Below are 144,179 nucleotides of genomic sequence, written 5' to 3'. Positions count from 1 at the left end.
AGCTGAATGTAATGCTAGCAAACTTCCAGCACACTGTACACGCTGGAGGGGTGGGGTCCATCCTTTACCGCTAAATGCGTCGCCGTTCACCGTAACATTTTCCATTTTAAAACCGGAAAGGTAGGTTGGCGTTTCCTGTAGTCGGAAGCTGTGTGGGGCCCACAGAGATGCCAATGACAAATCCACTCCGTCCAGTTTTTCAAGACGACAATAGAATAAGTATATAAAGATCAAGCAGATCCGAAACTCATGTGGACTACACCACGTGAAAAAGTAGGGATTGAAGGCCACTATTGGAAACTTTGTGGGGGCCACAGGGGTTTTGCATCAGGATGATATTTGTGACAACAGTTATCTGACTAATAATAAACCTATTAACGGTTTGGATAACATATAAACACCACAGTGGGCTCCAGGAACGTTTCAATGGTGGACGTTTCCGTTCCTACTTTTTCGTTTTGCTGTGGCCCACATGAGTTTTGTATCTGGCTGATTTTTAGAATCTAGGCTATTGCTTTCTACAAAACTGATGGAGGGAGTGGATTTGTGACAGGAATTTCTGCGGACCCACACAACTTCAGACTACAGGAACAGGCACAGGCAATCCGCGTCCGGTAACCCCGACCCGTGTGAAAATGGGAATGCACCATAGAGAAATTTGAAGGGATGGAGGAGTATATTTTTCAGGTACTCGTCGTTCACGTATACCAAAGTGGCCCACATGTTATAGATCCAAGACGTTGATCAGGAATAACCCGCATTTTTTATTAATTATAATGACAATTTCGCCGATCCCTTCATCGGCCGCATAAGCATGCCCACGTAGATCATGTATAAGTTTCTTCAAATGTTCGGTCTTGTACATGAATGGATCACTGTTGCCCATTTCAGCCTCATTTTGGGATAATATGGGTATTGTGTTTTTTAGATAAAAATAAATTTTAAAAATAATAGTTATTTTTAGAAAGTAAATGAATATATTAATTATTTAAACTTTTCATAAATAGTGTGTATAGCCAGTTAGTAAGAAAATGGGTTTTTGTTTATGCAGCTAAGGTGCACGTGCGCGCATGGCGTGGGCTGTAGAGCTACTTGGGCACTTTTTGGCGCTTTATTAGACGCACTTAGCACTTCAATCTTTTTAGCACATAGTTCAAACTTTTTTGGCCATGGTACAATTGGAATTGAACGAGGGTTTATCCTGATGATTTTATGACCTTTATTGATTAAGAGTAATTGTGACATGATTGTACATGTGGCATCTATGTCATGTGTCGCTTATGTGGATTCAGTTTTTCCTATTGGATAACTGCTTCTGTCTGAATGAGTATAGAAATAACTGCCATATGACATAGAGTCATGTCCTTTTTATGTGAATGGGTATGAATTTCTTGAAGAGGATATTTAACACCTCTTCAGGAAGAAATCCATAACCTTTCAGTTGATATAAATCCTGGATACTATAATTCAGAAGAATAGAGTCTTAATTCTTAACATTATATCATCTTTTATGTAATTACTCTCGATCTAACCTCTTACTGAGTTTTTTCTGAATGTCTTAAGGCATATCGGTGTCAAAATTAGAGATCTGTTCAACACTTAAATATATAAATTTTTGTGTTGAAAATTGGATTGAGAGTTCATTGTATCCTGAAGACAATTTGCAGATTTTCTTTATTTGCACTTGCTGAAATTTTCAGAAAAAGGACAACAAATCTATCTTGAGAAATCAACTATTCAAGTCGAGCCTTGAACTCGATAGATTTGATCGTTTTCTTCTATCTTCCATTGTGTATTGAATTTCTAACAATGGGCCCCACATGATGGACGGATTGGATCTCAAGCGTCCGTGCCAAGATGGATGGTAGGAGCATCAACTAGATGAAATGTGCAGGTGCATTAGCATACTTGACACTACTAGTGCCCTAAGTTGCAGTGCGCACCTTTACTACATGAGACGCGGATTGCCTTTGACAGCGGGCACAGAGGTATACCTGTGCGCGGGGCTGTGTGGAGGCTAATGCACACAGCCCATCTGTTTTGAAAGACATAAACGGGACAGGTAGGGAAAAATCAGATAAATACAAAGCTCAGGTGGTCCACACCAAACGAAACAGTGGAAACAGAAATGCACACCGTTGAAACCTTCCTGGAGCTGAACATTATGTTTATATGCCATCCAAACCGTTCATAGGGTTATTACCACTCAGATAAACTGTAGGCACAAATATCATCAAAATACAAAACTTCTGTCACCCCCAGACGTTCAATCCCTGCTGTTTCGAGTGGTATGGCACATATGATTTCAATCAACCTGATTTTTAGCTTCATATCCTATTGTGGTCTTGAAAAACAGATGGACGGACTAGATTTGTCACGGACGTCTCTATGGACCCCACACAGCCCCAGGCACAGGAATATCTCTGTGCCCGGGAGCACCTGCAATCCGCTTCCTAATAAATGGAAAAGTAATGTCGTGGGCCCCACTTCGTCTTGACCGTGAAGAGATTCCACTGATCCGAGATCGCCACACCGTGGCGTTGAAGTGGACTGCCAAAATAATAAGAAAAATTAGGGTTCAAGAGCATCGAACCAAATTATATTAATTGAACGGTTGGGATCGAACTTGTAATCTGGAGGGCACGGATTTCAATATTAGATGGTCCAGCAGATTACTAAACAAATCCAAATTTTGGAGCCTGCTTCTGTGCGTGCACCCTTTCCCTACTTCTGTGCATGTGAGACTGATGCCAACCTGCCACGGATACAGGACATCCAAGCCGTCCATCAGGTGGGACATGCCATATGGATGATCTAGTTAAAAGTCAGGGTGTTCAACTATCAGGTGGGCCACGTATGAGGAACGGTGACTGCCTACTCAGCAAGTTTTTTTGAACGTTCCATTGCTTCCCATACATGTGTTGTCTGCCCGATAGTCCTGAGGTTTTGGCGACATGATCTGAACGGTGTATCCTACCTGATCAAGCTCGGATGTCCTAAAATGGGACGGCATGAATGTGATCTAGTCGAAATCAAGCCCGTTAGACGATCTTAACTGCTGGATTCTTAGATAAAAATGAACAGTTGAAAACAGATGACCAACAGTGCATTTTGAATGTGCTCATGCAGCAGCGAGGGTAGTCCTACGGGCCCCACGCCACACCCGTTGTGAGGGACTTCTGATGAGCGGCTTGGATCGCGTACAAGGTGCAGGGCTCAGCAACGAATTGACTGACTACCTGTTCTGCATAAGTAATGTCAAATCTAGTTGTCTTTAGATAAATAAGCCTTTTAACAAGATGATAGAATTGAGTGGGTTATTCTAAGATATCATATCACTGTTACAATGTATTACGCTCCAATCGATATAAATATTACTATTGGCCTCGAAGTTTTCAATTGTGGGCATCTTTATTCTATATATCATTTCTACATATTCATTTCAGGTAAAATAGGTTGGGTCCAAAGAACGCGGATGTTATACGCGCGTACTAGATCTTAATATCATTTCTACATATTCATTTGATCTTTGCTGAGTTCCCAATAAACCACCCAGTCACGAGATCCAAGCTATCCATCAGGTGGGTCCCACTGGTCGGTGCCCTACCCCAATCTGACTATAATCTTGGCTAGATGTTATGAAGAAACTAATGAATGGCTGAAATAAGTTTGGCCAGGTTCTTATAAGCTGTCCGATCGTTTCTAATATTTTGGCTCACCTGACGAGTATACCACTTTTCCTCTGGGAATGACTCTACCAATTTGATTTCAGGACAGATTCTTTACATGGTCGGACACAACTGATGGCTAGATTGGACATTGCACCCATGATGTGTTCGTCACATCCAATCCGTCCATCATGTGCGAGCCTCGCAGGTTCTCTTTGAACCAAAAAAAAAAAACTCAGGTGGACAGAAACATGTAAATTCATGCCTGAACCTCTAAAATCACGCTGTTTGGACCACCTGGGCGTTTTCAAATGGCCTGATTTTTTGTCCTAGTTGGCACATCCTCCTGATAGACACGCAATATGAAAGATTTCAATCTTGGGTGTCCCCGTCGAAACTCTTCCATATGGTGTGACCCATCTGTTTATTAGATCTGCCTGATTTTTTTAATAATGGAAGAACGTGAATGGGCCCACCTTATGGACGGATTGGATGTGTGCCGTACGTCACGTTATGCTCATCACAGAAGGTTCTGCTACAAAGGTTGTAGATGAACCGGACGGTTTCGATCGTAGTTGCATCGAAATTTCATTAAACGTAACTACATCGAATCGAAAGAATCTCCACCAACCCATAACTTTGTTGGTGATGGTTGAAAGAAAAAAGCAGTGGTCCCAGATTGGAGTGTCAGGTCTCAGGTCTCAAATCAAGGACCGCGAATTTATAAATGCCTACGTGGTTGGCACGTGCGAAGAGATGGCTTAGCGGCCAACGCGCCAATACCGCACATGTGTGCAATATCAACTCCATTCACCAGGTGGGGCCACCATCTCATATGGACCACACGTGTCATGACACGTCATCTTTTTCCATGACCATTCTTCTCGTGTGCTTACAGCCCACTTGATGGGTCGAATGGCCTTGTCTTCAGGACGGTCTGCTGATGGTGGCCCCAACCTAATGAATGTCCTGGATACGGCACACGCTGGCCACGTTCCATGTGCTGTGGATAGTGTCTTGAATCTTTGACTTTGATGCGCGATATGATTCCAATTCGTCTTTAGGCTTAAAGAGTCAAAGATATCATTAACGGAGCTGACTATGGTTGCGTCGGTCACCATTGTAAACGTCGGCGACTCATCCACTTATGCACGCTGTATATGTCAATCCAGACCGTCCAAAGCACGAGCACCATTGTAGACGGAAAATCCTAAAATGGAGGCCATTAGATGGGCAGATGATATGTGGTCCGAATTCGGAGTGAAATCAGATGGTTGAGATCATCTGACCATCATGATTAGCGGGCGATGCGATGCTCCATCATGATAAGGTGCAAGATTTGGACGGCTGGATTGACACACGTGTAACTCGTTTACAATGGATGAGTTACCACTATTTAATGACCTCCTCGATCCACGTTTCGATAACTCGCGGAGGGCTTCCAGTGAGGCATGCAACGTAGGAGAGAGTACTAGAATCTGGACTCGCCAACGAGACTCGCCTTGGACGTGTCTAAAGAAATGCACGTGGGAAAAGTACCTGTCGTTCATCAGGCAGGAGCCACTACGTAACGCCCTTGCAAAAGTCATGCAGGTCCATGCATTAGGTGGACCACGCATTTATGTGAATCTTGACTTACTGGCCCTTTTTTTAGACACGTGTGACGCGTCACGCATTTTGTAATGACTCGTGCTCGTAAAAGATGGGGCCCGTCCGACAAACAGCCCAGATCTCAACCGCAGTTGCCACTTTGGCAGCTGTGGGCGAGTCCCTCGTACGTGTGCAACTGCGAGTCCTTTTAGCAGAGCCATGAGAAGATCCATCAGTGGTGACACGTGGCATGTCCGTACTAATATTCTAGAAATGTCTTTCTCCCCACCTAGGTGGATAGTAGGAGCTGCTAATATCTCAGATGAACCGATAAGTAACATAAGTTATAGAATTTCCGTTTTCCCGCCAACATCTCATCGTGTGTAGAAAATCCAATCGGTGCAAAATGTGACCCGGACCATATTTGTCATCTTAAACGAAAATCAGATTGATTTATTAATTGGGTGGGCCACATCAGCACACTGAGACCTGTCATTGGATATCCATTGATTTTGATGTTATGTATGAGTTGATCCTCCAGATTTTCATATCAGATGATCACCATGGTGTGGCCCACATTTTCACGGATTGGATATTCTACATGTTGTTGGAGAAAAAAAAATGGCTGCATCATCTGCTTAAGATACAGCAGTTGTATCTCTCATCATTTCTCTTTCAGAAAGTTTAAGGGCCTGTTTGGAACATCCACCAAATGAGGGGCCTGACCTGACCGTGTGGGCCCGACCTGACCGTGTGGGCCCGCTTTTGAATGAGAATGTGATGATAGCGAGTCCCACCCATTATCTTATGAGAAAAACTTGGATACTCTGACAGAGTGTGATGGATGATACGCACTTAGTAATTGTACGGGTGAGGTGTAAGTAGTCAAAGTAAACCATTCAAATTATGTTACAGTGTAGATGTATCATAAACCAAAGTTAAGCTTATTTGATTATCTCACTATTGGCTTGTTGAACACTTATTGGACCGTTAAAAATTAAAAATATCCAATGATCCAATTTCCACAAATAAGTGTCCACGAATTAAAGGCTGGGATTGGTGAACTAATTTGATATTGGAATTGTGACATGGCGATAGTGGACTGCACAAGTGTTCCACGTCTGCAATTTCTAGGTGCCTGTGTATCAAGTGTCGTACCCAGCCTGAGTATATCATATAATTCCTCTCATCTCATAATTCAATCTGGGGTATATCCAAACGGGCCCTTAAAAGTACGGCATTTGCCGAGGAGTTTATGCCCTGACCACACAATCCATGGCCTTTCTTTCAGTATGCACATGTGGTGTCTCCAGCATCAATTTTTCAGGTGGGCCACACCATAGAGTGTCCATTGAAGTGGACACGTGTTCGAAACCTATGGACGGTGATTAAACACATCCCACAAGTTACACCAGCAAAACAATTCTAACCGCTTATAATGCTTTTCCCTTGAATTTCGAACATTCATCATTTCTCTAACCACCTGCTTGTAGCCTTAAAAGGTCCTTGATCAGATGGTTATGATCGTTTGATTGATCTAAATTTTAGGCTATGGCCCATCCACGGTGCATCGTGCTGGATGAACGGTCCAGATATCAAATTGGAACAATATCCCTGATTTATTAAGACAAAATACAGGAAAAACTGTTTGTCATTGGATCCTTGCCGTTGATCATTCCTGCAACAGGGACTAGATTCCTGTGTTAGTTTAGCACCATTTTGAAAATGGTGGTGGAGGACTCATCTTCCTCCCACATCGCATTGATGTACAGCTGTCCAGAGTATCTAAATTGTCACTCGAACTGTGAATGGATCATAACTCTAAACTTGCAGTGACCAAGCAATCTAACCATCCAATTAATGGCTATAAAGTGGACGGTTAAAACTAAAAGATTGACGTGGAAGGAAATTTTCAGATGGTCAATGTAAATTTTCGGCTATGCTCCATCCATATTTGGGTCAGAAATTTGCACGGTTGGATTTCCTAACAGCTATGGCATGTGTGCGATTGAGATCAACACCATTATTAAAATAGTGGTGAACTAACACATCAGTCTATCCCTACCGGAATCATATGTACTGAGGAGGCCGGTTCCTCGACAACTTTTTTTGAACGAAGTTATTCTACAATGCTGGCTGTGGGGCCCACCATGATGTTCTCTCCAGATCCAATCCGTTCATAAGGTGCGCCCCTTTAATTTCGCAAAGTAGCCCAAAAGTCAGATTGATCCAACCAAAGAAACATGTAGGTCAGACCATAGGGAAAAGTTGGGTGGGGAAGCTCACCATTAAAAACCAAATTGTGTGTGGGTCCAACTTGTTTTTTTTCTAATTTCATCCACTCCGTTCAAATGATGTCTCTCACCAGGATGAATGAACGCTCCAAAAATCAGGCCATTAAAGATCTCAGGTCAACTAACCACAAGGTTTTAGTTATGATTTTAAATTGTGTGGGCCACATGAGTTGTGATTAGACTGATTTATGGATCCATGGAGAATATAAAAAGGCACAGATTTTGGACGGATCAGATGTCTTGAAAACATAACCATGGGTCTCACTCAAGCGCTGAAGATGAACCGCCTCATGGTATACCAGCACAGCCAAGTTTGAGGCCGGTTCCTCCACAGGACAACAAGTCCTCGTAAAATAAGATTATTCTACAGCGGTTGCACGTGGGGCCACCATGATGCGTGTATGGAAATCAACCTCTCCAGTAAGGTTGCCCCACCATAAAAGTTGACGCACCATAAATAGCGATCCAACCAGCATGTGGACCATCTGAATTAGATTGTGCACGGTTTTTTATGGTGTCACTCCACCAACAATTGTATATGCCTTATTTTTTAGACTACCCCATTGTTTTAGTGGGGCTCACTTAATAAACGGGTTGGATGGTATATACATGAACATCATGGCTCCATGTGAGCAATACTGTAAAAGCATTTAGGGGGCGTTTGTATGGTAAGTTACTTAAGATGAGCTTTTTATGCATCAAGTAGCCTTATAGGCCCCACCTCAAATAGATAAGCTTGATGAAGATTGCACAGAAACTCTAATCTATACTTTTAACCCTGATCCTAACCTTAATTTATACCCTTAACCTTAATCTAAGTCATAATTTAAATCTTAAATATTGATTGGAATCCTAATCCAAATCCGAGAATCTTGTAAAGTGGGTCTAAAACTAGTTTCAAATCCAAATTTTAGGAAAAACCTAACTTATAGAGTTAAGCCTTCTAAGTCAACTCACCCAGTCATTCTACATAGCCTACCCAATCAACTTACCTTGTCAAATTAAGTCATAAACTCATTGTCATCCAAGCCCATTGCAAAACCTAATTCAAAGAAAATGGAAGACAGCATGACAACTTCGAAGGACCAAACATGTCTATGTGTGTATAAGGGGAGCCTCCCTCAGAAGCTGAAGCAAAAAATGAATGGCGAGCAGAGCACAAGGTGTCGCTCGTCATGTGGCACTGGTCTTTCTTTGGCCAGCTATTCACTCCTGTGTTGTTGTCTTCCTTGTCTATTTCATGCATGCGCAAATTTTGAAAATTGCTTCAGTACCCCTTTCTTGAGCCAAAACTACACCATATGTCATCTAAACCAACACATGAAACTTTGGCATATGGTAATCTCAAATCTCAGCCATTCAAACCCTTCTTAACCCCAAGTTTTACAGGAATTATCAAAAAATTAGGCTGATGGCAATCTCAAATCTCAAAGTCCAGCGAGCTCAACGGATGGCCACAAGTACATATATAAATATATATATATATATATGAATCATATCAAAAGATCAACCGATCCTCACTTCAAATATGCATCATGGTGGGTCCCATAGATGGACGGCAAGGGTGAAACAGGTGGGGCCCACATAACTTAGTGACGTCACATACACCAACTACATAGCTGGTGTGTGGCACGCCAGCCAATCTGCTTAATAAGGTGGGTCCACACGTGTGGCCCACCATAACATTTATTTTCCATCCAACATTGATAAGGTCACACAAACCTGAGGAAAAAAAACAAATTACATAATGATCCAAACTTCAGTGAAGATCGCAAATGGGTTTCAATGGCTGACGTTCAATCCACAATGCCTTTGTGGGGTGGCCCAACTGACTGACGGCTAGATGGCAAGGATAGAACACGTACATCACAGTGGGTCCCACCGTCCAGTGCTGTGGATGGTGTGGACACGGCACATGCACCAAGGTGGTTTCCACCGTCCATAGCCATGGACAGTGTGAATAGAACACATACATCAATGGTGGGTTCCACGTGGCCCCACCATAACGTTTATTTGTCATCCCAACTGTTGATGAGGTCACACGACCTGGATGAAAAGGAAAAAACAAATTTCATATTAATCCAAAACTGCTGTGACACCCAAAAGGGTTTCGATGGCAGATGTCCAACCACAGTCTCCTACCTGTGGGCCACCTGAGTCCCAAATTAGACTGATTTTTGGAGGGACCACAGCCCTAAGGAGCCCCATCAAAATGCACGGCGTTGATTTATGGTACACATCACGGTGGGGCCCACGGCTGGGACCCAACCGTCCCTGCCTCACTCGCCCACGGCGCAGCAGCGTCCTGCGCTGCTGATGCTACAACAGTAGGCGCTACTGCCTATTGTATTTTTTTTTTTGAAAACTCGTTTCTCTGAGGTTTTCCACATGTGAGGCCCACATCAGGAGAATCCACCCCGCCCAATGGCTCCTATGGCTCAAGACAAGCCAGACAAGCCAAACAAGCCCAATATCCGATATATTTTGGTGTATAAAAACGACAGAGGATATTTCAATGATAAACACGCTGCTTGTTATGCTATGGCCCACCCGAAAGTCGGATTGGTCCCATTTTTTGGCTCAACGCCTAAAATGGTCTGGGAAAAGGGATGGACTGTGTGGATTGAATTCATATATCAAAGTGAGGCCTACATGAGCAACCCACCCCAAATGGCCTTGAACCAAGGCTAATATTTTTGGTTTTCCATCAACATCCAGTGTCCCTGGACGCTGGACAGTTTGGACATAATACATACATTTGAGGTGGACCCCACTTATGGATGTGGGCTACCAAAAGAGAGGGTTGGATGGCATGGGTAATACATGCATCAAAGTGGGGTCCATCCAAGTGGGCCATATAACTACATCATCACAAAAAAAGGAAGAGAGAGAGAGAGAGAGAGAGATGGGACACGTGTGATGGAGGACCCGCCACTATAAGTCTTCCCTTGCATTTAATCATACATCAAGTGGGTCTCATTACACATGGGCCCATTAAATCAAAATTCAACGGTGGAGATTCCTTCTCCACTAAAATGGACAGTGTAGATGACCTCTATCCATGCAAAGAAAGTAAACATCATGATGGGGTTCATGGAGAATGGCCCCATCATGGAATAACCATGAGAATCAAGGTGGGCCATCGGCCACACCTAGGGTCCAAAGTGAAATCCATACCATTAATCGGTAGGCGTCACTTGGCCCTTCATCAAAACATGAAAATCTAGCCTATAATAGCACCCACCGTTCGATCTTCTTGGTCCGTTGGAAAGCCGATCTCCTTGTGCTTCTCTTTAATGGAGGGTGATGAGGTTTGAATGGATAGGATGAAGGATTTGGGTTGGGAAAGTGAGCCACACAAAAATCACTTTTCTCTCTTTAGAAATGTTAGACGTCCACACTCCTTTCTCTCTTTGGTGTTACTTAGAAAGTGTGGAGAGAAAGAGAGAAAGAGAGAGAGAGAGAGAGAGAGAGAGAGAGAGAGGGTTGTAAGGAGAGGTGATGTGTGATGGAGTGATGGAGTGATGGGAAGTGAGTGATGGGATGATGGGCATGTACTTGACATGTATGGGTGTGTAAGAGAGAGAGAGAGGGAGAGAGAGTTGACTTTGGGGTTGCTTTTGGGGATGGAACTGTACTTGACATGTGAGGTGATTGATTGGATTGATTTGACATGTTGTAGAGATTCTCTTGGGATTGCAAATGCCTGGCGTTTCCTTGAACTGAACGCGGGTCCACATCTCCCTGCCAGGGTATCGGATCGGTATGCAAGACGCAGCGTTGAAACCGCAGCGACGGTGCGGTCGCAATGGTATAAGTCTCGAATTAAGCCGACTCAAATCTACTGGATTCAACTTATGGTCGCATGCAAATGTCGATTATACGTCGCAGGTTCCCGGAATTCGACGGGAATGATCGCGGGAGTCGACGGAACAGTACAGACTAAGATACGGGTCTTACAATTAGGCAGTGTGTGTTCTTGGGGTACGGTAATGAAAAGTTCAGTTACAGATTGTAAGATCCGACCGAGAAGAAACTTGTCAGGAGCAGAGATGTGGTTTTCTTTGAAGATCAATGTATAGAAGACATTGGAAGCCAGAAAAGAACCGGCCTAGTTCAGGTGAGCTAGAGGACATGGATCCAATTATTCCTCATGTGGTGCCTGATAACGGGGGAGCACAGTAAGATGCAGAGGATGAGGGAGTTTCTTCAGAAGATGGACCAGGGGAGCAGCCCCCACTTGATCCACCTGTTGAGCCACAGGTGAGGAGGTCATCTAGGGAACAGACAGCTGTCCAAGAGGTACTCACCACATGAGTACATTATGTTGACTGATGGGGGAAAGGTAGAAGATTATTCTAAGGCCCTAGCCGACGAGCATAAAAGAGAGTGGTTGAGAGCTATGCGAGAGGAGATGAGATCCTTGCATAAGAACCACACCTATGATATAGTGAACTGGATACTGTGGTATCTAGGAGGCTCATCCAGGTTGAGCCTATGCTATGGTGACGAAAAACCTGTGTTAGAGGGCTACACAGATGCAGATATGGCAGGGGACATAGACTCTAGGAAGTCTACATCGGGGTTTATGTTCACGTTTGCTGGAGGAGAGGTTTCTTGGCAGAGCAAGCTACAGAAGGTCATAGCATTGTCGACAATAGAAGCCGAGTACATTGCAGTCACAGAGGCATGTAAAGAGACGCTTTGGATGAAGAGGTTCGTACAAGAACTTAGCCTGAAGCAGGAGCAGCATGTGGTCTATTGCGATAGTCAAAGTGCTATATACTTGAGCAAGAATCCAAGTCAGTCGAAGCACATAGAGATTCAGTATCACTGGATCAAGGATACTTTGGAACAAAAGGTGTTACAGCTTGAGATGGTCCACACGGACGATAATGGGTCAAGCATGATGAGCAAGGCTTTGCTTAAAAGCAAGTTTGAGATTTGTGGAAACCTAGCTGGCTTGAAGAATGTGAATTCCTCCTAAATCGTAAAGGGAGAGATTTGATGGAGTTTTCCTCCTAAAGTCAGAGGAGATGAGATGCGGTTCGGATGCCACAAACAGTGGAATCCCTGCGCTACTCGACCAGTCCTGCAGCCTACTCGACCTGTCGAGTGAATAGTGCTCGACCAGTCCTGGGTCACTCGACTCAAAGTCCAGCGAACTCTAGGAACAGTGCTCGACCAGTCGAGTAAACAGTGCTCGACCAGTCCTGCAACCTGCACGATCAGTCCTGATTACGCAGATTTGAGTCCGATTTTGTGCGGGATTTGAAATTTTGAGGCGACTTTCGCAAGGGTGCGAAAGAGAGTTTCCTAAACTATAAATCGGAGGTCCTTAGGGTTTTCTAAGGCATTCAAGAAGTAAGGCAATAAGATTTCTTGAAGCTTTGCTAGGGTTTGCTAAAGGGTTTAGGGCTACCAAAGATATGAGAGAGAGAGAGAGGAAGCTTGTGGAAGGGAAGCTATGCTCGTAGAGGTAATCTAATATATCTCAGCGCTTCCACGTCCTCGTAATCGGTGAGATCTCTCCCTTTTCTTTGTTTCTCTTATTGTTTATCCACTCCTGCGTGAGTGAAGAAGGTTGTAACGTTCTGCTTCATAGTGGATTGTTGATCTGGATGAGGTCTCGTGGTTTTTACCTCTTTGAGGATTTTCCACGTAAAAATCTCTTATGTGGTATGGTTTATGCTTTGATTTATTTCATTGCTTTATTATTTCATAATTCTGGTTTGTTCCGGGAGACTAGATCCTAAGGTTTTGTGCAAGGCCCCCAACACTTCTTAGTTATTACTTCTAATCATATTAGTAATCATCCAGCATGATTAAATTAAAACTTTCTATTTTTAGTAAAATTTATTATTTCAGGTCAATTCTAATTTAGTCAAATTAAGACTCTTCATTGGGGTTTGTTTTTCATAATGTAATCAAGAGTTCTACACATTATTAATTAATAATTTTTTATTATTTTTCTATATTTTCTTATAAATTAAGAATAATTTTGTAGATTTAAAATTTCACACACTTAAAGCAAACAATGATCCCTTGCCACACCCTTCCTGCTTCAAAACCTTAACCTAAAGTGGGTCACAAACATAAAGATCCCAAACAATACAACTCAACTAACTTTAATTTCAACCATCTATTAGATGGTCAACTTTTGAATTATTTAGATCATATTTTATTAATGTAATTTTACTGATGTGGCCAATAATTAAATTGTTTCGAAATATCATCAATGTACCATGTGTACATTAAATTAGTAGCCTAACAACACATTTATCACTCGTCCAAGTCTCTTCACCTTAAAAAACGTGCCAACTAAAGTTGTTCACATCAAATCGTGATTCAAAGCAAAATAAAGAAATTTCAAAACACACTAAATTCTAATTTTTCATTATTTAACTGGTAACTATATTTGGAGCTAAAAAATACAATTATCATGAATTATCATCTGATACCACCAACTATACTGAGACAAACGACATATCATCATTTCTTGATCTACACCTGTTACTTGTGGGGCCCATGGACCATAAAAATTGGCCCGTGGTCCACCAACTTAGCAAGTGGTTGCCTCCACGTGGCAGCCATCTGATTGAGTGTTTGACTCTCTTTTTTTAAGTAATTGATGATGGTGAAAATAGGGTGCAAGTGATTCCACTGATGATTATCCCTTCTCTTTTTTATTAAAATACAAAAAGGAGCATCTTATTCAATATTTAGACAATAAAAGCTAAAATCACTTCGATGGACACGCTCCATCCAATCAAGGTTTTACACGTGGCGATTATTCATGTGGTGGATTCTGTAGTTAGCACGTGCGGCGTCAAAACCGGGAGCAGTTGGGATCTGGTGCGACAACACTCATGCCACAGGTGGGTGGGAGTGGGTATGGCTTTGGTCCCTTTTCCATGCCTACCCTTTATATTTCTTTAAATTCCTTGCATGCCCTTTTTCTTTTCTTTTCTTTTTTCCCTTTTTCTGTTTTTTCTGTGGAGAAAATACTTCAATACTCTGGCGGAGTGTGATGGATGTTAGGCAGGCAGTTAGAAACTTTTGAGATATTGCATACGTGGCATATAATTAAATCAAAATAAACTGTTCAAATTATGGGTACCAATATGGATGTATAATGAACAAAATATTAATATCGTATAGTTATCTAACTATTAGATTTCTAGACACCTTGTGGACGGTTTAAAATAAAACCAATGATATCAATTCAAAAAATAAGTGTCCACAAATCTGAGATTGCGATTTTTCTATCAATCTAACTTTGAGATTGCAACTTAAGGACAGTGAGGCAACAATTTAGTCATTTTAATTTGACTCCATACATGCCACATGTACCATTTGTACGTGCCTGCATATCAAGCGTCCTTCACAGCCAGAGTATCAAATAGCTCCCATTTTTTGTGTTGTTTCTTTGTAGACTGTAGTAGATAGAAGTTCGTTCACTAATTGGGTGTGAGACCCACTTTAGTATGTATGCACGTCATCCAAACCGTCAAAGTCGCTCCACATGAAAATGAGACCCCAAAAAATCATGAAGATCCTACCAACAGGGGAAAAAAATATGAACCACGCCACAGCGTCTTTATTCAATTGAAATCCACAGGACAGTTGGATCGCTATGAATTTTGGGCCATCCCATTTTCATGGTGAAGGAAAAGTGATGTATGGATTGGATTTACTATAAAGAACATAATGGACCCTACGCGAAATTTGTTGCACGAACTTCATATCTACAACCAGTTACATTCTTCTTTTATTTTTCTTTTTTTCTTTTTTTCTTTTTCTCTTTATTTCAGTTGAAACTTCTCTTTCACATACAACAAACCGAATCATTTCCCCTACTTATTTCATCTGATTACTATTTACGATGAGATACCAATATGCGTTTGCCATAAAGTACTAAACTGTAGCTACTCATCGATGATACACGTGGCATACACTCTAGGGATCCAGACCGTTGAAATCTATGGACCCTTTTTGTTTGTAGCATGACCTGAGAATGTGAAAAGAATGATAGTACCATCTAATCGGTGGATATCAATAGACATTTAAGTATAGGAATCAACGTTCATCGTTGATTAAGAACTTAAGATCGTCCGAGCAGTGTGATTTTCAAAGGTACTGTCCATCAACAATGTAGCCATGATTTCAATGGTCTGGATTGGCCCGCACGTGCCCCACATGTACAATGTATGAGTTGCCAGAATTTAGTACATTTGTGTCCAAACGCACATTGAAACCTATCCCTAAGCTATTATTACTTTAATTAACCAGGGTTGTTAGGTAGTATACACCTTAAGAAGAAAACCATCGATTTGCTTTGGACAGTACTCCGGTGTTAGTTCACCACCATTTCCGAAACGGGGTTGGCTCATCATCCTTACATGCAAGTACTCAGACCATCTAACTGGTAGGACACGTGGACGAAGCATGAGCCATCCATTAATCCACGGACTAGATTGAGTGGCAATATCTGATGGTTACTATCATCTGCTCAACCCAACTTGGGGTTATGTTCAATCTACAACTGAGTCAGCAATTTCGACGGTCCCGATTGCCATACGACTGCCCCATGTGTGACGCCACAATTTAACAAATGTAGGCCACGATCGTAGCAGTCCATCCCTCTTATCATTACACAATGTACGGCTCTTTTGAATTGAATCGATGGCTCTACGAACAACGATATCTAACCAGCCAGACATCATTTTTTTTCTTGATGTGGTGTGCGTCTGTCACATTGAATTTTTATATTTGTTTTAGGAAGACAAACGAGGCCAGCTTTGTTAGTGTTGTGAGGATTAAACACTGATTAAAGAGATGTGATTGCTGACTTTCTTCCCATATTTGGAGTCATCAATCATGCTAACAAACGAGATTACTGTATCGGTGAAATATATATTTATTTATTTATTTATTTATTTGAGGGGAAATGATTTTTTCCAAAGTCATTTAGAATCTCGATTTTCATTTAAAATGATTGTTTTTGGCTCCTTTTACTGTGGTCCACAAAATTAGATTATTTTGTAATTAAGGAAAATATTATTGTGGTGAACTCCGCCAAGAAAACAAGCATCAATACGTGTAGTATGGTGTCCACATGCCACTTGTCGCATCAAGATGGCATCCACATGGTGCCAAAGCAGCACATGGGACCCGATTTTTGTGATTTGGTAATCTGGGACCGTACGTTGTATGGACATTTCTGGTGTCTTTCCCAGATTTTAAACTGGTTGAACCAGGACTGTTTGGCTTATATTTTGTTTTTGTGTTGTTTCGTGGGACTAATATTCAACGGTAGGGATTTTCAATTTTAGCTTCTATCGGTCTTTTCTTTTTTTTTCGAGCTAAAACAAAAACATAACACAAGGAAAAAGGAGAGAAGTAAGAAGGACAATTTGGCGTAAAAAAATAATAGAATAAAAAACCTTTGGAAGCTCTATTTTAAAAATGGTGGTGACTCATCCTCCTCTCATGTGGATCTCATGTACGGATATCTAGACCGTCCAAATTGCAGGGCACATTGTCACCCCAATCAAGAAACTCTGACCTTCCAATTCAAGGTTAATAAGTGGAAGATTAGTGAGTAAAATAGCGAGTGTTCCAAATTCCAAAGGATAGATCAAACCATTACTATTTTATCATCAAAAGTTTAGTTCCAGACAAACTATTCAGGTCCTAGATCAAGCTATCCACCTTGATAGGCCTAGCTTTACATGAGAGATAACAAGGTTCTTTTTAGCATCCGAACAAGCTATTTCAGGTCATAGGTCAAGCTATCCAGCTTAACCAGGTTATCCAAGGTAGGTCTCAGATTAAATATTCTGATGATGTTTGTTAAACACGTAGATAAGGATGGTTTCCTTGACACATGTGGTGCATATGCACATTCATGTGGCACTGGAAAACATACAGTGGCACGTGTAAGTGCTTGAAAATGAAAATGTATGGCGGTACTTGTGACACATGGATTACATTTTTAACTTGGAAACATGCTGCACAAGAAGGACATTAGTAAGGTCGAATGCTGAGCATCTGCCACACTTCAAAATGGATGCTGAGGCACATTGGTACATGTGGTATTAACTCCACAACAAGAACAGCCCCAGTGATACAAGAGACCTAACCTAAGTAATCTTAGGTCTTTAAATTTTTATGCAAAGAATACTAGACAAACAATCGAATACGTTAGTCCCCGAACTAAGTAATTGAAGACTGATGTTTTGGTGCTACCAAACAGGACTTTGGCACTGACCTTTTGTGGCATCCAAATACCACAAAAGAGCCTTCAGTGCGCAAGCTGGAATTCGAGACAAAAAGTGCTAGGCAGGGCCCCTTTAGCAGCTGCCCAGCCTGCCAACACCACGACAAGGTGCAGATAGCGGCAGGCAGACTGCCAACACCACTACAGGGTGCAGATAAGGGCAGGCAGTCCCATGGACCTGGCCAGCTGTTGAGCCACTCTTCAGCTAGCAGGCAGGGTGGGTTAACCGGGCCCAAAGTGTCTGCTAGCGAATTGGGCCGGAGAGGCCCAGCTTGTTAACCAGCGGAGCACACCAAGCCAGGCTTGGTCCAGGCTCTTAACAAGCAGCACCAAACGAACGGCAGTTTGCAACTTTTATGTGCAACCAAAGGGGCAAGATTATTTAAGCTGGTACTTCATATTATCAGAAGATTCTTAATAGCGTCCGTTATATTCCTCATTCCTCACCGACATTTCACAGACCATTCATTCCCATTACTCCATCCATGCAAGTATATTAAGCTGAAGCCCTTGAACCACAAAAGACCACCCATATTCAATTCCAGACCCTGATCACCACTAATCACTGGTTGTTTAGGATATTATCCTTTGCTTGATGCCTCAAACAAACCCAGTTTTCAGTTTGTATGAGTGGGAGAGCCTGTAGTTGAGCAATCTCAACCACTGATGTGATGCAGACCACGGCTGTGGACGATATTTGCATCATGTACCAAAACCATCCTGGATGAGAAAACCTTAAGACTTCAACAGGTGGCCAGCAAATATATGGCAACAGGGTCTATATACAATCAGGTCTCGGTGCATGGCTCAGTGGTAGACATTTTGCATTTCAACACTGACGTCAGGTGCATGTGTTAAAAAAAAAGGTCCATATTCAGTCAGAAACTAGACGAAGTTTCAAACTGTATTAACAAAATAAAAATAAAAATAATCAGGAACTGAATAAAGCTGCCATCTATCTTTCAATAAAAGCCACAGACCTTTCTACCATACAAGCATGGTCATATTACTTTTGGCTGGGAAAAATACCTATTTAGAATTATCAAATCTCAGGAACCCAGATAAAATTCCATGAAGCATCTAAATCTGTTTTTTTTTTTTTTTTTTTCATTATTTTCTACAAAACTGGTATGCGTTGCTTTGCTTTGCCTTGCCATTAGATCCTTCCCTCATGATTGATGTAAATCTGGAGCCACCCAAAGCTTTACCTTCTTGTCAGCACCAGCCGTGGCTAAAACCGTGGCAAGGCTACCCCCTGTAAGAAGAGAGATGGGTGTGAGGCAGTTTTCTAATGGTACCAAAGAGGAAAGATGATATTTGTATTTTGATGAATGTGCACAGTGGTTACCATTGGACCAGTTATCTCTAGTAACAGAGATAACAAATGTGGTAGACTTTATGGTACTTGGATTCTCACATGTCCATCTTAAATGGACAATCACGCATTCAATCTTGAGGTCTCACACACCTCTTGGTATGATACACACCTCTTTTCTAATCTACCAGTCTATATCCACTGATCGTTGCAAGTGAAAAATGGTTGAAGAGTTTCTCTTTGTTTGTTATTTACCTAAAAACAGCCCTTAACCGACTAATGAGAGAGGACTCACTTGTTGATATAAAGTCTTACTATGACATATGAGGCCATCTTGGCCAATACAGCAATCACAACACCTGGCTAACACAGAGAAGAACGGATCAAGTTTTTGATGTGATCTGACTCGAATCAGATCCAGGCCACTGTGGAGTCCATAAGCAAGAGGACCATCTGACCATTTTTTTTAAAGCTCAGCAGCTCGGACACTTGTGGGTAGTCCTAACTGACTCATAGCAGTATAACCTGAGTAGCCAGCCCAAAGTAGAAGCCATGGGAAAAAGGCATGCACATAGCAGCTAACTTGGAAAGCCCCTAAGTTGATTCACGAGTCACTGAGTCAGGCCAGCTCAAGTTCCCAGCAAACAATGTCAATAGTCTGAGTTTTTGAACCATGGTCTCTAACTGGGCTCATTTGTATGCATTGAAAGAAGAGGCATAGACATAGAGAGATGAATATTGAAATTTCTAAGTTGCGCATTGATTCTGAAAGATCTATGATTTGTCCATCGAACTGTCTGATGGTTGCAAGTATTCTAGGGATGAAGATAGAAATTGGTAGAGAGAGAGAGAGAGAGAGAGAGGTACTTACCCATTGGAATGGTCCGGGGTGCCCAAGCAATGCCTGTGATATCACCTGCATGATGAATAGAGTTACACTGGTTACATGAAGAGATTTTGTAAGGTAATTTAAATGGAAATGTTTAGCGTGTAGAATATCAGCAACCATGCACCATCTCGAGCAAACCAACATAAGAGTCATGCACCACTTCGATCATATGTAACTGATTCACAGTAAGTTTGCTCTACATGGCTCATAACTAATTGTACACATGGAAACACTAACAATAAAAGAGGCTTAGCTAAATAGAAAATTACAAGACTGCCACTATCGAATGTGGTAGGTCATTGACTTATATTGGGGAATCAATACCACTTGACTAATCAGGTCTATCTTGCTGTAAGAGACTGACAAGTAAGAATGTCACATCTAGTTTGTAATAAGCTTGCAATTATGAAACCCAAAGTAGCTTATGCACTAGGAACTCTTCTCAATATTAGCTTTACTCAACAGTTCAAACTAATGTTACTGTTCAAAAAAAGTACAGAATATGTTCAGAAAGTCAGATTCAACTATGGAATGTGCCACTGGATACTGAATTCCAATCGGTTGGTTTTATGAAAACCTGACCAATTTTATAAAGGAAAAGAAACAGCTGAATTGACACCAATTGCATAAAGGAAAAGAAACAGCTGAATTGACCAAACGCACTACTTCCTGACAAAAATGTAGTTCAGACAGAGTCCTAGTAGCCTAGCCAAACTAGCCGACTGAGCCAAGTTCGATATCTACCAAAAAGTTTTGCAAAATCAATTCTAACCACAGATACAATAATCAGTGAATCAGATTGGAAAAGAGCAAGGACAGAATGGCAAACGCTTATACCTTCATGTGATTTTTCAGCTGTATCCAAAACCTTTCCAGTTTCAGCACATAACCATTGCAATGTGGAACCATGGGTTGCTGCCAATATCTTTCCATCAGGTGAAATGCTAAGCCGGTCATAATGCAGAGTTGAGCCACTGGCATCATGAAGTGGAATTGGAAACACCTTCAAAGTCTTTGGGTCCTCATCAAGATGATAGCGAACTATTTAGGTAAAAGGAAGTCAGTGAACCAGTGAAAAAAAAAATTTCTGTAAAAACAAAAGAATAAAAAATAAAAATAAAAAAGATAATTAAGCTTTGGTGTTGACATTGACCTATACAGCTTATGGATGATATTAAGGCCTTTGCATTTGAAGCATGAATAGCATATGAAGTTCATGTATAAACATGTCTGACCTAGCATTAAACTTAAAGTTCAGCATTAGGAAATAATACATATTGGTATTGTGCTATGCATATTTCCTCAAGGCAAGATTTTATCTGCCAGTGCAAGAAACACACACAAAAGAGCAATCCATATGCATGTGACGCACTGTCATGTGTGATGCAAGATCATTTATATACTCCAACCAGGGATTACCAGGAGTCAACCAATCTACGAAGAGCAGATCATCCTGAAACAGTCACTCCCAAAGAAACCATGGATAAGCTCGTAAGGCTTTAATGCAAACAACCAAGGCATTTGAATATGAGAATCTGCTGTCTACTTTGTGTTATTAGCTTTTGAAAGCAAGTCCTTTGAATTCTGAGAGATGCCAAGAAGGAAGATCTCCAGTCAGGGAGGATGAACGTGCTTCTCACCCCTCTAGATTTTCACCAAGAGTCATCAAGGAGTACGAGTACGAAGTACGAAGAAAGGAGCACCCTCACCAAAAGAATTGGCATGATCACAAACAGGTGCAAGAGGGAGACCAGGAAGATATCTATGGGGGTTCCTCTTCCTACTATTGAATAAATCATGATCGGAGTGATTATAGCAAACAACCCTCTTCTCGCCATTCCAAAGAGTGGTCTACGGTTAAAGCTAAGAAGAAGAATTACCAGCAGTGGAAGAATCCAGTTTCCATAAACCCTCTGAGGGTGCTCCCAACCTTATACATAGCAAATTTTCCAGAAGAGTCGATGCATACCAACTTTCAGAGGGTTTTTAACAAATTCAGTGTGGTTAGGTAGGTGGTCATTCCTGAGGAGAAGGGTTCTGCAGTCATGAGGGGTTTCACTCTTGTGTGATTCAATTCCAATGAGGAAGTGCAGAAGGCAGTGGAAGAGATGATTGGAAAAAAAGGAGAAAAAAAAAAATCTATGGTAAAGTCATTAGGGTGAGTGTTGCCCATTTTGGTCCAAATAAGGCCAACCTCAAGATGGCCAGTGAGGTGGCCCGGCACAACCCTAATCGCCCTAAAGTTTGTGCCTTCCCTGTCAGGGATGGAGAAAGGGGTGTCCGCACCCTTAGTGCAGTCGAGGAGATCTTTCAAGGAAGCCTTGATTGATGGTAGGAGATCCACAACGGTTTCCGCCCCCCACACCCCCCCCAGCTGCTGCGCCTGAACCATACTCGCCTTTCTTCCGTGATCCAAGTCTCCTGGGAGAGTCTCCTACCATCAGAGTTTTGGAGGATGTTTTCCCTAGAGCAGCCGAATACTTCCAATGGTCGGTTGTGGTTACCCTTAATCGAGATTCCTCTATTTAAGACCTTTATTGGTGGTTTCAAGTCTTTCTGTCTTTCGGCCAGTATAATCTGGTCATCAGGCTCCTACTTTTAACCAGCGTTCAAATTATCTCCGATATTATCTTTATCTCCAGCTCAGCGATACCGATAACACTGGTAGCCATACCGATAACGCTGGTAGTATAAACAAAAAAATCCAGGTATTAGCAATGTATCCCCAAGTATCGCCAACGTATCAATATCACTAATGTAATCGCCAATATTTTCAACTATGTAAATTCTAGGTGTCGCTTGTATTACCAATGCATCAATATCACCAATGTATCACCAATATTTTCGACTATTTAAATTCTAGGTAATTCTTGTATCATAAGTGTATCGACGATATTTCAATAATATCGCCAACGAATTGATATCATTAAAATTTTGTTTACTAGGAAAAAATTTATTTGAATTTTTTTTCATGGGCACATGGTTGTATGTGGTATTCAATTTGTCATTGATAATATTGATAATATCTCGATATTATCGATATCGTAACATGCGCGATATTGAGACCACAATCTTCTGTTTCCTTTTCAATTGTTGATGATTTCTTGGAGAAATATCATGTGTTATTGATATTTTGCAATATCGATGGATGTTTGGATGGAAGGTTGGATGGTTTAATAGGCCGAATGGGAGGGTTAGATTGATTTCTTACAACAACACATGCTTTTAAGGCCCCATTAAATGGAAACTTGTTATGTATGCATTCTTTTTACAATTTTTTCTCTAAATATGTATATTTTAACATCTCCTCAAGTTTCGCTAAAAATTCTACCATTTTTCCCATGTTTCCCCGCATTTCCGATTATCAGCGATATTATCGGCAATATCGATATTGTTTCCATATCCCTGGCCAGCGAAACTTGTAGCGATACCGATACTTCGAACATTGTTTCTAACGTAGTGTGGGTTTCTCTCTTTCCAAGTGCGGACGTTAAGGACATCATCTCCGCCAGAAACCACCACATCTTTGGCCTAGTGAAGATCTGTAAATGGTCTAATTGGTCATCTTTTGGTACTGAGACGGCTTGATTCATCTTCCCTAATGTCCAAGAGGAGCTTTGGTGTCTCGATTTCTTTGTCCTCCTCGGATCTTGTGTGGGGAAAGTTCTTCAGATTGATCGTGCAACCGAAACGTGGGAGGATCTTCGATCTGTCTGGCTACTCATCAGGTTTAAAATGGTGGAGATTCCTTCCTCTATCAAGATTATTGTGGGTACGCAACAGATTGAGGTTGAGATCCTCTGTGACAACCCCCAGAGACCAGCAGAGGGAGAGGTCCCCGATGATCTTCCGATGATCTTCCTCCACTGTAGTAGAATTCCTTTGATTCTGCCATGCCTGCAGGTCCTTCGATGTCGGAACCCTATGGAACACCGATCCGGACTCTCCACGCATTCGAAGAAGCTAACCACGTGTGTCTTACCACTGCCCGGCTACACATTGCCCCATTCCAGCAACGCGTTATGTGCCTTCTGCCACGTGTGCATGATGGTCAAGAGGTGTTTCAGAAAGCTTTTTGCAATTCTCCCAAGATCTCGACGATTTTATCGTCTGATCATCTCCTCTCTGTCGATATCTCGGGCGTGCCATTTCCTCCTACGCTAGGCTTAATGTAGTCACAGATCGAGAATACTTCGAATTCTTCAAGGTCCGTGTTGGTAACGTGTTAGCCAATGATGCATTCTTCGGCAGTGAAACAATTAATGAAGCCGATCGCATGTGAAGAAAGGCCCACCTCGGTAGCAAAGTCGTCGTCGTGGCAAGCTAATAATAGAGACGACTTTAATGCGCATCCCACTCCTTCAAGTCTCTTTGAAGACACAGGCCTCAAGGTGAGGCGACTGCCAGGTTCTTCGATTGTGGAGACAATTGATATGTCCTTGGATGCGATGAACCCAACTAACGGTTGTATCTCTCAGATAGACAAAAGTACCCATGGAATTTCTCACAGGGGTGTCGAGATTCCTACAGAAGATAGTTTGGAAGATGATAGTCCTCCACATATCTAAAGATGTTTGCTCGGAATGCAGCGTCGAGCCAAACCAAGAGCTTTATGTTCTTTCCCTACAGCACTTCTCTGAGCCTACTCCCTTTGAGAAAGTTGGTTTGATAAAAGTCTCCCTGTCTAACTTACCTACTTACCTACTCTCATTGTTTCAATGCCCAAAGTTGATAATTCAAAAAGTTGACAAATTTTGGAGACAATTCATGTGGAATTCGAGCGAGGTTGGTGGTCAGTTTCCCCTTCTTAAATGGAGGTTTGTAATCTGTATTCTGAAGGGGGGGCGAACATCCGAAACATTGAGACAATGAATATTGCTCTCCTTGGGAAATGGGTTTGGAGGTTTAATGCTGAGAAGGGTGGTCTTTGGAGACAGATTGTTGCTGCCAAATATGGTATTTCTCATCTAGGTTGGTGGGTGAAGTAGTCCTCAATGTGTTGTGCTTCCTTTCTTTGAAAAGGAATAGCTAGGGTGGCCCCCCCTGATGTTTGATAGATGTCAGTTTTCTCTGGGTAATGGTATGACTATTAGGTTCTGGTTGGATTGTTGGGACGGGAATTCCATGTTAGCCGAATCTTTTCCTGTGCTCTTTGCAACGACCAATAGCCCGAATATCTTGGTCAAGGAATGCTTTGTCGAACACGAGGGAGTTGGAACGTGGATTCCCCCTACCAGAAGAACTCTATCTAAAGTTCAACTGCAGGATTTGACCTTGTTTATTTCTCGGTTACAGCTTATTGCTCCCTCTCCAAATTCTGAAGATGGATTAAGATGGACTCTCGCTAGATCAGGGCGTTTCTCAGTGAAGACGTTCTATACCTCCCTTTCTTCATAGAAAGTTTCAGCTTCTTCTCACACGGGCCCAATATGGTCTTATGGTGTGCCCCCCAAGGTCGCGGCTTTCAGGCGGCTGGCTAGTAGGAATTGCATTCTAACGATCAATAACCTTAGGAAGAGAGGACTTGTTATCCCGAACATTTGTCTCCTCTATTTATGTGCAAAAGAAACAGTTGACCATTTGTTCATTCATCATTACCCGTTTCCGCTGACATTTAGTGGCGCATCCTCCGCTATGTTGGCATTTCGTGGTCAATGCCATGGTCGGTAGAAGCTCTCTTCTTCAATTGGCATGGAGAACCTGGAGGAGTGCTTGGGAAACGGAAATGGCGGATCATCCTTCTCGCGGCTTTTTGGGCAATTTGGGCTGAAAGAAACAATCGTTACTTTAGAAATATTAGTCTTCGGCCGGGGTTTTCTCAAGGGTCCTAGTCTTGTTCCGAGATTGGGCTCCGTAGTTTTGCCGTTAGTCTTTTGGGGTTTTCTTGCCGGGAATGGGTCTGGTTGTTTGTGTTTGGTTCTGTTTTGTTTAGTCTGTCTTCTTTAGGTTTCTTCTTTTCTTTTTGTTTGTTTTCTGTTTGGGTCTGTTTTGTTTCCCTTCCCTTTAATAAATTCTCATCTTTCAAAAAAAATCTACGTAGAAAACACACACACATAATATGTGAATGTACACACACAGAACATACAATGGCCATCAGAAGCACACATGTTCACATACGCACACAGTGATTACCAGGAGTTACCAACCAATCAAACCAAAAAAAAAAAAAAAAACGCGCACATTATATAAGGATATGTACAACATACAAAAACTATCAGGGGCACAGTAATTATCAAATTTCTTCAGCCTGAAGTATGTCGAAAAGCTTAATAAAGACTGCAGAACTGAAATTCAATGGAACAAGCCTACCATTGATATTCCATACTCTTATGGAGCCATCCTTGGAACCTGTAATAATCTGTTCTGAATTTGGCGTGAAGCACAACCATGTTACTGCACTCTGGGCATCAATTTGAAAAAAAACATTTAGAACATAACCGAAGGACATCCAAAAGACCATCAAGGTATTGTAGCAACTCATTCTAATTGACCATGCAATTAATATTCAAAGAAAATAAACAAGGTGACCATGTACGGGATCGACAAATCGACAAACCCCGGCCTTCAATCCAAAAGAAAACAAAAGCAAAGGAGAAGGGAAGTCAAGAAAAGTCAGAAAGTATTTGGATTGCAAATTACAATCCAAACACCCACCCAAATTCAAGAAGAATGGCTTTCAAGCCTCTTGCTCTAAGAAATGAAATTTCATTCAAATTCAATCAAAAGTCCTTCCAATCCTTCCAACATTGTATTTATAGAAGAACCCTAACTAACCTCTAACAAATCTTGGTGATTAGTGTGTTTCAACTAATCAAAACAAACTCTAACAATCTTATAACCTCCTAACTAAAAACTAACAAGGACAAGGAATGATCAAACTAACCCCACAAGAGCTCAAAATTACTAACAACCTTAAATCCTGCAAAAATCTAGATGACCGTGTGTGACCCTTCCTCTCGATCTTGGCACTCAAGATAAGTGGACCCAACATGGACTGCATCACAAGACAAATTCTAGCAGTCAAACAAATCCACAGCTCAAACTGCAGGGGTCCATGTAAGATAACAATGGAAAATGTTGTAAAGATCACAGCTCACTCTAACCTCTAATCTTGTTTAACCAAAGACCATCTATATCCTGTTCTCCATGGACTGTTTAGAGTAGAAAGGGCAGAAAAGAGGTGATCCAATTAACTGGTTATTTTAACTTGTATATAAGGCAGGTGGAAGCTCTCTCTGTGAACATCAAGCTCCTGCTTCCATATCCCAGTCAAAACAACCTCTTAAATGTCACCATATTAGGGATTGGATACGTGGGAAAAATTTTCGCAGGATCTTTACTAAGGGTGAGGAAATTTGTTTTGAGGTAGCTATTTGACTGGAGACATTGTATGGTGCCAAGTGTTGAGCAGTTAGAGGGCAACATGAACAGGGATTGAGTACCGTGATAATGAGTTGAGAATGGAGCTATTCAAAGCCAGTGAGAGTGGTCCCATTAAGAGATAAAATGGTGGTGAACGGATTATGATGGTTCCAACATGAGCAATGAAGACCAACGACCGAAGATGGCTCCAGTAAAGGAATGAACTTTGATTAGAGTTGAACAGCCTGAAAAGAGAACGAAAAGGCAATGAAGACTGAAGACCGAAGACCAAAGATGGCTCCAGCAAGGAAGGAACTTTGATTAGAGTTGAACAGACTGAAAAGGGAACGAAAAGGAGTTGGGTCGAGGCGATTAGAGAGACAAAGGAATTGGACTGAGGTGGTGAAGGATATGACGGCTCATTCACTTGCCGAAGATAGGGCCAAATAATTGGCGAAATAGATTCCCTAAAGCCTGTAGAGATATGTTTGCATACATGCCTGTACTGCATGTCCATTTGTTTCTATTTTGTTAGTAAACATGCAGATTCATGGTCTCCTTTTATTAATATCATTAGTGTGGTTGTCTATAAACAATGAACACAACCAGACCCAGTCTTCTCTATCTCTCCCCTCTCTCACTCTTCCTTCATTCTTCTCCCAGATCTTCCATTCCTTTTCTTTTTATCCTAGAGATTCAATTTGGTATCAGAACGTGATTGAAGTGCTAATCACAGCCTAGGATTGTGGGGCCCAGCCGCTAACGTCATCAGCCATACGGATGACATTAACACAGTATGGCCATGGGTTCCCACGAAGGAAAAAAAAAAAAAAAAAACGGCTTAATAGAGCATGATTTTAGATGTTCTATGGTGATACTTTTTTTAATGGAATTTTTTATAAGATTTGATAAGTGTTTTCTCAGATGGAAGCAATTCCCTGCTTGTGGAGTCTTTTTTTAAGGAGATTTGAGGCTTTTATTTGGTCTGTGTGATAATTTCCAATGTCTCAAAAGTAGATCCAAGGCAATCCATTGAGATTTGAGGAATCCCTGAAGATTTGTGGGATAAGTTTGCCTGCCAACCATTTCTCTGGTATTTTTGCTTGTGTTTGTACTGCATTTTACCTATTTTCTTAATACTTCTGGTCGGTCTAATTATTTAAAAATATTTTAGACCTATTTTGATATTATTCTTGGAGTTGGGATGAATGTTGGTTGAATGATGGCTATGTATGTGCAGACAGGCTGTGCTATGTGCCTAATTGTAGGGTTGTCAATGGATACCCAGACGACAACCCATTTTTTTGAGGCTAGGCCAATTCGGTGCCATATTACATATTGCTTCAGGCCGATAAGGATACAATATGGCCGTATTGGCCGATACAATACTGATAACTCATAATAGAGTTTAAACTACTCCACTCATTCCCATTTCAATCTATTTTATACATTTATTTGGTATGATTTCAAAAGGAAAACAAAGGTAGCCCTCTTCAAGCATCCAAAATATGCAAAAGAGTACCTAAAAAAAGAAAGAAAAAGTAAACCACAAATAAAAGGAAAAAGTATGAGAATCAAGCTTCAAAACTATTGTGCACACTGGCGCTTTAAGAAAGTTGCCTTTTTAAAGATAAAGAAACTCTATTAGAAGAAATGCTAAAAGGCGATAAACGGCTTACAACAACGACCCACCTAAGAAGAGGAGAAAGAAACAACAAAAACCCTTAAGGACAATGCCTAATCTAACACTTGTGACTTTGCCCTCCAAAAAACCTTCGACGTTGATCTGCACTTATCTCGAAAACACCAAATGGCTCATAACCTTGCTAGCAAAGCTGGCCTCCAGAAGATGTTGCCCTTATTCCTAAAGCCACCCCCATGCCAAGGTAAAAACATGCCGTCAATGGATCCCAGCAACACCCAATGAATGTGAAAAAGGTCAAAAATCCTCTCTCAAACCGATCTTGTGAATGGACAGTGGATAAACAAGAGGTTTACCAATTCCACATCACGCAAGCACATAGGGCATGCATTAGGGATGATGAACGACCACTTTCAAAGATTTTGAGGGTAAGGACTATGATACTTTCCACCAACCATATGAACGCAGCAACCTTTGGGGGAGCACTGTAATGCCAAACATGAGACGCAAAACTCGAGCATGCATCAGGCAATACCTGAGCAAGTAATCCACAGAAAGATTGAATGGAAAATACGCACGATTTATCTTTCCTCCAAAGCAAGGCACCCTTCCCCTTCGGCACAAGGTGAAATTCATGAAGACACTTAAGGATCCAAATGAAATCATCCAGCTCATTGTCTGTCAGGTTCCTCCTACAAGGAGGCGACCACACCATCTCCCTACCAACTACAAAGAAACAGCAAGCGACTGGAATGTTTGCCTTCAAAGCTATCCTTGCCAAACCTTAGGAATTCAGCTTAAAGCAGCTCCTCTCCTAACCACATGTTCTCCCAAAAGCGGACTCTTTCTCTGTCCCCTACAGAGAACAACACCCACTCTCCTTGAAGTTGTGGGCCATGCTTTCCACTGCCTTCTAAAGGCTAGAGGCCTTGTAAAGAGATGATTTCCTGACTCACCATACTCCCTCCTTATTTCCATATTTGCTAGCAATCACTAACCACCACATTAAGAAAGCTACCTTGGTAATCAAATAAACCAAAAGATAAGTTTTCCTCAATATTAAAAATATCGTTTTGTACCTTTTCTGGTTAGAAACATGCGGGAACAAACGCCGTTCAATTCCTTTGAGATATGAGAAAGATATCTTAAATTCTTTTCTCTAGGTTTTTGGGTATTTAATAGAGGATGTAAATAGCTTTTATAAAAAATAAAAATAAATAAAAAGGGGGGGGGAGCAAGTAAATGAACAAATCGATTTTTTTGATACATGTGGAACAGCCAAACTGCATCCCACAATATTCTTACAATTTGTATGAAACGTATGCTTCAGAATATGAATCTTACAAATCGTATAATATGGGTACGATTTTTTAGGGTTTGCAATTCTAGTGATAATTCATGGCGTGCATTGTACAATACAAAATGAATCATGCAACTTTAACAACATTGCCCATGACCATGTTGCAAAGGACTTGGAACCCATTATTGAATATTTTCTTCTCTATCTATGGCAAATATGATGGAGTGGTGAATCTACAAGTAATATATATAGTCCTTCCCCTCAATTTAAGTTCAAACCCTCGGCCCTCGCCCATGAAAAATATAAAAGAATGAAAATTTCCAATCCTTCTCTTTGTTATATCACAAGGGTGGCAGTGCCATTGATTAAGAAGAGGTTGGCTATTACGTTTACCCTCCTCTCAACATGGGCAAATGGAATGTTTTTTAATCATAATAAACAATCTCCGCAGTTGGAAAACTCCTGTGTGGATCTGAGACCAAGGTTCATTTTAGTTTTTGGTGGTATCGTTTGTGTTTTTAGCGGGTATTGTTTACATTCTTCCTCTCGTGGTTTTGGGGTCGAGCCCATCGGCTTTTGTTTGGAGCTACGGAGCCCCTCCAATGATGGGCTTTTGCGTGGTTGGTGTGTAGGAATCGGATTCTCACTATTGAAAATCTCCAAAAGAGGGAGATGGATATTCCCAATATGTGCTCCTTATGCCTTGGTAAGGCGGAATCAGTAAACCGCTTGTTTATTCAATGCCCATTCTCAAGATCCATATAGAAGCATTTTTTGGGCACTTTCAACGTGCCTTGGGTGATGCCAGGAAGTAGTGATGATCTAGGTCTAGCTTGGCATGGAGGCTGGTCTGGAAAGGAAGGCAGAAAGCTTTAAAGGCTCTCTTTTGTGGCTATTTTGTGGTCCATTTGGGGCGAAAGAAATGATCGTTGTTTTCACGACAAAAGTGGGTCGCTATCTGCTGTCATAGTGAGGGCGGCTTCTTTTGCTAAGGATTGGACTTGTAATTTGAATATCCCCACTGATTGTTTCTCTTAGTTGTTTCAGGGCTTTTTTGTTTGTTGGCACTTTTTGCACTTTTAATGAAATTATCATCTTTCAAAAAAAGGACATAGGAATGACATGAATTCATTCTGGATATAACTGCATCACTTATGGCTAACAAGACATAGTTTTGTCCCCTAAACAACGAAAAATTATTAGGAATAGTTTTTTGTAATCTTTTCAGTTATAAGTGTAATCATGTCTTTTAACGACTATGAAGTTTTGTTGAAAAGTTTGACCACTCTTAGTTTCCCCAGTATTTCCCTCAAGCTGAGATACATTATTCAATACATAGAATATTTCCCAATGTTTCCAACGATATTTCCATATCCCAAGGGTTGAATGCATGGTGCAACACTGATTCATAAATAATAATAATAATAATAATAATAAAGGCTCCAGCTTGAGAGGCAGTGTAGAGAGAGTTATTAGTCAGGCATGTATTATTTGTCTATTTGTTTCTATTATGTTTGTAGTCATATGGAGTGCCATAATGGTCTCCTTTTAGTAATATCATTAGTGCAGTTGTCTTATAGACAATACAAGCAACTTTTGGCATGGTCTTCTCTCTCTTCTTCTCTTCACCCACTCTTTTCTCATTCTTCTCTTGTAAATCCTCCATTCCTTTTTTTTTTCCTTTTATCCTGGAGATTCAACTAAGCCGAGCCTGATAGTTGGTACCAAGAGTGTGATGATGATGAGGATGATGAGGATGATGAGGATGACAATCTTTAAAAGGGGTTGACTCATTAGGCAGATTTGGACCATGCGAATCTTTATGTTGCTCCAGAAGCTAAGAGGCCCTTCCCAAATCAGATCCAAAAATGTGCATGCCAGATGCTCTCTAGTATTATCTTCTTCTGAATCAGATAAGAAAATGTGCATAGCATATGATCTCTATTAATTATCTTCATAGATAAAATTGCCAAGTATTAGATAGCTAATGTTGTGGTCCTGATAATTAACCACTTGTACTAGAATACAATGTACTCATCACCTCCCTCCCTTCCCAAGTGCTTATCTAAAAGCAACCCTGGTAATCCTAAACACCAAAAATAAGGTGGGACATAACCATTGGCAAAAAATAAACAGTGAGACCAGAACATGGCATTGTTAGCACCAAAAATATGCTTCTAAACTTAAAGAACCTCAAACAACAATATTTGATACCGCCACAGGAACATCTACACATGACGCGTGGCTGTGTGTAAAACATCCATGCATAAAGCAATCAGGGTATTCCACTCAAGTGGGCCATATCTTTACAGAAGTAATGGACCGTTGAAAAACTCATAGTCCACATTCAATATACACATGACCCGCCTTTTTTTTTGCCAGGTGCACGGTGGATCCCACCTTTCACGACTCAAATATCCCACAAATGTGACACGCCATGTGTCAATGCACATTTAGAGGTCCATGTGGCATAGACACTATTCTTAAATACATATGGTACGGGAGAAAAGGGCAACAAAAGTTGCATTTGATATACCTCAAAAGTTCAGTAGAATCTTTCATGCCATAAAAAAATAAAAACCAAAGACTGCTTCATGAATTTCATATGCAGTATGCATAGGACATCTAACTAATGGGAAAATGCATCATTACCTTGTGTCCTTTAAGTTGCATAGCTTTCAAAATTTCCTTCACTGAACCATCCTTGGAATATATGATCTCCCAAACCTACCAAGACAAATTGTAAGCAACAACAATCTCAACCATTAGTTCAGGAATTTTAACTTCCATGGTGAGCTTTAGCATTGAAGCATTGTCAAGGACATTCTAAAAGGTTTTTTTTTTTTTTTTTTTTTTTTGAGCAATAAGGACGTTCTAAAAGTTGAATCTAAAATTATAAAGCATTCAAACCAAGGAATTTTGTTTAATGGTTCAAATCAAGGAACTCTCTTGAAGGCATTCGACCAATAAATTAAAGCTGGTTAAAATGACCAAAGCCTATTCATCCCTATATGTCAGTTTCAGTGTAGTGTTTTACAGAGTTTGGGGAAATTCAAAAAGAGATTTTCTCTGGCAAGGTGCAGAAGAAAGAAATGAGTGCCACCTCACAAATTGGGGGGAGGTATGTAAGCCGCATTAGCATGGAGAGGCAGGAATAAAATCATATAAATTTTACAAATACAGCATTGTAAGAGAAATGGCTCTGGGGGTTGGGGTTGAGGACAGTAATCCATTAACAAAAAGACGTTGGATGCTAGTATGGGGATGTGCAAATTGGTGCCTTACCAAAGAAGCACCCCAATATAGGACACCAAGATCATGGAAGCCGGAGTTCGAATTGTAGTATTTTCAGAGGTGATCGTGTGTAAAATTGGCAATGGTTAGCTATGTGGTTCTAGGAGAGCGTGTAGTGCAAATAATAGATCCCTTTGTCATATCTATGCACTTTTGTGAATGTTAGTTGCAATGTGAGAGGTCATGGTCTCTCAATGCTTTAATACCATCAGAGAATAGGTGTTGTGGACACTAGCATTTCAAAGGGATCTCCTAGAAGAGGAGATCAAGGAGCTTTTAAGCCTCATGGACACCTCAACGGGTCAAAACTGATGCATAGTAATGGTATCTGGAAAAATAAGGGAATTTCCAGGTGAAATCATTTTTGTTCATAGATAACAGAGAGTGATAGTAGCATGGAGAGGGCTTCAATAGGCAAAAACAGTAAGCATCTTTGGCCACCAAGGGTAATTGCTTCATGTTGGCTTGTTGAAAAGGATAAAGTCAGAAAGTGCACACTACTGGTAATTTGACAAGGAAGGCGATAATTACAAATGTTTCATTCTTCGCCTCCGGAAAGAGAAATCAGCAGATCATTGTTTCTGCACTGTGGTTTCAGGGAGTGCGGTTTCAGGGGGCTGTTTGGGGGATATTCTTTGACCTATTTGGGATGGCCTGGGTGATGCCAGGGAAATTTGTTGGTATTCAAGAGTGGAAAGCGGGTTCGGAGGGTAAGGAAGATTACTTTGTGGCGCCTTGCACTGATAGCCAGTTTGTAGTTGATTTGGAAGGAAAGTACAATAGGACGTTTTGTAACAAGTCAGAATCATGTACTGAAACCTTCCTAAAAGCCATGGGTTGGGGGGGTTGGTTGGGAGCTTTCATTGCAGTTGTCAACCTACCTCATAGTCATGAGTTTCTCTTGTAGCATATTTTGTTTTCCAAAAAAAAAAAAGGGTAAAGGGAGGTGCTCTTGCAAAATGAGGAGAGGAACTCAAGATATATTAAGGTGTTACTAAAGCATAAATGTTACCCCTCTAGGTCACAATAATCAAGATATTAATATTTTGGGAGGAAGGTCCTTGAAGTCTTCAATAAGAATTCAAATTTGAAACACGAGCTGTAACAAGTAACCACATGTTATGGGTTTACTGAGAGATATGCATTTAAACAAATTGAGCAAAGATGCAATGTAACGCAGAATATATTCTAAGGTATAAAAATGACATTTAAATATGATGCTAAAAACCATGATTAAATAATCAACGCTCTGCAAGGTCAATGAGTCTGGACCCAGTCAAGACAAATTTCACACCTACAGCGTAATATTCAATACCAGAGAAAAACTCAATGCAGCGCTCAAAAAAGTTGTGTAGCAACCTGAATACATTTTTAGCACCCAATCGGGTGATAGGTTCTTTTGCACAAACCGGAGCCACAAATGAAGACAAGATTTCTGAATCCATGCCAAGTTTTTAAGTTTACAAGGGCCAGACTGTGTGAGACTTGAGCTAACAACAATCCATCACATCTTTCAACAACCTTCTTTCATACTGTGCAATCAATATACAGTCATGGATTGGCGTAATTAAAAAGAAAAACATTATAGAAATGACCAACCTTCACATCCGCTGTAAAAGCAGCTGCAGCCAGAAAACGACCATTTGGAGATACAGTTGCCATGTTGTTTTTGAGCTGATTTGTGTCAACATTCCCCAAGATCTTTCCACTTTTTCCATGCCAGAGTATAATATCAGTACCTGAAGATAACGGGCATTCAACAGAGTTGAACAAAACAATGTTTAATCAAAATTTTGCAGTTAAACTATCACATGCCCTCCACTGATCTTCAAAGAATAGAGGAGACTCTTCTCCAGGACCAAAAAGAGAGACAATGTGCAATTATGCAACTGTGACAAATGCTGGTAGTCTCGGACAAGTTCTTACACCGAAGCATATATCCTTGTTGTGTGTACAGTGTACGCAAAGGCAGGGTTGGTAGGTAATGTAATAGAAGGATTTATCAAGAGAAATTGTATTGTAATAGAAGTTCGCCTGTAACAGTCGTTTTATATTGGTTGATGACTTTCAACATAGAAGGTCCCCTCTAAGAGCTGTTGTACACATCATGTGGTTTGTTGGTCTCACAATGGAATTATCCAGCGTTGCAGCAACAAAGAGAGTTCCCCTGTCATTGAAATGTGCAATGTGTTGTCTACATGTTTGCAGTATTTGGAACATCAAATACGAATAAAACTAGTAAGTGTCACCAAAACAAACATTATGTTTGCTGATATGAAGATACCACTGAAGAACTAGATAATCCAAACAACTCGAAAAATAATCAAACTGAAAAGGGAACGTCCATGTACTGAACAATACCTATATTCTTACATTTACCAAGCTAATCAGTCTGCATTTATTTTTTAGCTTTGCACTAAATTGCAATTTTAGACTGTAAAATCTGCTGCAGGTCAATTCAATATTTTTGAAAGAAGGTCCTATCAACTGGATCATCAATGGTAAAATGGATGACTGGAAACTGAGAACTCCGATGATCTCAAGATATGAAGCATCACTACAAGGTCTGTCAAATTGGAAAGTAATGGCACCACTACAGCAAACAAATCTGCAGCATGTGAAGAAGCTTCAGATTTCCACATATTCAAGTGGAGGTTACTATTGTCTGACAATCAAAGATGAAGAACAAGCTTCAAATCAAGGAAAATAAAAGAATTTGCATCCAGTAGTCAATCCACACCTTCTGAACACGAACAAATAATCGTGCTCCCATCAGCACTTCCATAACTAGCAGTGGTTCCAACTAGAGTAATGATATTCCTTTTGTCATGGACTTTGTGATGCTCCCATTTGATTTCTGGTAGAGGAAGCTTGGGTTGCTGCTTAGCTTCATTGTCAGATTTAGCAGTTGCTTCTCCATACATGTATAAGGAAGACCCAGTTAGGGTTTCTGCAGCCACAACAAGAGATGATGCTCCCTCAGAAAAGACAATGGCTGTCGGGTGGCACCCAGCAGGCAAGTTAACCCTCAGAAATCTGCACAGCAGTTGCATCAAAAATAATCATGATGCAAGAAAGAATATTGACGAGTCAACTCCAAGTGCCCGAATGATATATGGAGATTGAAGTGTTAAGGCTTCTAAAAATGGCTTAATAGAAGTCTTTCGCATTCGGTCTCTCTTAATAGAATTCTTTGCCTTTCAAAAAAAAAAAAGGCTTCTAAAAATGGAAGAGAAAGGCATACTTGAAGCTTTTACTGGAAGCATCATCCAACTTAAAAACCCTGACCACTCCATCTGCACAGGCTGTGAACAGAAAGACAACAATCTATAAGAGAAGCATTTAGCGGGCATGAATTAGATCTGAGGGAAAAAAAAAAAAAAAACAGCCAATGGGAAGTAGCATCTCCCAATATGAGAGGTAAGATGAGCAACACACACAAGCAAATAAAATAGAAGGACATGTCAATTTATGAGTAAAAATCAAAGTCATTGTCATATGAAATTGCAACCATCATAAAGGAGTGAATAGTCTACGAAAAGACTTGAGATGTTCGCATATTTTGGGATGCACCAATGGCTAGGCAACTAAGATGGTGAATTGTCATTCAACAAAGAAAAGCATAACTTAATGATGCAATCGCCGCACATCCCACACATGCACACTTTACACGTGTGCACAAGAAAAGGCCCACTTTCCCTTTTTAGCCTATCTCTAATTTCATTTTCTTCCATATCTTTATATTAGGAGTTAAGTAATCTTAGATTTTTCTTATTTAAGTACTTTCTTATTTAAATGCTTTCTTATTTTAGAGATTCTTACTTTAGTGTTTTCTTATTTTACAAATCTTGAATCCCATTTTTAGATTCCATAGATTTTATTGAAGATTGAAAGCACTCATTATAAATAAGGCTTAGGCCTATGGAATTAGACAGGTGAATTATATTTTTTTCAGCAAATTCACTTGTTTCTCTATGGTAGTTGTTGAATGAGAGAGGAGGTGATCTCTAGTACAAGACTAGAGGATTGTTGAGCTTGCTCACAGTCTTGTACTCTTTTCTCTCTTATGGTTCGAACTTCAATCTGGTATGTTGAATCTCATTGCAATTCATTTCTTCCATGATCTAGTTGCATTAAATTGGTATCAGAGCAAGTTCTGCTCTTGGGATTTTCTCTTTCACTTTTCTCTTCTCTTCCCTATCTTGTTTCCACAATTTTTGTCCCTATATTCATCTCAAACCTGGCAATTCTCTAAATCAGCCTATTAATTCAGCCCTTCCATTCAACCACAAACCATATATAATCCCCATCTCACCTAAACTATCACTCTATCCCTATCCCAAATTCCACTAGTAAATAGCCCATACCCTATCATACACCCAACATTCCCAAAACCTTTTTCCATTCCCTATATCCAAAAATAATAATAATAATAACAACAACAACCTTCTTGCATACTCTGCAAAAGCATGTTGTCATATTATAACTAAAAGAGGGACGACTAACAATAGTGAGATGACCATGGAACCTCGGAATGGGACAACATCGACCATGCAAAAAGTGGTCAATTTTATCATGAAACGGTTGTATGATATGGAGACTCGTTTCAAGGTCAAAATAGATACTCTAGAAGGATGTGTTATTGTTCTTCAATAAGTAAGAAAGGGAATCCATCCAAACTGTCGAACATCTATAGATGGCCTTGAAGGAGATTTAGATTTCGGGAATGTTGTCTCAAGGCATCTAGGTTGAAATGGTGATTTCCATGAAGAAAAATATGAGCCTAGCTATGGGGGTCCAACAATATCGATATGCGCAATTGGGAGCCAGAGAAATGAACAACCTCCGACGGGACTGTCCAAATTGTCCCGAAGGAGGGAGGAATGTTTGCATCGCAAAACCCACTAAGCATATCAAGATTGAGATTCTGAATTAATATGGTAAGTTGGATCCCAAAGTGTTCAATGGCTAGCCAAAGTCAATGGAGCAATATTATCGCTGATATGAAATGGAGGAAGCTGTCTAGTTACATTTTGGTGCACTGAAACTTAAGGGCACAAGCTCACGACTAGTAGCACATGGTCGAAGAAGACTTATAACTGTGTAGCTTTCCTCCCATAAGCAATTGAGAGGAACTGAAGGTGAAATTGAAGCAAAAGTTTCTGCCGCTGGATTACAAGACGACTTCTTTCCATGAGCTCATCACACTTCAGCAAGACAATATGATCGTGGAGGAATACACATAATGTTATTATGACTTAGTTATTCGTTGCCACCTAACAGAAACTGAACAGCAACAAGTAGCGCATTATCGCAATAGACTACAGTTCGATATTCAAACAGAACTAGTGCCCGTCTAGCTCAATAGTATAGACAAAGCATATCAAATGGCCCGAAAAGTGCAGGATCAAAAGTTGGTGATAAGATATAGTAATCCTCAAGGAAGGGCCTACGCATCCACATGTCCCTCTACTGGTGGCTCCACAGTGTGTTTACAACCAGTCGCATCCCACAATAACTTTCCCCGGGATTACAAAATTAGTTAGAACTTTGCTTCCAATCCTCTTTCCCGAAGTGATGACATAAAGGGAAAATCTGTCGTGGTAACTCAAGGGAGGTCGACCAACATTTGCTTCAAATATGTAGTCGTGGACACTTGCAATCTTCAATTCTGTGAGGGACAAGAGAGCAAATGGTACAAAGAAAACTTCATTGCAAACCAAGTGGAAGATGAACATGAAAGCGGTCCAAAAGATGACGAGCACAAACCTAAGGCCTATATGGCCTTAACGAAAATAAGTTAACATTGATGGTGAAGAGAATTATGACAACATCAAAAAAGGAGGTCTGAGAGGACTAGTTGAGAGCCAATATATTCCGTACACGAGTATCGTGTGGTGGAAAGGTAATGCGGGGGCATTTTCACACCGGGCTCGAGTGGGATTGCCTGTGAAATGCAGGGGCAAACTCAGGGTAGGCGGCCTATGTGAGGCGGGTGACTCGTGTGAGCTGGTACCTATGTGATTTGAGGCCCACGAGGGGGGTTCGACCGAGGTACTAACCCGTGAGATGTGGGGCCTGGGCTATGAGATAAAATGATCGATTCGCCATGCTCTAACAATTCGAGCTTTTAGCGCAACTGGTTAATTGTCCTGCGTCAAATTGGTACCAGAGCGAGAGGTCTCATGTTCGAGACTCCTCACTGGGGGTGATTAATGTAGAGGCATTTTCACACCGGGCTCGAGTGGGTTTGCCTATGAGATGCAGGGACACACTCGGGGTGGGTGGCCCATGTGAGGCGGGCCCCACCCGTGTGAGGCGGGTGGCTCGTGTAAGGTGGTACCCATTGATTTGGGGCCCACAAGGGATGTTCATCCGAGGTCCTAACCCATGAGATGTGGGGCCTGGGCTATGAGATAAGGGGATTGATTCGTCATGCTCTAACAGTTCGAGCTTCTAGAGCAAGTGGTTAATTGTCCTACATCAAAAAGTTCCCAAAGTCATTATTGATGGAGATAGTAGTATAAACATGGCCTCGTAAAGCATGGTGAACAAGTTAAAACTAAAACCTCACAGGCATCCCAAGCCGTACAAGATTGCATGGGCAAATGACAAATTCATTCGCATGACCAAGAGGTGCTTAGTGAACTTCTCCCTTGGTCGTTACAAACAATCACTTTGGTATGACATAATTCCAATGAAGGTCACACAAATTATTAGGGCGCCGGCAATATACAACAAGGATGTAACTCATAAAGGCTGCAAGAACATGTACAGCTTTATGCACAAAAGAAAGCCCATTACTCTCCAACCCTGTGAAGGATGACAAACTCGAAGAGGCAAAGCTAGCTTCTACAATGTTGGTACAGCCTGATTTATGAACAAAAGTCGCGAACAAGGATTATGTGTTTTGGTAGGATGCAAGATTGATTCAGCTAGAGATGTTGTTGTTCAACCACCTGAAATTCAGGACATTTTGTACCAATAGTAGGATTTGGTCTCTAACAAGCTACCAAGTGAGTTTCTGCCCACACTCGACATTCAGCATGTGATTGATTTAGTACCTAGAGAGCCCTTACCAAATCTTCCAGCATACCAAATGAACCCGACAGAGCATATAGAGCTTCATCAACAGTTGGAAGAATTACTAAGGGTTTCATTCGTGATAGCCTCAACATGGGTGTCGTGTCGGCATTGTTAATGCTAAAGAAGGATGGCAGCTAACGGATGTGTTGATAGTTGTACAATGTGCATCAACAAGATAATGGTAAAGTGCAGTTTTCCCAATCCATGCCTAGATGGCATGCTGGACATGATGGAAAATGCTACGATCTTTTCGAAGATTGATTTGCGAAGCGGGTACCACCAGATAAGAATTCGTCCTAAAGATGAATGGCAACCCACTTTTAAGACGAATGATGGATTATATGAGTGGCTAATCATGCCTTCCAACTTGACAAACGCACCTAATATGTTCATGCAAGTGATGACACAAGTTTCACAGCCATTCATAGGCAAGTTAGTTGTTATGTACTTCAATAGCATCCTCTTCTATAGCCGCTGACGTGAAGATCAATTGGTCCATCTTTGTCAGATGATGAAAGTATTATGCCACGAGAAACTTTGCATCAATTTGATAAAATGTACATTCATGAGTCATGCAGATTGCGCTCACAGTCTGATATTCTAGCATGAAACCTAAACAGGCTAGGTCCAGACCTGGATTTTAATGATATTTATTCAGGCCCAACACAAGAACTAAGGACCACAGGACCGTTAATGACTTCCTTCGGCCATAACCTTCTTTTTTTTTATTTTTTCTTTTTTGGAGGGAGGGGGGTGTGGGAATTCTATTGAGACTAGATATCCAAAGGCCATGATTTTTTTTCTCGCAGCCAAGCCAAATTCAACCTAAAAATAAAAGGAACGTGTATGGTTACCCAGCCTCGATGGGCTTGAAGAGTGGTTTCAAGGTCCGTTTGGATGCAGCAGAAATCAAGGTCGTACTGGTCCAAACCATTCCTCTTTTTTTTTTTTTTCAGCAATAATAGCGAGTCCACTATCGATTTGAATGAAGCGAATCCGATCTGCCACAGAAAAGTGCAAGGGCCCAGTACATTTCTACTGAGAGCTGCAGGAGGGTTTGGGTAGGCAATCAAAATGCACAAGTTCTTGAGATCTAGTAAATCAGGTGATTTGGAACATGTAATTACAAATTGTAAAATTCAAAAGAAGAGGAAACAGAGGAAACAACAAATCACGAAAGCCAGCATTCGAAATTGTATCTACCCGTCGCCAAATTCCGACCGTCGGACGAGAAACAGACTGCGTTAACCGAATCCCCATGACCTTTCAATGTATTCGCGTCAAGGGGATGATGCCGTTTGATCTGATCCTGAAAATCAGTGCCCAGGCGAGAATGAGAAACGCGATGAGAAAAAAGAAGAGCTTAGGAATCTTATGCTCGTGAAGATATATCATACCTTGTCTGCCGTCTGCGAGTGCGAACGCGGATGCGATTTCTTCGAGGTGGATGGTGGAGGCTTCGGAGCCTTCCGATCAACGGCCGGTTCGGGTTTTGCGATCGAACGGACTTCGGTCCTTTTCCTGCGGAAGTAATCTGCGAAGATGAAGAGAACGAGCAGCCCTCCGACGAGAATTGAAAAGATGGAGAGCGGTAGAACAGGAAACCCTAGGAAAGATGGAGAAGATGGCGGGGGAAGCATTTCTCCGGCGGTTGAGAGAGAGGTTTCTCTTCTGTATTTCTAATTTCCACGCGTCTGAACTATGAAGAGGTGAAGCTTCCGGAGCTGGCGATGGAATGGGGCGGGAGGTTTGCTACAATACATCCCGATGTATTACAACAGGATAAGTCGGGACTATATCCGCTCGATCTGGATCGTATTACCTAATCCAGACCGTTGGAAAATCCTAGACTTTCAGATCAATGTCCCACAAAGCAACGGTGGAGCGGACGGAGATGGATTCGGTACTACTACCCCGCCAGTCCCAAGCTCGACACATGCAGGGGCTCTGAGGGGCCACCATGATCTATGGGTTTTATCTACACCGCCCATCCATTTTTCCATATCATTTTAGTATATGGTCCTAAAAATGAGCCATATATAAAGCTCAAATGGACCACACAGTGGGGGTTAAATTATTACTGTTGAAAATTTCCTCGGGGTAACAGAAGTTTCGCATCAAGCTGATATTTTTTTTTTTACCTTCATTCAGGTCTATGCGACCTTAAAAATAGGTTGGATTGCAAATGAACATTGCAATGGGCCCTGGGAAGGTTTCAACGGTGGCGTCAGTATCCTGCTACTTTCTGTGGCATGGTCTACTTGAGCCTTGGATATCCAAGGCTCATATCCTACAATGATATGAAAAAATGGTTGGACGGTGTGGATAAAACACATACATCACGATGTGCCCCTCAGAGCCCCTGCATGTGCCGAGCTTGGGAAGGCAGGTGTAGTACCCAATCCGCCTAAAATAACCAAACTGCTTCCGAGTTTCAATTTGGGCTTTTACTCAGTAAATACCATCATTCATGAGGCCCATCTTATGAACGGTTTGGATTACCTAACACGACACCAGGTACACAGATAGAACACCGAAGTGGCCTTTTGTAATGCATCTGGAAGTTTCCTGGCGTTGTGGGGATTGGGTTTTGCAACACAGCGTTCGGGAGTGTAGACGTTGGACATCGATCGTGTTGGGCGCGGATTGGGTACTACCTCCGCCGAGACCTAACTAGAGACGGACGGTCATGTCAGGAGCACTGTAGGGCCCACCGTGATCTTATATATTTTATTCACACCGTCCATCTATTTTTGACGGATCGCATGAGCCCATAAGGAAGGTAGGTCGAAGGCTCAAGTGTTCCACACCACATGAAGTGGTGGAGATTTTAATCCTATCATTGAAAATTTCTTAGGCCACTAAAATTTTGAATCAAGCTGATATTTATGTTTTCTCTCGGTAAAAGTCAATGTGACATTACGAACGGATTGGATAGGAAGTAAACATCAAGGTGGGCATTATATAAAACATTTAAGACTTCAAACTCCTCCCCACTGCTTCATGTGATATGGTCCACCTGAGCCTTCGATCTGCATTCTTTCTGGTTTCATGCCCTAAAATGCTCTCTAAAACTAGATAGATGGAATGGATAAAACATATATACCATGGTAGGTCCCACGGAGCCCCTGACTTGACCGTAGTCTCTGGCTAGGAACTGATGGGATAACGCCCGCTCGGCGCCCCGTCGTGTTGGAATGATTCAAGCCATTCATACCCGGACTGTCTCTGTTTATGGTTTTTGATAAGATCTTCCAATCTCGATGATTTACTGCGGAACAGAGTAGGGGACACGTTGCACGGAGGAAATGGAAAGTGCTGGGGGGCTGACTAGGGGAGATTCGCAGCACGCATGCGCCCGTGATACTTCAACGGATCTGTCCACGGGCTAGATTGGCCCTTGGTTTCGGTTCCCGATGTGACATGGTCGGGCAAAGGGCCACAGTCGGTTACACTCCCGTGCCCGCTTGGAGCCCTGACTGATGATGAGGTCCGGTTGAACCGCAACGAGTCATTTATAATATCTGGTGGGCGGAGTCGGTCATGACCACAAAGCCCCGGTTACTAATGGCGTGTTTATTTTCCTATTTACCACGTAAATGGTGGTAAATAGGTAATTATAACCTAAATTGTTTGGAAGATAGGGTAATTACGCATCTAATCACGGAATTTACTTTTTGAAAAAATATGGGTGAAAAAGAGTTAGTGAAATTTGTGGGTCACACCATATTGTATGTGATCGATCCACACTGTTTATTTATTTTATTAGATCATTTTAGGGATTGTTTCTAAAAATTAAGCATAACATAAGCTCAATGGACCACACCGCAGCAAACAAGGGAATGTTGACGTCCATCATTGAAATGTGAAGCCATCCATATGTCCCACATTGATGTGTATCTGTGATCCAACCCCTTCATATGATCACACCGACACATATGAAGGGAAAACACAAATATCAGCTTGATGCAAAACTCCTATGGCCCACAGGAAGTTTTCAATGGTGGGTGTTTAATCCCCCCATTTCTTGTGTTGTGGTCAACTTGCACTTTGGAGTTACCTCAATTTTCAATTCATTTCCTAAAATGAGCTGTTAAAATGAATGTACGGCTTGGATCATACGCATATATCATGGTGGGCCTGCAAAATTTTGAACTTTTCCTAGCTTAGTGTATTTTGTGCGGGAAATAACGATTATTTATTTACTTCTGTTTCCAGCGGTTAATAAGAAAACAAACACTCCCTAAGTCACTTCAGCCATGCTCAGTATCTAAACACGATTTTGGAAAACAATTAGGTCATTCGGGGCATACATGGTGTATATGGCCATGTCCATTCCATCAGGCCATTTAACCAGCTGATTTCAGGACATAGCACAATAAATAAAGCAAATTCAAAACTCAACACCTTATAAAATAGTGGGGATGGAAAGATGCATTTCATCTCATCGTTTTAGGCCAAGTGTTGTTGGCTTTCAGTTTGGTGCGATCACAAGTGACTTATATGGGTGTACCATTGTACGGCTTGATTTAAACCTAACAACTTGGCCCAAGCATTATGATAGACAGATGCGTCAAACATGAGTGTATAAGACCGAGGCTTAAGAAGATTGGTCGCCTATTCAACCACTCACAGTATAGTTGTAAGGTGATCACTCGATTATTTAAGGGTGGAGTTCTTCCTCTCAAGATGGGTTACATCTTGACTTTCGTACAAAATGAATTTTATAAACGAAAGAGTCAAACAAAAATAATACTCACGGTTGATCACATGGAGCAGCGATAAGACGCATTTTCTAAAAGATGAAGTGATTGTATTGATACCATAAACAGTCCCGTGCATAAGCATAGCCTTGAATTATAGCTAAAGATTATCATTATTGGATTATGACTAAGAATTACTGCTATTACTAGGATAGTAAGGATATATAATTTCATTTGTTTGTTGGATTGGTATAAGGATTTGTTTGTTGGAGTGGTACAGGACATCTCACCATATTGATTTCCTCTGTTGTTTATAAGCTTTTCTGAATGAGAAGAATCATCTAGATGATACGCTTCATATTCAGTTAGTAGCCTTTAAGTGTCTCCTTAATTTCTTGGATGCTTCTTCTTCCTTAACCATTTGCACACATCGCTCGACCACTACCCATCTTTAAATGATGTGTTCTAATCATCCAACACTAGCTGCTATTTTTAAATACACACTCCATGTATCCCAGCAGATAACATACGTGTTGTGCAATGACACGTGACTTATTATAACTAGCTTGGCCAGAATTAGGGTACCACATTACCCCCCACGTCACCCTGCCTTTGGTTGAAAACGTGAGTGACGTTGGTTCGTCGTTCGGTGCAATGAATATGACTACTCGACTGGGAAAAAATATCAAGTTCGGTCATCTTGATTTAAAAACATCAAAATTGGCCATCTTGCTTTAACTTTAGCCCTCTCGGTCAAAAAATAAAAAGACATCAAATTCGACTGTCTTAGTCGAACTCGGTTATCTCGGTTAAAAAACATTAAATTTGGTCGTCTTAGTCAAACTCGACCATCTTCATTGAAAAACATCATAGTTAGACATCCTGGTCAAACTCGGTCATCCTGATCGAGAAACATCAAATTCGCTCCTGGTAACAAAGATTGTCGGTCAATCCACTCCAGATAAGGCTTATGGTAAACGTGAGTGGTTGTTTGACCATGAACTTGGCTTGCCACCTCTTGAACCAGTTGTAAAACTTGGTCGCGGTCCAAATGGCGAGGTTTGGCCATAGGAGGTGGTTCAGGACCTATTGAATATTATTCCCTATTGTGAGAGATATTCTTAGGGAAAGGTTGCCCCTTAGGTATTCCCTGATTCATGGCCTCAATAATGAAATTCCGGATACCTTATTCAAATCGTTTGAACTCATCGGGTAGAGGAACATCCGGCACTTCATGTATTAGAGCAAGGTGTTATTCTGTTGTGAAAGAAGTATTGGTTGTGGTGGCTGTAGAAGCACCAAATTTTCGATCGAATTAGTCTCAATAGTTTGCCAATGTATTGTTTGTTGAGTTACGCCAGGTTCACTTTCAGCGAAGATGGCCATAATGTGATTTAAGCTTTCAGTCTAATTGGTCATTCACATGTTGAAGGTTTGGCTTGGATTTGTGACTGCTTGGCCTGAGCTCATGATTGCTCTATAATATATATTGAATCCCAATTTACATATTGCGTAACCCATCTACCATTATCTCAAGAAGATATGTCCGAGATGGAGATGTCATTCGAGTTTGATATGTTAGACTGTGGGTTTGGTTGTGGATTTAATGGCTCAGGCGTTGATGTGCCTACATTTCTTCCTATGAGGTAGTTCAATGTATTAGCAAAGGATGACAAATGATACATGAAAGGCCTAAATCAGAATTTAACCGTCTACTCTATGGTATGTGTTGATGCAAAAAACAGGTGTGCCCTCCTTAGATCTTTTACCTGCACAGGAAGAAGACAATGGAGACCTTGGTTAGAGCCGTGGACCCTCTGATGCCAAAGTCAGGATTAGGATCATGTTGAAGGGTTTTAGAGAGAGTTTTTGCGTACCTTTTACCCTTGGAGTTTCTTGTATTTATAGGAAGGGGAGGATCTCATTGTGTCATGATTCTTTTTCTGATATCTTGGAGATTCGACGTCAATCCAATTTAGGACTCTAGCCGATCCCGAGATCCTCGAGATCGAGGATCTTTTTACTGAATTTTCGAGAAGGTGTTTCTCTTTACACCGTTTCTTCCTTTCTCGGCAGATTTTACCGATTGGGTTAGGCCTGGCCAACTCTATTGATGAGCAAGTCTTGGCTGACTATAAAGGGTCGAGCTACTTGCCCTCTGTCAGATGAGATGAGACTGATCCATAATCAATGTGTTTTCTTGATCCGATTGCTGACTCTATAACCGACCTTATGATGGGTCGGTTTTATGGCCGGTCATGTGGCTTATGACCTTTGAGCCTTAATCGAACTTTTTGAATGTTACTGCCTCGTTTATCGAGCCATCTTTGTGCATCTCATAGATTTTGCCTTATGACTCAGGACTTTATAAGTCTCGGTCAGGATTGGTTCCTTATACTCCGAGCTAAGTTTCTCCTTTAGGTTTTTGGTATGTTCCTCGGTCGAGCTTGTTGCTTCAAGATCCCGGGCAGTGTCAGCAGAGTTAGTTCATTCCATAGCCGAGTCTTTAGACTTGTACTATTTTTCCCCAACAGTAAGCCCCCTACTCCCTACATCAACTTTGATGACATTGAGTGGAGAGTTGTTAAATCGGCTTGAGTTGGGATCGACTTTATGATGCAGCATTTATTTCTTGCAGGCGTCTTATATCGTCCAGAACATGCGCCGGTTCATTGATCGAGGCTACACGAGCGAGAAGCCAACAGGACGTCTTTTCGTCTTATGAGAGCCAAACACGTGGCGAAAAAGGCGCTCACGTCGCCCGAAGTGTGCCATGTGTCGAGCGGGGGAGTCGAAGCAAATGTCGACTCGACACCTTCTTAAATGCTCTTACCACGTGGCAAGGCTATAAAAGGGGGAGCGGGTTGCATTTCTCCCATTTTCGAGCGCACGTTTCCTCCATTTTTTCGTCATTTTCGGCCATTTTCGCCCTTCCTGTCTTCTGTTTCCACGTTCCACCTTTTTTCTCAACCACTCTTACTACCTCTGGTGAGTTCTTAACTCTCTGTCTCCCTTTTACTTTCAATTGTAGTAGCAATGCAAGGTTCCTTAAGCCCCCAGGAGAGAGCTTCCGGTGACGAAGGTAAAGTGAAACATTTTTAGGACGTTTCGGAATCACCTTCGCTACTGGCGGAGATGGCTGTATACGCCAATGTCGGTTTTCAGCACTCCGAAAGGATGGCTGGATCTTCAGCGGAGTGCCCAGTTTCGGCGGGTTCCTCTCGCGGAGGGGCGATGTTGGTGACTGCCCCTGGCAGGCCCAATCCTCTCGAGGAGGAAGCGAAGGAAGAGGGTGAGATGGTCGAAGGAATTAATGAGTCGGTCACTGCCCGAAAATCAACAAATACTGCTGAGTCAGCAGCCGAGGGAGAGGAGGCTGAGGACGAATAGAAGGGTCCTTTTCCCTCGGTTTTAACCGAGGCAGAATTGGACAAGATTAGGGCTGAGCACCATGTCCCGGACTCAGTCACTCTTCGCCTCCCTTCCCTGAATGAATTACCCGACCGCCCTCCTGCTGGGATGGTTGCGATTTTTTAAGTCGCTTTACAGTGCGGTTTGCGTCTGCCCCTTCAAGGGATAACTCGGGATTTGCTTTCCCGATTTCGAATAGTGCCTGGGCAGATAGTTCCAAACAGGTGGAGGAATTTATTCAGATGTGCAGTGTTGTGGGCTGAGACGGAGCAGCCCTCACTGACTGTCGATGAGTTTCTTTTTCTGTTCCAAGTACGGCCGAATCTGTAGCAGCCCGGCTGGTACTTTTTGTATGCTTGGCCAAATAAGGGTGGACTTTTGATAACCTACCCTCCTACTTCCAATAAGCATTAGAGAGATAGATGGTTCTGGACGTGTAGTTGCTGCGAGACTGCCGAGCCCAGGCCCATCAACTCTCGCGTTCCTCGGGTGTTCTCCCATGCAGGTGATTTGGCGTGTGCTCTTTTCTCTATCTTCTCATACTTTCAAGTTTTTTAGTCTGACCACATATGTTTCGCAGATATTCTCGAGCGAAGGCCGAGTCTCGGAGTCGGCGTTCTAGCTCGGATCAAATATCTGAAGGCGTTGAGTCTGGAGCGAAGGTCTTGGAAGAGACTTCTCCAACCGGAGTATCTTTTTTAATCGAGTTTGGACTCGGCCTTGATAGGTATTTTCTAGCCGCCCTTCTTTTTTCCCATTGACTTTTGTTTGACTCGTCTTGTGACTGATGCAGAGATGGCTGAGGCTCGACCCTTCCTCCGTCCGCCTTTCAAAATGAAGGACCCTCAAAGGTCAGAGTCTCGGCCTCTGAAGAGGCCAAAGACGGTCTCCAAGACTAAGGGGCAAGCTGCCCCGACCATCCCAACCGTGATAGTTCCTGACTCGGAGGAAGGGGTGGGAGCGGCAGACGCGGTGGCCCCCGAGTCCCAAGGGGCTGAAGAGTCAGACATGTTGTAAAGCCGGCTCAGGAGTGGAGAAGGGAGGAGCCCTCGAGAGGGGAGACGACTCAACAGGAGACGTCGATCTTCTAGCAGGCCGTTAAGGACATGCTCCCTTGGGCGATCTCCCATGGGAATGAGAAGGACTTCGCTGTCCTCTTCGAAGCTCTCCCGAGGTGGAATCTCTCTCACATGGCGAAGATGCTTCTTGAGGTAAGAATTGAACGTTGCACCTGCTTTGTCGATTTTCTTAAGCTCAGCTGATTTTTAATTTTCCTTTGCAGTTTGGCCCTTGTGCGCTCAGGGCTTGCTCGGATCTAACCAACACTCAGAGACGGGCTGGGGAGGCGAAAGCACAACTGGCTGCTACTGTGACTCGACTCAATATAATGACTGGCGACTTAGGGATTGCCAGGAATGCCGCCAAGGAAGCTAAGGGCGAAAGTGCTCGGTTGGCCTCACAATTGAAAGAAGCCCGGGAGGAGAGCCGGTAAAATCGCGAGGCTTATGTCTCCTTCGAAGAGAAGTTGGCTCGGCTCAAGACCAAGACTAAGGCTGCCCTCGCGCGTGCCAAGGTCCAGGTCATAGAGGTCTTTCTTAAATCCCATGAGTACTTGGACGAGTGGGATCGCTTGTATCAGGATGACTATGTCAAGTGCATGGACATGATGAAGTTGTCCTTCTCCGAACTTGTCTCTCGGGATTCGACGAGGGTGGCTCTGGGTCTCACGGTCCGAATGTCGAGGCAGCTGGGTCTGCTAGTGCGGCGGCGAATGATCTTGAGGTTACTTCCAAGGTTGCTCCTGAGGTGGCGCCAAAGGTTGCTCCGAGTGGCGGCAGCAGCTGAACCCGAGTTACCTCTTAAGTTAACTCCTGGTGAATCTTGAAGTTAATTTTGGATTGCAAAGCGTGTCAGGCACTTCAAGTACACCAAACTTCAAGCACTTCAAGCACACCAAGCTTCAAACTGGGCTCGAGAGCATCTGCAACCGAGAGGGGGTACATCGCCTATCTCGGCCAACTCTTTTCTGCATTGTCCTTGTCACTTTATCAATGTAATTCTAAAGTAGAAGCTAATGTGATCCAATGTAAAACTCATACTGATAAATGAATATACTTGATTTTCACATTCATTTGACTCAGTTTACATGTTTTTCATACTTTGCTCGTCTGATAATTGAGTTTAGCCAACTGCCCAACGCCCGACCTAGGGATAGTAGATTTTTAGATGCTCGGCATTCCATATATGAGGGAGTAATTGCCCAGTTAGATCTTCCAACCGATATATTTCAAGTCAGATGGTGCTCGAGACAACATAGGATCCTTCCCAATTGGGTCCTAATGTACCCACACCAACTTTCTTTGTATTCGGGAACGTTTTTCGAAGGACCATGTCCCCAGCTCGGAATCGTCTAACTTTGACTCGGGCATTGTAGAATCAAGCTACTTGTTGTTGCCCAGCTACCATCCATAGCCGAGCCTTTTTCCTTTGTTCTTCCAAGAAGTTGAGTCCGAGAGCCAACAGTTCTTCATTGTCTTGTTCGTTAAATGAACTTACTTGAGCAGAAGGTAGTCCGATCTCGACCGGAGTGATGGCTTCCGATCCATACGTAAGGGAGAAAGGAGTCTCTCCCGTGGTCGTTTGAGTGGCAGTTCGGTACGCCCACAGTATTTTAGGAAGTTCTTCGGCCCATGCTCCCTTAGCTTGGTCGAGTTTGGTTCGGAGATGCTATTTAATGATTTTGTTGATTGCATCGACCTGTCCATTCATCTAAGGACGATGGGGGGACGAGTAGACATTTCTTATTCTGAGATTGTCGCACATCTCTCGGTACTGCCTGTTGTCGAACTGCTTTATGTTGTTGGTAACAATGGTTCGAGGTATCCCTAATTGGCAGATGATATTTTTTTAGACAAAATCTGTGATCTTTTGTTCAGTTAGTCTAGCCAATGGTTCGACTTCGGCCCACTTGGTGAAATAATCCACTGTGACAACAGTAAACTTAGTCTGACCTTTTCCCAAAGGAAACGGTTCGATGATGTTCATCCCCCAATGCGCGAAGGGCCAAGGACCGCCCATGGGGGTCAGTTCCTTGGGTGGCTACCTCGGAATGACTGCGAATCGTTGGCATTTGTCGCAGCTTTGGACAAGCTTGCGGGCATCGTGCTGAATAGTCGGTTAGTATTACCCTTGCCGCAAGACCTTATTCGCGAGTGATTTCCTCTCCAGTGATTTCTGCAAATCCCTTCGTAAATCTCCCGCAGTACATGGTTAGCCTCGTCGTGTTAGGCAGCGTAACAAATGAGTGGAAAACCTTTTCTTATATAGTACACCGTTGAGTATGGTATACTGAGAGGCTCGGATTTTCAATCGTCGGGCCTCGGCACGATCTTCAGGCAACTTCCCATTGTCGAGATATTGGGCGATCAGGTTAAGCCAAGTAGGTTCCAAATCAATCGAGTATACGGTTGAGCTAGGCAGGTCGTCGATGCTCGGCTTAGCGGCGTACTTGATTGGAATGGACCTGGGTATATCGTCTTCATCGACAGAGGCAAGTTTCGCCAATAGGTCAGCTTTAATATTTTCTGTTCAGGGGATTCGAGGGACAGTACATCGTTGAAAACTGTCGATTAATTCTTTGGCTTTCTTCATGTAGGCTTTCAACTACTCTTTACGTATTTGATACACGCTAATAACCTAATTGACGACCAACTGCGAGTCACTGAATACGTTGAGATGAGTAACACCCAAACCGGCTACTAGTCAAAGGCCGAGCAATAGGGCTTCGTACTTTGCTGTATTGTTCGAGGCTTGAAATATAGGTCTTAAGGTATATTGTATGTAGGTTTGATCGGGAGTTTCTAGGACGACTCCTACCTCGCTTGCCTTAGAGTTGGATGAGCCGTCTATGTAGAGCTGCCAGTGGGGTGGGTTGGGTGATGTCTCAGGAGCTGCAGTCATCGGCTGATTGGCTGGCTCGTTTACAAGCTTGGTAGGTGGATCAGCTTGTGGGGTAACTTCAGCTATGAAGTCAGTCACAACCTGTCCTTTAATTGCTACCCTCAGCTTGTGTTGAATGTCGAATTCACTGAGCTTGGTTGCCCACTTCGTTAGGCGACTAGAAGTTTTCGATTTCTGGAGAATCTGACGCAGTGGGAGGTCAGTAACGACGATGATGGTGTGCGCTTGAAAGTATGGTCGAAATAGTCGTGAAGACACAACTAATACTAGGGCCACTTTCTCCAGCGATGGATATCGCGTTTCAGCAGGGAGCAGTGCTTTACTGACATAATACACTGGTAATTGCTTCCCTTCATGCTCACGTATCAAGGCCAAGTTTATGGCTGCGTTGGAGACCGCCAAATACAATAGTAAGGCTTCCCCAGGCTCGAGCTTTGATAGGAGAGGAGGAGATTCGAGATATGACTTCAGCTACTGGAACGCTGCTTCACACTCTTCTGTCAAATCTACCGTTTGCCGTCCCTTCAGTTGTTTGAAGAACGGAATGTATCTATCGGTAGCTCGGGAAAGGAAGCGGTTGAGTGTGGATACTCATTTAGTTAGTCTTTGTATATCTTTAATCGTTTTCGAGGATTACATGTCAAGCAACGTCTTGATTTTCTCTGGATTTGCTTCGATCCCTCGCTGACTGACTAAGAACCCGAGAAATTTACTCGAGCTTACTCCAAAGGCGCATTTGCTCGGGTTCAACTTCATCTGATGTTTGCGAAGGATAAGGAACATTTCTTCTAAGTCGGCAATGTACACTTTTATGGTTCGGCCGATTTGTCAAGTGAACATTTTGTTCACTAACCGTTTGGTAAGTTGCTCCTGCATTCTTTAGGCCAAATGACATCACACGGTAACAATAAAGACCTTTATCAATGACAAAGGTAGTCTTAGATTTATTTGATTGATGCATTACAATTTGATTGTATCCAAAACAAGCATCCATAAAACTAAGAAGTTCATATCCTGTCGTGCCGTCCACCAACTGATCGATCCTCGGAAGAGGAAAGCTGTCCATTGGGCAAGCTTTGTTTAAGTCGGTATAGTCAATACAGACTCGCTACTTCCCGTTGAATTTTTTAACGAGTACGACGTTAGCTACCCATTCCGGATAGTATATCTCCTCGATAAATTTAGCCTTAAGGAGCTTATTAACATCTTCTTTGATGATAGCGTACCTTTCAAGGCCGAGTGACCATTGCTTCTGTCGGATCGGTCGGTAAGTTGGGTCGATATTGAGGTGATGAGTCATCATCGAAGGATCGATCCCGAGCATGTCTTCATGGCTCCGTGCGAACACATCGACATATCGTCGGAGTAAGGATACCAGCTTATCTTTCAGGGGCGATTGTAGAAACGAGCCAATCCGAACTGTTTTGGACTCGTCTGTCTCGACCAAATGTATTGGAATGAGGTCTTCTACTGGTTGACCTCGCTCGTGGGTATCGACCCGATGGTCCAATAATTCGATCATGGTATCCTTGGTAGGAGCTTTTACGACCGTTGCATAGTAGCACTTTGCGTTATGTTGATCACCTTTGACAACTCCTACTCCCGACTCAGTCAGAAATTTTATGGAGAGGTGGTATGTCGACACGACAGCTTGGAGAAGACATAGAGAAGGTCGTTCGAGGATGACGTTGTAGACTGATGGTTGGTCGACTATCAGGAAGTCGACCATAACATTCGCCTGATGCGAGGCATTTTCGGCAGTGAGTGGCAGTAAGATGACTCATTCAGGAAGGATTTGTCCGCCCGAGAATCCGATCAAGGGGGTTTGAACTGGTCGTAATACCGACCGTTCGATATCCATTTTTGTCGAATGCTTGAATAAACAGTACATCCATGGACGATCATGTATCAATGGGAATACGAGGCACTTTGCGGATTCCTATTGTGAGGTTGACGACTAAGGCGTCATCATGTGGATGATGAATACCCCGAGCATCCTCATCTATAAATGATATGCAGTACTTTTCCTTTTTTCTCTCTTTCGAAGGCCTAACTAAAATTAGGATCTCGAACTCAGGCCAACTGATGCTCCTTGCATGATTTTTCTGAGCGTTGTTTAAATTGCCTCTGCCTTGGGGACCACCGACAATAGTTCAGATTTCTTTCGTGGGTTAGTTGTCACCTGAGTATTCTTCCATTGTCTCGGTCTTTTCGACATGTTCTCTGAGACGACCTTCTCGGATGAGCCTCTCAAATTCTTCTTTTCAGATGATAGCAGTCACTCGTATTGTGCCCATGATCGCGATGATAATGACAGTACTTCCTTTTATTCCATCGATTCGGATTGCTTCGAAGTCTATCTGGCCAGTTGACGAATCTTTCGCCCTTGATTTCCATCAATACATCTTTCTGTGGTTTATTGAGTGGAGTGTATGTCAAGAATTTGTGGTCAGGCCACTTACCCGACATATGTTCGTCGCGGGACCGATCATCTTTACGCTTTTTACCACTAGCCAAGTCAACTTCCTTTTTTTGCTGACTCTTTGGCCGGAGCTTTTGCGTTTTGAGCGGCCTCACGCGGAATTCGTGTTTCTTCAGCGTTCGCGTATTTATTCGACCGAATTCAGTAAGAGTAGTAGGCGGGTTTTTGTCCAAGGATGCAAGAAATGGCCTATCTCTGACGCTTTGTATGATCGAGTTAAGGGCCGTCTCGTCCGAATGTTTCCGGACTTGGAGCGACTCGAAGTTAAAACATTTGATATAATCCTTCAGTAGTTCTCCCTCTTTTTGAACTATATTGTTCAAGTGCGCAGATGGCTTCAACTTTTTCTTCCCACCAATGAAATCGGTGAGAAAAGCGTCGCTGAGCTCTGTAAACGAGCTAATGGACTTTGACTTTAACTGTTTGAACCAAAGCCGTGCTACGTCGGCTAAAGTGAGGGAGAAGGCTCAGCACATCACGACGTCTGAGGCATCGTGCAATTCCATATAAGTCCGAAAAGACTCAATATGCTTGGTTGAATCGGTTTTGCCAGTGAAGGGCGTGATCTAAGGTAGGCGGAATCGTTCCGATAGCCGAGCTTGCATAATTTCTTCTATAAACGGGGATGCCTTGCCTCGGGTCTTGTCTGACTTATATTGCGGTTTTGCCTCATGTTTGCGATCTCCTCCCGCACTTCCCTTCGAAAATCCTGAAGGTCAGCTTTCCAAGGTTCATCGCTATTAGTTGTACCCTCGCCTTTTCTGATCTATTTCGTGTCGAAGATCAGTGGCAGGCAGCGGGGCGGTCAAGGAATGAGATGGTGCAGGTTCAATTAGACCCTGGTGTTGGCTTTGTTGAGGAACAGATAATGGAACAACGAGCCAAGGGTCGGCGAATTATTGTGGGGCATTTGCCCGACCACCATCATGCTGGGGCGGAACTTGCTGGCGATTGATCTGTTCCAGCATTTGCTTCATGTAGTTCATATCGGACCTGAGTTCCTAGACCTCCTTATCTAATCGTCCGTTTCCTCAATTCCGTTGAGTGTGCCTAGTCGAAACGGAGGTTGCTAGATGGGCCGCAAAACTTGTCGATTATCAGGTCGGTTCTGGGCCCCTTGGGCTCCATTCGTACCCGGCGGGCCTTCTGTCGCCGGTGGTCCAGTGACAACGACTTCATTGGGCTCGTTTTGGACGGTTCTCCTTATTCTTATCATTGGAGATTTCGTTGAAGCTTTTTAATAGAGTTAGGAAGACGACCTTTTGTATTGTTTCCCTCAAACGGCGCCAAACTGTTGATGCAAAAAACTGGTTCGCTCTCCTTGAATCCTTTACCTGCACAGGAAGAAGACAATGGAGACCCTAGCTAGAGTCAGGACCCTTCGATGCCAAAGTCAGGACTAAGATTGTGTTGAAGGGTTTTAGAGATAGTTTTTGCGTATCTTTTACCCATGGAGTTTCCTATATTTATAGGAAGGGGAGGATCCCATCGTGCCAGGATTCTTTTCCTGATATCTTAAAGATTCAACGTCAATTCAATTTGGGACTCTAGGCAATCCCGAGATCTTCGGGATCGGGGATCTTTTTATTAGATTTTCGGGAAGGTGTTTCTCTTTACACTGTTTCTTCCTTTCTCGGCAGATTTTACCAATTGGATCAGGCCTGGCTGACTCTATTGATGAGTGAGTCTCGGCTGGCTATAAAAGGGTTGAGTTACTTGCCCTCTATCGGATGAGATGAGACTGATCCATAATCAGTGCATTTTCTTGATCCGATTGCTGACTTTATAACCGACCTTACAATGGGTCGGTTTTATGGCCGGTCGTGTGGCTTCTGAGCTTTGGGCCTTAATCGGCCTCTTTGAATGTTGCTGCCTCATTTATCGAGCCAACTTTGTATATATCATAGATTCTGCCTTATGACTCAGGACTTTATAAGTCTCGGTCAGAATTGGTTCCTTATACTCCGAGCTAAGTTTCTCCTTTAGACTTTTGGTGTGTTCCTTGGTCGGGTTTGTTGTCTCAAGATCTCGGGTGATGTAAGCAGAGTTGGTCTATTCCATAGCCGAGTTTTTAAACTTGTACTATTTTTCCCCAACAACGTGCATAGTGGCGAAGAAAAAACTACATGTGTGAGTAGTGCACATTAATACCAATATGATTTTAGTATCTTCACACGGCAACAATGTCTTTAGAAATTTAAATGCATGTGCGCAATGTGTTGTTTTGCACTGCATATCAAGCATCTTACTCTTAAACAATTTAATGCCTTGGCAAAGAATGATGAACGACACAAGAATGGGTAAAAATAAGATTTATATGGCCCAAATTATGTCTCTACTTTATGATACACACTAAAAAAAAATAAAAACACCATGCATGTGAGCCGTGGACAGAATATTAATATGATCTTAGCATTTTCACGTAATAACATTGGGTTAAAAAATTTAATAGCATGCGTGCATGTCAAGCATCATGTGCTTGCAATGGATCAAAATACTTCCCAGATCACAAGATTTTAATGATCTCATATTAATTTTATATCTGCCATATTTTTTATAGGAAAATGGGCCATTCCCATCCACGGCGTAGATTTACCGCTGATAAGATTTTTTGAGATTTTCAACCATCACCTGGCGAGTTGTTTGGATCCCACGCCTCTGGACGCCTGGGAATTAGCAGGACTGTCCACCACGATCAATAACTGTCCAACCATGAGGGGCCATCATGGAGAAGACGGTCCGGATTGGCTTGCCTTTTGCCACGTCAGGCCACCATCTTCCGCGTTGGACACAGGCACGCATGAATGCCAACGGTCACATTCCCGCGAGCACGCGCGATCTACGGCCAGGATTCATCCGATCTGTCCTCAGTTCCCTTGCTCCGCTCACACCGCCTTCATCCTTTCTCCACCTTTTTCCTCCCAAAACCCTAGCGCATCTCGTACCTTTCTTCACAGACACACACGCAGAGAGGAGAGAGAGAGAGAGAGATGCCTCCTCGAGCGAAGAAGGCGTCTGCAGCAAAAAAGCCAGGTCCGAAGACAAAGAAAGCGACGCCAAAATCCAAGAAGGGCGCCGCATCCATCTCCGTCGAAGAAAACAATCTCTCCGAACCCGAAGTTCCGTCGCCCTCCGTCGATGAGAAGAACATTTCAGAACCGGAAGATCAGCTATATACAATCTCGGAGGAGAAGACCGTTATAAAAGAGGAATCGACGGTTGTATATGAATCCGTCATCGTAGAAGAAGCGTCTTTACCGAGCGCAGCCGCAGCGTTGGAGCCGCATCCAAAAGAGGAATCTGCGGTCGTAGAAGAAACTGTTGCGGTAAAAGAAGCGGTTCTACCGAGCGCAGGCGCAGCATTGGAGGCTCATCCGAAAGAGGAGGTTCCAACAACGGTCGAGGAGTTGGAGGTTTCGGAATCGGAGGAAGCAGTCGACAACGGGAAGGATGATGATGTTTACGAAGAACCGGAAGAAATTGAAGGGGATGAGACTGAAGGCAGCACACCAATGGATACAGAAGAAGGTTTGCATCTTTGTTTTTGTATGCTGTACCATTTTCCTGTTCTTTTCCCTAACCCGTTGAATTCATTTTGGTGCTTTGGGCTAGAAAGGATCATTTTTTTAAAAAATTTGCTACCGATGCATGTTGTTGTTTCGTCCTCTCAAGATCCAAAGGATTGGAAATTCATTGGGTGGTAAAATCACATGCATGTAATGGTGCTAAATTCAGTGTTGTACAATGCACATAATCACACTATAGTCACTGAGTGGCACAATAAAATGCATGCATTGCGATATAATGTATCGGAAATCATCTTATGGGTTTGTGATGCAACCAAAATGGCCACACAAGCTGATTAATCAAGATTCGAAGAAAATGCCCACATCTCACGCAAGCACAAGAAAATGCCAACTTCCCCTTTTTTAGCTCACCACTTCCCATTTTAGGCAAATCTCTACATTAGAAAATATTCTCACTTTTATTTCTTTAAAATATTTCCTTTGATATATTTAGATTGGGCAAAAAGTAATTTTAGATTTTTCTTATTTAATTATTTTCTTATCCAAGCAATTTCTTAATTACAATGCTTTCTTATTTCGGTAGTTTCCTATTTTCTCATATATTGGCTAGCTAGGAATTTTATCTTTAGAACCCATAGCTTTTATTGCAGATTGTAAGGACTGATTATAAATAAGGCCTATGGCCTATGGAATAAGACAAGTTAGATGACGTTAACTTTTATGAAATTCTCTTATTTTCTCTACGGTAGCTGTTGAAAGGGGGAAAGTGATCTCTAGTTCAAGCATTCGTGATCTCTAACATTCTGTTAGAGGATTGTTGAGTCTTTCTTGTAATCTCTTTCTTTTCTTATTTATCTATTTTCTTCCCCTTCTGGGATTTGCATCAGTTTGTTTTGTTGATGTTTTCTAATACTAACACTTAGTATCAGAATGTATCTCGTGTGTGGGTTTTTTTTTTTTTTTTTTGTTGACATGCTCCCACCGTAGATTTGTCATATCCCTAGATAAGATTTATTAGACAATCTGGAATCTGATTAATGGACTTCCTTTTTTTTTTCTTTTTCCGGTTGAGTTTGGAGAGTATTACTACATCTTTAACGATCTGTTGGGCATCCACCAATGAGCCAGTTAGGATCATACTTGCTTTGTAACTTTTGGGTTATTACCCATCTACATTGGATCGCACTATTTGGGTGGTGTGGACTTGATGCAATATGCATGTGCAGCAAGGGAGCCTCCTTAGCACTGCAGTTGAGGTATAATACCCAACAGCCAATTATTCCTAAGAATCAGAAAACATGAGGATAGAAGCTTATCCTGTCTGATAAGTGAGAAAAGAAAGGAAAATGACTTGTTTTCCACTCACATGAGTTTGCTCTGTAAAGAAAATAGTGGACTTTTTCTCACATAAGTCCCAAGTATACTCATTAAATAGAATGTAATAGGGCATGTGACGAAGGTGGAAGAGGAGAAAGTTTAGCAACTGTGCCAACAGTGTTTGATGAAATGATAAAGAGATACATTTGATATCCACAAGGCTTTGTTTTCAAGAAAAGCAAGAAAAACATTCTTCTAATAAAACCCAAAAACCATATGCTCACTTGACCTTAATTTAATATAGGTTACCCTCTAATATTATAACTCCGATAAGAAACATTCTCATAGTTTATTTAATTTTATCTTTTTATTTATGAAGACAACCTTCCTTGGTTAAACTCAAACACATAATAGAAAAATCTTTGTACAAGAATATTATAATAGAACTAGATTGTAAAATTAGTAGTTCTCTAAATGAACTACAATTTATATATTTGCATCAAATTTGATTTTTTTGTTGAATAATTTGATTATATCATTCTCCCCCAATTGGGAACTTGTTTGCAACATGTTGAAGTTCTTATACTCTAGATTGTCCTTCCAATGAACTACACATTTTGATGTAGGATGTGATCTAACCATTTGGATGCAGGAGATTATTAACGGATTAGGGCTGGACGCCCATGATGCAATAAGCTGAAAATAACTCGTCCTAAACTATAAATAACCATAAAAAACATAAAATTAGCTAATCCTAATACTAATGATCAAAGTGATCAAGGATCACGATGATCTAACCACTCAATCAAAGGAACCACACGATCCAACGGTCCGATTGTCATGTCATCGCGATCCAACGGTCAAAACTCCTCAAATAAGTAGCCCTCATGCATTTTTCTAGTGTAGGGTCTTCGAAGATGTACAATCATGCATGTGGGGTCTTCAAGTCCTCAGTGTGGCCCACTCGGGCCCATGCACAAGTCATTGAGCCAAAGTGAAAGCTAGACCGATCTCCTCCCCTGCCTCTGGTATACTCTAAATGATCGGATGTCCTCATCACCTTTCTTATGCTTCTTTCTTTCTTTTTGTTTCTGAAAGGTGGCCACAATTTTATCTACTGCAAAAAACCTACAAAACGTTCGAGGAGCCAATAGCAAGTAAATATCTCATCACTCCATCTTTCGTGAGCCTATTGGCCATCTCGTTGGAAGATCTCTAAACAAGAGAATAGATGCATTCAGACAACACACTAATGACTCAATTTCCTTTACAACCCATAAGCCTCCAAGGGCTTGGAACATCATCCCTGATCAATTGAAACATACGACTAACATCCCATCTGTAAATAGCTTTGAAGGAGGTAAGGAAGAAAAATGAGGAGTCCTTCCTTCAATGCTAGAAAAGCTGCATCAAGCAGATCAAAATCCCCACTGGGGTTAGACAATGTGACCAACACCCTCCATCACCACCTCTTAATATCCTACCGGTCCACCCATCCTCGAACTCCTTGGAGCCCTATATGAACAACCACTAAAATTTAGTTTCAAGAATCCAGGATTTGGAGGCAACCTCTTGGCCTTCCCACTATCCGCATATGACCTCCCATTGGCCCTGCTTTCCAGATGCAAAAAAGATGTCCCTTGAAATCCCAAATCTGCCAGTATCCCATCAAACAATCATTGATGTGATCCTACGCTTAATCAAGAATTTGCTGGTGCTTGCTTATTATAGATTTTTTTTTTTTTTTTTAAATTTTTTTATTTCTTTCTTTACAAAGGTCCCACATAATAGCATCCGGACCATTATAGAATGATTCCTCGTAGTTTGAAGAGGATTGGGAGGCCAACCATCTATCAGCTACATTTTTTTAATGATTTTTCTTGTTACTTTTTTTTTTTTTTTTTGCAAGTGGTCTTTCATTGGATTCTTGGTTTCATGGCAATTTGCTTTTGGGTTCCACAACACCTGAAGCATGATCGACTTCCCTTTTACTCAATCATGACTCTGAACTCCTACCTTTGGAAGGAGAGTAGTTGTTCTTTTGGCCATCATGAGTCTCCTTTTGGTCAGATTGCATGGACTTCCCAGCGTGATGTGGCATTCATCTGCAGAGAGACAACACCATTCCAAGTTCAATGTTCATTAGTTTTACTCACTGGTGGGAATGCACTTCCAGTCAACTTTTGCCTTTGATCAATCATAATAAGCCAAATATTCATTAAAAAATAATAATTGTACCTGCCGATTCCTAATCCATGACTTTGCAGTGTAGGGTTGTGGATATTCTGACAACCAATATTCAATTTATTCAACATTTGCTTGAATATGAAATCCTCACAACTGGCATTATACATTACCATGTTAACACCTTATCATTGAGCTAAAATGACAACAAAAGATTGGTTCTCAACCAATTCTCAACTTTTGAGAAGTGAACTTTTTTGTTCTCAACCAATTCTCAACTGGCATTATCCATTTCCATGTCAACACCTTATCATCTGAGCTAAAATGACATCAAAAGATTGGTTCTCAACCGATTCTCAACTTTTGAGTAGTGAACTTTTTTTTTTTTTTTTAATGTTTTATTATTTTTTAAAACAGTTTTTGAGAAATGATCAATCCTCATCTGATCTTTAAGTTTCATCCAAGGTGTGCTGTAATGGTAACAGTGGCCGCAACAGCCACCCCCATTACCGTTACGATATGGGCTGTAACAGCTGTTACAATCTCCTAAAAAAAAAAATAAAATGGAAAAACACTTGTATCGGCCCCGTAACGAGGTTGATACGGGTCATTTTTCTCTGTAACTGCCATTACGACCCTGTAATAACGGTTGGCACTGTTATCATCATGTAACGGCTGGTATGGCACACCATGGTTTCATCCTTTACATGCATCATCATTTTTTTAATTTATTTATTTTAATACTTCTCTATCATAAATTAGATCTACTTTTTCCTGAACTGTTCTTGAGATGTGATCAATTGTCATCTCTTCAGTAAGCTCTTGTTCTTCTCTACACAAATTACCATTTCCTCATAGTCTCATACTTTCTCCATCATAAATTAGATCTCCTATAATTTCACAAAATTCCTTTCTTGCACGTACCCACCAATCTCACCTCCTATATTGTCAGCTTATCAGCATTCATAGGTTCAGTCTCTCGTGTTGCATGTCAAGAGATGTTGATTTATCAATTTTCTTGCCATATGCCATATCATTATTTGTCTCATGGCTCGTCCATATAACTTTTCATGCCATTTGTTTTGCCTGGATCTTTCTAATTTCTGTGCCCAAAAGTGGATTGTCCCTTCTCGAGCATGATTGATGAGTGGCATCTCACTGCATCTATTCTTTCTTCTTCACTTCTCATGGCAAGCATCTCATTCTACTGAAACATTCTATTTATTGAGATTTTGCCATGGATGGTTAGTGTCAAGCCGTTTACACACCTGGATACTGTTTCTGTTGACTGCGATATTGACAGTTATAACTATCGGGGTGCCCACCAATTATTGACATTTTGAAATTTAAAGGAAAGAAGGCATGAAAGTCTGAGGAACAAGAATCTTTGTGGATACATGTCCTTTGGACCTTTGTTCTGGGCACAATCAATGTAAGCTAGTTATGGGGCTAATTCATTTCTACTCATTAATATTGGCATGTACACTTATCCAATATGATACCCAGCATTTAAAAATAGAAGATGTATTTGTGTCATATTTTCGTCTGATGCATCAATGCTAAATGATAAATGTCATGTAGTCATGCTGAATCCTTGCCACATCCTTGCCCTTTTGTCTTATGATGGCTTGTGCATAATGCGTGGTGCTAGCTATTGATGTTTACCTCTTATTTGTATTTGTTACACACTCTACAACGCATTTAGCTTGTTGCATCTCTTTTTTCTGAGGAATTATATGGTCCTTATCAACAAACGTGCAATTTGTTGAAGCATGGGATTCCCTTCATTAAGGCCCATGGTTTGGTGATCCAAACCATTGATCTGATGGACCTCAACATGGATGAGTGATTTCTCAGATATTTCCCTCGTTGGACATGTCAACCGTCCCTGGTGGCCAACGGATAGATGGTTAAGAGAAATATAGCAATGGTCCGCATCAAATGGGAGAAAGGTCAGATAATGAATGGCTGAGATCTTCCAATCCAGGAAATTTCTGTTGCATTACCCATCCATTGTTTCAGCCATCACGTCAGTGGTTTGGGTTATCGAGCATGAGCCTCACAAGGGAATCCACATTTGATGATGAGCAAGAGCCATTGAATTTCTTAGTGGTTGTAGTGATGTGACAGTTAATTTAGCTGCCTCAGGTGTCGAGCAGGAAATAGTTGAAGAGGAGGAGACTGGAGTAGATGAAATTGAGGATGCTGAAGGAAGTGAGGACGATAATGCTGGCAGTAATGAAGATGATGATGAGAGTGGAAGTGATGATGAAGAAGATGACGAAGGGACAGAAGAGGATGAAGAGGAGGCTGGAGTAGATGAAGTCGAAGATGCTGAAAGAGGTGAGCAAGATAATGCTGACACTAATGGAGATGCTGATGATAGTGGAAGTGATGATGAAGAAGATGATGAAGGGACAGAAGAGGAAGATGACCCTTCTGTATATATGCATGCTCCTCTAACAGATAGGAAAAAAGGGGATTTTGAGATTTTTGTCGGTGGGTTGGACAAGGAAGCAGTTGAAGATGATTTGACAGAAGTCTTCACCCAATTTGGAGAAATTCAGGCGGTAAGAATTGTGAAGCATCCAACAACACAGAAAAGTAAGGGTTTTGCATTTGTACGGTATGCTACCACTGAGCAAGCCAAGAAAGCGCTTGATGAGTTGAAGGATGGAACAGAGGTTTGTACATCTTAACCTTTTGAATATATTTTAGCTAAGATTTTGCTGGGATCCAATTTGCCATTGGCAACTTGATGATATTACTACTATACCAATAGGGAAGATCCCTATTCATTGCTGATGAAAACTTTGCCTCTTATTATTTTGATAGTCAGCATGAATTTAGAACCCTTGACCTCAAAGTCATTATTTTAATCAGGTGAAGGGCAAGCTTGTTCGTGTTTCAGCTAGTCTGGACAATGATACGCTATACATGGGTAATATTTGCAAGACATGGACAAAAGATCATGTAAGATTTCCAAGCTCCTCTATCTTGTTGCTGAATACTGTTTCACACATAGAGCCATATCAATTGGCGTCAAGTTTGCTGTTTTATTCTTCTAAAATAAAAAGAAGCATAAGAAAAGAAAAGAACGTTTGCTGTTTTACTTCATGTGAGCGTGCAATTTTGACTTTTTATACATTACAATTGTGCATGTTTACCTTTAGGTAGTTAGCATGGGTGACACAAATACCTTGCTGAAACATCTATAAGCTATCTTCATGTTCTGACACTGCTTTTTGTGCTACAAGGTACTTGCTACACTTAAAGGGTATGGCATTGAGCAGATTGAGGAAATATGTTTACCTGATGATCCCAAGAAAGAGGGAAAGAGCAAAGGTTTTGCTTTTCTGGAATTTAGCACCCATTCTGATGCTATGGCAGCATTTCAGCGGTTGAGAAAGCCAGATGCTGTTTTAGGCCGTGATAGGAGTGCCAAAGTTGCTTTTGCACAATCATTACATCCGAGGGAGGAGGCTTTGTTACAGGTCTGGAATCATCTATGTTTGTTTTAATCGTGCTTTGTTATCTGACAAGTTATTTCTTTTACTTCTGCTCAATTTATCTATCTGCTTGAGTTCTGAACCACAATTCAATACTTGACATGGATCTTGCTGCATCCATAATTAAATTTTTATTTTTTTTATTTTTGCAGGTGAAGACTGTATTTATTGAGTGCCTGCCAGCTTCTTGGGATGAAGACAAGGTAGAGGAACACTGCAAACAATATGGAGAAATTGAGAAAGTTCAACTACCTCGAAAATCCACCACAAAAAAGCGTAAAGATTTTGGATTTGTGGAGTTTGCCTCTCGAGAAAGTGCAGTAACATGTGTGGAGGGAATAAACAATGCCCAACTTGGGGAGGGAGAGACCAAGGTAATTATATGTTAGAGACTTTAACCATTTTTTGGTAATTATCTCAGAGACCTTAAAATGTCATGGAATTATAGTGGCTGTGCATCTTAAGCTCTGCTTCTCATATCAGGTCAAAGCTAACATTGCAAAGCCTCAGAATAAGGGTCGGCTTGCAAAGCTGGGTATTCGAGGTGGATTCAAGGTTAAGAAGGATGGTGGAAATGCAGAAGAAGCCAGTCTACCTAAGGCGAAAGGCAATGCTAATCCATCTAAGGTGAAAGGCAATGCTAAGGCCAAAACAATTGAACAGAAGGGGAAGGCTCATGTGAACTTGAAAGGCAGTGAAGCAAGCAAGCCATCTAAAAGCAAACCCGTTGAAGGTCAAGGAGGTGGTCCATCCCAAGGTCGCCAGAAAAAGGAACAAGATTCAAAAGTTCAAGGTGCTGGCCCCTCCCGGGGTAGCCTGAAAAAGGAACAACAATCAAAAGGTGTAAAGCGTGGTGGTAGAGGCATGGAAAGTACAAGGCCATCAAAGAGAGCACGTGATAATCGTAATATTGGTACCACATGCAATTTATCTTGAATTTGTTCTCTTACTTGTTTGGATTGTGTAACTTGTGTTATCTACAAAAGTGGAATTGATGTTTGACATGCCTCTGATGTTTTAGGCAATGCTCGTGGCAGACCTGTTCATAATTTTGGCAACCGGAAGAACTTCCGATTTGGAAAGCCAAAAGCAAATCAGTACATGCGTCGAGCTGCATATAGCGATGCATATGCACCAAGGTATGGAGTGCATGCAACTAGCTACCAGGATCGTGCTTATGGTGCAGCTGCTGGATCTAGACATTACTATTCTGATATGGTAAATGTCCTCACATTGTTCATTGTCTCCTGATTTGTTTGTTGTAAGTACTCTGCTCACAAGCTGTGCTTCACTGCTTCTCAGGAACCTCATGCTGGATACATGGAACCTACTGCAGACATGGTCCGAGATCCATATGCTTATGGCCCGAGAAGGTTTGCTCCATCTGGGCTTATTCTCATTGTTTTGAGCTTTCAATCTAATCTGTAACTAATTGTAGTATGTTCTTTATTTTGGTCAATTAGTTCTGGTGGATATGATAGCCATGGCAGGATTGGCGCAGGATATATTGGAGGTAACATCTTCAGTCTAATGTTTTTTTTTTTTTTTGGTTGTTAGTGCATAGGTAGAGTTTTTGAAGTGTTCATTTTCATAAGTGAAATCATGTTTTAATTGCTTAGGCTGTATTTGGCTCATAGCCATTTCAGGAGCAGAGAGACATATTTTGTGATTCTGGAGATTCTACTCTTATATTGTGCTTAGCTAGCTTGTCTGGCATTGCCTGTTCTGGAGCTCTACTGTTTGCAATAACCCTTTCTGGCCCACACAATAGTTAGGCTACACTGCATTGTGGGGAATAATCGTGTTGGCATATGAGTGGTGTTCGGTAAACATGCTATACTTTGCAGCCAACTACTTGAGCTTGTCCTTTCCATTTTTGGTCTGATGGTGGTACATTTTTACTACACTCCACCTGGTAGCAATTGCAATCACTCGCCCCTGGCTTGGGTAAAGCAGGAGGAATGATGCCAGGTGTGCAGCTGGTCATCGAACTCTTGCTAATTAGCCATGAGAAAGAGTCAATCCCAAATAGCCAGGACAGTGCTATAAGAATGATGATGGAATTTCTACTCTTGGTAGAATTGCAATCACTTGTCCTTCGCTTGGGTAATGCAAGAGGGATGATGCCAGTTGTGCAGCCGGTCATCGAACTCTTGCTAATTAACCATGAGAAAGAGTCAGCCCCAAATAGCTGGGACAATGCTACAAGGATGATGATGGAATTTCTACTCTTGGTAGAATTTTGAAAAAGTAAAATCATGGAATGGGGTTCTTTTGTGTTGTATTTGGAAGAAGCAGCTCTTTGTATCCACAAGATTAGCATTTCATGGTTTATGGAAAGTCTACTAAGAGTAGAAATCCCAAAAACCGTGAATTGATTTTGTCACAGCCCAAGCAAAATGCACCTTAGCCAATTAATAAAATGCTACTGACATCTGAAGGCATCAGAACACTTTCTTAAACATTGGTTTAACTGAATGTGGCAATTTTGTTATAAAGAAGTTTATATATATATATATATATATATATATATATATATTACTCCTGCCTAGAGTTTGACCCTGAGTATGCTTTGCTCCATCTCAAGTTCTCAACTGTTGTGCACTTTGTTACTGAATTTGCTTATACATATTGACATTGCTTTATTTTGTCAGTGGTTGCTTGTAAGTATATATTAACTGTGATTGGTAATTTTTTTGGAATAATTTATGTTTGATTACAAGCCTGAAATTTTTTTCTTAGTTTGTTGTCTTTCTATATTGACCTTGTAAACTAAATGCTCCATCTCAAGTATGCATTCCCTTTGAACAATTATTCTCTTGGATTATGTAACTTTAGGACTTTACGAGAGCTTTTTTATCATTAAAAAAGAAAGAAAGAAAGAAAAACTGCACAGCAAGGCTAATAAAGAACGCTTGTTACTTGAAAACATGTCGGCAATATAAATTTAGCTAGACAAATTAGGCAATAGGTGTTTTTCTCATTGCAAAATTGAGGGCCTGTTCCTTTTTGTAGGGTTCTTTCTTTGATTTAACCGTAGTTGGAGGTGCTTTGGTGTAGTCCTCGTAAAGGATCGAAGCATGTCACTTGGTGAATCTTAGGATTAGACGACCCTAAAGTGCCTAGAAGTATCTACTGGAATTTCCAAGTGATTATTTGTTTCTATATGATTCATGTGACATTGCTTGCGGCCAAGATATTCAATAACGGTCAGGGCTGGTGGTTGGACCGTTACGTTACGGCCTTGTAATGGTTGGATTTTTTTATATAAAGAAAACAAAGACTAGAAACATTCCAAAAAATGTGAGGAATCCGAATATGTATTCTTTTCTGGTTTTGAACAAGTTTATGATAATGTAATCGGCCATTCTTTGGTAAGAATGCTGTCTCAGGCAACCTGATGATATCGTTAACTTGAGAGGCTTAAGCTGGCTTCAAAACTCATGCATTTAATATTCTAAATATCTAATAATAATGGAAAAAAAATTGAATGAATAGTGTCAAGCTTCAAATGTCCCAAAATTCATACAATATGTGAAGTTCATCCCACCAATACATATTTTTAACCATTTGACACCATTTTCCTCGAGAAATTTAAAGAAAAGATTAAAATTGAATTCAGATGAATAATGCCGGGCTGATTCATGACAGTTTGAATGGGCCCCAAAAACGGGCCAAAATTCATGGAATTCAGGGGATTCATCCTACAAATGCATATCCCTAAGCATTTGACATCATTCACCTCAAGAAATTTGAGGGGAAAAAATTGTCACTATTCATCCCTCAAAAGACCAGAAATTACAAAAAATACAAAAAGAAAAAGAACAAGAAAAAGAGATGAAAAATATTGATTTAGTGCATGCATGTGTAGATCTAGAGTCCATATATCTATTTAAACAATTTGCATTTCAAATATTTTACAAAAAAAAGAAGAAAATTGCTGAAAATTATATAAAAACTAGCAAAATACAAAAAAAATTGAAAAATTATACAAACATGGCCATTTTTTAAAAGGTTAATGGAAAATTTATTAAAGGTCTGGAGCCAAACTCAACCGGAAAAGAATACAAGGGAAACTAAAAAAAAACTACATCCCAAGGACCCTAGAAACAACATCCTGAGCAACATTTTGGGACATCGCCCACTCATGAACTAGGATCTTAATATGGGCTCTCACTGCTTCGCATGATCCTTCAGTATCCCGTAAGTAGCAATTGTTCCATTCACCCAATACAACCCACCAAAATGCTGGAAGAACCAGCTGCCACAAATCTTTAGCTTCCTTGGCCACGCCTCCCCTTTCCCACAACCATAGCAAAGCATCAACTGAGCCTGGCATGACCCACAACAACCTGAATAGAGTAGGAAGTGCAGCCAGATTTTGAAGGTGAAAGATAAGGAAATAAAAAAAATGATCAACTGACTCCGCATCTTGTTTGCAAAGGTAGCACCTATTTGGAATGGGCATCCCACGCTTATGGAGGTTGTTGATTGTCAATGCTTTCCTTCTGGCCACCAGCCAAAAAAAAAAAACACGACACCTTTGGAGTCCCGTGGAACTAAAAGTGAGAGCCAAAGGGACCATCTAAGCTTGACGACTCTAGACATAGCATTGACTAAAAGGATGCCACTGTGAATTGATCTGAACTATGGTTGATACAGACCAACCGGTCAGTTTCATTCAACCAAATTTGGGAGTGTTATCTGAATCATATGATTCATTGTGAACTGTAAGATTTATATCGTATCATATGGGTGTATGATCCAAATCATACACTCAAATAAAAAAATCTTAAATAATCGCGCAGTTATTATACGACTCGTACGATCATCATAGATTGCATAAATGGGCCAAAAATTACTTTAAAAAATCATTTCTGTTTACTTTTTGCTCAACTTATTATTCTTTCCTGATACCCTTTCTGCTTATAAAACACGAAAATGCATTCTCCTTCTAAAAATATCCTCTTATTTTTTAGAGTAGATTTAGGGTTCATGATATTCAAAAACCCAAAAGAAACCAAGATATTTTTTAGTCACTTGGTGGAATCGAATGCTTTTTTTTTTTTTTACTAACATGATTCTTCACTCAAGAGAGATACAAGGAACAAAAGATATACACTCCCCGAATTTCTCTTTCAATCCTGCAATTGATTTCCAAATATGAGAAGCCCGGTAGAGAGGCAACTCCTTCACCTCTCAACCATGGCAAAATTGAACACAAATCTAGCACGATTGGTTGATTTGGTAATATAATGTTGAATCAATACATTTGTAGCCAGAAAAACAAACAAAAAATTTCGCTCTTTTTTCTACTCTCCCAAATTCGTCCCCGAATATTCAATTCTTTGAAAATGACTAAAATCTTGTGTTTTAATTTTAAACATTTGCATAAATCTAGTCGAAACTGTGTTAAAAATAGTCTCAAGCAGTGTTATCTGAATCATATGATTCATTGTGAACTGTAAGATTTATATCGTATCATATGGGTGTATGATCCAAATCATACACTCAAAAAAAATTCTGAAATAATTGCGCGATTATTATACGAATCGTATGATCATCATAGATTGCATAAATGGGCCAAAAATTACTAAAAAAAAAAATCATTTCTGTTTACTTTTTGTTTAACTCATTATTCTTTCCTAATACCCTTTTTGCTTATAAAACATGAAAAAGGCATTCTCCTATTAAAAATATCCTCTTATTTTTTTAGAGTAGATTTAGGGTTCATGATATTCAAAAACCCAAAAGAAATCAAGATATTTTTCATTCACTTAGTGGAATCAAATGCCTTTTTCTTTCTAACATGATTCTACACTCAAGAGAGACACAAGGAGCAAAATTATTGAAGGACTCTTGTATGTTTTTTAATGTAAATTTTTTGAAAGACAACAACAATAAAAGGAAAAAAATTCAAGAATCCTTTACTATCATGATATGTATACCGTATACATTTTCTCAATTGATAATATTTATGTATTACTCTTTTGGTACATGTTGATAGAAAATGGATGATTGATGAGTTTTTTTTTATATCTTTGTTTATTTATTTATTTATTTATTTTAACTTGTATATATTTAGATGTTTTTCATTTCTTTTAAGAAATAAAGAAATCTTACGATGTGCAATATGATATGATTCAACCGCCATTACGATTAATTGTCAAAAAGAGAAGGAAACTTTTTTTTTTTTTCAATCAATTACAGGCCCCATATTACATAACAGCCCGTGCATTTACGCTTCCATAAAGGCCTTTACGGTTGTTACATACCAGTTTTTCATATATTGTGGCATTCTTGTGTTGTGACTGACTTCCATGCTTGTGGTTTTGCTGTAGGACCGCTTCCCCCATCATCCTATGTACATCAGTATCCAAGCTATGCTGGATATGAGGTACATACAAGGGCTCATAATCATGAGAAGTTATTTTGAATTTAGTTTTCAAGGTTGAGGTACACACACTGGCACATAAGCAAGAGAAGTTATCTTTATGGGTTTGAAGGTTGCGATGCTAATCCTTTTCCTCACTTACCTGTACACCTTTATTTCCATTATTTTTATTGTAGTTGGAGGAGGAAATTAGGGTATGAATCTAAGTTTCCCCTTCTGCTTTGGGTTTTCAAACTCCCAAGTAGTCTTTTGTGCATCTCTTTCTTCCTATCCCTGTATGTTATGCATGTTTTCCTCTTCCTCAAGAGATCTTGTGGTGGGTACCATCTTCGTTCTGAGCTTTTGCTACTGCCTTATCAACATCATTTATAGGGATCTCTCTCTCTCAATGACACTCGATGGAATTTCCATTGAAATAGAATGCCACACATTGTTGTATGGAACTGTGGATCATATACAAAAAGAGGGGAAACTTGTCGCATACACCTCACCGTACCTTATAGTTCATGCAGATTAACATTGTAGGGTATCTTGAACATGCATGCATTTACGTTGTCTTTCTCATTTTGATTTGAATCGTGCCTGTGTTTTCCTGCAGGCTGGTTATGGATATCCTAGCACTGCTGCCTATCCACCTCGCAGGTCATATTATTAATGCCACTAGAGCTTGCTGATTGTGGGGTTGTTGGACAGTGTGGGAGGTGCAGCCCTGTCAGGTTTTTTGGTCCGCTGATGGGGGGTTTGTTCGGCATGTTGTGCATGCAGTGGAGAGTTCACAAATTGAGCATTTTGGAAGTCAAGAGATCCTGAAGATTCTAGTCTCCCAACCATTACCTAAATATCTCATGTTAACTTTGATCTAAATGAGAATCTTTTTATACCGTTTCAGATGCAGATTTTCTGGCTGCTTATGAAATCATCTTTGTTATGCGATCTGGTTGGTATTATAGGCTGAGCTTCCTGTCTTATTTCCATGCTTAGAAAACCAAGAATTAGAGCTTTCAAATGGGTCTGGCCTGGGTTTGGTGTTGGTGTGGATTTTGATTGGGCCTGGCCCATTGACAGTCTCTTGGGAAGAACTTTGTGCCATGCGTACTTATCACAACCTGCAGTTTCTGCAGGTATTATTGTAGGTTCAAAGCTGGGTGTTGTGCCATTTAGCCATCAAATGGCAAGTGGAGCCCATCATCAATAGCCCCGGCTCAGTCCAGGCCTGAACTTCCTCATTTGATTAATACACTGGCTGGGCCTGATTAAGAAATGGTCATATTGGCACTTTGGGTGAAGTCTCAGGCCAGTTTTTTGGGAGAAATATCAATTCATGGCTGAATGTCTGCTAGCTTGATTTGAGATGTGAATAAAACCTTTCTCATTCATTGGAACTTGAGTGCTCTTTGGATGGCAGTTCGGTATGATGTGCACAGAGGAACTGAAAAGATAGGGTGAGAAGGCCCTTTCTAGTTACATATTTTTCCCTGCTAAAAAAATGTATCCTCTTCTGCACGAGTATATAAAAGTGCTTACCATATTGAGCTAAGGTATCATTAAACCATCTTACTGCTGTGAAACCAACAGTGTGTTGATTTTAAGCAGGATACTTGACCCCATCGGCTGCTGAGTTTCAATGGTAATGGAGATACAAAAATCATTGTTATAATACCATGTGAAATAAAAGGTAAGAAAATGCAATAATTATGAGGTTTCAGTACAATTATCAATACAATACAACCCTTTTTTTATGGGGAAAGAGACGATCAATAATAACCTTGTTTGAAAAATACAACATGCTCTCAAGGTAATCTTAGTCAATATCAAGGCAAGGACCTTTAAAACAGCGTTTCTATGAATTATCTCCTACTCCCTTTCCCTATGCTCTAGACAATGGTCACTCCCAACTGCCTTTCTTTTTTGTCAAGTTGGGGTGGTCAGTAAGCTGCCCAATGTAACTGATCCTAGGAAGGAGGCCTTGCAATGTATTCAGACCAGAAGGCAAAAATGGGTAAATCAGTGCATTTCAGCCTCATATGTACTTCCTCTGTTCATCATACAGACTCTAACGTTCTGGATTCCTTGGATGCTGGATTTGCTGGGTTGTCTATTTTCCTCTTCTTAGTTTCACCAACCAGCCTCTTCACGTATGATATGTAGCCATCAACATCAAATTTCCTTTGGCAGCCAGCATAATTCATGTAACGAATCTTTCCAAACACTGCTCGCTCCTTCCAACCCTGCAGTGATTAGAAGTCGTCAGGCATTCAGGTGCTTTTAATAAAATGTTATTTGCACATTACAGAATTGTTCTACTTGGTCTAATTTCGGAGTTAAATATACTTGTGTGAAATGATAAACCAAAGCCCATTGCATGTCTGCTTAGAATTAACGTGCAACCACCAAAGAAAGGTGGGAACATGTCATGTGTAGGACATCTAAGCTGTAAGGTGGATCCCATGAAGATCGCTTGGTGCTATTAGGTTGGTCCACTCATGCGGGAAGGCCATAGGTGTATGTTGCACCACCCAGTGGGCAGGTATGATTTGAACTGTTGACAGTTGGCAGGCCAATTTAAACTCCTACAGGAGCCCCACTGGATTATGAAGCAGCCTGATTTTTGCTCCAAGCAACTTTCATGATGGGGCCCACAATATGCATAACACACTGCCTTCTGCACGGCAAATGTTGTTACATGAGGTGTGTTGCATCTGAAGTTCATTCAACATGCAGCTCAATCAAGAGAATAAAGTATGAAAATATTTTATTGGGAGGAACGATCACCTACAACCCATTGCATGTGACACTTACATTTCAACCCACCCAGATCACATGCCAATGTGTCAAGTGTGGGTACATCCAACCATGTAAGGTGGGCTTAACATGAAGATCGCTTTGCACAAAAAAGACCGGCCCATTCATTAAGCAGGCCATATGAACAGGTTGAATCAGAACGCTGGCCAGTCTGATTTAACCCATCCAATGTTTTCTAAGTGGTTAGCTTGATGAGTGAACCCGCCTGATTTCTGTGCCAGCTAATCTTCATGGTGGGGTCCATCTAATTCATGGCTCCGACATCCCATGCACATCACATGTGAACCGGGTTACATGTTAAAGCCACATGCAATGAATTGTAATGATCATTCCTATTTTATTGGGTTCTCTTAGCCCTTGACAAGACTAGCTGTAATAGGTAAGAGGAACACTAACCTGATCATGCACACCGCAAATTGACCACATACAACCAACATATCCATTTGGATCCCTACCATCTATTTCATACTGCATGCAAATCTGGTAGTCAGCAAGTCTAACAAATAATGGTGATTTAACAAAGAAAACGGTGGCATAATGATACCAACTGATGGAGTTCCAAGAATAATTGTCTGTAAAGGCACTTTAATTTAATACCTTGTCGTTTAAATATATTGCTATTGAAAGAGCTTCTTCAGGTCCACTTGTCCATTCAAGAATTTTCTTTGCCCAATACATCCTGCAAAACTGTGAGCTTGTCATGTAAACAATTCGCTGCAAGGAACAGAAGAACATCCACTAACGTCCTCCATAATAGCTTTCTAGACATGATTAAATCACCCCACAATAAACACTGGACAAGAGATCATCAGACCATCAATTGAAAAATTGTTGCCTCGAAGCATGAAAAGTTCAATGCACCCTGGGTTCAGCAACAAGGCTGAGGAAGACCTATGCCTAAGGCCACATGCAGCCCCAAAACTCTCTTCTACTGCCGTGGATAATGAATGAACTGAGGAAATGCACCCCCAAATTCACATTCACAAGGCTAACCTCTGAAGAACCGCAGGAAAAATGGACGACTGGTCATTTAAAATGGTAGTACACTTTTCAGGACTAATCTCGATGACCATCCAGTCATATCAGCCAAATGCAATGCCTCAACCATTCATCAGCCATTATCCCTGAATTCTCTCCCCTTAACAAAGCCACTCTAATTGGTTGAAACCAAGTGACCCATGACATGTTTTGAGGGCAAACACCTCCAAAAGCTTGTATAAACCCCCACTAAATTGATGGGGCATAATTCACGTAGATCCATGGCATTGCATATATTCAAGGATGACAGAACTCAGTGAAGCACGAATGTAATTCATCAATTTGCTGGAATAGGTTTGTAGAGTAATAGCATAAACTAAGGGCCTGGTTTGGTAGGTGCCTAAATTTTAGGCTGTCTCGTATTAGTTAATCATATTTATGTATTATAGATCATATTTATTTTGGCAAGGATTAAATTAATCTTGATAACCAACATCCACAATCTCTAATACATAATAATGGTTGACTACAATGAGCTGAACTTGTTTTTGGGCGCCTACCAAACAGGCCGTAAACATCCAAGAGTACTCAGCTCTACTGCTAGAAAACTTAGGGAAAGTCACAGGGACCAAGGGCAGTATAATCAAAAGACTAGGGATGACCTGGTTAACTTCCTCACTCACAGGGACATCTAGGCCTACATCTTCATAGTGAACTAGGGATCCATGAACTCAAATCCCAATCAGATTTTTCCAAGTGAGGACATGGTCTTGTGATAGAGTTGAATGGTGGAACGGGATTTGTGTAGCTGACCCAATTAGTGGGTATAAAGCTTAGATGATGATGATGATTTTTTTTTTTTTTTTGAAAGATGATGCAAATTTATCAAGGACAAAGGCCAAAAAGCAAACAAAACAACAAAGCCAAAGGAAAACAAAACAAAAACAACAACAGAAAAGACCTAGAAAACTAACAAACCGAACAAGATAGCCCCAAAAACAGGGAGCCCAAAACCCAGACAAACAAACACCCTAACCCCAAATCAGGAACCCATTACCTAACATACCTAGAACCCTGTCAAGGACCCTATCAGCTGACCCACTGAGATTGGAAGCAACGACTTTCTTTCCAACTGCAGAGACCAGGGAATAGCCAGCAGAGCAGACTTCCATCTCAACTTGCCCAAGTGGCTTCCTGCCTCAGCATGCCAAGATTGAAAGAGACCTTCTACCGGGACTGGCATAACCCAGTCTACACCCCAACGTCAAATAATGCCTGACCAAATTATCCTCACAAAAGGGCAATGAAAAAATAAATGATCAACCGATTCCTCTACTTACATACATAGCAGACAAATGTTCGGCAGGACCATACAGTGCTTTTGAAGGTTATCAAAGGTGAGAATTCCTCCCGGCAAGCCAAACAAAAGTAGCAACTTTAGGAGGGGCCTTATAGGACCACATAGAAGCAGTGTGGCAACAATCCCTCCCGGAATTAGCTTGAGACAGCAGCGCAAAGAGGGTATGAACTAAGAACTCCCCTGACTTGCAAGGACACCAGAAGAGGGAATCTTTGACTCTTGGATACACCAATAATCCCCGTGGAAAAAAGAGAGAAGATGATCAAATTCTGCACCTTGAGGGTCCTGATGAGAGGGGGAGACCACTCCCCCCTAGAGGTTAGAACTCAAGAAACACTCCGCAACAGAGATGTCAGGAGAGGGACAGAGACGGTCTAATCCCAAGAAAGAAGATTGGAGAGACAAATCGCCACACCACACATCCTCCCAGAATTTAACCCTAGACAGCATCCTGACAACCAAACTGGCACTAAAAACTTTGGGAGCTACTTGAGATATGCCTCTCCACATAAAAGAAGAACAATACACAGAAGACCCCTTAATCGACCAACCCGTAGGAGCCAGACCATGCATAGCCATGATAATCATCCTCAACAGGCTAGAATTTTCCTTACCAAACCTCCAAACCCACTTACCAAGCAACTCCTCATCTAAAACATCCAGACTCCTGATACTGGAACCCCCTTCAACAGCAGGCTGACATAGCTCCTTCCAATTTAGAAGAGGAAGCATCCCCTTGCCAAAGGAAATTCATTCTCAATCTATCAATATGCTCGAGAACACCTTTAGGGCATCTAAACAGGGACATAAAATAAAGCTGGAGATTGGAGAGGGAGGATTTGATAAGAGTTACTCAATCACCCAGAGATAGCAATTTTCTCTTCCAGAGAGAGAATTTCCTTCCCGATACACACTGGCAGACCAATATAAGACGAAGGGAACGAGCCAATTCGACAACCAAACAGATCAGCCAACTGGGACAACTTATCCGAGGAAATTGAAATGCCCAACAACTCACTCTTGCACAAATTAACCTTTAAACTAGAAACCATTTCAAACAAGGTAATGGCAATCCACAGGTGAGCAACCATAGACTCTTCAGCCTCACAGGCTTCAAGAACTTCGTACTTCAGAATACCATTTCCTGAAATAATTATCTACAGTTTTTCATTGAACAACAAAAAAGAGACTGGTTTCATGTTGTAGACACACAACTGCCAAAGAACATCAAATGCATTCACAACAATTCGTTTACTGAGAAAGTCATATGCATGCAATAGACATGCTTCAACTGTTCTAGATATAGAAAACTAATTCTTTCAAGGTCTTTTAGTAGAAGAAGACGATTCTTATATTTTAGTCTGGATGCACTGACTAGACTTGAATCAAACCATGAACAATGTGGTATTCTGATGAAATTATGAGGCTGTTTAGTAGCAACAAAAGTTGTCCTAGACAGGCTTGTATGCTATCCTACATGCTGTTTGCTAAACACCCTGAAATAGAGAATGGGTATAGATGGTGGCACATGTGGGGGAGATTGAAGATTGATAGTGGTGCATGTGGAACCTCTGGGGTGATTGAAGATGGGTGATGGCACATGTGGGGTGCTAGAGGATTGATGGTTGCACGTCTTGAAGATGGGCAGTGGCACATGTGTACATACCATTATGCTCAGTGTGTACTAAACCAGGGATAGTTTTTACGAGGATTTCTGAAGACAAGAGTTGGGACAAAAGTTGCTTTTTTCCAGCACCCTTTACTCAGATTTCTTGGCATTTGTGACAACATAGCATAGACAAACCATAGAAAAGTTCCCTGCAGTCATCTTTTATGGACATGGGTGTCTTGCACACAACTTTGTGGGCCACCAAACCAGCCCTAAGTCACATGTAAGATTGGTAACACAAGGAACAAATAAAAACAGGGTTGTATGACCTTCAATTATCCAACAGAGAAAAAAAAAACTGCCAAGAAGGTACTTGCCGCATGAATCCATGCATTTTTCCATGGTGGACCATCTCCAATTGAGATGCATTCCAGAGCTGAAAAGAACAGTTATACGGTTAAAACAGAATACAAGAAAAACAATGAATAAACCCAAGCAAATAATTAACAAGTTGAAAAATATAGGACCATGTGATAAATAACAGATTGAAGATCCAAACAATCTGAACCTAAGGGGTAGGATATATCAGAAAAAATGAAGCTTTGCACTCCAGCATCTCATAAGTGCATAAATGATGTAGAAAATAATCAACTTACAGGATCAGCAGTTTTTGCCTTTTCCAGCTGGTCTTTCCTGCAGACGTCATTGTCACGGTGAAAGAATAAGATCCTTAGCAGCCAACTTTAAATATTAAGGTTTTCTAATATATAAGTGAAAGCTTAAGAGTAGAATCTCAATGTGCCCAGAGGGAACAGGGAGTCGGTGCATTCATTGTCTCCCTCTGTTAAAAATATCTGGACTCAGCGAGCATCTCAATGTCCATTTTGAAATGCATTTTAAGATCATGCCCACCGTCATTGGTTGGTGGAAATATGCATGCCCCAACCCTCACTGCACACAGCCCTCACAAAATCTTTTCCCAAAACTGAAAAACAGATTTTTAGTTATAATGTCCATAATACCCAAAAGAAACCAGCACAACACAATCCACATCAGCAACCAGAGACGAAGCTATTTCACTCACGTGTAAAGATGGTCTCTTTTATCAGCAGCATGGTCCATTAAAGTTTTCTGAGCCCATTCCCATGCACCTTGTACTGAGTCATATTGTGGCTGGTAAAAGCAAAAGTTATCTGCCAGCTCCCTTCGCACAATCATCTCTTCCAAGAATGCATCAACTGACTTCATAAGGGCACGAGAAACTATATCACATCAGAAACACACTAGAAGAACATGATAAGGATAAAACAAAGAATAGATGACAATCAGAATGCTTTCTTTACACTTCCCAATCAAAATTACAGAAATCAGCAATGTTAACTAAAAATAATAACCTGTGGATGCATTTTCCGAAAGGTACGCGCTACCAAGGCACAACGCTGTGACGATATCTGCCCAAAGTGCAAATACGGGGAGAGACCCGAAAGCCCTTTAGGCTTTAATGGGTTGTTTCGATCATTAGAGTAATTCTTTAGTCTTGTCGTTAAGAACCCATTTGTGCTTCCCAAGAGCACTTCCATTGCAGCAAGTTCTCCTGGTTCACACCACTCCAGTTCAGGGACCTCTGCTCCTTTCCTGTTCAAAGAAAACTCGAAAAGCACTAGATTCTTTCAGACAGTGTACTCTGAGGTCAGTTAGCAATTAAATACACAAGAGAAATGCGACAGCCACTCCTGGCACATGCTTGCAAGATCTGTAGTGTCAACTGGTGGGCCCCACTGCATGTGTGCCATGGCCCAACAATCAAGTGGCTTCAGTCATCAAGTGGGAAATGCATAAGAGGAAAAAGGGATTGTTCAAAATGCCGTTGCATTCAAATCACATATTTGGCCCGCCCACCTCAAAGTCAGGCCACTCAGTTCGGTCATGCATGTATGAGAAAAGGTCAATTAAAAAATTGACCAGCGATACAACTCTACATACATGTGTGGCCCAAATTTTCAGACCACACGCAGTGGGCCCTACCTGATAAATGAATCACACAAACATGTAGGGAGAGTAGACTTGGAATCCTACATCTGCAAGTAGCCATAGCAGAGAAAGACTAACAAACATTGATTCCAATTTGTAACAGCCTGTCTCACCTCAAAACATCAGCAGTAAGTTTCTCCCAGTCAATCTTGGCGGGACCCTCAGCCATCCATTTCCTACTAGGAGGTTGCAAACTTGGAAAATCAATAAGATATTCTGGAAGCAACTTATGAATCTTAGTCCTGATAGTCCTTGCACTGTACTCCAATTTCTCCGATGCAACCCAAATGGGCACTACATTATGTGTGTCTACTTCATGCACAGCTACCGACTCCCCTACTTTCTTACAAATCTCATCTTTCCATTTCCGGACTTCCCGTAATGGCGAAAAATCCATAACTAGAAGCGACGCGTTGCATTCATTCAAAAATTTCGGTATGGTATCCACCGCCTCTCCCTATAATTGATAAGAAAACAACCTCAGTAGGGGGGGAAAAGATTGAACTATAAAAAAGAAAGCAATGCCATTGACTTACAACGCGGGGGGATTGGGTTTGGATGCAACATTGAATTGAATTGCAATTTATTGAGGAATCATACAATGCTGAAGCAGAGATATTCTGCAGTATGTTTGAGTTTTCAATTTGTACGAGTGCAGACCACAGTTCAGTGATCCAAAACGTTGATATGATGCCACTCACTATGGACAGCGCATGCATAAAAAATCCCCTAGATTGGAAGATCCTAGCCACTAATGCTTGGTCTTTTATTAATTGAATGGGATCAGTCGCTCTCTTTGTTGGCTGCTATTGAAAGGCGTACTATTTATACATGTGTGATCTTTTGCACATGGACCATGCACAGTGGGGCCCATAATATCAACGGATTGGATCAATGAACAAATGCCTCACTACCACAGTGTAATCATAGCTTGGAAGAAGTCCACAAATTTCAATTATTAGGTTCCTTGGATGTCCAACTTGAAAATAACAGAATTGCAACTTAGAGCCTTCTGACAAATGGTTTTAAGCCTCAGCGACTCGGACTGCCTCGTTCGTTCCTGAGTTGAGTCATGACTCGGTCGAGTCAGTCCTATTTTCGGTTTCTCACTAACTACAGACTCGTCCGAGTCCGAGTCGACTCGGGCGAGTGGACAATCTACCCTTACCCACTTATTAACTAAATATATCGTGATTCAAATGGATAGTGCATCCAAACGAGGCCTAAAAGAAATCCAAACAAAAAACTTGCCTGAAACAAGAAAAAAGGAATTTCCAAGGCCTTGAGAGTCTGTTCGAGCTCACGCAGTCCCCTCAGCATGAACCCTAACTGACGGGCTTTCGCTCCCAAGAACTGATCGAACAAGTTGAATGCGACCGCGACGGGTGCGTCCATCTTGTTAGCCTGATCGACGGCGTGGATTAAGGCCCAGTTGTCTTTTGACCGTTGATCACGAAACATCCAGTAGATCACGGGGCACTTTCCTGATGATCTGCCTTCCTTGAGGACTCGGATTCTACCGGATTGCACGCTTTGTCCAATGCTCGGTCCATCGGCGATGGACAGATTTAAGTGCCCGGTGTCGCCTTTCTTTGAAGAGGAGGTTTTGGGATCTGTTTTGCCCTTATTGTTCGCAGATTTTACGACAAGTGCCATTGACGAACGAGTGGAAACAGAACGCATATAGAGACAGAGAGAGGAAAGGAGTTTAATGGCGGGAACTGAAGTGATGGGCGAAAGCTGGTGTTTTACTTGACTAATGAGAAAGGTGACCAAATCTCCTCAATGCGCTGAAGTACGCATGGGGCGTAGTCGATGGAGGTGATGGAGAGGATTTTGGCGCAGAGCTGCCAGTGGATGGGACGAGCGACGTAAAGGGAACATGTAAGAGAGCGTCTTCGACAGTTGAGGAAAAGGAAAAGGCCGCTGGATATGTGGTTTCGAACGGTACACGTCAGGACTGTTGGAGATTGGGACCGTCGTTTGGAAATGCCTGGCGTCGCGCGACTGAGTGGGCAGAGGTTCACGTGATACTTGTTGGCTGTTGTCAATGAGAGCCGAAAGCGTATTGCGTCCGAACGGGTTGGGGATCCGAGGGGCCACCGTTATGTATTGGTTTTATCCATACCGTCCATCGACTTCGCCGCGAGCGGATTGGATACTGAACGCTTCAGTAGCCAAAACGCTACTGAAGTGATGTGGCAAAACGGCATTGGTTAGATACCAACCGCATGTTCCCTTGGTATAAATGCTACTCCGTTAGATCCGTTAACGGATTTTTCTCCCTTTCCGCCGTGCTCCACTCGGCCATGAAATCGGATGGTCATTCTGTGAAAATTCAGTTGGGCCCACTGTGAATTTATGTGATTTATCCACACCTTCCATCTGTCTTTCCATCTAATTTTAGGCGTTGAGCCCAAAATTGAAGCTTGTAAAAATCTCAAGTGGATCATACCACAGGAAACAGTGGAAATAATGATTTCCACCGTTGAAACCTTTCCAGCCCCACAGCGATGTTTATTTTTCATCCAAACTGTTCAAAGGATCCAAAAACATGGATGAAGGTAAAAAAAATAATATAATCTTGATCCAAAACTTCTGTGGCCCCCAAGAATATTTCAACGTATAAATTCAATTCACACTGTTTCCTTTGGTGTGGTCGATTTTAACTTTTCATATGCTTAGGTTTTGAGCTAAGGCCCTAAAATTATCTTATAAAATAGATGGACAGACTGGATAAAATATATAAATCACGGTGGACCCACAGAGTTTACTTACGCAATCCGCTTCCCTTTGCCACTCACCGTTAAACTCCGCATTGCATTTTTTTCTCGACGCGGATTTCTTCCTGCTCTGGGAATCCAGGCCCACTGTGATGTTTGTAAGAAATCCTCCCCTTTCATCCGTTTTTTAAATTAATTTAAGGATATGATTCGAAAAATGAACCGTATCCAAAGCTTAAGTGGGCCGTACTAAAGGAAAATGTGGTTATGGAAATTCCTACTGTTAAAATCTACCTGGGCTCGACAGTGATGTTTACAATCCATCTGTACCGTTAATAACTTCATTCCTACTGGGATGAACTGAATAAAAAATATTAACATTACTCAAAACTTCTGTGGCCCACGGATATTTCAACCATGAACGTTCAATTATCACTTTTTTGGCCCACTTAAGCCCTAGAAACTGTTCATTTTTGGCTTCAAGTCTGACTTGAACTAAAAAAACAGATGGACGGATATGATTTCTCACAAACATCATGGTGGGCCCCACCTGATTCCTAGCGCAAGAACTTCTTGGAATGTCTTTTGGCAGGAAATCCGCGTCTGTGCGTGGCCGAGTGCGTTCACGGCCTAAACGTAAAAACATCTGCTAATGGATCTCCGTTGACAGAGTATTTATTGAAAGGAAACAGCCGCTTGTCATCCAGCAATGGCGTTTTGCCACATCACTTCAGCAGCGTTTTGGCTACTGAAGCGTTCAGTATCCAATCCGCTCCCGACTTCGCCGTACCATTTTATTGGTCAAACTCAAAATGAGTCGGATCCAAGGCTCAAGTGGACCACACCACTGGAAGTGGCAATAGTAGTTCTTAGGCCCCACCAACATGATTAAGTGTCACCCATAATCAGTACGGTACATTAAGGTGTTAAATTAGTCTGATTCTAAAAAAATATTATATAATTAAATCGTATAACACCCATGAACAGTACGGATCATATTAATCAAATCTCACATTTTACACATTAGCCTCAAAGCTACGTGCATACCTTAAAATTTTACGTTTTATAGTTTAACCTTAAAGTCATATGCATACCTTTTTACATGAATGAATTAAAATTTGTTCATAAGGTCACGTAAACCTGAATGAAAGAAAAACATAAATATCAATTGTAGAAGTTTAATCCTCAATGTAATTTGCTTGAGCCTTGGATCTACCTCAATTTTGGGACTGGCCACTAAAATGGCATGACAAAGTTGAAGGACGCCCATACACCACAATGGCCTCACGTAGCCTTGCCTGTTCCAATATGTAGATGGGGGGTAGGACGCAATCGGTGGTCATGAGAGCCATTCATCCTGTCTTGCCATCATAGATGTGCACTCACACAAATACCATTGATATACGAGTATTACCTTTTAAACCCACATTAACCTAAATCAGACTGGATTAATCAAGAACTTGAATTTGACATACATAGGCTGGAGATTCCGGTCAACATTAAAGTCATCCATCAGGGTCTCCAAGAGCCAGAACATGCCCTATGACAACGTCGAGCACTCTAAATTAAAGCCATTATGTCAATTAATACTGGTGCAACACACTTGACACCAACACTTGAAAACTTGTTAGTGACAGACCAAGCCTTCATCCCAACTAGCACCTTATATTAACCATTGAAAACGAATATCGGGCCCGCCCGACCAACAGATCGCATCATAGGGGTCAATACTAGCTCAAAGGAGAGTGTAACGGCCCACCTAGAGCTTGGCATCGACCTAAAATGGGCCAGGGTCCCAATGTAGTGTCTCCCAATGCAAATGAACGGGGTGGATTATGATACTAATGTCGCAGTGGACCCCTACACGCCACATGTGCACTGAGAGTGCTTGTGCGCGGGTTGCACTGGAACCATTGGCTCGGTCAGATGACCTTTGACCGAGCCCTATTCGAAAAATAAGAGAAATGTTCTCTCCCGCCATTTTTTATTTTGAACGGAGGATCTTTGGGCTCCAAAGTGGCCCACCATGGCCACTTTCCGAGCCATCTGATCCGTTAAAAACCTCTGTGGCGCCAAAATTAACAAAACCCTATAGCCGTTCGACCCCTTGTAAACGAATGAGGGAGATGGGCCACCACCGTCCAATGCATTGCACGTGGAGGGCGTCCGAGATGTGGGCCATGATGGAATCGGATGGACGGCTCACGATCGGTCCGATCGTACAGTCTCAACCGTCCATCACTAAAGGAAGGCGGTGCTCCTTTCTTTCCGGAATTGGCCACGCAAAGCTCTGCAAGAGGAAAACAGAGAGAAAGCTTTCCTCTCTGGGAAAGACAAGGCTGGTGAAATCTCAGTCGTCCGACCGTAGGGGCATTCTCAGCCGTTCCCTTCTCCCTCTCCCCCTCTATATAAAGGACCCTGTGGACCTAGGGATACGCGCTGAGAGAGAGAGAAAGAGAGAGAGGAAGTAGGTTGGTGCCGGTTACCCTGTTGCAACTCGACCCAGTCGAGTCGGTAGTAGCCATCCGGACCAGGTAATGAACCACCTTCCATTTATTTTTCCAACTGTTTATACTTTAGCCGTCTTTCGGACTGGGAGCGGACCCAAATCATGGCCAGAGATAAGCTGAAAGCAGCCAACTAATGGCTGTATTTCGGACTGAAGTTGGCCGAAGCTTCGTTTTGAGCTCTCTGTAGAGCTTCGAAACCAGCTTAGAGGGCAAGCCAATCAATGGCTACGGAACGACTGAAGAAACAGTGAGTTGAGTCTCTGTTTCGGACCAAAGATGAGCCAATCAATGGCTCTATGCCAAGCTAAAAACTGACCCAATTGCAGCACCTGTCTTGAGCTGTGACCCGGCCAAACGATGGCCGTGCGTCCGGCCAAAACCAAGGAAGTCTGAGGCTCTGTTTTGAGCTGTGAGCTGGCCAATAAATGGCAGTGATTCAAGGCTTACTGAAGGCCTATCTCGAGCTCGGTTCTGGGCTGAACCCAGGCATTTATCAAATTCCCATCTGGACCTTGAAACAGGTCTGCAATGGTGATGATAATGAGCCCAGCTGGGCCAGCTGTTGTGCTGAAAACCAACCACCACATGAAACTGCAGACGTCCATTATCAGGACCGGAAACGGGGCTGCGGACGGTGGATTGCGCGATGGCTGTAGGTAGGCCCCACTAGCTGATGCTGGGGACCGCACCGTGCAGAGCAGCGGGACGAAATCGGCCCCTGATGAGGTCCGGAAGTCAGCCCAGGAGGTGGAGAAACCCAACCTTTCTGCTACGTTGCCAGTCTGAAGGACATATGGGACAATGGGCCCTGCAAAAATTGTAGGTGGCCTCACCCAACGTCAGTGGGCTGCTCTGGCCACGAGCCCTGCACAGACTGTGGGCCCCACCAGATGCCGATGGGCCACACTAATGATAGGCCGCCGCGGACCGCTTGTGTTTTGACCGTCCATCAGGGACATTGCATCCAGAAAAGGGGCCCTGGGCTGGACGTCCCTCAGTGACGTCCAGTGCCGGATGTTAACAGCGAACAGCAGTTGTAATTTTATAATAAAATATTACTATATATAAATGTAAACATATGTGAAAAAAAAGGGGCAACCGTTAAGTGGTGGGCCCATGTGGGACCCACGCTGAGGTAATCATATCTGCACCATCCGTATTTGCGAAACCCACCTATTGCCTGTGTTGAATCCAGACCCTCCAAGGTCTGGACGTGGCCCACCGACCGTGGTTATTCTAAATCCGCTCTGACCGCCTGTTTTTGCCAGCGGATGGGACCCACCCTACACGATTGTACACATGTGGGGTGTGGGGCCTACCATGATGGATGTATTGTGTCCTCACCGTCCGGAGAGTGACGGTGGGTGGCAGTTTGGCTGGAGTACCTCACGCCAACTGAACAAGTTGCTGTACTCAGCCATCAAGTTCTGTGAGTCCACCAGCTGCCTGACGTCAGCAACTCTGTGGACCCCACCTTGATGTATGAGATTTATCCAAACCATCCATCTAGTGGGCGAACTCGTCCTAAGAATCTGAGAAGAAAATAAGGCAGATCTAGGGGTCAAGTGGACCACTGCAGGGATTGAACGCCCAGATTTAAGGCCTTATGGGTCACAGGAGCTTTGAGCCAATATGATATTTAGGTCTATACAGGTCATATGACGTGGGTGCTGGGCTGAAAACTACCCTTAGATGGGCTGCAATCAAGGCGAGACTAAGCCTATAGGTGGGCTGGAATCAGGCCTAGTTTGGGTCCTGCTCATTACAAATGGGCCGCGCCAAGGAAGCGGGTTGATGCACGGCGGGCCCCACACTAGCCCGTATGGGCTATGTATGCAGCATGGGCTGGCATGCCCAGGTCAAACGAGGTCCACCATGGCCAGTTTTGGGCTGATTGGGCATGGCAGAAGTGGGCCCTGATTGGACCCAGTTTAATTGAAATAAGGGCACGTGTTTGATGGGCTTGATCGCCCTTGGTTATAGCCCAAACAACTTTGGTTTTGGGCCTTCTAACCCTCATGTATTAAAACTTGTGGCTTATTGTCTAATGTAAATAAATTTGTACAGGGAGTCACGTGAGTGGTGTAAATTCACCATCTTCTCAAGGAAACTTACCTCTAGGAGCACTCTACGTCTTGTTTGGTGATGATTTCTTCTCCTTAAGCTTTCCATCCCTAACCAGACTAGAAATAATAGTTTTATTAAATTAATGGCTAACTAGACTAATGATAAACCGCAGCGGAAATAGACTACGTTCAATTGACTTATCTATTTAATATATTAATTTTTGTGCTTACTATTGTTTAGACTCCTAATTTCTTTAAGCTGCCTAGGTAAGTAACCTGATCATTCATGTTATGTATCCTATGTTAACTCTGTTAGTATGTTCTGATAGAAATATATGTATTGTTTCTCATAGTTGCTATGATGCGCACACTGTTGCAAAACTCTCCATGAGAAGTTCCAAGTAAAAGAGAGTCCGTCCTTAGGGTGTAATCAGACTAGTTGTAAAGTGAGTAGGCTCCTGACATGGAAGTTTTGGTGTTGTTGATTGACCCCATGTTGGTGGGTACTACACATACCCTAAGACGGTAGTCTCATGGACCGGGGATGGTGGTCATGAGACACTATGCCTGAGTCGTCGGCTTATGCTGGGCCATGTGCTCCGCGTAGTGACTGTGAGCTTATTTAAATTGGCTGGATGCAATTGGACTAATAATGAGTTGGCAAATCATGTATGCATAGCACAGACCAACATTTATTGCTGTCGTACGCAACACACAGATTAGCCTGACTGGATATTTTGTCCGGGGTACAAACCACCATCTATTGTTATCGTACATGTTACCTGTCTGGATGTTTTACCTGGGGCATAGACCATCTGGATGTTTTTCCTGGGTCGACGTTTTCGCCTGACTGGATGTTTTTCCTGAGGCATAGACTATCTGTATGTTTTACCCGGGTCAATGATTGCATGGGTGACAACCCCAATGTCCGTCTGAATGTTTTACTCGTGACGATAATTACATTCATACATTCCTGCATTTAACAAGATGCATCTATTATGTTTTGGAATGTCTGTATATTTTTTTATGCTATTCCTTGTTTAGGGCGGCGGTGTGTAATCTTGAGGGGAGATCACATTGAGCTGGGCACTCATTCATCAATATTCAACCGTCCAGAGGATGCAAGTACATGAGCCGACGAGTATGTGACAGAATTGGAGGCGGTGACGGCTGAGGAGGAGATATATGACGAGGAGCCGCAGCAGGAGACCGTCGCCTATTACGGGCTGAATCAATAGATTTGCCCTCTATTTTAGTTCAGTATACTTGGAGTTTGAGAAGTTTAAGGTTTTGTATTGGCCTCCAGCTTAGTGGGCTAGAATATTGTTCCCATTTTGAATCACATCTATGCTACGTCTTATTTCTGTTATGCGATTTGATTTATTGATTACCACTATTAACAGTTAACTCTTGGGTTTTCGGAATGCGAGTCATGTACTCGGGTTTTGAAAATCAGGGTGCTACAGATAATAACACCCATAGTTGAAACCTTCTTAGGGCTCACCATGATATTTATTTGCCATCTAACCTATTCATAAGGTCACTCGGTCACGGATGAAGGGAAAAATCAGCTTGATCCAAAACTACTATGGTCCTAAGAAGTTTTCAATGGCAGGTGCTCAATCCCCACTACTTTTTGTGGTGTGGTCCGATTGAGATTTGGATATACATCTTTTTAGATTTCATATCTTAAAATGATCTCATAAGATAGATAAACAACGCGGATGTAACACATACATCATGGTGGAGGCCAAGTTCCACATCAACACACCACCCGGGTGGGTGGCGGGTGAGGATTAGGTGTCACCAGTTAAAACCTTAGTGGCGTTACCCTTGCCGTGGGGCTCACCTTGATGGTGTGTTTTATATCTATGCTGTCCATCCATTTTTTCAACCAATTTTAATACGTGGTCTAGAAAATTAAAAAGATCCAAATCTCACGTGGACAACACCTTCGGAAACAATGGTGATTATTCCCACCATCGAAAACTTTCCCGGGCCGGACTATTGCAAATTCCAGAAAAATATATTAAAATGATTGAAATACCAATTATTTGGAATCGATAGTTTTCTGAACAGATTCAAAATATTAAAAAATCAACCTTTGACTTTGGGATTTTTTTTCCCCAAAGATAAGACATTAAGTTTCTTTTGAATCATCTTAATTGAATTATATTAAAAAAGGTATACCAATTTAAAGTTAGGATATTTAAGTTGTTTATTGTCATCAATTGCGCTCACATCGGGCTGCATCATAGTCCCAAGTTCTAACCATTTTTTTTGGGCTTAGGCTTTGGCCCACCATGCTAGGCCCAAGATTTACGTGGGCCTTTGATCATAAGTGTAGGATCGGGCTAGGGAGTAGCCAGCCCATTTGCAACCCTACCACCAAACAAGATTTAAAATGACTACGTGGATAGTTGTACACTTCTTAAGCACCGCTATTTAAATGGCAATATGGCATATGCATACAAATATCTAAATAATTACAAGAGTGGTGGTACTCACTGTGAATGGTGCAAAGGTAGGAGATCTCAATAATCAAATTTTCTTAATAATAGAATAAAATATATGAAGATTGATCTGACTATTTAGCCACTAATTATATGAGATTAGACGTTTTGTTAAGGGGAGGGTTAATCATTCTGAAAAGTTTTTATCTTACCTCTCGATTGAAAAGATTTCAATATTCACATAGTTGTAACTATGGTTTAACAACATAATAGTAGAGAAAACAAATATAACTAGATGAAATATAAAAGTATTTTATTAATGATTTTACAATATGGACACTTCAATTAGTTTGAAGAATGATGATCTGTTTATCGACCAATGTGGACTGGGCTTCTGTTGGTCTAAAATTTGGCCATGTGGTATACATTTGAGATTTGCGAGTGTGCCATAATTGATTGAGTCGAATTCAAATTGAAACCACCAACCCCTAGCATTGAGATAGAGCGATGCTTGGTTGGGAGTGCGGCAATCGTCTATTTAGTCAACTGTTGAGTGGGCTATCAGACGATTCATGGAAGCTAGGAATATTCCTCCAATGAGTTCTTTTTTATATCGAAAACTAAAGACTTCCAAAGGTGCATCAATTGTGTGGTTGAGCGGAAATAAGTTAAAAATGGATGTGGAAAAATAAAACTTACTACTAAGGTAGGATTACCAACTCGACTGAGAGCAACATTGTGCTCTGTGAAGCAGAGTGCTAATGAGCAAGGATTGAAATATGTGGCCCTAAAGGACTGGATAAGCAACGTCATGCTAAATTGATTTGTTTTATATAGGGTTTGGTTGATTGATCATGAATCATTTCCTTTGTGCTTTCTTTTGCTATTTATAGACTCATTGATGAAGTCGTGATAATAACTATTACCTACACAACAATCTCACATATTGCCAATTGTAAAATAGTGATTACCTTCATTTGATCGTGCTTATACTTCGACAAATGTATTTTTATCTCGTCAATAACCTTTCACACGTTCTTCAATGCTAATGTAACCCTAATGGTTACAGAAGCTTATTTCCTAGTCATGTGCACGGCACGCCTCTTCAAATATTTTCTCGGCAATGAGCTATCTTCTGTATAACACAAAGATATCATATGTACCACATGCTCATACTTACGCTCTCTAGTTGAAATTGTTGATCTTGTCCCGATAACCACTTTTATAAACTTTGAGAGACGTCTTCGGTATTATAAGAGATTGAGATGGTTGGGCGTATGATCTCGTACAAATCTCCTTAATCAAATAATCTGATCATGCATGCTACTCTCCCAATGGTGCAAGGTATAGAAAGAGCTTTACTGAAAAGTTTTTGGTTGTTGGACTTTTACGTAGCTAAAGAGTTTCTTTTATAAGATTTTTATACTTAATTGCTTTTGTTAGAGTTCTACATTTAATGCTTATCAACAAGGACAATTCTTTAGTTTATTGCTTTTAAAGTTCAATGTTCATCGCCTTTGACATATGGCTGCCATGTGAATTTTTCTGACTGGTGGATTGGGTTTAAAACACAACCGAGTGGGGCCACTAAAATCGAAGTTAGAATAAAATGGTTAGCAGTCCTTGGCAGGTGAAATTCTCTGATTAAAAAACATCCGATTGCGTTATTTCAACGTATGCTCCTCCACAACACGGGATAAGAATTGAACAGCTTGGATTTCCGAACACGTATGCCAACCGGGGATGAGTCAGCACGTGACTTGCAGAACCCATGTCAACGTGAAACTTGTGACTGAGATCCCGGCCATTCATCAGATGGGGACCCTACCATGCCCTTTCCCACTAATGAATCCGGTTCCATAATCAAGTGGGTTGCACGTGTACGAGAGAAATGGAACGCTGGAAGAATAATCAACGGTCTACATTGAACGGAAACATATGCCTCTCTCACCAGTGCATCTGCCCGACTTGAGGGCTAGGGCTGAAAGTCGGGCGGGTCGGGTCGGGTCGGGTCGGTGCTCAACCCTAGCCCAACCCAAGGTTCTTGTGCCTCAACCTTATCCCAACTCAACCCAACTTGGAGTTGGGAATTCTCAACCCAAGCCCAACCTAAGCGGGTTTGGTCGGGTTGGTTGGGTTGGCCGGGCGGATACATGCTAATATTTTAATAATTGCATTAGTTTATTATGTTTTAATATACATCTTGTTTTTTATATTTTTGATTTTATTAATTATATATGTAGTTATTTATCATAAAGAACTTCATTTATTCTAAACAAATAAGTTAAAATATAGGACAACTACTCGTTTAAAAGTCGTATTGTATAGCACACAATCTATTTGGAAGAGAGAAATCCAACATTTCTTATTAGCTTGAGTCATCGGATATGATGTGGACCAATGAGACCCGACAACACTTACTGAAATTTCCTATGTCTTCAACACATACGGTCCACACTCAATAATAGTTTATTAGTTACTTATGGATTGATTGGGTTCGGGTTGGGTTGTGCAACCCAAGACCTTAACTCAACCCAACCCAAGATTTATCGGGTTGGTGTTTACATCGCCCAAGCTTGAGATCGGACTCGATACATCTTGCCCAAGCCCAACCCAATGTTGGATTGGCCATGGGTCGGTCGGGTTTGAGCCCAACTTTCAGCCCTATTAAGGGGAAGGGCATATTGCAATGACCCTCATCTGATGGATGGCCCAGCCTGCGACGCGCATCCAGATTGGCAAGACTGCCGCGAACCACCTCGCCCCAGTACCGTTACCGAGTCTTGCGGCTCCAGCCTCCGCGGAAAATCTGAGAACGAATACCGATTTTTCAAAAGCATAAGCCATATTTTGTTTGGCCCATAGACCGTGCATGTGGGTCCAACTTTGGTGATCCGAACCGTTCATATGGTGTTTCCGACGGTGGATGGAAATCTATAAATGTTCTTTAAGTGATCACAACTATCTAGTTTGGTTCCGTTAATCTTTACCAATGATCGTAACCGTCAATTGATAGGGTCACCCTGGGCACCGACACAGTGCGGAGAGCATCTACATTCTACACCGTGCGGTTCTCCAGATGAGCAGTGTGGATCTCTCAAACGCGTGCCAATTTGCCACGTGTAAGAGGCAGTGCACGCGTACTCAGGTCCGGCCAAAGGAAAAGAACTAAAGAAGAGAATTGGCCTCCTACCTGGGCTTCCAGACCCATCTTGCCGCGACGCATACTTCCTGCGAGAGACTTTCACAGGAACTTCTGTGATGGGAATCTAAGTGGGTCCTCCGTGATGTTAGTGAGAAATCTACGCCGTTCATTCATTTTTTGAGATCATAATAGGACATGGGACCAAAAATGAAGCAGATCCAAAACTCACGTAGGCTGCAGTACAGGAAAAGGTGGGTAGGGAAATGTCCACCGTTGAAACCTCCCTGGGTACATAGTTATGTTTGTATTCCATCGAATAACGTTCATAGCACATTCCTACTGGGATGAACTGAAAAAGCAAATATTAGCCTATTCCAAAATTTCTGTGGTCCGACAAATATTAACTGTGGACGTTCAATCCTCGCGATTTCGGCTCACTTGAGTTTTAGATCTAACTCAATTTTTTATCCTTGGTTCTAATACGATCTGGAAAAACGAATGGACGGAGTGGATTTCTCTAACATAACGGTGCAGCCCACATAATTCCCGAAGTTCATGTGAAAGCATTCGGCAGGAAATCCGCGTCCATCTTTCTGGAAATCCGCGTCCATCTTTCTGGCCCATGCGTCACACTTTTAAGACCTTATCGGCCGTCCAATAATATTGTACATTTTGAAGGCAGTGACGAGTGGTGGACGGCTGACTTTTTTTTTTTTGTTTTTCTCACACAATGGTTTTCACAGTGTATTACACCATTTTTACGGATCAGATTTCGAAATAAGGTGATCCGTTGGCTGGAAATGCGCGGATGCATTCTAACCTCGCAAGCGACTGGTTGTAGGTGATCGATTCTGAAAAAGAATAGAATCGAACGGCTGAGCGGGAGTCGCGACCAGCGCACCATCAAAAGCAATTGACGCGGAGGTTAAAAGCGTAATTTCGCACCAGATTTGAATCGGTTGAAGAAGACGGCTATCGTCAAGTTCCCGGAGAAAGCGAAATTCGCGGTAAACACGTCGTCCCACGACCTTCTCGACTCACCCCAAAATACCCTCTGCACATCTCTTCCCCCGTTTTCCTATTTTCCTATTCCTTCCTTCCACCGCTCATATCAAAGAAAGAAAACAAAACAAAAGCACAAATCCCTATCTCTCGAAGAAGCTCTTCAACGAAAGAGAAGAAAAAACCATAAATTCTACGCCTGGATTGGGAGAACGAGAATTATTGATTGATTCGCAGAAGCTCAAAGTGGAAGAATCATGTTAGATTCCGATTCCAATGGCGAGTACAAAACCTTCCGGCAAATCAGTCGAGATCGTGAGTTCTCTTATCTCGTTGGTTCCTCTGAATCCCTGTTTGCAGTCGCGTTTCTTTTTAGTCATAGATTTCAAATCAATCTCAGTTTCAATTTCAATAAATTGCAATGATCTCGGAATGTAGTTTTTGTGAGTAATTTGCAAGGTTGTTGAGTGCAGATCTTCGCAACGGTTTCTTGTTGTTTTTTGGATCTTTGTTCGATTTTCCGGTCTTTCAATTTTATTTTTTTTTCATAGAAGATCACGACCTGTACCAATCGCATTTTGTGGAATTCTCCATAGATTATAAGGGAAGAATGGATTTTTGAAGAATTGAAACAAAGTTGTAGTTTGGTTAGTAAATGTGGCCAGTAATATGGCGAATGTAGAATTTTGTCAAGATGGTCGGCATGATAGGCTGGTACCCAATTACAAGTGTGATATGCTTGTATCTTTCCTAAAATTCTCACTTGCGATTTGGAGTGAAAAAAAGGGTTGAGAATTGAAGTGCTCGCAATAGCAACCACAACTTGTTGGAGGGGATCCCTCCGGCCACATTTTGGCACTTCATCCATATGGACCCTAAATCTTTGGAAGGATTCTTAGAAAAGCGAGTAATGTGAGAATTGCAACTCATCCCTGCGATACTTTCACTTCCATCATCGGATCTATTGCCATTGCCTGTGTAACGATTTACATCTAATGGCTAAAATGAAATTGTGCTTGTGCCTTGGTAACACACTAACAGTACTTCCTCAGCAGAACAATTCAATAAGGGATTGCTGATCATGTCATCTCAACGTATTCATTAATTAGATGCCATTACCTGGTCTCATCATTTAGGGGCTCCACCTTGCAATTGATATACAATCCAATCAATTGATATACAATTCAATCTTGCAGGTATCCCCACAAATGTTTCCTATTGCATGCTATTGTTTTACTCATGCAATTGTTATGTTCTTGGATGTTACTTTGGAGGTTTGTTAAGGAAATGAAACTGCTCTGTTTTGGCATGGCAATCCTGTTATAGTTTCTATGCCGCTCATGAAGTACAGATTCGAACCATGGCATTACCCTGAATTTTGGTTGACCCATGTGAACAGATGAATGTGATGCTTAGAGGGAAAGGTGCTTGCCAAGTGTGTATATATATTAAATTGGATTAACTGATTCATATAACACGGGTTGGCACTTCAACCCCTCTTTTTTATTTTTTGTCATTTTCTTCTCTTGGGTTGCATCTCATGTTTTCTTTGTACCACCATAGCTATTGTGATATTCATGACATCTGCCAGCATAATGTTTCCCATTACTCGAGTTCAGTATAGGTCCCCTCACTGCATTTGGATTTTAGGGCAACTTTGGTTGCACCTTCTCTCTCTCTCTCTCTCTCTCTCTCTGTCTGTCTGTCTCTCTCTCTCTCTCTCTCTCTCTCTCTCTCTCTCTCTTGTTATGCTGTTTCAATTAGAGTGGAACCAGATCATCTCTTAATGGACGCTAAAGAAGGTGCTTATGCAAGTTGAAGGTGACTGAGTTGAGATGTTCAGCTCATCTCCAAGGGCTGAGTAGCTGGATTGTCAGTGATTCAAGTCGATGATATTACAAGATGCCTCATGAATTGCTCCCACATGTTGAACCCTGAAGAAGATGTGTAATAACATCAGTTATTCTAACATTTTTAGTAAATTTTGGCTGAGCTGCACCATGCTCTCTCTTCTGAAAAATATTTTCTTATTAGCCTTGGTGGCTTTTCTCTGTTACCCAAGCCACTGCCCATAGGATTCATGCTAAGTGGTGATCAAAATCTGTCCTCATGGAAACTGATGTGCATCGTGTGGAACTTGTGGCATTTGCCCAATAAAATCATCACCTTTCAAAAAAAAAACCTTGGCATTGACTGTAGAGTAAATGGCAGAGGGTATTAGACGAGGATAAAATGTTGCAATATTATCGATGAGGTTCTAACATTACTTGTTGGAGTCAGAAAATATTATGAAAGTAGTTAAGATTGCATGCATCATGTTACGCCATTCTATGCATACTTTTATACACTGGGAAGAGAAATTAATTCTATAATAATGCAAATAAATTTGTTATTTCCAGCTGTAAAATGTAAGCTGCAGTTCTACTGATAAATTGCTTGATGTAGAACTTTGTTTTTGTTCATCTCCAAAGGAAATGTGTTCGACTGCTAGAGTTCCCTCCCCCCCACCCCCCGGTGAGGGGGTGTAAAGTTCATGCATCTTGCAACTTCATTTTGTTGGTTGATTGGGCTTACTGTGTTGCCCTCTCTCTCTCTCTCTCACACACACACACACACACACACACACACGTGAATTATTTAATAGTTTCTTTTGCATTTCTCACCACCACCATCATCATGGTCTCGCCATAGCCATTTGGGGTCAATTTTATAAATTAGATTTTGCCGATCATCCCTAGGCCCTATTCTTGGTTTGTGAACAAGCCTTCATATCCTTTCTCATCACCTAGTTCCAAGTTCTTTTAGGTCTTCCTCTCATTGTCTTTCCATCCCTTCAACCTTAATCAAGGTTCTCCTCATTGGAGCCATCTCTGGTCTTTTGTTGCGCAGGGCCGAACATCTTGACTTGCTCTCCATCATTTTTGGTCCTCTTATTAAAACTACTCCTGGGATGCTTTAAATGACCTCATACAATTCTATCCTTCCTAGTCTACCTGCCCATCTCAACATCTATCTGCAAGACAGTCTCTGCTCATGTTGCCTTCTAACTGAAACACAGTCTTTTCAAAATCTGAAAACATTTTACCAGTTTGCATTGTATTTATACCCATTAATTTTATTTGGTTAATATTACGTTGTAGGCCTTCTCACTTTTCTTACTTTCTAACATGTCAGTTATCACTTTCTTAATTTTCTCATTCTACGAGCTTGTGCAGGATTATTGCATGAAATGCTACAATCGACCAAAGTGGGGGATTGTAGATCAACGTGGAAGGTATTTTCAGCATTGTTATATATATATATATATTATTTTTTTTTTCTTTTTCTTTCTTCTTATTTTTATAGTTACATCTTTCTTTTTATTCTCTCTCTCTCTCTCTCTCTCTTTCACCTTTCTTTTATTTTGTCTCTACCTTGATCTATCATGGTTATGTCCCAAAGGAACAACCGTTTGTGATTTCCCTTTCCATTTCCATCTTAAATTTGCTTTGAAGAACTTATAGATTAAGGCCACAAAACTTCTCTAGGCCTATAGGTTCTATATCACGATTGATAAACTCAACATAATGTGATTCCTTCCAAACTAAGCTAGCTAAAGAAATTCCACAATGCTGTGCAAGCTCCATGATAATTTTCTAACTGATTTTGTGATCTGTAAGCCTCTTATTTAATCTCATGAAAAGTCCTGCAATTCTTTTACTTCCACACTCATGCATCATTCAAAAGAATTTTGTTTTGAAATGGTCTTAGCCTTATCAAAACTTCGCGGCCATCTCTTCACTTGTCAATAACAAGTATTGGTAATATCTAGGATGCACTGGAGAGGTTAAAGAATTTCATGTTTGTGGAGATTGACAGCAATTGAATATAAGTGAACACACTTTCTTTACTACATAGCATGTTATGGTCTTGTATAGCATGCTATGGTCCTGTAGTTGAACCCCTGCTTGCTGATTGATAATCTTTAAGAGTTTAGTGCCATAATTTTAGCTAAACAGTAGGTGACAGGTGGGGGTATTGAGCACAAATTTTATCCCATTGGATTGGGTGGACTCTCCTTATTAATGTTTGAGTAGTTTACATACTGGATGCATTTACAGATCTTACTGAGCTCAAACTGCATTCCTTGTACCCTATCATGGGCTGTAGATTTAGTTACAAAACTTATTTTACATTTTTTTATTGCTGGGTTCAAACCCTTTTATGCACTATGAAATACCGTCTAGGCAAGAAGTAATTCTACACTTATTTTCTATATTCTTGTCGTTCTGTGAAATTAACTAATATCTTACATGGTTCTAGTTATTCCAATGGTTGCCAACAGGTACTCATCATGGATAAAATTACTGTCAAAGTAATGTCTTCTTCTTGCAAGATGGCAGATATCACGGACGAAGGAGTTTCATGTAAGCAAAAAGAAAAGAAGGAATTCTTTAGAAATTATAACCTTCAATATCCTTCTTTCTTCCTCTCATGTGTCTGCTGAAGACTGGCTAGTTTTCTCATGCTTACTGTCCCTAGCTTCAGATTGGCCGTTGCATGTCAGTAGGAAACAGGATACCTTCACCAATCTTGGTCTTGTCACCTACCTTCCCACTTACTTAGCTCTTACATCTTTTGATTGATGACTCATAAAATGCAGCTTTTCCTTCCATATAAGATGCTTCTTTGACTGTTACATGCTGATGTCTGAATTTTTCTTATTTTTATCATTTTCTCTTTCTGTTGCTTTAGATTTGGCGGTGATGTCTCAAATGCTATTTCTCCTTTGGGTAATTCAATCGGTAGTGTTGGTTTTGGTGTTCATGGCATGGGAATCACTCTTAGAACCATAATATGTGCTTCTGGAATATTGTGAATTATAGAAGTTCATGAGGGCTACTTCTGGAGTAACTGTTCACTTTTAATAGTCTCCCTGAAACTCCTAGATTATGCATGGAATTTCTGTATTTGATTTGTTGAAGTCAATTATTCTGCCATGGAATCTTCTGGTTTCAATGGGTGGAACTTAGGCTTCCATTTTTTTTTTCTCGCAGTGGTGGAGGACCTGTACAAGCGACGGCAGCCACTACCCTCCATGGATGCTATATACTTCATCCATCCATCAAAAGAAAAGTATGACTCCTTTTCTTTCTGGCATTGATCATGCATTGGTCTATTCTTTTCTGTCCTGTTGAGTAAGGACCATCTGTTCATTGTTTAGATTTCACAGGTTAAATGCTGCCTTCACCCCTCTCTTTTTGTTGTTTTCCTTTTCATGATCATGATTACTGTTGCATCCTTGAAGCGAGATTGTCAAGTCAACCTACCTTAAGGTTTAGCTCTGTGAAATCATTTGTTACAGTTGCTTGCTGTGAATAGTCCAATGACTGACCTGGAACCTTTGTGAAACTTGAATCATGCTTAAGGTCTGAAGGTTTGAAAGTTGGTAACTTAGTCTTTTCTATGAATCCTATCTTTACATCCTTACTTCATTTTGTGTTTAGTTTTTCTCTCAAGACCTGAACATGTCTTCTTGGCAATGGACTCTCTGTACTCTTCTACTGCCACAATACTCCTTGCAACACTCAAAGGAACTGATTCTTTTTTACTACATATATTTTACATATTGCTCTTAGGATGTCCCCCTGCTACCAGAAGTCCGACTTGGAGCCAGCGATCCTCCACCACCATTCTCCCAAGAGAGAAAAGGATCTAATATCCTAACTGTTTTCACACTTAGCTTTCAAACATGACTTCATTTGAGCCATGGAGTTTTTTTTTTTTTTTTTTTTTTTTAATCCTATCCTATCTAATTTTGTACCAATTGTGCTTTTGTTCTTCTGAATGTGAATGCAATGCATCTAAATATTCTGTTGGGTTTAAGCACTGTGAGAAGCATGAGATCCTTTTGCATTGTAGATATGTACTAAATAGTTTCTTACTCTGTTTTCGGTACATGCAGTGTTGTCTTTTTCATATCTGACATGTCAGGAAGATGTCCTCTGTACAAAAAGTATGTGAAGAATTTTCTTTTGTTCAAGTTATTGCTTTTGGACTAATATCTGCCAGAAGATATATATATATATATATATATATATATATATTTTTCCAGTCTCTTTACCCACAAATCTAATGCTTCTGTGATAGGGCATATGTGTTCTTCAGTTCACCTATTCCAAAGGATTTTGTTTCTATGATCAAGAATGATACGAGTGTCTTACCACGTATAGGTGCATTGAGAGAGGTTAAGCTTATCTCCTTTCTCAAAGTTTTTGTGGCACTGAATGCTTCTATTAACTATTATTGGACTGTAGATGTTTTCATCTCCAGTCTTTTGTTTGAAACCATTATCTGCTTGATAGTGATTTCTCCTTATTTGTGTGAGAGAATGCAGATGAACTTGGAGTACTTTTCTATTGACAGTCAGGTAGAAATTAATATCTTTATTATTCACCTTTTCACTGTCGAAATTTATCAACATGCCATACCTTAAGTTAATCATAGTTTTTGGAAGTCTTGAAGGCTTTTGGTCAAATTCTTACCTTTTGTAACGGTTAATACAGAACATACCCAACTATGTCATATTCTTTTTCATCATCTGGTTTTGCTCTTTAGGTGATGGCGTGCTTAATAGTAAAACCATGGATTTTGGCTACTATCTCCCACGCAGGGTTTTGTTACTGACAACGACACAGCATTGGAGGAACTCTTTGGGGAAAAGGGGGAGAATTCTCGCACGTATGATGCTTGTTTAAACATGATGGCCACACGCATTGCTACAGTTTTTGCTTCCTTGAAGGTACTTAAACAATTCTCAATGTCGGACTAAGGAGTTGCATCAGTTGAATCCCCTCTTGGTTAGGATCTATTTATAAGGAAGAGTAAGGGTTTTAGAGGAGAGAACCAGTTATGGTACTTCTCACCCCTATAGATTTTGGTATGCCCTACACCATAAAAAGCCTTAGAACTACGTTACCCATGCACCCAAATTGACAAAATCCCTCCACTAACCAGTGGTATCTACTCTTGACCAAAATCCCATGCCAACCTAAGAGGTAGACCACAAAATCTCAACCATCAGATGTCCATCAAGCATGCTAAAACACTTTTAATGGTTAAAACAAAAGATCAATAGTTAAAAGTTCTGATTAAACAATAAAATCTTTTTAGTGCCATGGCCATCTAGAAAACCACTTGATGGACAGTCTGATCACTAAGATCTAAGCCATAAATAAGTTCCTTGTGGTAACCAATGGATCCTATGTTGGAACATCTGAGCTCATTATATTGTATCCTAATGAAATGCACCTAACCAGACCTGTATATCAGTAACTAATGTAACCTCTCAGGGTGAGCCAAAGAACATGATACTAGGACCATGGAGTCCCGACATGATCTCAAGTCAAAAGATTAGTCAAAATTGGTGCAAAATCAAGTCAATCCAATCTGGGCATGATGGGTCTTTCGGTCCAAAGACTCGATGTGGTCCTGCAATGCAAGTGCTCACCCATGTCGAACCACAAGAACCTACATACATGAACAATCACACTCCTACGTGGTGTAGGGCCTAGGCACCAACTTGTTGTTGAGCCCATTGGTGGAGACAATCCATCACAACTCGTCATCAATTCCTTCACACAAGATGACCAATATACTACCTTTCAAGGATTGCCCAATCCTGCTACTATAGTCATGGAATTTAGGGTATTGAGATCCTAAAACACAACTCTCCCTTGGCCGGTGGCAGTTGTTCCCAAACTCATATTCCCCTAAGACGACTGGATCCCTCTCTTTAACCCATAAAATCACAGATAGTTCAGGCTTCCCACACATTTAATTATGGCATCCATAGACCAAGACAAACACACATAGTCATCAAAATACATGATCATTGTAATCATTATTGGCTTTCCACGGCATAAAATACCAACAAAGCCTTGCGTTGTGTAACCTTTTGGCTTTGCTTGGTGGAGCATGCTCTTGTCATCTTTCTTTCCTCACTTTTAGCTATCCTGCTAGGGCTCCAATTTATTTAGAGCCTTGTATAGCTTTATTTCTCTATGATAGCAATTTCAATTTGTTATAGTCTCCATAGTATCTTATGCATGCTTGTACTACTCTAGCACTAAGGATCAAGATATACTAGAAATTGTTTCGATTTTTTTTTTGTTCCTCTTTCAGTAGTTTCTATGGTTTGTTTGTACTTCCTCAGGAACTTCCATCTGTGCGCTATCGTGCTGCCAAATCATCTTTGGAAGAGTCCACAATGACAACATTTCGTGATTTAGTTCCAACAAAGCTTGCTGCTGCTGTTTGGAATTTTCTTACCAAGTACAAATCTACTATTCCTAATTTTCCCCAGACAGAAACATGCGAGTTACTCATCTTGGACAGAACTGTAGATCAGGTTTAATAACTGTTCCTGTCACAGTTATCTAATTGTTTTCTGTAAAAGGCTAATTAGATGTACGTAATGGTCTGTATTGATTATTGTTCACTATTTGAAATTGAATGCGCAGATTGCTCCAGTGATACATGAATGGACATATGATGCCATGTGCCATGATCTGCTAGAAATGGATGGAAATAAATACGTATATGAGGTATGTCTCACTAATTCTAATCACATTTGCAGTTTTATGCTTGTGATTTTCTTCTTAAATTCTTTTGGCAAGTGTTTTTGAAGAAGGTTCATAAATAATATACATTGTTTAGTCAAGCAAATCAGGAGGAGAACCTGAGAAAAAGGAGGTCATTCTAGAGGATCATGATCCTGTCTGGCTGGAGCTCCGCCATGCACATATTGCAGATGTATGTACAATGCTTTTAGAGAATCTCATTTAGATACATGATTGATGTGAATTCTATTTGACTATTAACTTCTGTGTCAGGCAAGTGAAAGATTACATGACAAGATGACCAACTTTGTATCAAAGAACAAAGCTGCACAAATCCACTCAAGGTTGGTATCACTTTCCTATGGAATTTGTCGAATCATTTGATTTGATTTTTTTTTTTTTTTTTTGTTTCCAAATCATTTGAACTTTAGGTTGTTCTTGTTTTGTTGAATTATCTTCTTAGATTATCATAGTTTCTCTTTCAAGTGTTACTATGAATTCTTTTCTTTGCAAGGAAATCTTGAGAATGTAGTGCATGTACATTAATCAAGATATTTTGCAGGTGAAAAATTACTACTGCCTTTTTGGCTGTCAACTATGGCTAGCTGAAACTAGTCTGTCGTTAATCAGGATACTTTACCCAGACTATCAGAAATCTTGCCACCACATACTTGCAACTGATTGGCAGATGATGATGATGATGATGATGATGATGATGATGATGTGTGTTTGTGTGTGTGTGTGTGGGCGTGCACACACGCAGAAAATTTAGTTAAGGCAAAAGGAGGCAACCCAAGGGAACCTAGAATACAGGATACAACTTTTACTTAACAACCAGGAATAGATAATGAGGGATCTATACACAAATAACACTCCTCAACTCCCCACAAAAGATCCTTACTACAACCCTTATAGGCCGTGGTGCCTCCTGCCCAGGCTTAACCCTCCCATTTGCTTCTCAGAACATGTCTTCTCTTGGACCTGCTTTATTTCAGAACATCCTATTGTTGATTGACCAAATTCTAGCCAGCAGGGTCAGCTTCCACAAAATTTTCATGTACACACTACCCCAATTCCAAGCTTCACAGGAATCTCCAATCAAGCCCGACATCTCCGAGGCAACCCGAAACAGATGAACAAAACACCGCCAGATAGCACATCCAAACTCACTGGGCATAAAAACGTGGCTCACTGTTTCTGCATCTCAAAGGCAGAGGATGCAAACATTTGCGATCATCATCTGTCTACTCCTTAGGTGATTGATGATTATTGCGACATTTTTTTTTAAAGTTTTTATTTGGAAAGTTTAGTTTTGTGGAGAATTTATTTATTTATTTTTAAATAATAATTATTATTATTATTTGGGGGGGGGGGCGCGGGCTCCACTGTTTTGAAGATGACTTTTTTTTCTTTTTTTTCGGTTTATTCGTGAAGAAAATGAAAAGAAGCTACTTAAACTGATTCACACCCCCCTCCAACGAGTGTGGGGGCCCGAGGGGCAATCTTAATGACATACAGCTACAAGATATTGATTCAATCGATAATGATGGTAAGATCTGAGAAGAAAAGTGAAAAACAAAAATCAGAATGCAACATATCGGTCCCTGACTCGTCTTCAACCATCTTCAACTTCCACCAACTTCTTTTGATTTGTGGCATGTTTTCTCAATCTTGCCAATAAAAAAAACATTTCTATCTCCCATTAGAAACTTCGTTTTTTAAACAAGCTCATTTTGTCACCTTGCAATGAAGTAGAAGGATCAATGTCTTAGAACACAGTTGCAGGAGAGAACAAAAATGGCAAATGTATCGCTAAGTATCGCCAACATATCAATATTGCTAATGTAATCACCAATATTTTCAACTATGTAATTCTAGGTGTCGCTTGTATTGCCAATGCATCAATATCGCCAATGTATCACCAACATTTTTTACTATGTAAATTATAGGTAATGCTTGTATGATAAGTGTATCGACGATATTTCGATAGTAAATTTTTATTTCAAAATTTTATTTTTATTTTTTTAATGGGAACATGGTTGTATGCAATGTTCAATTTATCATTGATAATATTGATAATATCTCAATATTATCGATATCACAACATGCGCGATATTGATACCACAATCTTTTGTTTCCTTTCCAATTGTTGATGATTTCTTGGTGAAATATCATATGTTGTTGATATTTTGCAATATTGATGGATGTTTGGATGGAAGGTTGGGTGGTTAAACAGGTCGGACGGGATGGTTGGACTGATTTCGTACAACAACACACGCTTTTAAGGCCCCATTAAATGGAAACTTGTTGTGTATGCATTCTTTTTTGTAATTTTTTTTTTTAAATTCTAAATATGCAAATATGTCCATTTTAACATTTCCTGAAGTTTCGCTGAAAATTCCACCATTTTCCCCATGTTTCCCCGCATTTTCGGTTATCAACGATATCGATATTGTTTCCGTATCCCTGGCCAGCAAAACTTGTAGCGATACCAATACTTTGAACATTGGGTATCTCTCATATACATTTGACCTTGCGCTTATCGACTGTGTTCTATGCCTTTGACATCTAATCTGCTGCATCCCGTGGATGTCATATTTCAACTTGTAGCCATAGTTTCTATGAGCTATCAGGTCTGCAATCAAGTGGCACTGTAACTAGACACATATATCTCATATGTGTCTACCTGCTTGCATGTGTGATGTGCATGCATGCACACATGGGCGTTCATGTGCACATTCACTTTTTTCTGCCTTTTTTTAGTTGATTAGATGCTGGAGTTTTTTCTTTCTTTGATCAATCTAAATATGGTTGTTACCTGATATTGTCATTTCAGCTCTAGGGGTCATTTGGGAACACGTAATCGATGGTAATTGGAGCATTTGGGAGAATGTATGTGATATGACTGGAATCCAATTCACATTAAATAAACCAAAAGTTCATTACTTGAAATCACAACAAAACCATGTGATTCCATTTCACATGGATTCTGATTACCACTGATGTGCAAGTCATAGTCCTCTCTCACTATCTCTCACCAATGCATTCTAAATATAGGCTGACAAACACATTCACATGGATTCTAGTTGGTTACAGTTACAAGTTGCCAAACACAACTGGCGATTCCAATTCACATGGATTCCATGGTAATTTCCAATGCATATCAAATACTCTCCCAAACGACTCCTAACATTGGCGGAGGTGTTTTTGTTTTACAAAAGAATGCTTGTCTTTAAACTAGAGAATTGTTTGGTTGTTTATAACATTAATGTAAAGCTCAGGAACTTACCTTTTTTTTAAAACATGTTTAAAGGTACCTTGGTATCTCTCTGCAAAATCCAAGGCATTGCTGGAAATAGTACTGAGATCAAGTGATACTCTTCTCGAATATCATATTAACAACATCTTTTTATACAGAGATGGCAGTGAACTGTCGACAAGAGATCTTCAAAAGATGGTACAAGCATTGCCGCAGTACAGTGATCAAATGGAAAAGCTTTCCCTGCATGTAGAGGTTGGTTCTTTGTTCATATTAATGGATGTAATAGTCTCTAAACAACAAGGAACTTCACATTTAAATCTGTAAAGTTACATTTTGAAATGTTCTAATTCATTGGGACGGGGACTGGGGTGAAAGCTAGAATGGGAAAAGTTATCTGGCTAGTATGTTTTGGTTCATTCATGCCTTTTTGTATGTACATGTGTGTTATTTATTCCGAGTGATGATTTTGTTAACAAATGATAGTGATGTTACTGATTCCATGATTTAAACATTGAGGTTAAGGGCCTCCAAACAAGTTAATGTCAAAATATGTAGAACAGTTCATTCTTTGTTATTTTTCATTTGTCCTTTCCTTATTGACATGCTATTTGTAAATTAGTGGAAAGAGAGATGGAATAGAGAAGAAGAAAGACACAAAAGGGAAGAGAATGCAGAGAGAGGAGAAAAGGGCTGAAGTTAGGGTTTCCTTTTATATTATGAAAGTTTCATAATAACAGAAATATCATTAATAATCGAAGCAAAAAATCCTCTCTATGTCCTAGACCAAAACAACCCATTTAAGTGGGCCTATGTAGGCCCATGTTGCATTCATTAACACTCCCCCCCAAGTTGGAGCATAGATATTATCTGTGTTAAGCTGGTAATATATGTGTGTAGCCTGAGTGGAACGAAGAACCTTGGTGAACACATCAATAAGTTGGTCCTAAGATCAAACATAGGGACTAGAAATTTAGCCACTGAAAAATTTCTCATGTATGAAGTGACGGTCGACTTTGATGTGTTTAGTTCTTTCATGATTGACTAGATTGTTTGCTATGTGAGAAGTAGATTGATTGTCATAAAATAATTGCATAGGTAGTTGCATTGTAAATCCCAATTTTTTACAACAATTTCTTGATTCACATAAACTCACAGGAGGTATGAACTGTTGCTTTGTACTCTGCTTTGACACTTGATCAGGTCACCACACATTGCTTCTTACTCTTCCATGTGATTAGATTTCCTCCCACAAATGTATAATATCCAGTAGTGGATCGTCTATCTACTAAGGAACCTACCCAATTTGCATCTAAATGTCTAGTGACTTGAAGACGACCATTCCGTTTATACAAAATTCTTTGACCCGTGCTCCTTTGAGGTAACGCAAAATTTGAATAACTTCTTCCATGTGAGGTACTCTTAGAGAACTCATGAATTGGCTTACCGTGCATACTACATAGGATATGTCTGGTTGAGTAATAGTTAAGTACATATTTCCAACCAATCTTCTATACCTCCTCGGATCCTCCATTGCATCTCTTTTATCACTCACAAGCTTGTGATGAGGATCCTTTGGAAAGTTGGCTTGATCCCAAGAAAACTCGTCTCCATGAGTAAATCCAGAATATATTTCCATTGAGATGGATTAACTGCTTTGGATTTGACTACTATACCAATGAAGTGTCAAAGATGACCCAGATCTTTTGTGAGAAAATATTGTTGAAGATACTTATTCAGTTCTTCAATCCCCTTGTTGCTTTTAATAACAATAATATCATTCACATATACTACAAGCACGATAAGGCCTAAGATACATTTTCATGCAAAACGGAAGATCAACATGACTTCAAATAAAGCCATAGTTCAATATAACCTTGTTGAACTTGTTTAACCATGCATGTGGAGACTATTTTAACCCATAAATTATCTTTTGTAGTTTACACATTGTATACTCCCCTTGAGCAACAAATTCAGGAGGTCGCTCCATATAAACGTCCTTCGTAAGATCACTATGAATGAATGCATTTTTTACGCCAAGTTGGAACATGGGCCAATCATGATTAACAACTATAGATAGCATAGCCCAAATGGAATTTAACTTGGCCACAGGAGAGAAGTTTCACTATACTCAACACCAAGTATTTTGACTATACCCCTTAGTGATTAGGCAGGCCTTTAACCGTTTAAGTTTCAACCGTACCATTAGGATGAAACTTGATTGTGTAGACCCATTTGCAACCCACAACACATTTACCAGTTGGAAGAGTGGTAAGTTCCCAAGTGTCATTGCGACAAAGTGCATCCATCTCTTCCTCCACAACTTGCTTCTTCCCCTTATGTAACATATCTTTCTCATATGACTTGGGAACAAAGTGAGAAGACAAGGACAGGGCAAAGTTGTGGAAATTTGGAGATAAATAATGAAAGGAAACATATTTAGAGATGGGATGATCGGTACACGTACACTTCAATTTTCTGAAAGCAATAAGAATATTAAATGGGAACTCACTAGACCACAAGTCTCTGAAGAAGATATATTGGACAACATGTCGTGATCAACTGTACCATATGTCTGTTTCCATTATCAGTAGACATTTAGCTAAGGCACAGTGGAAATGGAAGAGGCAGTAGATAATGGAGGTTGGATGCCTTTGTTGACCGCAATAGGTATGTGAATAGTTTCTGCGCCAAGAGATCTGTTATCTTTTGAGAAGAATGGGGTTGTTTAAAAAAGGTAACATTTGCACATATATATTATTTTCAAATTTATGGACTATAACAATGATAACCTCTTTGTGTACGAGAATATTCAAGAAAAATACATTTAACTGCTTGAGGATCAAACTTATCATGGCTAGACTCTATTTGATGGACAAAACAAACACATCCAAAAACTTTAAGAGGTATAGGAAACAACTGAGTATCTAGGAACACAACTTGATGACATGATTGACCCTTTAAAACAGATGAGGCGGTCCGATTTATTAGAAAACAAGCTATGAGTACTGCATCACTCCAATTTAATTTTAGAAAAATTCATATAAATTAAGAAAACACGAGTTACTTCAATGCGGTGACAATTTTTCCATTCTATAATCCCGTTTTATTGTGAGGTGTGTGTGCATGATGAATTAAACTGGCATGTACTCCTTGGCATTATCAAATCAAAACACACACTTTTGAATTAAACTGATTTTGCACTTCCATATGAAAAGTCTTAAAAATAAAAAATAATTCATATATGTCTTCATTAAATAAAGCATGTCATTCTTGAATTATCATCAACAAATGTAACACAATATTTAAACCCAGACTTACTAGATATTTTAACTGGACCTCAAACATCTGAATAAACTAAAGAAAAAGAAACTAAACGATGTTTCTCAACATGTGGTGGAAAAGTGACATGGTGATGCTTACCCAACTCACACATATGACACATCAAAATTTAGACATGACAATGACAACAAGGAAGGAATAACACTCTTAAGAATCTTCAATGATGGATGACCAAGGTGCATTCCCATTGATAGGCTGAGATGTTTTTTCATACTGTTGCGCTCACAATATCACAAACAAGATAGTGCAACCCGTTATGCTCAAGTCCTCTATTAAGCTTCCTCTTTGTCTTTAGGTCATGGAAAACACAATGAGAAGGATAGAAAGTGATGCAACAGTTAAGGGATTTGGTAAGTTTGCTAATTGACAAAAGGCTTAAAGGAAATATTGGAACAAATAAACAAAGGTTAATAAAAAGGGAGGGACTTGTATGAATGCTACCCATTCCACATACTTTGGATTGGGTACCATTTGTCAGAGTGACAGAAAAGCCTATTAATGAGCCACCAATAGATGAAAACATACTTGATTGACCCATGGAGTGTAAGACTTGGATCTTAAACAAGCCATACCTTAGCTCACAAGTGTAGCTGTAGGGGTGGAAGTAGTTGCAGTAGTAGCAACATACTAATTTTGTAAATTATACAACAACTTGAAATATTCTTCTTGAGTCAGAGTAACCATCTCACTAGTCATACGCGTTTGTAGAGTAGTAGATGTATAAGGAGTCAGAGGAGGCCCGCTACTCTGGTTTTGAAAGCTTGATTAGGCCATGCAAGCTTTTCATAGAGGTCCCAACATTTTTCTACAGAATAATTGAAGAGCCCATAATGCGAACACTTCCTAGGTCTGTGACCTCTGCCACGACCACCCCTCATGTCACCACAGCCACCACCACAGCCCTAGTCAGAGAACGATGCTAGGCTGTCATTGGCTCTATTAGTAAAGCCCAAAGATACATACTAGAGGTGTGCATTCACCTTGTTTAGAGATGGCACATCTTTCCGATCCAAAATTTGTGCATGAACCGATTCATACTCACGTTTCAATATAGATAAGAACTCAGCCATTCAGAACTCTTCACATTGCTGACATAGTTTTTCCAAATCAGTAGTCAGGGAATGATATACATTCAAATCTTCCCACATTCCTTTGAATTTAGAATAGTATTCATCTAACGATTTATCTCATTTTTGGAGCTGGAACATTTCTTCATATAATTAATAAGTATGAGAGAAGTTTTTATCAGATAAATAGACCTTTCATAGAGAATTCCACACTTAGTCGTATCTAGAAACATGACATTTTCACTTATGGAGGGTTCCGTACTATTCCATAACCAGGTCATAATTTGAGCATTTTCGTAAATCCATTGGTCAATAAGTAAGACTTGGATCTTAAACAAGCCATACCTTAGCTCACAAGTGTAGCTGTAGGGGTGGAAGTAGTTGCAGTAGTAGCAACATACTAATTTTGTAAATTATACAACAACTTGAAATATTCTTCTTGAGTCAGAGTAACCATCTCACTAGTCATACGCGTCTGTAGAGCAGTAGATGTATAATGAGTCAGAGGAGGCCCACTACTTTGGTTTTGAAAGCTTGATTAGGCCATGCAAGCTTTCCATAGAGGTCCCAACATTTTTCTACAGAATAATTGAAGAGCCCATAATGCGAACACTTTAGGTCTGTGACCTCTACCACGACCACCCCTCATGTCACCACAGCCACCACTGCGGCCTTAGCCAGAGAACGATGCTAGGCTCTCATTGGCTCTATTAGTAAAGCCCAAAGATACATACTAGAGGTGTGCATTCACCTTGTTTAGAGATGGCACATCTTTCCGATCCAAAATTTGTGCACGAACTGATTCATACTCACATTTCAATATAGATAAGAACTCAGCCATTCAGAACTCTTCACATTGCTGACGTAGTTTTTCCAAATCGGTAGTCAGGGAATGATATACATTCAAATCTTCCCACATTCCTTTGAATTTAGAATAGTATTCATCTAACAATTTATCTCATTTTTGGAGCTGGAATATTTCTTCATATAATAAATAAGTACGAGAGAAGTTTTTATCAGATAAATACATCTTTCGTAGAGAATTCCACACTTCCTTAGTCGTATCTAGAAACATGACATTTTCACTTATGGAGGGTTCCGTACTATTCCATAACCAGGTCATAATTTGAGCATTTTCATAAATCCATTGGTCAATAAGTACTGGACTCTTCATTAGGTTCCTTTGTGATCAAATATCTCAAAATTTCCTTGGTCGTGGGAAAAACTTAGATTGACTTAGACCACCATAAATAATTTGTCCCATTTAATTTAATAGAGATTATCTGGACTTCTAAAAAATCAAATGAGTTTATTAATTCAGATTTCAGGTTTTTTTTTTTTTTTTAAATAAATTTAATTTTAATTTTAATTTCTATAATAAATAAAAGAAAAGTACCTCATAAGTACAAGCATGGGCTGACCTAACACAATCAATAAGCACCACACTTGAACACTTAACACAATGCACATGTTACCTTAAACAGAGGAACCAACCCACATGTCCATTACTTCCAACCGGCTAAAAGAAATATAGTTGTGGACACTACTACATCCAACATGGGCAAACAACCCACAAGGTTGCAACAATCACACGTGAGGCAATATCATTCAAGAAGCTGATGTCTTTATTCCCCCAAGCACGCGTGGACCATTATAAAAGGCTTGCCCCACAAAAGAAACAAAAAGAAAAAGAGAGATCCTAGGTTTGTTAAAAAAAAAAGTTAACACAAGCAATATAAGGGGATACCGAGGGATAAAAGAAAAGAAGAAATAAGAATATTGAAGAGGATAAAAAACAAAGTAGCTCTGAAATTAGTGGAAAGAGAGATGGAATAGAGAAGAAGAAAGAGAGAGAACAGAAAAAGGATGCAAAGAGAGGAGAGAAAGGCTGAAGTTACGGTTCCCCCTTTCGTAATTTGCAGAAATGCCATTAATAACAAAAACAAAAATCCCCTCTGTCTTAGATAAAAAGTAACCCATCTAAGTGGGCCTATGTAGGTCCATATCACATTCATTAACACTTTATTATTTTCTTTTTTTAAATATGCCTAAGCTGTTCACTATTCCGTCATTGGATTGCCACAAACTATTGTATTCACACATTGTTTAATAAAGTCTTGTGTGTTTGTCTGCCTTTGTTAGTGTTGTCAGTATGGATGAGATCTACAAGGAATTAAGTTGTACTTATAGAAACTATGAATCTGATAAAATTATGAAGCTGCTCAGAAGTTCAATATCATTTGATCAATTAGTGTTTATGTGCCTTCAGAAGTGTGTTTTGAGCTGTAATTTCACTTCTGCGTTGTAACATTTGGTCGTGCGTTTCATGGACCTGTGGGTGTTAGATTTCTTAGGTAGATTGAGATCCAATGAGATGTCGTATCTGCACAGCATTAGCTCATGACTAAGTAATTGATCATCCTTAAAAGATTAATGCTGAAAGATACCCCAAAACATCTTTTTGATCCAATAAATTTTGGTGTAGTTTTATTTGTAAGATTGTGACAAGGAGAGAACTCATACATCAAGAGCTCCAATAACTGCAGAGGAGGTATTAAAATCCTTAGTAGCATAGATGTCTGATATCATGTTGAGGCAATGATGCCGATCCAACAAACCAAAACTGAAGTAGAGAGAAAAGGATGATTTCTTTAAGGGTGGTAAACAATACACTGTAGATGGCTTGGGGATTCACTCACCCAAATACAAGAGAGGACTCACTTTCAAGAAGAATCTAAAGGTTCTCATAAAGAAAGAAAACAAACACTATTCACTACCTTTTCTTCTCTTACAAAAGCTCCATTTATCGGGGGAGAGAGAGAGAGAGAGAGAGAGAGAGAGAGAGAGAGAGAGAGAGAGAGAGAGAGAGAGAGAGAGAGAGAGAGAGAGAGAGAGATTTGAATGGGGTGGGCCCCCCCAAGGTGACTGCTTGCCTATGCTGCATCAGGTATAATTCTATTAAACGATCATGACAGAATGGGAAATGACACTCATGAGTGGAACCATGCTTTGATGCAGATTGCTGGGAAGGTTAACAAATTGATCAGAGATCTGGGGTTAAGAGATCTTGGGCAACTGGAGCAGGATCTTGTCTTTGGGGATGCAGGGACAAAGGAAGTGATCACTTTTCTGAGAACTAAGCAGGTTCTTTAATAGTTTAGTTTTTCATAAATGGTCACATGCCATATTTTTTCAGTCCTAACTTCTTAGTACATAGTTATATCCTATCAGTACATCGATTAAATCAATTACCTATTCTATGCAGGATACAACTCCTGAAAATAAATTACGTTTGCTGATGATTTATGCAGTCATCTATCCTGAGAAATTTGAGGCAGACAAAGGCGCAAAGTTGATGCAGGTAGGCCCTCCTGTTTTTTATTTACTGGAAGGATTCACATTTCTGATTTTATGTGGTCATTTGTGCATGCAGTTGCCTAGTCTGCCCTTCTTATTTTATGATTACAGTGTTCTATAAGTTGTAGAGTGCTTTCTATCTTGGCTTGACTATTCAGTAAGACCATCTCTGATATTTACCATGCATGCTGTTTCACAAGGCTTTTCTTTTCAAATGTGCTATTGTAAATTCAAAATTGTCATGGAAGATGTGGCAGCACTTGTAGCAATACTACAATTACTTTGTAAAATGTCCTGGCCATATCACATCATCATCATCTTAGCCTTTTTCCCAGTAATTTGGGAACATCTTTTTAGTGGCAGATTGGAAAAAAATTATACCATTGGCTTCCGAATGGGTATCAACCTTCTTTTATTTGGGTTCTGGAACTGACCATGGTAGAGGTTAAGACACTTTCCTTTACATACCGAATCGATCTCTAATTATTAGTTTGAACATGGGTAATTTATTAAATTGCTTCTTGGACATAATTGATATGGTGTGAATTGGCATCCCAATCAATGTGGTCATTTGTTTTTTCTTGGACACTTTCATTTTTCTTCCTCGTCTGTTGACCAAATATTTGGCTTGTTCCATTTCCCACTAGTCAATATCATTTGTTTTTTCTTGATGAATGGTGACAATTTTGTTCAAGAATAAAACAATTATGCAAAGGAACTAAGGGCCTGTTTGTTTTTCCGGTGAAATGGTAAATGCAATCTAAAAAAGTAATAATTACTTCCCCTTGCATTTACAACTTACTTGATTTGACTATTACTTTTTGACACGAAAATAAAAAATATTACAAAATAATTGTGGGTCCCACTGTGATGCATTTCGCTTATTGACACCGTTCATTCATTATTTTAGTTGAATTCATAGCATGAGTAAAAAATAGAGGCATATCCAATACTCAATTGGATCACGTCATACAAAAAAATGAATCGAATACTTACCGTTAAAAACTTTGTAGGGCCACTGTTTCTTTTGGCGTGGGCCACTTGAGTGTCAGATCCGCCTCATTTTTTGTCTCATGCTCTAAAATATTATAATAAAATAGACTTATGGAATGGATATATCATTGGCATTACCTTGCATTTCAAAAATTAAAATTACATCTTTTAAACCAATTTCATAGGCACAAATTCCCATAAATTTCCAAACGCAGTGAAATTGTAATAATTACTATTTCCCAGGTATTTTCCATTTCTTTGAAAAACAAACAGGCCCTAAAGGAGGGAAGGGAATTACCCAACATGTGACCATCTCATCTTTGCACCTCTAGCAAGTGAGTCGGCAATCTCATTCACCTCTCCTGGAATGAAGAAAAGATGCACTCACGAGAGAGGAAATATTTTGAAGCCAACTTGATTGTATCGATGGAGTCAGAGTCACCTTTGATAATTAAAGGTTTGGAGGAGGCAAAATGATGATGTCCTTGATGAAGTTCTTGCTACCACTTTGTGGAATCTTTTTCTCCAATCATCTGGAATAAGCCATCAAGATGTTACCTTAGAAACATCCCTGACTCTGAAAGAACCTGGGTAACCAGTGGAACTCCCATCAAAATTTGAATTCCCAATGACCTGGAGGTGGAGTCACCCACTTAAGTTTGCACATTTCCTTCCAAGATTGGCTTCACTCAATACTTCCCAATTTCAAACCATGTCTCAAGCAAAATGCCACAAAATTATTCCATCATTAAATTCCATTGCATTAGATCATTCGTAATATAACTTTGGAAGTTTGGGAACTGGTTTCAACAAATTCTCAAAGATTCTTTTGTTCTTTCACTTCAAATTCCCTACATTTCAAGCTGAAACATTTTGCAATGGATTCTTCCCCTAATCGGAGGACCTGCTCTGCATCTGCTTATTAGCTCACAGATTGACCCATCAAAAACCCATTGGATACAAAAGAGACGGAAATAGTTGTTCTAAATCTCAGAGACCAACGACAATGGATAAAAAGATGATTGATGATCTTCAGATCCTGAGTAAAGAAAGATAAGGATTTTGTGGATTCCTTCTTTTTATTTTGTTGTTTAGAGGTTGCTTATATAGATTCTAATGTAATGTATCTATCATTGTTTTAAATATCGATGATATCAGCCGATATATCCCACAATATATCTTGTATCCCACCAGTGCGATACGAAACGCACAAGTAGTGTGATATATCCCACATGTTCTATCTAGTGAGCATTTTCAAATTTCGATACTCTTATTATCTGTAATTCATGTTAAATTAGTGTCAAATTGTTACAAATTCATGATTTTTCATGTTCTGCATGAAAAATCATGGATTGAGAGCTTCAATTTCGAGATTTGGAGGAGATGGGCCAAGTTGTGAAAATTTGAAAAAAAAATAATTTTTTTTCAATTTCTCGCAAATCGTTTGCAATATTTGTGTTCAAACATCACATTAAAAATGTTTGTAACCTAATCTACTGATTCCTCTTTTGCTTTTGAATGTATTGCTTGTGTTTCCACACGTCTTCTTACATTTATAAATTATATGAATAGACATTGAATATACTTGCATCAATTCAGTTAGACAACGCATAGATTAGGACCCCATATAAAGAAAACCTATTATGTGTATTTGTTTTTTTGTAATGTTTTGATTTATAAGTGTATATTGATGTCTTTTTTAACAATCACCGAAGTTTCATCGAAAAATTCAACCAATTTCCTAATGTTTCCCCATGTTTCCAACAACAATGATACATTACATGATACAACCGATATATCCCATGCGATAACCGATACGTATCCGTATCCCAAGAATGCGATACGTAATGCGATACCGATATTTCGAACACTGGTATCTATGTTAGTCGTAGTTACCAAAAACTACTGTCAAGTTCAGTATTCCAAGTTGAAAAGAAGCTGGTATATTTGGAGAAATGTAATTTCATGTTGAAGCTGTGTTTTGGATTCATGTATTCAATGAATTTTTGGTTTGGTTTTCCAAGAATTTGAGTGAAACATCACCTTTTCAAACTATTCCTTGAATTTGCCAGAACATATATCAATGCGAATGAAGCATTAGCAATGTGGTAGTCTAATTCCAATATACAAATGTAACCACCAAGCATGGATTTAAACAGCAGTTTCATAATGCAACTTGCCTAGGGATCAAAACTGGCATGAATCTCCCCAGCTTGGTGCATTTTGATCAGTTTTGATCCCGTTTTGGTAAGGTGATTCGTTTTCTAATGGACTGATACTGGTACAATTCAAGGAAACCGAGTCATAAGGGACAATATTTTAAATCATGCTACCCAGTGCCAATAAATAGCATGACAGTAACCTCAATCAGATGAATGAAAAAGGTTCTATTTTCTTTCAGTTAGCGAGATTACCGCTTGCTGATTTGGATGCGATAAATAACATGAGATACTTGGTGGGATCAGATAATAAAAAGGCCTCAGGAGGGGGTTTCTCTCTCAAGTTTGATGTTCACAAGGTAAGACTCTTTTGCGGCTCAAAATGCCATGGAGTTCTTTGATATCAATGCAAGTGTCCACCTTTTTATAGTGTTGACCATTCTGACAATTGCTTTATTCTTTTGTGGTTTCCAGAAAAAAAATGCAGCTAGAAAAGAGCGAAGTGATGAGGAAGAAACTTGGCAATTATCACGGTTTTATCCAGTGATAGAGGTATGTTGGAGATTAAGACCACGCAAAAAAAAATTGTTGGAGATTAAGGTGTATATCCTCTTTGCCTTGATGCATAATTGAGTTTCAGCAAAAAATATGCTTCTTTTCACGATGAGCCTCTGTTTTGTGATGCATATGAATTATGAAGTATGTCAAAACTGAAGTTTATAATCTGTTGGAAGTTCTGCTCTTAGCGATGTTTTTTCAATCAAACATCCTAGCTACGTTTTCCTACTAAATCTTTAGTTCATTGTACTCATTGTTTGAATTATCTCCGATATTATTGAAATATTTCCAATATTATTGAAATATCTCATTGTTATCTCCAGCTTGGCGATACCGACAACACCAGTTGTATTAGAAATTCCAAGCATCAACAATATATTGCTAAGTACCGCCAACGTATTGATATCACCAATATTTTCAATTGTGTAAATTCCCGGTGTCGCTTGTATTGCCAATGTATCGATATAGCCAATGTATTGCCAATATTTTTGACTGTGTAAATTCTAGGTAACACTTGTATCACAAGTGTATCAGCGATATTTCAATAATATCGCCAACATAGAGATATCACAGAAAGTTTGTTTATTAAAAACTATTCTATTTCAAAAAAAATTATGAGCTCATTGTTGTATTCAGTTTTCAATTTGTCGTTGCTAATATTGATAATATCTCAATGTTATCACTATTGCAACATGCGCGATATCAAGACCACTATCTTTTGTTTCCTTTCCTGTTGTTGATGATTTCTTGGCAAAATATTATGAATTGTTGATATTCTGCAATATCAATGGATGTTCGAATGGACGTTGGATGGATGATTGAATAGTCAAATGTGATGGATATGATGGTTAGAGTGTCTCTAACGATGACACATGCTTTTAAGCCCCCATTAAATGGAAACTTATTGTGTATACATTCTTTTTGCAAAATTTTTATTCCTAAATATGCAAATATGTGTATTTTAGCATCTCCTAAAGTTTCATTGAAAATTCTACCATTTTCCCCATATTTTCTCTCATTTCCGGTCATCAACGATATTATCAGCGATATCGATTTTGTTTCTGTTTCTCCGACCAGTGAAACTTGTAGCGATACAGATACTTCGAACACTGATTGTAGTTGGAACTAGGAAAATGAACTGCAAGGATCAAACAAGAGGTGCATTGCATCTCCACATTTAGCATATTTGGTGAGGAATCTTGCTTTTATCATGGTATGCACTATGCAGTATCTATTTCACTTCATAGCTCAACCCAATGATCAGTTTGGTGCTTATTTTGAATTGATTGAGAGATTGATGAAAACTAAAGAGTGATTTGTCTTTTTTTATTGGTTTAGGTTTACTCTTAGTCTAGGTATTACTTGTATGAATGAAAGAGGTTGTCAAACTTGATGAGTTTTTCTGTAGTGCATCTCATTATGAACTGACTTGATGACCTATGTTCTAACTGAAGGTATGGCCCTTGATAGAGTGGAATCGTGGAACAAGATTCATGTAGCCAACCCAAATTAATTGTAATAAGGCTTAGATGATATTGATGATGATCTTGTTACAAACTGAGTTTGTGAGATAGGCCACTAAATATTAAACTCTTTAGTGAGAGGTGGAAATGAGGATTATTTTGGCCATCCCTTTTACCTACAGACTAGATCCAGAAGAAAGCATGTGCTACTTAAGGTGCTACTCCTGCTTCAGCTTCTCTTACTCTTCCTATTGTTTTGATAGCTTCCTATTGGTTCCACATGGGCTCCCACAACTAGAGAAATTCACACGTCCATCTCTCACCTGAACCATACAGCACTGCTTGGAGTTTTTCTTTTTCTTTTTCCTTGTTTATATATACAGAATTTGGACATTGTTGATTCTATGACAGGTGTTGCCATGTCGTCTTCGTAGATGAAGTTGAATTAATCTGTATTCTCACTCTTACATATTCGATAGAGTTGAGGTTACATATTAAATATAAGGAAAGAAATGTCAAGAAAAGTACATATTTTACTCTCATTGTCACAATAAATGCGGGATATTTCCTTTCAAATGGTACTCTGTATTTGCCTGCATCTTGACACCAGAGCCCTCATGTTAGGTAGATTTGCACTTATTCTGTGTATGCTGCATGTGGGAGGGGAAATGCCTCCTGCTGCTTTGAGGATTTCTCTCTGTGTATGCCTATATGTATATAGAATTCTGTGGTACACTGTCATTTGGTGAGTGAATGACCATAAAAATGACAGGATACCCATATTCATCAGGATTTCCTCTGGGCATGTCCTGCCTTGGGTCATCCGCATGTTCTTCTTCATCAACAAGAGCATATCAAATGGATCTGACTGCCTTGGTGACATTCAAAACTTCTTGGCACTGGAAGAAATATAAACAAAAGATGCAACATGACAATAGCTTTTTCCTTGGACCGGATTGCATTCACTTATAAACTTGTACTACACCTTCTGCCTCGCACCTCCTTATTTCATCAGCAAGTACTGTTAAATGATCATCATTTCTGTCATCTTTCAGGAGCTGATTACAAAGCTAAGCAAGGGAGAGCTTCCAAAGAATGAATATCCTTGTATGAACGACCCTAGTCCTACTAGCAATGGAACTGCCCAGGGCCAGGGGGTTTCAGCACGCACCGGTCAAGTTCCACCAGCTCATTCAATGAGGTCAAGGAGGACTGCAACTTGGGCTAGACCACGTAACTCCGATGATGGGTCCTCAAGGTCCTTATTTTTGTAGTCATTCACTTTCTCTAGCCTGAAAGGTTGCTTGATTATCTGGAAGTTCCAGCTTTCATGCTATGAAATATTTCCAATATAATTATGAATTTTTCGTTATTGTTATGTCTAAAATAGATCATCCCTAAATTCGTTTGTTTAGGGTGCATTTGGTTGCACCAAATCATGAAATTATTCTCCTCCCAATCAATCACAGCTTTCTTAATCTCAGAGTTAATTTCATGTTCTCACCGCTCTTCCACTTGCTCTTGTAGTGATTCGGTTCTGAGGCAGGCATCTAGTGATTTTAAGAGAATGGGTCAGCGTATATTCATATTTATTGTTGGTGGAGCAACTCGTTCTGAGGTAAGTCAAATTCTCAAGCTCTTTGACATGCTTTGCCAATTTATTATGCATGTGTATCTTTTGTTATGTTTCTGACCAAATACTTCCGACAGCTACGCGTTGTTCACAAGCTGACGAAAAAGCTCAGTCGAGAAATCGTCCTTGGTTCATCTAGTCTAGATGATCCACCACAATTTATCCAGGTAAATCTATGAACTGATTTTTGTTCATTTCCATTGCAGTTTCAGCTTTGTAGCTCAAAGATGAAGAATGCATACTTGTCTTTGAGACTTGGTGCATGTTTGATCATTTCATTTGTTTGTTTGCACCGGAAGCACACATCCATGTCAAGATGTGTGTGTGCGTGAGTGTGTTGTCTGGATCATTGTCTTAGAAGCTTGGGTTCATCAAAACACGCTTCCTAATGAAACCATTTGCTTCCTTGCCGTTTGCAATGTATGCTTTTAAGAAGCCGTTTTTTCTTTTCTTTTTTTCCTTCTTCCTTTTCTTTTCTTAAGCCAAAGTAGCGATTTTGGACGCTTGCTTATTATATTTTTAATCTTGATAACATATTAATCCTTTGCAATGCAATTTAACATTTTTGTATTCTGATTTTCTGCATGTCCTAAGTGCTGTTATTTTGATTTCCAAACTCTGCTTGATTTGAAATGTTAACCTACAATATAAGCATTGTTTAGAGAATTTGTAGCTTAAGAATATCCAATATTGATATTTTAAAGGATTTATCTTTTTTACACAAGGACTTTCCAAGAAGTCTTACTTTGTGATAGCTCTACATCTGTATCAATCAGTACTCCCAAGACACTGTTCCATTTTTTTTCTTCTTTTCTGTTTCCTAGCTTTTATCAGTATTCCAACATGCTTCCACACTTCCCAATCTTTTGTACTTGGAATTACATAGATTGGCTCGATGTTCACAGTAAAATGTATGCAGCCCTTTTAACCTCAGTGTATGAGAGAATGTTGTTATTCTTTATTTTCTCTAATAAAATCTGCCTTTGTATTCAAAAGAGAACATGTCAAATACATCTCCGGTGTATTGCTACATCATATGTTGCAATATGTCAGAAATCTGGATGCCTTACTGCTCTGTCCTTGATGGCTGTGGTTATGAATTGCAGAAAGTGAAGTCCCTGTCTGGTGAAGAGCTTTCTGTAGATGATATTCACATTTAACACACACTCCTGGGCAACAATAGAGGTGTTCCTGTATGGCAGGTTGGCCATCCCTCATTTGTAATCATAACTCTCTCTCTCTCTCTCTCTCTCTCTCTCTCTCTCTCTCTCTCTCTCTCTTCAATACGGATCTAGCCCCCTTGATTGTTTTTGTTTTAAATTTGCCATCTAGTTGTATAGTGGCATGACAAGGTCCCCAGAAGCTGCCACTTTGGTATCTGTAGCTTCTTTTTGAACTGGGTCCATGATCTCTTTCTTTTGTGCTGTTGTAATTCATTTACGAACATTTCATGACGTGTTAGTGTGAATATGTAAATTCTATATGATAAACATTGATTGAAATATGAAGCTTCTCAAAGGTTGGGCGGTAAAATCCTCACTCTTTTCTTAGGCATTTTCTCTGCAGCGCACTATCTCAAAAAGAATTGAATTTTCTAATCACATATCCATGAAATATAATGTAGATTTGCTGCATTCACAAAATATGGTATTCTGATAGATGGAAAGATTTAGCTCTTTGCAGCTTCTGCTGCTCCTATCTTTTCTATTTGCATTTGGGTAGGGGTTGAAGACGATCCATGACCTCCTGCTGGGACCCCACTCATCAATGGAATTGATGTACTGGTCTGCATTGTAAGATATGGAAGCCTCAAGCTTCAGAAGGGTACGTTGAATCCCCTGTTACATAATCCATACTCTATGCGCTTGTCTGTGATGAACTTCTAACACCAGTTTTGATATCATCAACACCAAATTCTGATATGTTTCGACCTCACAGTTTGATCAGATGGTTATCAGGTTAGCTCAACATTGAGAGTGGCACAATCAGCTCATATTGTGTAATCTTAAATGTGGATGGGTAGGGTTCCAACTCATGGCTCAGTGGTTGATAGAGTGCATTTCAACACTGAGGTTATGGATTCGAGTGCCCATGTAGTGTGTGCTAAAAATAGAATTGCTGATGGATAAGATTGGTAGCTGGATTGGCTTTAAAGCAACGGACATTGTAAAAGGAATTGCCAATTTGCAACTGGTGGAAGTGGTGATCGAACACCGACCATTAAAAACTTCCTAGGCCCCACTGTAATGTCGATCTGCCATCCAACCTGTTGATTCAATCACCCAAAAATGAGGCAGATCCAAAATTGAGGTGAACCACACCACAGGAAAACAGTGATGAATGAATACCCACCATTAAAAACTTCCTAGGGCCCATTGATCTGTCTTAATTTTGGGCTCATGCCCTAAAATGAGCTGGCAAAATGGATGGATAGCATAGATAAACACATACATCATGGTGGGGCCCACAGAGCACTGCCTGATAGAGAGTTGCTAAGTAAGCAATCTGTGCCTGACCAAGATCATCTACCCAATGTGGCCCACCTTGCATGAATGCCTGCTACATGCATCAGCAGGTGTAGAGGCACTTGTGGGCTTAGCAAAACTCAAGCGAAGGCTGCGAAACACTGAACCGAAATGTTAATGTAGAAAATGATACCGTCATAACTCATAAACCTCCCAAATGAAAAATTGGCATACAAAATCTTAGACATTCCATGATATAAAGATCATTAGAGGAAACCCTTTCATTTGCAATACTCAATTGCTCCATCAAACATCTCTAGAGGAAACCCTTTCGTTTGCAGCACTCAATTGCTCCATCAAACATCTCTTCAAGTCCATATTTGAACTTAAATCCCAATTCAAACAGCTTCTTTGAAGATAGGTGAACGGGCTCTTCCTTTTCCATCTCACTCAATATACTAACAAAATCAAACAACATCAAGATCACCCAGTTCAGAGAATAGAGAAAAGAAGAAGGAAGAAAACAAAATATGGCCCCATATCATTGGTCTGCGGCTTCACACAGTGGATCGAGGATGTGCCAAAATATCCCTGATAAGACAATACTAACCTTTCCTTCTGTGGCCTACGAATAGGCAGTTGAGAAAAGAAAAACAGCATCAGTTCACATTCAACTTAAGAAAAAAAGGGTGGCTAGGATCTTTGAATCTAGGAGAATTTGGAGCATGTTCCATCCACATTGGGACACGCAACAGACCAACGACCTGGATTACTGAACAATGGGTCAACAGACCAGATGGGAAGGAAAATGGGAACTTACTCCATAGGCATTTGAAATTCTGGAAACCTGTTGCTGAGAAACTCGGCCAAGGTATGGATGGTGGTATCATTAGAAGAACAAATGTACCTTCCCTTTGCTTGTTCACACTCCAATAAGAATATGTGTGCCGATGCTAAGTCGTCGATGTGTACAAACTGCATCTGCTTCAAGACCTTGCACTGCTCACGATCGCCTGAAATGTTCCGAAACTTTAGAGATGTGGACCCCACCGGTGTGTATCCACTTACAATTGACAGATTTGGACATCACAATCAGGATCTTGGGCGAGCCCTGAGATCACGTTGACACGCCTGGCCACCCAAGGGTCAATAGTCCCAGTTTAATGGATATGATGAAATGAATCTATGGCTGGGATCAATTAATGATTTATGTGGGGGCCATGCCTATTTGGTTGACAACTTGAATTAGATTAATCCATGAGATATGTCCAACATCACATTTTTGAACCTTTGGTTGTTTAAGGGCTGGACCCACTGAACAGTATGGGTGGCAATGGGTCTAGTCGACCTACATGTCGATTGCTCCAACTGGCATGTGAGGCATGTTCGACCAGGCGAAATGGGTGGCAGGTTAGTCTCGGGCTAGAAATGAGACCCGTTTAAGTAAATGGATGCAGCTTGGGTCGAACCCTACACGCCCCGACCTGCCTACATAGGTTATCAATGGGTTGCTTACTGTCATTTACTCCATTCTTAAAACTGAGTTGGGTTTGGATTGGGCCAGTCGAACCCGAAACATTTACATCGATGTGATTTTCTAGCTTTGATCCGTTCACAGTTCAATCCTGGCCATCCAAATGATACATCCCACTATGGACAGAGCATAGCTAGAAAATCAGACTTATGGTGGATAACAAATGGACCATGTTGCACAATCCAATCCATCCAAACGAGGGCCCACTGTAGGTGGGCCATAAAGGACCGTTTGATGGCCATTGAATGGGTGGGCAGTTGAGCTGAAAAAGAGTCATCCATCCAGCTTCAACCAACAAATGCCCACTAATCACAGACAAATCAGAACCGTCCAATCATTCTGATCTTCCATCCCTACACCAATGACAGTGGAGCCTACAGTTTGGACGGTTTGGATTCATTCCTCTTAACCCACAGACACAGAGACACCATAAAAGAAGAAGAGAACGCAGCAGCACGTACCCCGGATCAAAGCCATGCTTGTAGCGAAACATCCAGGATAGTGGGCCACAAGGAAGGGCCCCACAACAGAAGAGGGCGCCACCGTAACAAGATCCACCCCATTTTCTTCTGCAAATTCCAGAGCTGCCTTCTCAGTCAAAGTCTTCGAAATGAAGTAGGATTTTATAGGAACGTCCTGAGCCCTACAGAACTGCACGTCCGTCCAAACGCTTTCATCCATCTCCTTCAGATCCTGGCCGTTGAATGCGACTGCACTGGCAGACGAAGTGTATACTACTCGTTTCACCGTCTTCGAATCCATGCATGCTCTGAGAATCCCACGCATGCCTTCCAATGCCGGTTTTATGACCATGCTTTCAGGATCTTCAGCGTCGAAGAGGATTGGATGGGCGGTATGGAAGACCCCGATGCAACCGTCGATTGCCGCTTCAAAGTTGTCTGGACGGCTGAGATCGGCGTCGAAGATTTCGAGGTTCTCGGATGCGTTTGGAAGGGCTTTTAGATGTGTGGTGTCTTCTTTGAATTCTGGTTTTCGGAGGGAAGAAACGGGTAATACACACATGCTAACTCATCGCGATTCACGGTCCAGAGTGTATCATCACTCACTGAGGCCCATATGCTGACTCATCCGATGATCGAGCCGTACTGTAGTCGATCTATGTTATACAATCGACATAAGAAAATTATACCGGATGGATGATTGTGACCATTACCTTCTGTAGATGAAAATATAACAATGAAAGAACTTTCAATGGGTTACATTCAACTCTAAAAATCAAAGGCTATGATCATCTACTAAGAGTGATTATGGGAAAATTGATTATTCACTTCCGTAAGGAGAATATGGACGGTTCGAATCATCTGAAAACTCAACATGTGAGGCCCAGTCGGTAGCGACACACACGCGTGATCCTGAGTCGCGACGGAGACAAAACGAACTCTTAAAAAAAAAAAAAAAAAAAAACTTGGGCGTCTCATGCGCGAGTGACCAGAGGCCTTTGCTTGGTAAAAGTTGCGCCCATGGTCCAGTGATCTACAGATCTAGACCATCAAACCATACCTTCAAAATCCGGCTACCGTCTAAATTAAATGGCTAGAGATCGGATGGCTGAGAAGATTAATTTTATATCCTACTCTTTCTAGTAGCCGTAGAGGGGATAAAAATATTTATCTACTATCCATAGCCGCTGGATTCATTCATTTCCGTGCTCTGAATCCTACAGCATTTATTGGCAGTCAGGATGATCGGCTTATCGTGAATTCCGGATTGTAGCTTATCCAGGCCAGGGCAGTTCAGATCATCAATCCATCTATGCGTACGGACTCCAATGATCTTTCACGTGCTGGAGCGACGATCAGATAACCTCGGCCAAACGAGGACTTATGGTGCGTAGGTGATCCATCGTGTGGCCCATCACACTAATTGCTTGGATCATCAAAATGTAGCGCCCCTCTCTTACAAACAGAGGCCCGAACATACAATACAATCTGTGGAGATTTTGCAGCGGGATTCACTCCAACACTGTCGGTTAATCTTAAGAAACAATGCCATGTGTGGGGGCACTGTGACGTTTGCAAGAAATCCAATCCATCCATCATGCGTCCCCTCATTTTCTCCTCGCACCCAAAAATCAGGCCGATGCAATAGTCAGGTGGGCCACACATCCACCGTTAAAAATTATCTAGATTATTTGTGGGACTGACCGGATTTTTATATGCCATCCAACCCATTCATAGATCTGTGGGATCTGATCTATATGCGGAATAGGCCCACGGATCTGTCTGTGCATGGGACATGGCGATCAGGGGTCGGATAGCTTACCTAGCTGAGACGCCGCCATGGAAGCCGGATAAGAATACCAGAAAACCTGTAGAGCTTAGGATCTTCCTCTCCTTCACACCCTTTCTGCAAATCAGTAGATGAGACTCGAATTTATGCTATGGTGTAGGATTGGGGACCCAGCTCTCTTTTATAGAGTCTGTGGAGAGGGAGTTTGAAACCCATCACAACTCTCTCTCCCATGCTCCACGTTGTGGCATCTTAGTTCAACTTAAACTGCTGTCTGCGTAAGACAGCTATAGCATTCCAGCCCTAGTACGCAGAGCTGCGCAGATAGACTGCGCAGCGCATCACCTGAAGTGGGGCCCACTGGTCTACTCAATCATCCAGTCCAACTGTATAACAATCCAGACCGTTGATCAGTGAGGCCCACTAAATAGAGTTCTTACATTCTCCCACTTGGGCCTCATTGAGCAACGTCAATGATAGTCACATATATAATAATTTTGTAAACAAGTTTTGATATATTTTTTTAAAAATATCTAAATGGTTAACCAATGAAAACAGTTGGACAATATGAGTAATGCTATTCAATCTGGTCAATCAAAACAGTTAGTATCGAAACGCGGTAGTCATCACAACATTTAATTTAGGCGAAGTGAGTCTAAGCGCGATCACAAATACTTTCAATCTTAACGACATAGATCATGAACTAGGAAATGTGGTATAAGGATTACACATTTTAGTGTGATAATATGTGCCTATCCTTAAGAGGTCCTGAACCTTTTTTATGTCTCCAACGAGACACAACTGTAGTTCCACTTATTCAAAATTTGCGCATATATATAAATAAGCAGAAATAAATCTTTATATCAAAATCATCCAAACAAACTGTATAAAATGAGATCTCTAAGTGTCTGTGAAAATCAAAGTACGCTCAACTCCCACTAACTGAAAACATCTGTGGGATCAATGACTCCCATGGATGTTACATGCTCCTGAAATGGCGTGATAGGGAGCCCTTTAGTGAGCGGATCTGCAATCATCTGCTTAGTGCCGATGAATTCCACGGACACTTGATGATTCTGAACCCTTTCCTTTACAATAAGATACTTGATGTCGATATGCTTCGACCTTGACGAATGCTTGTTGTTACTAGAGAAGGAAATAGCAGCCGAATTATCACAAGATATTCTCAATGGTTTCGGGATATGCTCCAATATCCGCAAACCCGAGAAGAAACTTTGTAACCATAGTGCCTGATTAGATGCCTCATGACAAACAATAAATTCATCTTCCATAGTGGATGAGGCTTTGGTAGATTGTTTCATGCTTTTCCACGACAGTCTCTCCCACCGTCATGAAGATGTATCCTGAAGTAGACTTCTTAGTATCAACGCAGCCTGCGAAGTCTGCATCTGAATATCCGATCAACTCTAACTGATCAGACCTTCTGTATGTGAGTCCGAAGTCTTTTGTTCTCTGAAGATACCGTAATACTTTCTTTGCAGCTATCCAATGTTGCATTCCTGGATTAGATAGATATCTTCCCAACATTCCAGTGACAAAGGCAATGTCCGGTCGCGTACAGACTTGAGCATACATGATGCTCCCTACTACTGATGCGCACGAAAATTCTTTCATTCGATTCTTTTCTAAATCATTCTTTGGACACTGAAATAAACCAAATTTGTCGCCCTTCACAATGGGGGACTTTCCTGAAGCATAATTTTGCATGCCATACCTTTCGAGTACCCTAGCAATATAGGTCCTCTGTGATAAGTTGAGCAGTCCAAGTGTTCTGTCACGGCGAATCTCAATGCCAATGACGTAAGAAGCTTCACCAAGGTCTTTCATTTCAAACTTTTGAGATAAAAATTTCTTGGTGTCGCTCAACATCCTGGTATCACTGCTAGCTAACAGAATGTCATCAACATACAAAATCATCATAACGAACTTACTCCCACTGGTTTTAATGTAGATGCATTCATCTGCAGTGTTTTCTACAAAGCCATATGAAGAAATGACTTCATGAAACTTAAGGTACCACTGCCGCGATGCCTGTTTCAACCCATAGATGGACTTCTTAAGTTTGCAAACCAAATGTTCTGCGCCAGTAGCTACAAAACCTTCGGGCTGCAACATGTACACATTCTCATTTAGATCCCCATTGAGAAATACAGTCTTTACATCCATCTGATGTAACTCTAAATCCATATGAGCTACAAGAGCCATTATGATCCTGAATGAGTCTTTCTTTGATACTGGTGAGAAAGTCTCCTTAAAGTCAATGCCCTCACGTTGGTTAAAACCCTTGGCAACAAGTCTGGCTTTATATCGTTCGACATTACCTTTGGAGTCCCGTTTGGTTTTAAATATCCATTTACAACCAATCGGCCTTATTCCAATGGGTAACTCTATAAGATCACATACTTTATTGTCCTGCATGGATTTTCAACTCATCTTTCATAGTATTAAACCAATGAGAAGGATCATCACTTTGTTTGACTTGTGTAAAGGATTCAGGATCCTTTTCCACCCCTATGTTAAAGTCGTGTTCCTGTAAGTAAATAATACAATCGTCTCGATTTACAGGCCTTCTCCCTCTTTCAGATCTTCTTAATGGTTCAGCTTGTTGGGTCTGATCTTGATTTTCCTCATCAGTGGTTTGTATATGAGGTTTTACGTGGTGCTCTGCAGTGACTGCAGAATCGACTACATCATTAATGTCCACGTGATCTAGATTGACTATGACAGGAGTCGCAGTCCTTTGTTCCTCAAATACAAAATTTGTTATGTCCGTGCTCCCCCTGTTTTCAGTGTCCTCTGAATCTGGCATTCCCAGTCTCAACAATCCCGATGGAGTGGGAAGGACGGTAGAATCGATAGCCTTTTGATCTTTCGGGTATCCAATGAAGAAACAACTTATGGTTCGGATCAAGCTTCTTTTCATGCGGATTATAAATTTTGGCCTCAGCAGGACAACCCCAAACATGTAGATATCGGAGACTTGGTTTTCTCCCATTCCACAACTCAAAAGGAGTTTTGCTTACTGCTTTGCTGGGAACCCTGTTTAATATATGAACTGCGGTTTTGATCGCATCACCCCACAGAGATTCTGGTAATGTTGAATTGCTGACCATACTTCGCACCATATCCATAAGGGTGCGATTACGTCTTTCAACAACTCCATTCTGCTCTTGAGTACCAGGCATAGTGTACTGAGCAACAATGCCACAATCCTGTAGGTATTTAGCGAATGGCCCTGGATTGCGTCCTGATTCGTCATATCTGCCATAGTATTCACCACCACGGTCAGATCTGACAACTTTAATTCTCTTATCGAGTTGATTTTCAACCTCGGCTTTATAGATTTTAAAAGCATCCAGGGCATCTGATTTCTCACTGATAAGGTATAGGTACCCAAAGCGAGAGTAGTCATCTATAAAGGTAATGAAATATTTGTGGCCACTCCATGAGGCTGTAGGGAATGGTCCACAGATATCTGTATGTATAACCTCTAATAGATCTACACTCCTGGTTGCACCTTTCTTTCTCGTTCTAGTCTGTTTGCCTTTTATGCAATCAATGCATACTTTATAATCAGAAAAGTCTAGAGAATGCAAAATTCCTTCTCGCACAAGCCTGTCTAATCTCTCACGAGATATATGGCATAGTCGCCTGTGCCACAACATGGAGGAATTCTCATAGTCTAGTCTTCGCTTAGATCCCACTACATTTCTATGCAAGGTATTAATATTATAGACGTGAGAGGCAATCAAGTCTAACTGGTATAAGTTGTTTACTAAAGAGCCGGTTCCAACTTTAATTGAATTAAAGTAAATACTAAAACTTTTATTTCCAAAGTGGAACGAATATCCCAACTTATCCAAACAGGAAATTGAAACTAAATTGCGCCTTATAGACGGCACACAGAATGTATTAACTAAATTCAAAAAATGACCAGACTTCAACTTAAGCCTATAGACTCCTATTGCCTCCACGTCAACTTTGACACCATTGCCTACGTATACTGAGCGCTCCGCATCAGTTGGTGGCCTGGCCTGTAGTAATTCCTGCATAGAAGTGCATATGTGAATAGTAGTTCCTGAATCTATCCACCAGGAATCTACTGACACATCGGTCAGATTAGATTCAAAACAGACAAGAACAGAATGATTACCTTTCTTTATGAGCCAATCCTTAAAACCTTCGCAGTCTTTCTTTAGATGACCCGTCTTTTTACAAAAAAAGCACGGTTTGCCTTTAACCCGTTTGCGTTTAGATCCATTTCCAGATTGATTCTCATGGTTTCCAGATGGAGGACCAGAGAATCCATTATTAGAACCTTGTTTCCTCTTCCTTCTACCTTTATTCCCCTGCCCATGCCCTTGTCCTGAAGTCACCATATTAACATTTTGAACTTTTATCATCTGTCTGATCCTGTCTTCTTCTTGGACGCACTGAGTGATGAGTTCATCCAATGTCCACATGTCCTTCAGAGTGTTATAGTTTACCAGGAACGTGCCGAATTGGGGAGGTAGGTTGTTCATGATCAAATGAACCAGTTGATCATCAGTGAGTACAAGCCCTAGAGCACGGATCTTAGAAACGACTTCGATCTGCTCTACAATGTATTCACGGATGTTGCCTTTTCCATCGTAGGACGAACGAGTCAATTTATTCAGAAGAATGCCCACTTCAGATTTATCAGATTTCTTGAATCGTTTTCCCATTTCGATCAGGAAAACTTTAGCCTTATCTGTTTCAGGCATGGCACCCTTCATCGATTCAGAAATTGAATATTTAATGACTTTCAGGCATGTATCATTTGATCTAAACCATGCAACCCATCGATTATATTCAGCTTCAGTCGCATTATCAGATGGCTTTGGCGGTTCTGGTGTTATCAGGGCAAGATCTAATTGAAGACAACCCAGTACAACTTCATTGGCGTTCTTCCATTGAGTATAATTAGATCCATTTAAGGCAGGGACTTGATGCGTATTAGTTGGAATTGAGACTGAAATATAATAGATACACATATACTCACATTAGTTCATTATTTCACAAAACAGTTTAGTAAACAAAATATCAGGCAAAGATAACTGATTCAGTTGCTAAGGGAGGCATCAACTGAATCATCTAGGATGACGATGGGCCCAACCATCTCATCCTAGTGAGAATCTGTTACATCATCATCATTCCTCCTATGGGTGGTAATGACAACATGTTAGTAATCCTCCTAAATATGAAGCTAAGTGATGTCAGTGATGTAAATCTGAGACACTCAACACCTGTGGGTGAGATGAGTCTTTCAGCTTTACATTACCTACACCATTTACTCCACCCGTTCACTTGACTGCCAAACGGTGATCGTCTGTGTTTTCGTTACCGTACGCATGAAAAAGTGAACGCAACTGTATGCAATCTTTCTAATCCCAATGTTACAAGTCTGTACTTGTAAAGTTTTCATCGATTGAGGTCACTATGGTGGCTAACACAACCAAATCCAAAACTACAAATATAGACTTTAAGATTGCTATTATAATCTTGCCTCTCTATGGATTATTTCTTAATTAGTCCGATGCGGTCCATAAGTTAGTTGATACTAACCTTTTTGGAAATAAAGGGACCTTAAGTGAAACATATAAATAGGTTTTACACCTTACTTTCCAACGGTCCATATCAATACTTAAATATGGGTGATGGGCAAATAATAGGGCCTAATCAGGACTCATTTGATCTGTACTTGTTCAAATGAGCATGATTAAATCGAGCTCTTGACATTCTAATAATGGACCGATATTATGGATTGAATAAATTTGATGGGTAGATCTGTGTATGGCCGTCCATAAGTTTGAATAGATGAGTTAAAAGTCAGATGAAAGTTCCTGATCAAACTAATAAACGGTCAGATCATAATAAATGGTCCCTATCCTCCTGAATGAGTTAGATCATACGCTCATGATTGAACCCATATATGGTCCAGGCCAAAAATAAAAAATAAAATTATACCAGAATGATATCAAGTGGACCGGATTATCGAACCAATGGGCCTTGAATGATGTCAGGGCCCACTAAGAGAAATATTGGATAATAGAAAATCTGGTTCGGGTCCTGAATTGCAGACCCGACTATCATTCAATCGGGTCCGCAAACCCGTCACCCAAAAAAACTCGGGTAGGTAAAATCCCTGCCGCTAATGCTTCCGTTTGGAAACAAAACAGCTGCTGTTGCTGTTTCTGTTCGAAAAAAAAATAGCCGCTGCTGCTGCTCGCCGTAGTTTCGAAAACGAGTTTTGTGCTACTCCTGAGAGACGAACTGCAATCGCGGCCAGAATCTGGTGGCTAAATCCATAAGCCGCACGAGTATTGCCGTTGTCTGAGAAGATTAGATCCAGGAAGGTGGCCGTGATCAATGGCAGCAACACCCAGCCTCTGAACGAAGGATCGGAAGGCCACAAAACACGATGTTGATGGCTGACGGAGATAGGACGAGACCATCAAGAGCCTTGGATGAAAGGGTCATGATCAGAAAAGGTGGCCGAATCTCCGGTATCCATCGGGCGTTGTCGTCAGGCATGGCTAGCTTCATGGATGATATAGGTAAGGATTGAGAGACAAAACCCTAACAGTTGGTTTGGGAATCAAAATCCCAAACGGTTTGTCTGGATTTGGGGTTTTGGATCCAAAAAAAAAAAATCCCTAATTAAAACTGGATTTAGGGTAATGGAACTGAAATCCCCAATATGGGAATTGGGATTCGAAATTCCTATATATTTGATTTCTGATTTCAGGGAAAAATCACTAATTCTCTGATTTGGGGATTTCGAAATTGATAAACCCTAATTTCACAATTTGGGGATTGAAATTCCTAATTCCTAATTTCGAAAAACTGAAATCCCTAAATTTCGAAATCTGGATTTGGGGATTAAAATCCAAAATCCCTAATCTCTGAATTTGGGTTTGAAATCCGAAATCCCTAATATAAGCTGGATTTTGGGGTTATTAGACTGAAATCCCCAATTTTGAGATATGGGATTCGAAAAACCCTAATTTAATATTACTGTATTCAGGGATTCGGATATCCCTAATTAACTTAATGAATCTGTATCTGAAACAGATGAATTTGATCATCCATTCCTATGCACAGATAGCTCTGATACCAAATGTGGGATCTGATCTATATGCGGAATAGGCCCACGGATCTGTCTGTGCATGGGACATGGCGATCAGGGGTCGGATAGCTTACCTAGCTGAGACGCCGCCATGAAAGCCGGATAAGAATACCAGAAAACCTGTAGAGCTTAGGATCTTCCTCTCCTTCACACCCTTTCTGCAAATCAGTAGATGGGACTCGAATTTATGCTATGGTGTAGGATTGGGGACCCAGCTCTCTTTTATAGAGTCTGTGGAGAGGGAGTTTGAAACCCATCACAACTCTCTCTCCCATGCTCCACGTTGTGGCATCCTAGTTCAACTCAAACTGCTGTCTGCGTAAGACAGCTATAGCATTCCAGCCCTAGTACGCAGAGCTACGCAGATAGACTGCGTAGCGCATCACCTGAAGTGGGGCCCACTGGTCTACTCAATCATCCAGTCCAACTGTATAACAATCCAGACCGTTGATCAGTGAGGCCCACTAAATAGAGTTCTTACAAGATCAGCCTATTCCAAAACTCAGGTGGCTCACACCTTCTGATTTTAGAAGTTTTAGGCATGATTTTACATGGTGAGGCCCACCTGAGTTTGGGTCTTGCTGATTTTTAGGTGCGAATGATAACATGCTGAACGGACTAGATGTCATGAAAACATGTGGGCCCACATATCACATTGCGGGTTAAGCTTTAACCTACAATGCTTTGTAATGGATTCTCCCTCATTTTGATTTTTAACGGTGGCCATAGAGACTGAAGAGGTTCCAAACCCTCGTTGATGACACGCGCCAGCGAGTAGTGTGGCTCGGTCGAATATACACGCAGCCATCACCATCGCCGGTCGTGGATCAACGTGAAGGGCAAAAATGGAACCTAAAAAGAGAGTTTACCAACGCCAAATGCACGCGCGCGAGTGAGACGGAGAGGGGCAACTTCGATTGTGATAGATTCAAGATCCCTTAATTGCGCGGCGCGCCACGCATCACCGACCTCGTGGTGGGTTGACGTCAGCTCCACCATTATGTATGTATCATATCCATCCATTTTCCCATGAAAGTGGCAAGCCCCCTCCAAGAACCTCACTCTCGCCGGTACTACTAACGAACTGTAAGAGCGATGGAGACGTACTTGGGTCGGATCTGACCGTCGCTCTGACCGAGTAGCCATGCTGGAGAAGCCTCATGATGAGGTGCGAAGCGAAGTAGCCAGCTCCGCCCGTCACACATACCTTCCCTTTCTTGCTTCCTTCCATCTCCGTTTTCCTTTCCTTTCCCTTCCCTTCCCTTCCCTCAAAGAAATATACGAAAGAGTAAATGCGGGTGGGTTTGGTACGAGGTTGATGCTTCAATTCCAATTTAATGATACACCGCGTAATATGAATGCCAATTTCCTACAGCGGCTGTTTTGGGAGCACGGATCACAACGGAAGCGGATTGGTTGTTGTACCACGCACTAGCGATCTAGCTGTGTGTTGACGTCAGCAAGTACTTTGGTTCACATCATGAGGTATTTGTTATATCCAAACGGTCCATCCATTTTGCAAGCTATTAGTAAGGCCTGATCCGAAAAATAAGACAGATCTAATTATCAAGTGGACCACACTACAAAAATCAGCAGGGGATTGAACGTCTACCATTGAAACCCTTTTGGGGTTACATAAGTTTTGGATCAATATGATATTTGTTTTTCCTCTTCATTCATTCAGGTCTTTTTGACCTTACGAAAAGATTTGGATGGACAATAAACCTTTTTAGTGGGCCATATGGATGTTTTAACATTGAAAATCATTATCCTCGCCGCTGTTTTTGGTGGGTCCATTTGAGCTTTGGATATTGTTATTTTTTTCTAATACTCTAAAATAATCTCAAAAAATGGATTAACGGTGTGGATATAATAAATACATTAGGGGCATGTAACTTTTATATCCTTTGAACCGTTCGTACATCTCGAATCTCGAGGAGCGTAGTCGTATTCACACCATACATATCTACACCAGCTGTATAGCTGGTGTGATATCCAAACCGTCCATCTATTTTGCGAGCTCGTCATAAAGCTTGAGACAAAAAATAAAACATATCTAACAATCAAGTGGACTACATTGAAAGAAGCAGTGGGAGATTGAACGTCTGCCATTGAAACCCTTTTGGGGTTCAAAAAAAGTTTTGGATTTTTCCTCTTCATACGGGTCTTTGTGATCTTATGAACAGATTGGATGGAAAATAAACGTTATGGTGGGCCCTATGAAAATTTTAAAGGTGAAAATCATAATCTCGACTGCCATTTGTGGTGTGGCCAATTGATCTTTAGATATGATTCAGTTATTGGATGATCTTGAAAAATTGATGAACAGTGTGGATATAATAAATACATCATTGTGGGGCCACGTAACTTTAATCTCCTATGAACGGTTTGTACAACTTGGAGATCAAGGAGCGTCAACTGACAGTGTTTATACTGACAGGCTGGCCAAAAAACTAAAAAAGAAATTTCCTCACTCTTGCTCTCGTGGTAGACTCTCAGGCGTTTCAACACCCGGTCAAGGGTTTCAGTATCCATAGGTTGTGTAATCCCACTACTCCGTGAGTGCGTGGGGTCTGTGTGCGTGGGTAAAAAAAATAAAATAAATAAATAATCAAGGAGCGTAAACGCTCGTCTTCGCCCGACAAGCACCTACACCAGCTATATACTTCCAAATATGAGGTGGCATGGACGCGGATTGCGTCCTACCCTAGGCAGGGCTCTGTGGGGGCCACCGTGATGTCAGTGTTTTATCCACGCTGTTCATCAATTTTCTCAGATAATTTTAAATTATTAGCCAAAAAATGAGGCAGATAAAAGGATTAAGTGAACCACAAAGTTGGGATTGAACATCCACCATTAAAACTTCTTGGGAGCTGGAGAAGTTCCTGATCAAGTTGATATTTGTTTTTTCACTTCATCCACATCTACATGACCTTATGAATATTTTGGATGGTAAAAACATCACGCTGGGCGCCCTTAGAAAGGTTTTAACAGTGGGTATTATTATCACTGCAGCTTCTTTTGGTGTGGTCCATTGGAGCTGTGGAACTGTTTCATTTTTCCTATAATAGCTTAAAATGATCTAAGAAAAGCGATTAAAGTTGTGGATAAAATACTTATATCACAGTGGGCCCCACATAGGTGGCATAGAGTTTACATGTGAAAAGTCGGTCATCATTTATATCATTTACAGGGCGACTCATGTGCTCATGATGCATGACATCCATTTAGTGCATCTGTTTTAAGGGGCTTGGATGCTATCATGACATATATCTAAAATTCAAGTGTGCCACCTTTTGTTTTTTTTAGGTCTTAAATCAATTTAGAGACTGAATTTGTCAATGCCATCGACGGCACCGTCCATTGAGAAATTTGGTTTTGCTGTAATTGGTTGTTGGACTATTTGATTACGTTTTTTTTTTAACACACGCGTGCATACACCCCCACACACTCACACCATAGTGGGGTTTCACAACCGACGGGTACTTGAATCCTCAAACAGGTGGTGAAACTCCTGAGAATCTGCCACCGGATTAAGAGCGAGGACCCATTTGGGTACATGTTCGATGCCAATGACACCCATCAAAGAATAATAGAAAAAATTTGATTTTTTATGTTTTGTTTTTAAATTGCTTTGGTGCTTGTTCGATGCTACCGATGGTCTGCTGATAAACCCATCGAAGGTCTCATCAAGCGAATTGCAAATTTTACATAGATTTCTGTACCTGCAAAATTTATTTCCAATTTTATTTAAAATTCTTCCCATAACTATAAATATGGGTGAAAATAAAAAATAAGATGTTTATGTAGTGCTTGCTTGGTGCGGTTGAATTACTTTATTTAATTCATCTACGTGTGCTTCTGACGTTGGACACAGGAAAACATTGACGAGGTGAGCACCTTTGTCTCATTATCTCTCAGCATTGGGTCCCATTTCCTCTAATTTCTCGTCGTTTTTTTTTCCGCTTTCGTTATTCTCTGCGACACTCACACGCTTAGTGAGTTGTACGTGCCATTTCCGTAGCATTATCGTTCCCATTGACTGGAGGGTCTCACGTGATCTTACTCGTACGCACCACATGTGCGAAGCAGCAGCAGACATGGCGATTCCATAGCATGCATACTCGCTCCTATTGACCGGAAAGTCGCTCGTGATCTTACTCGCCCTTAACCACATGTCAGAAGAAGCAGTAGACAGTATAATTCCCTTGAATACTTAAAAGTTAATCGTTCCTATCTACTGGAGGTTCGCACGTGATCCTGCTCGCACGTACCACATGCTCAAAGAAGCAGCGGTCAGGATAACCTTCTTGGACTGTGTTATGGTTGCTTGGTGAGAATATCCACTTGAATTTTAATCCATTTGTACATGCCAATGTGCACGTGCGAGATCAGAGTCATTCATCACGTGGTTCCTACCGTGAGTATTTCTGGCCCAAATATCAAGCCACAGTTCACTACGTAGATGATTAAGAACATCTGATCGGTGTGGCTCTTAGCTGACCCGATGATTGGACCGTCTAGATCAACTCGAAGAGATCAATCAAAGATTTATCAATGTCACATGGAGAGTTTTTTGGACTATGGTCCATCCAGGTGGGCCCACCGGGTTAGCAGTCTGGATCACCAGATCATTGGCCCATTTGTAAAAAAAGATGGTCAAAGGATGCTATAGGGTCCTGTAGTTTCTCATACGTAGGGTCTTGATCCGGTGCGAAACATGCGGTGGGAAGGTTATAAGGTCCCGCACTGCACGTTTAGACATTAGATCCACACGCATTGGAGACGTGGGATGGGACCTGTTAGCTCTCTCTCCACCGTACACGGTTCTGATTGCTATGTCCCCTTGCCACGTGTACGGTCAGGAGAGCGCTCCATCTCGGTCTTCATGGTGTGGTCTCCGTGAATCCCAGTCCCTCAGAAAAAAACGCCAGAAAACTCGATGGCGAGCGGAGTACATTTGACTGTGTTCATTTACATAGGACCGGAATCCTCTATGATGTGTGCATGCCATTCACTCCGTCCATCAGTTCAGTCACCTCATTTTAGGACCTGACCTAAAAAATCAGATAGATTGAAAACTCAGGTGGGCCACACCACTAGTAAAAGTATGGATGAGGACGCACACCACAATTACTCGTGATTTTAAATACTTACTGCTTGAGTTTAGCATACATATTATTTTTGTTAAATACCGATGGACGGGCTGGATTTTAAACAAATATTCTGGTAAGCCCTAGAGAAGTTGGGTGGTAGTACACTCTCTTTTTACAAAAAGCAGTATAGAGAGTCTAAAAGGACTCTTTTTTTCCATTTTATTTTTCTCTTATTAAAACTCCAAAAACACCCAGACTCATCAGGTGGTGAACACGAATATGTCCTGGCTGAGAAATCAAGCTCTTATGGCTGGCATCCTTCTTACTAACCGTCCATTTCTTTCACATGCACATGGCCCACCTGAGGATAATTGATGGCTCGCTCTCTCACGCGCAATGTATGGGCATGTCGCTCCTTAATTAACCCATGTCAAGGACCTTGGGGTGAGTGAGTATCCACGTTAAAGGAACCTCATCTGGGGAGTGGAAGTGCCACGCACAGCCACCTCCCCCGTGGTTGGTTGCAGAAAATATCATTTGTTAGGTATGATCTGTGGTTGGGAGCTATGTCAACGTGGATATGGTCATATGTTTCTTTTTCCTACGGTTTTTAAAAGCCGAGAAATGTGACAAGGTGTTGATTTCAAGTTCCACCTTGACTGGGATTCGGTAGGGAAACTGACCTCGGTGTTGGTCATAGCTCCATGACCTCAATAACCATGTTTGTGTTTTATCCACGCCGTCCATCCATTTTTCTAGCTTATATTTGTGCATCGTTCTAAAAATGAGGTAAATCCAAAGCTCAAGTCAACCACACTGTAGGAAACCATGGAGATTAAATGCTTACTATTGAAAATTTCTTATGAGTCACGGAAGTTTTGGATCAAGCTGAATTTTTTTTTGAAAACCTTCATCCAGGTTTTCGTGACTTTATGAATAGGTAGGAGGGCAAATAACTAGAAAGATTTCAACAGTAGGTGTCACTATCCACTCGGCTTCTTGTGGTGTGGTCCACTTGAGCTTTGGATCTGACTCATTTTTGGGTTAACATCCTCAAATGTGCTCTCAAAATGAATCGTACGGATAAAATACATACATTATAGTGGGGCCCATAGAGCTTTTCGTTGTATGGTATTTTGTTTTAATATAGTATTAAAATTTGAATTTTCAAATTTTCGGTAATATCCTTCCAATTTTGAAAAGTTGTAGTACTTTTGAATTGTAGGTTTTGTCACGAAACTATCTTGTATATAAGATAGTCTTTTGCTAGGGCTTGAGCCCCTTTTAGGGGCATGTGAATTTGGTCTGTGTAGGGGGGCTATGCCAATAGCTCTAATCTATGCCATCGACCACACGCCGAGCCGTGCCGAGCCAAGTCCGTGTCTATGTCCGTGTGCGTCTAGTTTAAATATACGAAAAATTCATCTCTTATAAAACGCTCTCGATATTCGGTTTTAAGCATTTTCTACTAAGTTCATCGCGAGTCAACTCAGACCTTTGGATTAAACTGCAAGTGGTTCGAGTCCGTGTACAGTGAGTGCACTGGGACCGGGTCATAATCATTGTATCCTGAGGTCGATTGCTTTGGAAACTGTTGCACTTGGGACGCTTCAAGGGGAGCAAATTCGATTTCAAGCCAAGTGACTCGATCCACGCCTCGACTCAATTCAATAAGTTCTTCTTTCTCAAAATTTATTTTCCTTTTTTTGTTTTCGATTTTAATAGTTTATTTAATTCAACCAAATATTCCAACAATCTTGAAATCGAATTCTTGAATTACATAGACTATGGCTACGGTAAGAGTTGCTTCTGTTGAGTTAGCCAAAATCGAACCGTTCTTGACAATCATTTAAATGGTGGAAAGCTACTGATGTTCGCTTTGACCACCCGAAAGTTTCATACATTTTATCTCGAATCATTTATTATAGATCCAACAAATCAAATCGAAGTAATGATGAAAATAATTGTAAAAATTATATTCTAAACTCTTTATCTAACGAACTAATGATGTGTATGCTTCTTATGTGTCTGCTAAAGACATATGAACTACTTTGGAAAAGAAATATATATTAGAAGATGCAGGCACTAAGAAACATGCAATTGCTAATTTCCTTCATTATGAAATGACAGATGATATACCTGTCACAAATCAGATTCACGATTTTCAAGTCTAGTTCACGAACTATCGACAGAAGGAATTAAGTTGGATGAAGGGTTTCTTTCAGGAGCACTAATAGAAAAGTTACCGCCCTCCTGGAAAGAATATAAGAATAGAATGAAACATAAAAAGAACGGTGTTTCTTTGGAAACCACTATCGTACACATACAAATAGAGGAGGCCAATAGAATCAGGGACCAAAAAGAAAATAAAAATGAGATAGATTCAAAGGCGAATATTGTGGAATCAAGTCGAACAAATAATAAGAAAAAGGGCAATTGTCATAACTGTGGCAAACCTGGACATTATGCAAATGAATGCAGGCTCAAAAAGAAGAATGCGAACAGTCAATTCAAGAAAAAGAGAAATACCTATAACTGTGGAAAGCTTGGGCATCATGTCAAAACCTGCAGCTTAAGAAAAATAAAGATAAGCCGCAGACTAATCTTACGGAAACAGGCAATGAGTCACATGCTAGTAGTTGTAGTATTAAAAGTCTTCCTTATAAACAACTTGGAGTGGGTACTGGAACTGGTGCAACTAGGCACGTGTGTAAGGATCGTAGCATGTTTACCTCCTACCAAGTATCAGGAGATGATGAACAGGTGTTCATGGGTAATGTTAGAACGTCTCCAGTTGTAGGGAAAGGGAAAGTACTTCTGAAACTCACTTCTGGAAAGACTCTAATGTTGAATGATGTCCTACATGTGCCTGACATTAGAAGAAACTTGGTCTCTGGTTCACTCCTCAATAAGGCTGATGTTAAGTTAGTATTTGATTCAGATAAACTTGTAATGACTAAAAATGGAACCTTTGTTGGTAAGGGATACTGTAGCGATAGTTTATTCATTATAAATGTATCCAATGATAATAATAAGAAGACATTCAGTTCTGTTTATATCGTTGAACCTTTTTATCTATGGCATAGTAGATTAGGTCATGTGAATATAGCATCTTTGAAGAAAATGAAAAGATTAGGTTTATTACCTAATATATCTAATGAAGAATTCGACAAATGTGAAACATGTGTCGAATCAAAATTCATTAGAAAACCCTTTAAACAAATAGAAAGATCATCTGTTCTATTAGAGTTAATACACAGTGACTTAGGTGATTTTAGAAATCATATGTCTAGAGGTGGAAAAAGATATTACATAACTGTTATACATGATTACTCTAGGTTCACTAGAGTCTATCTACTCTAGGAACAAAGATGAAGCTTTAGATGCTTTTTCTAAATACAAAATTGAAGTTGAAAATTAGTTAAATATAAAAATTAAAAGACTTAGAACAGATAGAGGAGGTGAATATGAATCTTCTCAATTTAGAGAATTATGTGAAAAGAATGGAATAGTTCACGAAACTACAGCTCCTTATACACCAGAACAGAATGGAATAGCAGAACGTAAGAATAGAACTCTAAAAGAGATGATGAATGCTATGTTAAATAGTTCAGGCTTACCCTCAAATATGTGGGGAGAAGCAATTCTATCTGCTTGTTATATTCTAAATAGGATTCCTTCTAAATCTTCTGAACAAACACCATATGAACTTTGGAAGAATCATGTTCCTAGTTATAAATATATTAAAGTGTGGGGGTGTCTTGCTAAAGTAGGATTACCTGAAACTAATAAAAGAAAATTAGGTCTTAAAACAACCGATTGTGTATTTATAGGTTACATGTAAAACAGTGCGGCCTACAGGTTTCTAGCTTTAAAATCTAAGGATAATATTCTAGATCCTAATACAATTATAGAAGCTAGGGATGCAGAGTTTTTTGAGAATGTATTCCCTATGAAATCTAAATCTATAGAAATAGAGGAAGTAAATGAATCAGATATTGCATCTACTAGTAAAAATGCATATGAGAAAGTAGTAGAAGAGATATAACCAAGAAAAAGTACTAGGGTTAGAAGAAAAACTAACCTAGGAGATGGTTTTTTCACTTTCTTAGTAGAAGATAATCCTACAACCTATATAGAAGCAATTAACTCTCCAGATGCAACCTTTTGGAAGGAAGCAATAAATGATGAGTTAGAATCTATTATATCTAATAACACTTGAGAAATTGTAGACCTACCACTTGAAAATAAACCAATAGGTTGTAAATGGGTGTTTAGAAAGAAACTAAAACCAGATGTAGACTAATTAAATCATTATATGGTTTAAAACAGGCTCCTAAACAA

At 40.7% G+C, this 144,179-nt stretch overlaps 5 protein-coding genes across 14 annotated transcripts; 2 read left to right on the top strand and 3 right to left on the bottom strand.

Moving 5' to 3' along the window:
* Positions 1-18,747: 18,747 nt before the first annotated feature.
* On the bottom strand, positions 18,748-42,502 carry LOC131232253 (uncharacterized). The gene is made up of 10 exons (XM_058228473.1): positions 42,120-42,502; positions 41,926-42,031; positions 36,881-36,941; positions 36,377-36,672; positions 35,236-35,375; positions 32,995-33,069; positions 26,348-26,438; positions 20,876-21,079; positions 20,021-20,065; positions 18,748-19,089 (listed from the first exon to the last, which is right to left on the bottom strand). Exons 1-10 carry the CDS (start codon positions 42,360-42,362, stop codon positions 19,004-19,006), a joined length of 1,347 nt encoding a protein of 448 aa, XP_058084456.1. The 5' UTR covers positions 42,363-42,502; the 3' UTR covers positions 18,748-19,003.
* A 15,689-nt stretch (positions 42,503-58,191) lies between these two features.
* Positions 58,192-73,142, top strand: LOC131232267 (uncharacterized). Of its 3 annotated transcripts, none has more exons than XM_058228503.1 (11): positions 58,192-58,806; positions 64,446-64,990; positions 65,190-65,279; positions 65,564-65,800; positions 65,968-66,189; positions 66,299-66,719; positions 66,837-67,033; positions 67,118-67,188; positions 67,279-67,328; positions 72,157-72,212; positions 72,808-73,142. In XM_058228503.1, exons 1-11 carry the CDS (start codon positions 58,269-58,271, stop codon positions 72,862-72,864), a joined length of 2,484 nt encoding a protein of 827 aa, XP_058084486.1. In that variant the 5' UTR covers positions 58,192-58,268; the 3' UTR covers positions 72,865-73,142. The 3 variants fall into 3 exon arrangements, with proteins under 3 accessions (XP_058084486.1, XP_058084484.1, XP_058084485.1); XM_058228501.1 differs by having other exon boundaries at positions 58,193-58,806; positions 66,299-66,728; XM_058228502.1 differs by having other exon boundaries at positions 58,195-58,806; positions 64,455-64,990; positions 66,299-66,728.
* Positions 73,143-73,857: 715 nt separating this feature from the next.
* LOC131232268 (deoxyribodipyrimidine photo-lyase) lies at positions 73,858-82,921 on the bottom strand. Of its 3 annotated transcripts, none has more exons than XM_058228504.1 (9): positions 82,237-82,913; positions 81,103-81,442; positions 80,353-80,593; positions 80,043-80,200; positions 79,615-79,651; positions 79,336-79,394; positions 75,609-75,690; positions 75,408-75,479; positions 73,858-74,437 (listed from the first exon to the last, which is right to left on the bottom strand). In XM_058228504.1, exons 1-9 carry the CDS (start codon positions 82,670-82,672, stop codon positions 74,252-74,254), a joined length of 1,611 nt encoding a protein of 536 aa, XP_058084487.1. In that variant the 5' UTR covers positions 82,673-82,913; the 3' UTR covers positions 73,858-74,251. The 3 variants fall into 3 exon arrangements, 2 of the variants coding, with proteins under 2 accessions (XP_058084487.1, XP_058084488.1); XR_009164832.1 differs by having other exon boundaries at positions 74,360-74,437; positions 75,609-75,698; positions 82,237-82,921; XM_058228505.1 differs by lacking the exon at positions 79,336-79,394 and having other exon boundaries at positions 75,609-75,698; positions 82,237-82,914.
* An 11,682-nt stretch (positions 82,922-94,603) lies between these two features.
* Positions 94,604-122,869, top strand: LOC131233518 (SNARE-interacting protein KEULE-like). 6 transcript variants are annotated; one of them, XM_058230259.1, is made up of 21 exons: positions 94,604-95,203; positions 98,104-98,162; positions 99,213-99,294; positions 99,925-100,003; positions 100,833-100,883; positions 101,018-101,114; positions 101,265-101,297; positions 101,541-101,669; positions 103,083-103,277; positions 103,390-103,473; positions 103,586-103,681; positions 103,762-103,832; positions 106,906-107,002; positions 114,175-114,300; positions 114,422-114,517; positions 117,908-118,024; positions 118,140-118,217; positions 120,742-120,944; positions 121,214-121,304; positions 121,397-121,486; positions 122,426-122,869. In XM_058230259.1, exons 1-21 carry the CDS (start codon positions 95,146-95,148, stop codon positions 122,477-122,479), a joined length of 1,986 nt encoding a protein of 661 aa, XP_058086242.1. In that variant the 5' UTR covers positions 94,604-95,145; the 3' UTR covers positions 122,480-122,869. The 6 variants fall into 6 exon arrangements, 5 of the variants coding, with proteins under 5 accessions (XP_058086242.1, XP_058086240.1, XP_058086244.1 ...); XM_058230258.1 differs by having other exon boundaries at positions 94,605-95,203; positions 99,191-99,294; XM_058230257.1 differs by having other exon boundaries at positions 101,018-101,297.
* A 1,077-nt stretch (positions 122,870-123,946) lies between these two features.
* LOC131233642 (noscapine synthase SDR1-like) lies at positions 123,947-136,027 on the bottom strand. The gene is made up of 4 exons (XM_058230428.1): positions 135,847-136,027; positions 125,780-126,304; positions 124,605-124,797; positions 123,947-124,242 (listed from the first exon to the last, which is right to left on the bottom strand). Exons 1-4 carry the CDS (start codon positions 135,968-135,970, stop codon positions 124,101-124,103), a joined length of 984 nt encoding a protein of 327 aa, XP_058086411.1. The 5' UTR covers positions 135,971-136,027; the 3' UTR covers positions 123,947-124,100.
* Between the last annotated feature and the right edge of the window lie 8,152 nt (positions 136,028-144,179).

The sequence above is a fragment of the Magnolia sinica genome, chromosome 18, assembly GCF_029962835.1.
Source record: "Magnolia sinica isolate HGM2019 chromosome 18, MsV1, whole genome shotgun sequence".
Lineage (NCBI taxonomy): Eukaryota > Viridiplantae > Streptophyta > Magnoliopsida > Magnoliales > Magnoliaceae > Magnolia > Magnolia sinica.
Note: the sequence above shows the minus strand (reverse complement) of the source record. Positions and strands in the feature narration are given on the sequence as shown.

What these genes read in the sequence shown, in the direction of transcription:
- LOC131232267 (XM_058228501.1), top strand. Translation starts at nt 58,269, where the DNA reads ATGCCTCCTCGAGCGAAGAAGGCGTCTGCAGCAAAAAAGCCAGGTCCG. An exon ending in AGTTGAAGGATGGAACAGAG is followed by an intron (nt 64,991 to 65,189) that starts GTTTGTACATCT and finishes TATTTTAATCAG; the next exon opens with GTGAAGGGCAAGCTTGTTCG. An exon ending in TGGCGCAGGATATATTGGAG is followed by an intron (nt 67,329 to 72,156) that starts GTAACATCTTCA and finishes GTTTTGCTGTAG; the next exon opens with GACCGCTTCCCCCATCATCC.
- LOC131232253 (XM_058228473.1), bottom strand. Translation starts at nt 42,362, where the DNA reads ATGCTTCCCCCGCCATCTTCTCCATCTTTCCTAGGGTTTCCTGTTCTA. An exon ending in GCTTCCAGTAAAAGCTTCAA is followed by an intron (nt 36,673 to 36,880) that starts GTATGCCTTTCT and finishes ACTGCTGTGCAG; the next exon opens with ATTTCTGAGGGTTAACTTGC. An exon ending in TGCAACTTAAAGGACACAAG is followed by an intron (nt 26,439 to 32,994) that starts GTAATGATGCAT and finishes ATTGATGCCCAG; the next exon opens with AGTGCAGTAACATGGTTGTG.
- LOC131233642 (XM_058230428.1), bottom strand. Translation starts at nt 135,970, where the DNA reads ATGGAAGGAAGCAAGAAAGGGAAGGTATGTGTGACGGGCGGAGCTGGC. An exon ending in GACGGTCAGATCCGACCCAA is followed by an intron (nt 126,305 to 135,846) that starts GTACGTCTCCAT and finishes TCCGAAAACCAG; the next exon opens with AATTCAAAGAAGACACCACA. An exon ending in GAATTTCAAATGCCTATGGA is followed by an intron (nt 124,243 to 124,604) that starts GTAAGTTCCCAT and finishes TGATTTTGTTAG; the next exon opens with TATATTGAGTGAGATGGAAA.
- LOC131233518 (XM_058230257.1), top strand. Translation starts at nt 95,146, where the DNA reads ATGTTAGATTCCGATTCCAATGGCGAGTACAAAACCTTCCGGCAAATC. An exon ending in AGATGTCCTCTGTACAAAAA is followed by an intron (nt 100,884 to 101,017) that starts GTATGTGAAGAA and finishes CTTCTGTGATAG; the next exon opens with GGCATATGTGTTCTTCAGTT. An exon ending in GTGGAGCAACTCGTTCTGAG is followed by an intron (nt 121,305 to 121,396) that starts GTAAGTCAAATT and finishes TACTTCCGACAG; the next exon opens with CTACGCGTTGTTCACAAGCT.
- LOC131232268 (XM_058228504.1), bottom strand. Translation starts at nt 82,672, where the DNA reads ATGCGTTCTGTTTCCACTCGTTCGTCAATGGCACTTGTCGTAAAATCT. An exon ending in CAATATATTTAAACGACAAG is followed by an intron (nt 75,480 to 75,608) that starts GTATTAAATTAA and finishes ATTTGCATGCAG; the next exon opens with TATGAAATAGATGGTAGGGA. An exon ending in TTTGCGGTGTGCATGATCAG is followed by an intron (nt 74,438 to 75,407) that starts GTTAGTGTTCCT and finishes TAATCACTGCAG; the next exon opens with GGTTGGAAGGAGCGAGCAGT.